Genomic DNA, 143,703 nt, shown 5'->3' with positions numbered 1-143,703 from the left:
CCAAATGTTCATTCCATGGAGTTCTCGTCGCCGTGTTCTGTCGCTTACAGGTTCGGATGGACTTTCATTTCCGTTGCGTTTGAAAGCGGTTTTGATTCACGTCTCTGGTCCCTTTCAGTCAGGATCTTTTTGTGACTGCAATTATGCTGTCTTGCTGTGTGGCCACGTGTATTACACCGTTTTTTGTAGACACAGTGAACAGTCCACTGCGAAACACCAACACATCCAGCAACTTCGCCGCCGTATGGCCTTAGACACAGCCAAACGCGATAGTCCATTTTGGGCACTTTGTCACGTACTTATATTTACCCATGTTTACGTACAATTTCCGCTTGAAACATAAATGTCTCACGGATTGCTACTTCCTTATGCTCACACAGAAGCAGTGAGTGCGCGGTTGAGCACTTGAATTGATCGATGCACTATCTGTAAGTGCTTAACGGTTGATCTGTGTATGCACCAGGTATGACGAATGCTTTTGTGGGGTGAGCTTGCTTGGTTGTGTCAGAGTATGTTACTATCATAGCTCTTAAATTAACCGTACATTACACGTACTTCTCAAATTTTTGAACATATATTTTTTAACATTATATTTCTCTGAACTGAAATGTCTTGCATGCTATGCTAAAGAGATGTACTACGTGTGATATCAAATTATTATCATATTAAAACAATTTGCATATTGTCTTGTTATTATTATTATTATTGCTGAAAGTACAAACTACCGTCCAATCCGGCTCCTCTCCCACACTATAAAGATATTGAAACCTATTGCTGACTCCGAAGTATAGTCTGGTTCACAATAAATAAATTTGCATCTACATCTACATGATTACTCTGCCATTCACGATAAAGTACCTGGCGAAGTGTTCAATGACCCACCTTCAAGCTGTCTCTCTACCGTTCCACTCTCCAACTGCGCTCTGGAGAAACGAGCACTTAAATTTTTCTGTGCTAGCCCTGATTTCTCTTATTTTATCGTGATGATCATTTCTCCTGATGTAGGTGGGTGCCAACAAAATATTTTAGCAATCGGAGGAGAAAACTGGTGATTGAAATTTCATGAGAAGATGCCGTCGCAACGAAAAACGCCTTTGTTTTAGTGATTGCCTCTCCAATCCACGTCAATTCACGTATCATGTCTGTGGCACTATCTGCCCTATTTCGCGATAATATAAAACGAGCTGCCCTTCTTTGAACTTTTTCGATGTCATCCATCAACCCCACCTGATGCGGATCCCACACCGCACAGTAATACTCCAGGACAGGGTGGAAAAGCGTGGTGTATGCAGTCTCTTTAGTAAACCTGATCCACTTTTTAAGTGTTCTGCCAATAAATCGCTTTCTTTGGTTTGCTCTACCCACAACATTATCTGTGTGATCTTTCCAATTTAGGGTATTTGTAACTGTAATCAATAAGTATTTAGTTGAATTTATGGCCTTCAGATTTGTGTGACTTATCGCGTAATCAAAGTTTACCGGATTTATTTTAGTACTCATGTGAATAACGTCACACTTTTCTTTATTCAGGGTCAATTGCGACTTTTAGCACCATACAGATATCTAAATCATTTTGCAGTTCATTTTAGTCATCTGAAGACTTAACAAGATGGTAAACGACACCATCATCTGGAAACAACCAAGAGGGCTACTCAGATTGTCTCCTGTTGTTGGCCCGCATCTCGTGGTCGTGCGGTAGCGTTCTTGCTTCCCACGCCCGGGTTCCCGGGTTCGATTCCCGGCGGGGTCAGGGATTTTCTCTGCCTCGTGATGGCTGGGTGTTGTGTGCTGTCCTTAGGTTAGTTAGGTTTAAGTAGTTCTAAGTTCTAGGGGACTTATGACCACAGCAGTTGAGTCCCATAGTGCTCAGAGCCATTTGAACCATTTTTTGAACCTGTTGTTGCTGTTGCGGTCTTCAGACCTGAGTCTGGTTTGATGCAGCTCTCCATGCTGCTCTATCCTGTGTAAGCTTCTTCATCTCCCAGTACCTACTGCAGCCTACATCCTTCTGAATCTGCTTAGTGTGTTCATCTCTTGGTCTCTCACTACGATCTTTAGCCTCCACGCTGCCTTCCAATACTAAACTGGTGATCCCTTGACGCCTCAGAATATGTCCTCCCAACTGATACCTTCTTCTAGTCAAGTTGTGCCATAGATTCCTCTTCTATCCAATTCTGTTCATTACCTCCTCATTAGTTACGTGATCTATCCATCTAATCTTCAGCGTTCTTCTGTGGCGCCACATTTCGAAAGTGTCTACTCTCTTCTTGTCTAAACTATTTACTGTCAACGTTTCACTTCCATACATGGCCACACTCCATACAAATATATTCAGAAACGACTTCCTGACACTTAAATCTATACTCGATGTTAACAAATTTCTCTTCTTCAGAAACGCTTTCCTTGCCATTGCCAGTCTACAATTTATATCCTCTCTACTTCGACCATCATCAGTTGTTTTGCTCCCCAAATAGCAAAACTGCTTTACTACTTTAAGTGTCTCATTTCCTAATCTAATTCTCTCAGCGTCACCCGATTTAATTCGACTACATTCCATTATCCTAGTTTTGCTTTTGTTGATGCACCTTTCCGATTTCCCTTCTTTGCTTAGAAATGGTTTTCCTTCTTACGTCGTTAATTATAAATGAAGAACAAAGGAGGACCTATAACACTTCCCTGGGAAACGCCGGACATTACTTCTGTTTTACTCGATGACTTTCCGTCTATTACTACGAACTGTGACCTTTCTGATAGGAAACCATGAATCCAGTCGCACAACTGAGACGATATTCCAAAGGCGCACAGTTTGGTTAGAAGACGCTTGTGAGGAACGATGTCTAAAGCCTTGTGCAAGTCTAAAAATATATAATACATTTGACATCCCCTCTCGATAGCACTCATTAGTTCGTCAATGTAAAGAACTACTTAAACCCATCTAACCTAAGAGCATCACACACATCCATGCCCGAGGCAGGATTCGAACCTGCGACCGTTGCGGTCGTGCGGTTCCAGACTGTAGCGACTGGAACCGCTCGGCCACACCGGCCGACCTTCACCATTGTTATCCCGCAGTGAAGGTATCTGTGTCTTGCCACTGGTGTGCTTTATGTATGACCAGAATCTCTTTGGTTTTTCTGCCAGATTCCTAGACAGAGTTTCGTCGTGGAAATTATTAAAAACATCTTGCATTGAAGTACGTGCAATCTTTCGAACCAATGCAGAACTTTGCCAATCTTGGGGATTTTTTGTTCTTTTAAATTTGGCGTGCTTTTTTCGTTACTTCTGCAACAACGATCTGAACCGTTTTGTGAACCATGGGGGATCAGTACCATAACTTATTAATTTATCTGGTGTATATCTCTCGATTGCCGCCGATACTATCTCCTTGAAAGCATTCCACATCTTTTTTGCGCTTATATGACCAGATGGGAAGGAGTGGAGACTGTCTCTTAAAATGGCGTTAAGAGCATTTATGCCTGCCTCCGGCTTTAAACGTATAATTTTTCCAGTATACCGAGGGCAGACTGAAGTCACCATCGACTACAATTGTATGAGTGGGGTACCTAATTGAAATGAGACTCAAGTTTTGTTTGAACTGATCAGCAACTATATCTTCTAAATCGGAGGAGGGGGGGTGGTAAAACGATCCAATTAATAGCTTGGTCCGTTTGTCAAGTATAATCTCAACCCATACTATTTCGCAGGAACTATCTACTTCAATTTCACTGCAAGGTAAACTACTTCTGACAGCAATAAATACTCCACTACCAACAGTATTTAATCTATCCTTTCTGAACACTGTTAGGTCGTTTCTGCACACCTGCTGTTTTAGTAATTCCCGGAGGAAAGGAGGTCACTACATCTTTCCTTCTTACCTTGAGAAGGCACTTGGTCAAGTACCACATCCGATGATTTGGTATGGTCTTTGTGATTGTCAAGTTCCTGAAACGTACGTAAATTGGGTAAACATGCTGTACAAAAACACCAGAGTCTGCGTACCATGCTCAGCAGCACTGACTCAAGCTCGCTGTGACAGTTGAGATTTATCAAGACTCATCAGCTCTGTCTCCACTGCTCTTTGTTACCATAAAGCATAAACATGAGGCCGACCTACAGAAATGTGTACTGTGGGCAATGCTGTACACTGATTACATTATGCTTGCGGCAGACACCAGGGAGCATCTTGAAACTCAAGTGTGAATGTGGTATGTTCGTCTACAAAATATGGCCTTCATTTGAATATTCACAAGACTGAGAACCTCGAAACGATTCCATCTCCAGGACCACAAAGATTAATGGAGCTCCTCTTACCAAGTTGGACACTTTCCATTGTCTAGGTTCTTGACTATAGGCTGACTACTGTGTGAATGAAGATGTGTGAGTAAGAATCAAAGTGACTTGGATGCGATTCGGAGATATCACTGGTGTCCTCTGGGATAAGAAGGTGCCTGTCTACATGAAATTGTAAGTTTTGCCACACAATGGTGCAGCCAGTTCCATCACATGGTACAGAGTGTTGGCCCACAACTAGAAGTGCTGAGAACTCACGCAATGTCATGGAAATGTGGATACTGAGAAGACCTTATCACCAATATATCGACCCAACAACTAACTGGACTGGCTCCAATCAGTGAGAAGGTTCAAGAATGAAGACCTCACTGGTATGGATACATCGTATGGCCAAAACGTAGTGCAGTCTATGATGACAGTGTTGAAGGCCAGAGACTGCATGGGGGACTTTAAAGTACAGTGGCAAGATATCGGAATAACACGTCCAAGATGAAGAAGTGTAAGTCTAGAGGAAGCGTTAGATCATAAAAATTTGCGTGATTGACCCAAAAAGTGGACCATAATCCAACAGGAAAGCACTAGGAAGAAGAAGAAGAAGAAGAAGCTAAAGAAGAAGATTATTATTATTACTATTATCATCGTCACCATTTTTATTAACTATCTGTTACCCATGGTTACACTCACATTTCAGTAGTTCTGGTATGATGTGTAATGGTGAAGAAGTAACCTATTATACGAGGGCGGTTCAGAAAGTAACCTCCGATTGGTCACAGTGCGGGTTGTGTGGGGAGTAGCGACGCCATCTGTGCGTTCACGCACTCAACAGGTCAGTCGGCATCAAGCCGTGCTCAAGTGAACGTCGTACCTGCGCTAGTTTAGTTTTTGTGGCAGTTTGAAATGTGTGCTGCAATAGAAAACCCCGCCAAATGTGAAGTGCGTGCTGTCATAAGGTTTTTTACAGCCAAAGGATATTCTGCAGCAGCTATTCATCGTGAGCTTTGTGCCGTGTACAGACCAAGAGTTATGAGTGAAGGAGTTGTCCATGAATGGGTACGTTTATTTAAAAGTGGACGAGAAAACGTTCATGATGAAGAGAGGAGTGGTAGACCATCATTGGTGACTGACGAACACGTTCAGACAGTTGATGCAAAAGTTCGTGAAAATCGACGTTTCTCAATGTCGGAGTTGTCTACTGGTTTTCCACAGATTTCTAAGACTCTCTTGTACGAGATAGTGACAGCAAGATTGGGTTACCGTAGGTTCTGTGCACGATGGGTGCCCAAAATTCTTACCGACCACCACAAAACTCAAAGAATGGCCTCTGCATTAGACTTTCTGTCACGTTATGAGGATGAAGGAGAACCATTGTTAAACAGAATCGTGACCGGTGACGAAACCTGGATTAAGTACGTGAACCCTGAGACAAAAGAACAATCAAAGATGTGGGCACATTCAAATTCGCCTACCAAACCAAGAAAAGCCTCGCAAGATTTTTCTGCCAGAAAACTGATGGCAACGGTGTTTTGGGATGCCAAAGGGGTGTTGTTGGTTGAATTCATGGAACGTGGTACGACCATTAATCAAGACGTGTACTGTGAAACAATAAAAAAGTTACGACGGGCTATACAGAACAAACGCCGTGGTATGCTGACTTCCGGTATCGTTTTTTTGCACGATAACGCCCGTCCTCACTCTGCTCGCAGAACAACGGCCCTTCTTGAGTCCTTCAAGTGGGACGTTATCAACCATCCACCTTACAGCCCAGACCTGGCGCCAAGCGATTGTCACCTCTTCATGCATTTGAAGAAATGGCTCGGGTCACAGCGGTTTGATGACGACGAAGAGCTCAAAGATGCGGTCACAGGCTGGCTCCAGGCACAAGCGGGTGATTTTTATGCAGAAGGAATTTCAAAGCTTGTGAAGAGATACGATAAGTGCCTCAATCGCTATGGAGACTATGTAGAAAAATAGTGCAAAGATGTAGTTGTAAGATGTATATATTAAAATATTTTTATTTAACTTGGTGTATTTTTTAAAATCAACCGGAGGTTACTTTCTGAACGGCCCTCGTACATGCAGTAACATCAGCTGCCTTCACATGTCGGCGTGCTCAGCTAAGATAACTCGTGATGTGATGTGTAGTCACTCTCACGCCTCTCAAACTGTTTCAAAGCACAATCCATCAGCAGCATCCCTGTCGAGCAGTGCATACATAGAGGCATGGGCAGGAGTGCTCATGTACGCAGTGTGCTACTGGAGTACCTATGTGTTACACAACGTGTACATTATGCAGGAAATAGTGTTTAAGTATGGATGAAACACAGTTAAGATTGTATAAGTATTGCATTCATTACTTCAATTATATCACGTAGCGCACATCAACCTATAAACGCATTTCACAAATACGATAAATATCAAAAGTCAATGAGTAAGTAGGTTTCTCAAAGAGTAAATATTTTTTCTTCTTCGTGTGATACTCTTCAAAGCAACATGTATCATGTACCATACACTTTCTAAAGAAACCTATGTTCTTTCTCAGGGTAGGAAACTTGAATCTCATTACAAATATGTTCCCCACTCATACAGTTATAATTGGTGGAGACTTCAATCTTCCCTCGATTTGATGGCGAAAGTACACGTCAAAGCCGGTGGTAGGCAGAAAACATCTGAGAAGCACTTTGAACAATTAGTTCATGAGCCCACACGAACTGTAAATGTTTGCGAAAACACACTTGACCTCTTAGCCACAAATAATCCTGATCTAATAGAGTGCGTCATGACAGATACAGCGATTAGTGAACACAAGGTCACTGTAGCGAGGCTCAAAACCATATCAACCAAAACCACTAAAAATATACGCAAAATATATCTATTTAAAACAGCAGATAAAAATTCGCTTTATGCCTTCCTAAGAGAGAGTCTCCATTCCTTCCATGCTAATTATGTAAGTCTAGACGAGAGATGGCTCAAATTCAAAGAAATAGTATCGACAGCAATAGATAGATTCATAATAAGAGACGGGATTGATCCACCAAGGTACACAAAACACGTCTGAACACTGTTGCAGAAGCAACGAAAAAAGCATGCCAATTTCAGAAGAACGCAAAATCCCCAAGACTGGCTAAGTATCACGGAAGCTCGAAATTTAGTGCGGATGTCAATGCGAGATGCTTTTAATTGTTTCCACAATGAAAAATCGTCTCAAAATATGGTAGAAAACCCTAAGAGATTCTGGTCGTATGTTAAGTACACCAGTGGCAAAAAACAGTCAATACCGTCACTCCGCGATAGCAATGGAAATGTTTCCGATGATGGTGCCACTAAAGCGGAGTTACTGAATACCGTTTTCCGTAATTCCTTCACGAAAGAAGACGAAGTAAATATTTCAGAATTCGAAACCAGAAGAGCAGCTAGCATGAGTGACATAAAAATAGATATTTTAGGTGTTGCGAAACAACTCAAATCACTTAAGAAAATCAAGTCTTCCGGTCCAGATGGTATACCAATCAAGTTCCTTTCAGAGTATGCAGACACAATAGCGCCTTTCTTAGCAATCATATACATCTGCTCACTTGACGAAAGGTCTGTTCCTAAAGACGGGAAAGTAGCACAGGTCACACCAATATTTAAGAAAGGAAATAGGCGTAACCCATTGAATTACAGTCTCATAACACTGACCTCAATGTGCAGTAGGATTTTGGAGCATATACTGTACTCGAACGTTATGAATCACCTTGAAGAAAATGACTTATTGATACATAACCAACACGGATTCAGAAAATATCGTTCTTGTGCAACACAGCACGCTCTTTGTTCCCATGAAGTAATGGGTGCTGTCGACAAGGGATCTCAGATCGACACCATATTCCTAGATTTTCAGAAGGCTTTTGATACTGTTCCTCAAAGCGAATATTAATCAGATTGCATGCATATGTAGTATCGTCTCAGTTGTGTGACTGGATTCGTGACATAGCCTCAGAGAGGTGACAGTTCGTAGTGATAGGCGGTAAATCATCGAGTAGAACAGAAGTGATATCTGGCGTTCTGCGGGGTAGTGTCACAGGCCCCTGCCGTTCCTGATTTATATAAATGATCTAGGTGATAATCTGAGCAGCCTCCTTAGATTGTTTGAAGATAACGCAGTAATTTACCGTCTAGTAAAATCATCAGACGATCAATTTCAATTACAAAATGATCTAGAGAGAATTTCTGTATGGTGCGGAAAGCGACAATTGGCACTAAACAAAGAAAAGTGCGAGGTCATACACATGGTTACTAAAAGAAATCCGATAAATTTTGAGTATACGATAAATCGCACAAATCTAAAGGCTGTCATTTCGACTAAATACCTAGGAATTACAATTATGAGCAATTAAATCGGAATGACCATAGGTAGTATTGTGAGGAAGGCGAAACAAATACTGCGCTTTGTGGCAGAACACTTAGAAAGTGCGACAAACCCACAAAGTGACAGCCTACATTGTATTTGTTCGTTTTCTGCTGGAATATTGCTGCACGGTATGGGATCCTTACCAAGTAGGATTGACGAAGGACATCGAAAAACTGCAAAGAAGGGCAGCTAGTTCCGCGTTGTCGCGCAACAGAGGTGAGAGTGTCACTGATACGATACGCGAGTTGCGGTAGAAATCACTGAAACAAAGGCGGTTTTCTATGCGGCGAGATCTATTTACGAAATTTCAATCACCAACTTTCTCTTCCGAATGTGTAAATATTTTGTTGACACACACCTACGTAGGGAGAAATGACCATCATAATAATATAAATCAGAGCTCGAACGGTAATATTTAGGTGTTCTTTTTTCCCACGCTCCTTTCTAGAGTTGAATGGTAGAGAGGTAGTATGAAAAAGGTTCGATGAACCTTCTGCCAAGCACTTAAGTGTGAATTGCAAAGTAGCCACGTAGATGTAGATGTAGATGTAGAAGCTATCTCCATACCAAATGACACTGAAATCGCTTTAGTGCGTTGGTCGTGAAAACGTAACAGGCAGAACTACTTTTGTATTTATAATACGAGTTCTAAGGCCTCCGATTTTTTTTCTAATTAATTACTCACCCGAAATCGATGAAACTGGCTTTACTTCTCGACGTATTTGCCCTGCAGACGTACACATTTTTCACAACGCTGACGCCATGATTCCATGGCGGCGGCGAAGGCTTCTTTAGGAGTCTGTTTTGACCACTGGAAAATCGCTGAGACAATAGCAGCACGACTGGTGAATGTGCGGCCACGGAGAGTGTCTTTCATTGTTGGAAAAAGCCAAAAGTCACTAGGAGCCAGGTCAGGTGAGTAGGGAGTATGAGGAATCACTTCAAAGTCGTTATCACGAAGAAACTGTTGCGTAACGTTAGCTCGATGTGTGGGTGCGTTGTCATGGTGAAGCAGCACACACGCAGCCCTTCCCGGACAATTTTGTTGCAGTTCAGGAAGGAATTTGTTCTTCAAAACGTTTTCGTAGGATGAACCAGTTACCGTAGTGCCCTTTGGACTGCAATGGGTAAGAATTACGCCCTCGCTGTCGCAGAACATGGACACCATCATTTTTTCAGCACTGGCAGTTACCCGAAATTTTTTTGGTGGCGGTGAATCTGTGTGCTTCCATTGAGCTGACTGGCGCTTTGTTTCTGGATTGAAAAATGGCATCCACGTCTCATCCATTGTAACTACCGACGAAAAGAAAGTCCCATTCATGCTGTCGTTGCGCATCAACATTGCTTGGCAACATGCCACACGGGCAGCCATGTGGTCGTCCGTCAGCATTCCTGGCACCCACCTGGATGACACTTTTTGCATTTTCAGGTCGTCATGCAGGATTGTGTGCACAGAACCCACAGAAATGCCAACTCTGGAGGCGATCTGTTCAACAGTCATTCGGCGATCCCCCAAAACAATTTTCTCCACTTTCATGATCATGTCGTCAGACCGGCTTGTGCGAGCCCGAGGTTGTTTCGGTTTGTTGTCACACGATGTTCTGCCTTCATTAAACTATCGCACCCACGAATGCACTTTCGACACATCCATAACTCCATCACCACATGTCTCCTTCAACTATCGATGAATTTCAATTGGTTTCACACCACGCAAATTCAGAAAACGAATGATTGCACGCTGTTCAAGTAAGGAAAACGTCGCCATTTTAAGTATTTCAAACAGTTCTCATTCTCGCCGCTGGCGGTAAAATTCCATCTGCCGTACGGTGCTGCCATCTCTGGGACATATTGACCATGAGCGCGGCCTCATTTTAAAACAATTCGCATGTTTCTATCTCTTTCCAGTCTGGAGAAAAAATATCGGAGGCCTTAGAACTTGAATGCACCTCGTAGTAGTAGGATGAAGCTTTCAGGTACGAAATCTTTCTATACCATAATCCGATTTTGATGAAATAAGGCCTATACAGCGCCCCAAGCTAAGCTCAAGTTACTTGTGATGACAGCATGCAAATGCGTCTGGTGGTTTTGGAGAAGCATGTGCAAACAGAGGAGCAGACACACATGGCAGTTTTATAGATTTATTATTACTAAATTCGTAGTATCTGTGGCACGGTAAAAGCGTGGGTGACAGGCAGCTTATATTCGTGCATGTGGGAGGGGGTAGATAATAAAATACAACTACAGGTTACCCAAAAAAATTGGCAATAACATTGGTGTGGGCAGAGCTCGTGTAGTACACATTTCTGAGGCTAAGCGTGTTAGTCCTGTTTTGTTCATGTTACGTTTTACATGATGGCAAGTTTAAGTTAACAAAGTGCATCTGTGAAATTTTGTTTTCGACTCGCTAAAAACGCTGTTGAAACAGTTTTAATCTTGAAAACAGCTTACCAAGGTGACGCCAGGGGGAAAACTCAAGTGTATGAGATAGTTTGCTCGATTTAAAAATGGCGACATGTCGATTGATGACGAAGCTCGTTCTGGACGTCGATAAAGTGCCCGAATCCAGAAAATATTCAAAAATTCGAAACTTGTGCTCACAGACAGTCGACTGAGAATTGGTCAACTGTCAGAGATGAGTAGGTTATCTGGGAGCTGGGTTCAGCGAATTTTAAAGGAAGATTTGGGAATGAAAAAGGTTGCTGCCAAGTTTGTTCCTCGGCTTCTGACTGACAATCAAAACGAACATCGAGTTTTTGGCTAAAAATGCCACGGTTCCGCTGCCCCACGCACCTTACTGGCCTGACCTGGCACTGTGCAACTTTTCTGATTTCCACATTTGGAAAGGATCATCAAAGGGCAACGTTTTGACAACGCTGAAGACGACAAGAAGAAAACCAGGGAGGAGCTGCCAGCCATTTCTTAAGATGGCTACAGGAAATGTTCCAAACGTTGGAAGCACAGGTGGTACAATGTATCAGTTGTAATTGGGAAGTATTTTAAGGGGATAACGTGGTTTTGCAAACAACTTGAAAATACGTAGCATTTAAAAAATAATTCCAGTTTTTGGGTACTCCATCGTAAGATGAATATTTACGCCCCCTTCGCCCCGACCTCAGAACTGCTCCCTGTCACCACGCCAGCTGCAGCTAGCGTGTGTAGAGTGTGTGACGGCCAGTGTGTCGTGCAGCACGACGAGCGTGGACCTGCTGTCGGCGCTGGGCCACCTCCTCCTGGAGAGGCTGGGCCTGCACGAGAGCCCGGACTGGCCCTGGGAAGACCAGCGGCCGCCCTCCCTGGCCGCCACCTGGCGCGCGATCCGGCGCCTCTGGGCCATAGCCTGTGGGGACCCCGACTGGTGGGTCGGCCCCCCTGCCAGCCTGGGCCGCACCTCGTACCTCGGGTCGCCGAGTGCTTCGGTGATCCTCCACAGCCCCGCGCCGTGGACCAGGAGCTCTCGGGGCGACCTGTTCTACTGGCGGTCGCGATCCAGGAGGAGCGCCATCGAGCGAGAGGAGCGTTTCGACTGCGCGCTGGCCTCGACCAGCTGGGTGAGTCAGCACGAGTGGTCGGGGATCTCGGTGTAGTCGCTACAATCTAAATCAAGGGTTCCCAGTGTGGAGGCTATTGTTCCCTGAGGGTAAAATGAAATTTTCTGATTGCTGAAAACAGACGGGTTCAATTGTGTTACGATCACAGAGCTAAATTATTTGAGAAAGACCACTATTTTGTAAAACTGTAATGCTTATTATAAGATTTACCAGTAAATACCTCATTTCTTATTTCAAATACTAGCAATGCCATGTGAGACAATGTGTTGGACGTTTAGCTAGGGAAATGAAGGTATGAACATCTTCCTCAAATACGTAGTTGACCCACTGCACACGTACTTTGGGTAATGCGTGTACAAAACTAAAACTTTGAGTTGCATATCAAATATGTCAAATATCAGCCACCTCAAATTTGGTAGATTCCATGACAGACCGTGAAATTGCTGCATTACTCAATTTTCAGCAGATAAATAAACTATTGACACCACAACAGAAACACATATAGAGCTTACACAGTGTTGTAATTATTGTTATTATTAGTGACAGTGGTCATGCACAAAGGAACGACAGGGTGAAGTCTTCCAGTGTCTGTCAGTTCAGATGTATGGAGTCCAAGAATTAGGTGATATACAAACAGTAGGCTCAAGTATAGTGTACCCATTTTAAATTGGTTGTTTTTAAATGGAAGTTGAGGGCTTGGGCGGAGCAAGTGTAGCAGAGAAATCATGTTTTGTATCAAGTAACTACCCTCAATGTGGATAGTTAACCTTCACTGCCAAGGAGGAGTTGTATGTAGCACTCTTCATCCACTGAGAATTGCTTCATTATTTTATAAAAGAGGTTGTTAGAAATAAGCAGTACCAGTTGTCGCATTGACTCAATAATTCTCGGTTTATTTACAAAAAGTAAATATTCATCTTTCAGCATTTTGGGAATAAAACTGTTATAAGAACATTCTTTCTCATTCTAATATTTATTTAGGCGCTAGCGTTGAAGATGGAGATGGGGGGAGGGGGGGGGGGGCGAAAAATGGCTGATATGTGATTTCACTTAGGGGTAATGGTCTCGGAAAGGCAGGGGACCACCTATCTCATTCCATTCACTTATTTCTACTCCGAAGTTAATAAGTTTTCTGCATACCTCACAATAAACTTCCTGATTTTGGAGTGTTTGCAATTTCGTCAGAAGATATAGCCACAACGAAAAACGCCCTTATTTTAATGATTGCCACACTCTCTGCCATATTTCGCGATAATTCAAAACAAGCTGCTTTTCTTTGGGCATTTTCGATATCTTCCGTCGGTCCTGTCTGGTAAAGTTCCCAAACCGCACAGCAGTACTCGTAGGCAAACTCTTCTAAGAGTTCTGCTGATAAATTTCAGTCTTTGGTTTGCCTTCTCCACAACATTATCTACGTGACCGTTCCCGGTTATGTTGCTCGTAATTACAGTTCGTAGGTATTTGGTTGAATGACAGTCTTTATATTTCAGTGATTTTTCGTGTAATCGAAATTTAATTGATTTCTTTACGCACTCATGTTGATGACCTCACACTTTTCCTTGCTCAGAGACAGTTGCCACTCTCCGCAAATCTACATTTATGCCCATATTCCCCAATGCATGTTACTGTTTCTGACTAACTGTGTTCCACTTTCGAACGGCGCGTGGGAAGAATGAATGTCTGTAATCCTCCGTGTGGGTTCTAATTTTTCTGATTTCATCATCGTGTTCACTTCTCGACACACAATTCTGTGGGAGGAAGTAACATGTTGGCCTACTCTTAACGGAAACCATCCTCCCGAAATTTCAACAATACCCGTCTCTGCGATGCACAACGGCTCTTTTGTACCGTTTGCTGAGTGTCTCCATTACTTCTCCCCTGTGACGAAACACGCCGCCCTTTAATAGATCCTTTCTGCCTCACAGACTCTTCTATTAATCCAACTTGGATGCTCAAGAATCGGTCGAATAAGTGTTCTGTAAGGCGAGAGAAAAGGCAAAGTGGAAAGTGGCTGAAGTAGTTCTTGATATCACAACGGTGAACATGTGCAGAAGAATCAATATTGTAAAAGCTTCTCGTTTATACAGGATGGTTAGATACAGGCTGAAAAAGGTTGTAAGAGTGTTGCAGGGTAGGCTGAGGTGAGAAACAGACGTCAAGAAAAAATTTCGATACGTTCGTCGTTTGCCAGTTATTTAGCACTGACGTTCACCAATCAGGTGTTGGCGCGCGCAAATTTCAAGCAGCGTACTAGAGACTGTGTCGCTGAACATATTGTTTCATTTGTGCAAACCGAAAAAATGTAGCTTTCACTCATCTGCCTTAAATTTATAATTTCCGAAATAGTCGTGTTTTAACTGTTAAGGAGCATTTCAATAAGTTGTAACTCACGAACGCACACCTGTCTGTCCATTACCGCATTTTAGTGCTTGTAAGTGCTTGCGTTTGCGTTCCCCATAATAATATCTATTTACGCTGTTCGTAATTGTAATTCCTAGGTATTTAACTGAATTGACAGCCATACCTTATTTGCTAACTTCAATGCTAAACAACTCAGTAACGGTGTAACGTACAGAATTTTTTTCTTAACTGTTGTTTACAGTACAATGTCTCCTGCAACACCCTCACAAGCTTTTCAACTGACTCTGACCGCGTACGTACACTATAATTAGCCGTATATTTTCTCTGCTAAAGTTGATATTTAACTAAACTGGACGTTAAGACGTATACACACTGCTTACCTGCTATCAGTATAAATAGATTGTCATCTCTTCCATACAGAAAAGTCGGCGACTGCATTGTTGCTTGTATTTCTCTCTACGTTTACGAAATGTTACTGATTTTCACTCTCGTGATGAAACAATTACAAGCTGCATCTTTTATGCGATTCGCCCCACAACTTTAACATTTTGAGGCGTAACTACGGAAATAAAACGAATTACACAAAACTCGCGTGATTTAGCCCACGTTTAGTCCAAGGATTTCGCATGTTTTCCAAAGATAAAAATGAAGTTACTTTGTTGTATCTGAGCGGATACGTTCAAAAAATATTATTTATTGTTTTTGGAAACTCTGTATGAAAGTGTCTGACTAATTAATGCTAGAACGACCTAGCTTCAGTTCTGTTAATCTAGTTGGTAAATGCCTACAAATCGTGCCAATATAGATGAATCTATATCTTTCCACAGATTTTGTTATGATCCTATGTACCTTTCCCCTGGCATATGGGGTTAATACCACGGTTATCGGCCAATACATTGGGGCAGGTCAGAAACAGACAATGTCACAATTCATACCTTTTGTACTTATTCTACACGGCCTATATTCCAGAGAGGGTTCCCTTTTATTTCTTGGGACACATTCTGTTCTGAGTGACACACGCCAACATCAGTCAGGAATATTCATGAAGGAGAGCGCTCCCCCGAACTGTGGAATTCTCGTTTTCGATACAAGGTATAAAAGATGGCAGATAGGCAATATTTATTGTGCCATTTGCTAACTCATTCCTGGAGACATTGGTTGGCTACAGTTGTGACTGCCGCTATTAATTCTTCGCCAGTTGTGGGTCTGAGCAAGCACAGTGGTGTCTATGAGAATGAGGATAAGGAATAGGCACTCATCGTACAGTTTTACTGCTTTATGAGTAAAATCTGACTGAAGCATGGTTGGCTGTTACAAATGTCTCTGAGCACTATGGGACTTAACATCTATGGTCATGAGTCCCCTAGAACGTAGAACCACTTAAACCTAACTAACCTAAGGACGGCACACAACACCCAGCCATCACGAGGCAGAGAAAATCCCTGACCCCGCCGTGAATCGATCCCGGGAACCCGGGTGGCTGTTACAAGCTCACATGTGCTGTTTCCTTATTAAATTAAAGCAGGTGCATTGTTACGGCTGTTCCAGGCGTCCTGTCAGCTTCAGTCTCCTTTGTCAATTAATTTTGTTACATGGTATGTCTGTCACCTTAGCACACAGGTGATACACGTAATTAAAAGTGTAACATAAGCAGATAACATCTCATAAGAGCTGACAATAGATCATGATAACACATCGTGGGAACTCTTTGATGTTATTGAGGGAAACAGGGGAAACAGTGATACGAAATCCTTAGTTTATTATAGAGTGAAACTTCTACGTACTGTCCTGGTTCAGTAATGAAGAAATTAATGAATACTTAGACAGGTCGGGGAACGGAAAGAAACTCTCTTTGGGAACAGATATTCACTAAAAAGACCATGTTGATCCCTCTTAAAAAAAAAATCTTGATCGTTTTGGAAGATTTGGAATTTTAAGATGTGGAGATACTAGCGAGAAATTGGTGTTTCATGTTGCTTAGGCTTGTGTGAAGTGATTTGTGCGTCGCGATACCATTCACATAAAAGGACAGTGATACTGATGAAGTACTGCAGGAACAATTGGGGAGTGTCTGCGCCTATTGTGTAGAACAGACCGAGGAAGAGACCGTGATGGAAATGGACCCTTATGATGCGCGTCCCTGACATCTACTGCTGGTACAGTCAGTAAGTAACGACCTCGTGTGAGCAGAGATCTCGTATGATGGTTCTTAATCTGCCATCACCACTGACGTTTGCTAGGGGATGGTGATTTACGATTGTTCAGCTACCAGAGCAGGAGAAAAGGACGTGCACCCCCACATGTGGTTCATCAGCTATCATTGATCCACCAGCGAAACGTTAGCTTACCTGTTCTCTCTGATCTTCTACACCCATGCATCCATTTTGGGAGTTCTTGCAGTCAAAATTACTGTAATATCCTTACTCCCTCACTGAGATACTCTGTACTGAAGAGTCATGGGAAGGCACTATGACACGAGTCAGTCGTTGCCTGCTGAAGCTTATACATTTCGTTTTCTTCCGTACAGTCCTGGTGGAAATGGGTTCATCTCACCCCACATTCAAATGGCGTGCAACCGGGCTATGAGCGGTTGTGTGAAGGCGACGTTACTTTCATACATAAAGTTATTCTAGTTATCATGTGGGTGGTTTTATGCATCTGTCTTCCCGAGTTCTTGTGTAATCTGTGATATGCTAAGAGCAGTGCATCTGGTACCGATTATCATCCCACATTCCAAGTTTGTCATCTCGCGACATGCAGCCAGGTCCACTACGTGACAGCCTCTAACAGACAGTTCAGATGCAGTGCCTACACCCGTACCATACGTAACATCTAGCCGAAAACTTTGGGAGTCATACACAGCACATATTTAAATAGGATAACCGTTCGCATATCTTTTGGCCATACAGTTTAGTTCACGTACTGTCCAGATAATGTGTGTGTGTGTGTGTGAGCGAGAGAGAGAGGAGACGCAGACCAGTGACGAGTCCCCCCGTCTGGACTCCAGGTGCAGCTGGAGACCAGCCCCAGCAGTGCATCCAGCTGGCAGCCGCCCCCCCGCTCCCCCTTCCGCTACACCCGCAGCACTCACCGCCGGCTGCCGCTGCGGGACGCGGAGCGCCGCCAGCGCCGCCACTGCCGCGACACCACACTGCGGCTCTGCGCTGCGGAGCTCTCGGTGGAGCGGTGGCTGAGCACCAGTGCGCGGCCCACCACAGTGTGGTCGTTTTGCGACCTATATAATTTATGAAGTTTAGCAGTTTTTACATTTTTTCCTGTTCGTCCCCGGACCTCGCGTGTCTCCGACGGCTGATAGCGTCGCCCCGCCAAATCGCTAGTGCAGCCCCGCTTTATAATTCCTCGGTTTATTGTGTATTGTGTTCTCGGGCTGGATGCCTCGCCGTCGCATTGATCGATGAGGTCCCCAAAATTCACTGTTATTCGACTTAAAAGACACTGGGAGACTTTGAACTCGGTGGAAGTCACTGCAACTGGCTTCTCTGGTGGGGACAGCGCATTCCACTCATTCAGTGATGCAGAGTCCCGTGCTTCCTGTACTCGTGGGGTCTTCAGGAGGCAGTGTAGTGCAATACAGTGAACAAAGACTTCGTTTTGGTGACGCCACCTGTCATGCAACAGGGAAGAAACATATTGAAGAAAAATATTTTGAAGAAAAAAAAAAGGGATTTTATATTTTGAGGCAGTCTCTGCCTTCGCGTATATACGGGGACTTAACTTGATGACACGTCAGCAATGTTACAAAAAACTTTAAAAACCAAGCATTATGTATCCCAAAAACTATAAAACATATGAACAATATGATTGCATTGTATGTAATGTCCCGTATATTTAATGGTTTGTTAAAAGTTTTGTCTTGTTAAATAAATCACAATATGAGAAGCTTTAATGTTATTTTTTATGTATTTGTGTGCAAAATACTACCCACAATAGTTTTCTAATTACACAGCACAAAATTTGTTAAGAGCACTGTATGCGACATAACTCAGTTAACTGCTGCACATTTCTGTCCAGGGTCACACTTCAGCAAACTACTCGAGTAATATCCCCACGTTGAAAAACTGCGAAACCTGTGCACAGCGAAATCTGTTTTGGAGGTGATATGAGAGATGGTTTGTTACTAACAGGTGACAATCTGAGCTTTGGCATCATCTGTGCATCTCTTTGTAAACGTGAAAACCGTACATTATGAACAAAAAATTTTCAGCAGAACTTTGCAACTTTACTTCACGGATGTGGTGGATACAATTAAGATGAAACACAATCATTCATTGAGAATTTCCTGCAAATACAGCCACCATGTAGGCGAACTATCTACAGATCAAATCACAGGTTAGAGGTGACAGGTTCTGTAGCTGACATACCTCGCAATGGCCGCCCAAAATTGATAACTACTGATGAAAATCTGCAGCTCATTGCAAAGACTTTCATTCAACCATCCAAGAAATCTGCAAGAAGAGATTCTAAGCAACTACAGTAGTTCAAGTAGAATGTTAAAATAATTACATCGGAAACCTACGCGGTAAACATGATCGTCATCGAAGACGTGAATTCTGTGAGTCGCGGCAGGGTAAGTGACTATAACTTTTGCGAAACAATCATCTGGTCTGATGCAGCAAGTTTTAAGTCAAGTGGAAGACTTAACAACTAAAACTGAGTGTACTGCTCTTCTGAAAGAGTTGTTGAGGAGGTAATTGTTTCTGGAGGTTCGGTTTCATCTGGTATATGCAGCAAAGCGGTGAACAATGTCAACACTAAAGTTTGAGAAAACTGCATATCAAAACGAAACTGCGGTGCCACGTCTGTTTTTATGTTATTTAAACATACAGCGTCAGTAAACATTGTACGTACACCCAGTGGACGAAAACTTTTAATCAGCTACATATAATAACTCAGTCTGACCGTTTCGGACTTTCTTTCCAGAGGGGAGCACCACAACGGATTTGAATTACTTCAGTCACTTACCAGACAGCTTAAATATTATTTTCGGCAGCGGCGGCGTAGTGCGCTGATGCTGGCAATGACCGCTGAACGCTGGGAAGTATGTGACTTTCATATTAACACAAACGTTTTGCCATGAAATATTCGCTTTAAAAGGATAATAATATTAATTTACTGAGCGGACGGGCGTAGCTCGTGATCTCGCGGTAGCGTTTCCGCTTCCCGAGCGCTTGTCACGAGATCGATTCCCGGCGAGGTCAGGGATTTTCACCTTTCCCGAGATGACAGGGTGGTGTTGTGTCGTCGTCATCATTCCTCCCCATTGCGGTCGGAGGAAGCAACGGCAAACCACCTCCTTTAGGAACCTGCCTCGTACGGCGGGGCGGGTCTCCCGCATCATTCCCCTACTCTCTGTCAAGAAGCATGGGACATCATTTCCATTTAGAGCCCACAAGGGTACATACAAGAATCTGTCAATCACAGAGTAGGAAAAGCATTAATTATTTACTTTACAGCCGGTCGTTGCCAACACTGACATACTACGCCGTCGTTGCCGTAAGTAAATTTTTACTGTGAAATAGATTAACTTTCTGCAAGCTCGGATGTGTAGAGAAAACTTCAATCATTTTACGTGTAACCCGTTCCACAAAAGTACGGTGCCTTCACAAAGATTTGTAGTTGGGGTGTTATCGCTACTGTAGCTTTTAACTATCGACCGCCGATTCACTCCAGACGTCAAGAACTTCAAAATTTTCAATAACACTTGATCATAAAAAAATCAATATTGTCGTCATGCAGCCAGATTCAAATTAAAATTATTATTTCAGATATTCATTCACTTAAGAAAACTCGTGATGGTTAAATAAATAAATTCTCACGTCCACCGACGCATTTTGCTACAGCATAAGTATTACGTTAACGTCGATGTTAGTCGTATGACGTCAAGACAAGAACTACCGAATCATCATTACAATTTCCATTTGCATCATTGATCGACCATTATTATGTTTGTTGTACACAGTTAAATTCATTTCATGTTATGTGAATCAGAGCGCCGTGACACACGCTGACAGAATCTTGTCGCAGCGTGATGGCCTTCGCTTGGTGTTATAATATTATTGGTATTTCCGTCCTATGAAAGCTTTGAGTACCCTCTGAAAGACATTTGTTTTGTATAATTTACATAACTGTAAAGATGCGCATCTAGCGCGGACGCTAATACATCGATTGCGCAGTCAAAGAAACATTTTAACAGAAGCTGAACTGTCGTTCCGCTTCGATCTAAATAAAATATGACGGTAACAAACTTTTGTAGATCTTCAGATTTTAATATACTTCTGCTTGTTATGTGAAAACGTAGAGGAGGTCGACTTTAAGTTAAAAAAAAGTCTTGCTAGCGTGCAGACAACATTATTAATTAATAAAATTAAGGTAATTCATGTTCGAAACTGTAAATCAGCAAGTTATTGTTATCGGAAGTGTTGAACAGTGCAAGAATTGTCTTCAACGAAAGGAGAAAAGTAGTGACTGTAATTGGTGAAAAAAAAAAAAAGAAAAAACGTGAACCAAGGAGACAGCACAGGACAGGCTGAAATCTGATCGCACCATACTGTTAGAAAAGTACTTATGTAAGTTATATTGTTTATAAATAAGCCCCAATTTGCTACTGAGAATTGTTTGAATATATTTAGTGTTTACCAGACTTCTTATTCTGTTCTTTTCCTTTATACTTTTTTATCCTCCATGCCATATTATTTTTATAAATGTCAAACAGCCTTTACTACAGCAGAGAATACTGCGGCATCCTGGTCGTAGACAGAAGGCCGCTCCTTGTCTTCTATACAAGTCATAGCTGCCCCATTTATTAATGATTTCATTTGCAAATGCAATTTTTTTTTACTATTCATTGTTAAAGGTCCCTTAGGTAATTATAAAATTCATACTGATTACGTAAAGAAATCCGGGTTGTTATTTTCCAAATAATAGAAGTCTTTGCATAATCAGAAACTAGCCTCCTGCTGACAACGATCAGGAGCCGACCAGAAGACGGACGTCTTCGACCGCTTTCGTGTGTCCTGTGGCAAAGCTGTGCCAAACTGGGAACACGGCATTCTAGTATGAAATACAGATTTAAATTGATAGAATTGAAATATATTTAACGTAATAATAATAATAATAATAATATTTTTTTATCATACTAGATCTGGCGCCCGATCAGGGACTTGATAAAAAATTTTTAATCTGTTCTGTTATTGTTTCATGACATCATCCGGTGGACATCGGGAAGCCGTAAAGGAAGTGTTGAACGAAACCGAGGAAGTATTAAAAAAAAATTCGAAAAATAACAGCAGTGCGCAAAACGACTGATGTAAGTACGGTTTTCATTACGCATAAAATCTCGCGTCTTGTATAAAAAAAAAACTGATTTCCGGAATTTCTTTCCTTACTGCTTCATTTTATCCTATCGCTATTGTTTCCTTGCAGAGTTGCTTATTTACGTAGTTAGAATTCATTTCTGATCATCTCTTTATGCAAAGTTTATTTGTTAGCATTACTAGCATCTTCATTGTTGCTACGGTTAAGAACACAAGATGGATGCCATAATAGCAGGATTCAGTGACTAGTAGGTGTTTGTCACTTATTTTCAAAGTTAGGTGCCATCTTGTCTTCTACCCGGTATAGCTCTGCAATTGTCAACTACCGCGGTGTGACGTTTGACTATCAGCGCGCGCATCTGAGAGTTGACGATCGGCGTGCTGCGAAAGATTTCTTTGAGCAGTTACGTCACAAACTTGAAAATAAACATGTCAGATGACAGAGGCAAGCCGACAAACAGTGTGGATGACGTTGATGACACTGTTGTCAAGTCATACCCACTACGTTCGCGAACGGGAACAGGCAGACCCGATTCGCGAATGGAGAGAACGGCAGACGATGATGGTGTGCGTGACGTATCGTCACAGCAATCATCGTCACGGCAAGCGGGAGAAAATTCGATGGTTGAAATGATGAGAATTTTTTTTCAAGAAAGAGAACAGGAGAAACTGGAAAGGGAAGCTTATAAATTACAAAAACAACGAGACAGACAAGAAAGGGAACAAAAAGAAAGGGAAAAGGAACGGAAGACAGAGCGAAAATGGTTTGACCTGAATACCATGATTGGTACAATGAAAAATAGGTTAGATAATATTGATGCCAACTTAGAGGCAAGAATAAGGACAGTCACGGTGGAATATATCTCGGAATTAAGTACTAAAGTTACTGAAAGGATAGAAGGTATTCTGCAGAAGGCAGATGCATGTGAGAGCACAGTAGGTAACGTGCACAAAGACATCAAAGTACAAATCGAAAGTTGCCAGGCAGTTACAACGGAAGTTTCAAAAAAATCCGCTGAGGTCGGAGCTAAAGTAAACAAGCTTGCAGACAATGTCGTCACTCTGCAAGGCCAGGTCAATGACCTGACACAGGCGCTATCCGAAATAAACATTGAAAAGAGGGTGAATGATGCTGCAGCCAACGTACGTTCCACGATAGGAAAAGAATTTGTAGAATGGGTCGAGACTAAGGAACAGTACATAGAAAACAAGGTTCAACACGACTTAAAAGAAGCTGTTAAGTCAGCCACAGTTGAAGTTTTAGCTGCTCCAGGTACATCAGGAGATACGATTCTCACCGAATTAGGAGAGATTCGTAGAGTTTTTCACCGAGATCTTCCCGAGTGGAAACGACACCTCACTGAGGAAATCGAGCAGTTGAAACGACAAGTCAATGATTTTCCTAATGACAATAGAAGTGAGCATTCACACTTGCTTTCTTCAGAACATGAATACAATAATAATCCCGTGTCTCGTGTAGAATTCTCTCCACTTGTACATGGACACAGTAGTAAGAATCCTTTAGTACGCAACCAGAATTATCAAGTAACTCTTGTCGAGCTCATGAAAGAAGAAAGCGTTCTCAAGCACCGCGTATTCCAGCCTTTTCTGCCAGAGAAACGCAACATCCACCCAATGGTTTTTCTGAAGTCATTTAATGGTGTTTTTCCTGAGAGCTGGGATGACAAGCAACGTATGCGCTTTATAGTAGGTTACATTCAAGGAGAGGGTTCTGTCTGGGGAACAGAAGTAATTGACAGATGTAATAATTACGCTGACTTCGAAAAGCAATTTCTGAACAAATTCTGGAGTTCAGGCATACAACAACGCCTTAGAAAGGAGGTATATAATGCTGAACCGTTTAATACGAAAAGTGCTGGTCTCCGTAGGTACTTCGAGAAATACCTGCGAAAAATACAATATTGGGACACGCCCATTTCCACGAAGGACGTAATTATGATCCTTAAGTCAAAGCTACCGGTATCAATCAGGGAGAAGTTAGTAAATGTCAGTGACGTCGACACGGAGGCTTTTCTGTCGGTACTTGACAACCCTGACATGATTCAAGAAGACGTGCGTGCTAGTGCGCGGAGTAATTGTAATCTTGGCCCGCACACTACACAGCCGCACGGTGTAGGCGCAGACTCAGGTATGTCATACCAACCCAACAACAGTAAAGGACACGACGTTCCGTGCGATAATAACAACTACTATCGCCGTAACGGGAAGCAGAAACATAAATTCCAGGATCAAAACAGGTACCACCCCATATACCAGACAACACAACAGCAACACGGTAATGCACCAGTTAATTACAATGATCGCTATCACTACAATAACGATCGCCAAAATAATAATAATTTCAATGGAAAAGGACGTTGGATTAACACCAACAGTCAACAGCAGTATGGTAACCAGCCTAGATTCCAGCACTGTTCTCAAGGGAGAAATCCTCCAGATCCTTCCAAGCAATACAATCAACAGTATGCTCCAAACTTTAGGAATAGTCCTCCACCTTCTACCAACTATCAAAGTCAAAATCATGAACCTCAAAATTCTCGCATCTACTATGCCCGAGCAAACCCGCCAACACACACCATCTCGACTGAAATTCCGGCAAATAGCTCGCAACTTAGGTGGAATACGGAAGCAAACTTCGTACCGAGCGTACCGCCCGGTACTTCAAAAGTAATTGTGAGCGAAATTCAATCTAATGAACATGCGGAAAACTAAAAGCAGCTTCTTTTTCTTGCCTCCTTGGGGAAGCTGCGGAACATGTTGGGGGCGATTTCATTAGAGGGCAAATCAACCTTATACGATATGACAATGACTGTGACTTACGAGATGACTTGCTGAAGGAGAATGACGTTTTGAATGGTGAGGATTTATGGGAAAACCAGGTTCAGGCATCCACTATGATTCATATTCATGATGTACCACTTGTCGCTATAATAGATACTGGTGCCAATATCAATGTTTTGTCTTTATGTGTATATAAGAAAGTGTGTTCTGTAGCAAAAGTTCTGTCATTACCGTCTCCGGAGCTGTAGGCTCTCTAGGTCAAAAGGTGACGCTACAAATTCATGTACCAGTGAGATTTGCATCAGACACCGTACCATGTACTTTTCTAGTTGTTAAAAATCTGTCAGTACCTTGCCTCCTAGGAATGGAGTTTCTACGTAAGAATCGTGTCACCATAGATTTGTATGAAGGTACATGTACTCTCAGATGCAGTGATAAGAGTATAGTGATTCGACTTATGAGGACCAAAGTTAAGTTGTCCAGCCAAGAACATAAAGTAAAGCTCCGCAAGCTCACATCTCGGCAACAATATTTCAATTATTTAGACGAGTCAGTAGATGCAGACGAAGACTTTGACTTATTACCGACACATGAAGAATTACTGACGAAGGCTAATGAATCTGAAGGATTAGGTGACCGACAAAGAAAGGAACTATACGACCTGTTGACACAATTTACCAATGTGTTTTCTAAGAAACCGGGAATCATAGCCAACTATGTATTCGACATGAAGGTTAAGCCCCACAGCACCTACTGTAAAACCACCTATGCAGTTCCGCATTCCCGCAAGGCAGCAGTACGACAGGAAATCGCAAAATGTTAAACTGGAAAATAATTGAGCCCTCTGACTCTCCATATTCGAGCCCATTATTGTCTATATTTAAACAGGACGGAAGTGTTAGGCTTGTTCTAGACGCTAGGAACATCAACAAAATTATTGTTCCTGTGTGTACCCGACCGGAAGCATTGGAGGAGCAACTGCAAAGGTTTTATGGTATCAAATTTCTAACCTCCATCGACCTTCGAAGTAGCTATTGGCAGGTGAAGTTGTCGCCTTCTTCAAGGAAGTACACGGCCTTTATCTTTGCGGGTCGGTCATATCAATTTCGTGTCGTACCCTTTGACTTGAATATTAGTTCAGGTGTCTTTATTGCCGCACTTGACCATGTCTTAGGTCACGAGTTACTGGACAAAATAACTGTCTATGTCGATGATATCTTAGTAGCCTCGACTTCATGGGAGGAACATCTTGACTTGATTTGGAAAATCTTCGTGAGGTTTGCTAACTTTGGCGTTACTGCCAATTTACAGAAATCAAAGTTTGTAAAAAAGGAAGTAAAATTCCTTGGTCATATTATCTCTTCTGAGGGAATCTCTCCCGATCCTAACAAAGTGTCTGCAATAAGGAACTTCCCTGTGACCTGCACCAAAAGACAATTAAAAGGGTTTCTAGGATTAACGTCTTTCTTTCGTCGCTTTATACCAAATCAATCCATGAACAGTCCAGTGTTGCACAATCTATTAAAGAAAAACGTTCATTGGGTATGGACCTCTGAATGTCAGCAAGCCTTTGACAAAATCAAACAAGCTCTTCTGAATAGCAATATCCTCAGTCATCCGGATATGAACTCCGAATTCTGCATTTCTTGTGACGCCTCATTTCAAGGCTTGGGCGCTTGTTTGTTCCAGCTAAAGAAAACTAGAGATAAAGAAGAGATTAGGATAGTTAGTTTCGCCAGTCGTGTGCTGACGGAGTGCGAGAGATCGTACTCTGTTACAGAGTTAGAAGGATTGGCAGTTGTATGGGCGTTCCGCCGTTTTAATTATTACATTTATGGCCATCCGATCAAAGTGTATTCCGACCATCAAGCTCTTAGCTTTCTCCTTTCGTGTAAGCTCTATCATCCGAGGCTTACTCGCTGGTGCCTATTTCTACAGGAGTACAATTTCGAAGTTGTTTACGTGAAAGGCAAGAACAACATCGTTGCAGATGCACTGTCACGCACGCCGGAAGGTATGCGGGAGCCTACGGAACTTGTAGAACAGATTTCCAATCACAAGATACTCCTTATGAAAGATCCCTTGAATCGTAGTTATTTTCTACGTCTTTGCCGACAGATGGGTACTCTGCAAGAAAGTGACCGAAAATGGAAGAGAGTCAAACAGCTTCTACAAGACAACCCCAATCATCGCTTGTCGAAATTTTATAAATCACACAATGGTGTTTTATTTCATCGTACATCTATGTTGACGGAGCAATGGTGTGTTTGTATTCCTGAGGAGTACGTTGAATATCTCATATGGTACACTCACCTATCCTGGGGACATTATGGCCCCGAGAAGTGTAAAAGAAAGATTTCTGCCTATTGCTACGTACCCAATCTGCATAAGAGAATTCATAAACTGCTAAGCACTTGTTTAATCTGTCAGAAGGCAAAGCCCTTCAATCTTTCGAATGTCATACCTTTGAATCCCATCTACACTGAGCGTCCTAACCAAATAGTCAGTCTCGACTATGCAGGTCCACTTCCTAGAGGAAGAGGAGGTGCTAAGTACCTTGCTGTTTTGCTAGACCTCTTCACTAAGCACGTGCGTTTATACGCGATGAAGTCTTTCAGTGCAAAATCTTTAATAAGACGAATAGAAAAGGATTATTTTCCTCGTTTTGGTAAGCCGGAAACCATGTTGTCTGATAATGGTTCAAACTTCGTTGGAAAAGAGTGGAGACAGTTTCTTGCCAATAATGGTATTAGACAGATTCTAATCTCAAGATTTAGACCGCAAAGTAACCCGACAGAACGAGTCTTCAAAGAATTTAATCGTTTTATTCGCACCTATGTACCGAACCAGCAAACACGGTGGGTCGATTTCGTTACTCCATTTGAAGAGATTGTAAATAATCTTCCGCACACTTCGACCGGTTTCACACCTTCAGAACTAATCTCCAGGCAAAGGGAAAGCAATGAATGGACTGATCCCATCCCCAAGATAGAAGGTCCAGAAGTCAACCTAGATTATAAGTTAAGACAAGCCCTGATCTCTCTCACAACTCATGCCAATTTAAGAAAAAAGGCATTTGACAAGCATGTCAATAAAGTTCTGTCGTATCGCCTGAACGAGCGTGTTCTTCTGAAAACACACTTCAAACCATCTCTCACATTACGTAAAAATCGTAAGTGGCAACACCTATACGAAGGACCGTTTGTTATAGTCAGGAAGCCACATATTGGTTGTTACGTGTTGGCAGATCCAGGTAGTGGACGAATAAAAGGACTTTACCACCATGTAGACCTAAAGAAGTACCATGAAAAACATTTTTAAAAAATATCATTTATTATGTTAAGCTTGAAAGATATGAAGTGGTTGAAGAAGGTACTCTACGGATTTGGAAAATAAGATTTGCTTTAGTTTTAAGGTAGTTTTAAGTTTCTTGAGCACGAGAAGACTGCAGTCGTTGAATTGAGTAAGGGATGTGCCAAAGTGCTACCTGCTGCTTTAGTTTTAAGTTATGGCAAATCTCCTTTTTACCAAGTAGTAAAGGTTTTCTTTAAATCCCTCATTCAGACCAGAATGTCCGTATATGTGAAGTATTAACCTAAGTTAAGCTTTCAAAGGGTTGATATTTTAAGTCGCTAGAATCATGTACGATGCAAAACTGATACATTGTAATCTGTAGATTACACTGAGTATAAGCAGCAACATATAGTTAATGTACAAAGAAATTAATAATGGTAACCGCAACTGGAGAGCAACTTTAATTTATTTATTACTATGAGTCAACCAGTTAAGAAATTTGCATTTATAATAAGAATTAGGTCCTGTATTGGAGAAACTTAGAGAGACTATTACTGTCACGAGTATTATACAGAAACCTTCAATATTAAGACACCTAGTTGAGGACTGAGATAGTCTGCTTATATTCTTCTGCTATGTCCGCATGCCGTGATTTTGAGATATATTTGAAGATGCTTTGGAAGCGGATTTGTGCGACATTTTAATACTGAAGTCAAGTTATGCCACGTGGATGACACTAAAAACGGTGGAGCCGAAGAATGAATTTGCTAAACTGATTATTTCACCTATTATTTATCTTCGTATCTTTCATTTCCTTGCACTATGCTATTGTAGTTTTCTTCTTTAGCATTCTTACCTTTCTACCCTACTCGGTAGGGGAAGAAATTTGGAAATTGGTTCAAAAGACTTGACGTGTGTATATTGTGTGTATTGACGATCGTGGCTCGTTGGTTAATGCGTATCTGCAGTTACTTATCGAAACGTGATGTAAATCTGATTTGCTGTGAGCAAAAGCATCCTAGGAAATATGAATAATTTTCCCGATTTCTGTTAGATGAAGTTTTGAACGTGAACTGTTCGGCACGCCAAAGTGTATATATTTTACTGATTATTGATGTAACCGAGGAAAAAGAAACAAAAAAAGGCTGTTATAGAACAATAAGAAAAGGAAAAGAATCAGATTTAAAATACATGTAAAATCTAACGTGCATCGGAAGCACCATTCAGAATAGCAAACACGTTTTTCGATAGGTCTTGGACAGTAATTCAAAGAAACTATGTTTGTTTTGTAAATGATCCTTTTGTGATAAGTAATTTTAGCATTACCTGTGCTACTCTGTGGTATAGAGACACATATATGGACACGTATGGATTGCTGCGTGTGACTCAGTGACAAAATGATGGACACGTGTGTAAAATCGTAATTTGACACATGTATGGACACGAAAAACTAGTTATCTCTTGTGTGAATCAAAACTGTAATAAACTTATGGACATGTTGCTATGTTTCCCCTTTCCTTAGGTTTTACTTTCTTATGTAGCATTTTCCTGCTTTCTTTGAGTGTGTGCTTTAGTTTTCTTAGGTCTGTCTACATTCGTTCCTTTTAATGTGTGTCAGGGCGCTGATGACCTCGATGTTAGCGCCCATAAGCCCCAACACACCACCACCACCACCACCACGAGTGAAGTAGCATTACAAGTATTCTCACGTTGCAACGACGATACAGTGACTATCAGTCAAAGGATAGACAAGCTATTGTACTTACTGCAATAGGAGACAGTAGTCATTTTCATCGATGACTGTTCTTCGTCGCTGGTGCAGTCAATTTACCGTCCAGGTTGACCATGTCGCCTTGACGAGCTGCTCCAGTACCCACGATTCAACAAAATGCACAAGCTAAAAGAAAGGTTGGCAGCCACAGAACTATCTGCCTCGTGCAGGACGCGGACTGCCAACGCTGTTAAACCGCCAGTTCGTTACCACGTGACTGTGAAGCACTGTGGCAACATTCAATGACTGCTCGCCGGCCCGCACTCAACAATAAGCATTCCTCTCCGTAACGGGCGCGAGCGTGCTCCAGATTTGAGATGAAAATGGACATAAAAATAATAAAACGTTGACAAACTACGCACGATTTTACTATATTTACATTAAAAGGACACTAATGATGACTTTTCCTTAACTATGAAAATTGCTACGGCAATATTGCTAAATACATTGCTTAAGAAAGACCTGTGCAAGACGAAACGTGTTTTGCTGATATTTGCTAACGAAAGAATATAAAACCTAGACACAAAATATGAATAATATACAGTGTATATGTACATAGTCAATGTAGTAATTTTTATTGTCTTAAATTCTTACTCTATATTCCCTTAGATTAAGATGCTAGTTAATGAGCAAGTCCTAATACAGATTTTTTTTCTATATTTTCATGTGCTGAAACATGAATTGGAATGAGATTAAGACAGCCACCAAACTGACTCATTCGTCTTTGAACCAGTCATCAACTTTCCTGATTCCCGACATGACCCGATGGATCGTCGAGTCAAGAAATATCACTTCCCTCTTCACATAGTGATATTCCCAGTGTTTTTTCACCAGAATGTGAAAAAGTGATCCCCAGTTGTAGTGCAGTGAAAAGTGAAAGGCGATGAAAGAATTCCCCTGTGAAAATCACCCGAGTTCATGGGAAATGCTCCCAACTACAAAGTGAAGAGTGATGTCGCTACGAGAAAGACTGATAAAAGTTTTATGTTCTGTTCACAATTGGCGGAAATGCACCAATACTGTAATAGAATTTTTTTTCTTATTGTCAATATTTATGTATATTTGTATCTGTATGTGTATTTAATTTGTACTTGTATCTATGTTAGTATTTCAATGTTTCAATTGACTGTATGAGAGTAATTCTTGAGAACCTATGTTAAATCCTTGAACACTTATGATGGCATCATGCCACAACCAAGTTTGTTAATGATCAAGCAACTGTGAGTAGCTTTGACGACTTAGTATGAAACGTATATAATTCTATGTGCCTTATGTTATGTTTGTTTTGCTCCCTGCAAGGAGAGATCCTTAAATACTTCATTCACTAAGTACGTGAATCCAATAATATTACGACCGCGCGTGAGTCGTAACGATCTTTCAGACTCATTACTCCTCACCCGGGAAGCGATGTAATATTATTGGTATTTCTGTCCTATGAAAGCTTTGAGTACCCTTTGAAAGACATTTGTTTTGTATAATTTACATAACTGTAAAGATGCGCATCTAGCGCGGACGCTAATACATCGATTGCGCAGTCAAAGAAACATTTTAACAGAAGCTGAACTGTCGTTCCGCTTCGATCTAAATAAAAGATGATGGTAACAAACTTTTGTAGATCTTGAGATTTTAATATACTTCTGCTTGTTATGTGAAAACGTAGAGGAGGTCGACTATAAGTTAAAAAAAGTGAGCGGTATTGCTAGCGTGCAGACAACATTATTAATTAATAAAATTAAGGTAATTCATGTTCGAAACTGTAACCATATTATTTTTATAAATGTCAAACAGCCTTTACTACAGCAGAGAATACTGCGGCATCCTGGTCGTAGACAGAAGGCCGCTCCTTGTCTTCTATACAAGTCATAGCTGCCCCATTTATTAATGATTTCATTTGCAAATGCAATTTTTTTTTTACTATTCATTGTTAAAGGTCCCTTAGGTAATTATAAAATTCATACTGATTACGTAAAGAAATCCGAGTTGTTCTTTTCCAAATAATAGAAGTCTTTGCATAATCAAAAACTAGCCTCCTTCTGACAACGGTCAGGAGCCGACCAGAAGACGGACGTCTTCGACCGCTTTCGTGTCTCCTGTGGCAAAGCTGTGCCAGACTGGAAACACGACATTCTAGTATGAAATACAGATTTAAATTGATAGAATTGAAATATATTTAACGTAATAATAATAATAATAATAATAATTTTTTTTATCATACTAGAGTGTGCAACAGCGGTCAGCCTTCAGCTTCGTTGCAGCGCCGAAGATGAGGACGCGTCTGTTACGGTGTTCTCCTTCGACATGAAACAGACACCAAAGAATCATTTAAAAACACAACAGAAATGCTACAATCACACAAATAACTCTTACAATAAACATACGAATATCTGACATCATATACGTATAACACTTGTAATATGTTATTGCCTGCAAATCGAGCGTTAGGTGACATGCTGTAACTATCTTGTATTTGGTTACACAACAAAACATAATCAGAACAGAAATGCCAACAACAGCATCACCATCAACAGCAGCATCACAGACAGCAGTAACAACAGAAATCCCAGCAACAGCAGGAGCAGCAGCACAAACAATAATTGGAACAGAAGTGCCAACAACAGCATCACCACCAACAGCAGCATCACAGACAACAGAAAAAGCAGAAATCCCAGCAATAGCAGGAGCAGCAGCTGACATGGAAACAACCATCCATAGGGCAGCAAGTAGATAGAAAATGTCACCTCCTTCCCATCTGAAGGACTTTTTAATGGCAGATATGATGAAAAAGAAGCCACCAAGATAAGTAACATATAATTTCTAACGGTACTCCACCAGAATATTCAGTGTGTAAAAAACAAAGTGCAGCAGCTGGAAGTCTAGTTACAAATCTTAGACAGCACTGTTATCTGTATTACAGAGCACTGGTGTAAAGAAAGTGAAATCTTATATATCAATTTACCATCATATGCCCAAGTGTGCTCTTATTGCAGAAACACAATAAAAGGTGGAGGATTATGTATTTATGTTAAGAACAGAATTGAATTTAAAGTCAGAAATGATATTATCATGCTAAGTGTAGACAAAGACTTTGAAATGTCAGCAATAGAGATAGTTGCTCTAAATATGCCCAAGAAACTAACTATATTATGTGTATATCGTTCTCCCAGTGGTAATTGAGAGATATTCCTTTCAAAACTTATACAAAGCCTAGAACTAGCATTGACTCTGAAACATAATATCCTTTTGTGTGAACAGATGACATCAGTAACACATTTATGAATATCCTACATAGTATTGGTCTATCATCACTAGTCAACTGTGCAACAAGAATAACCACACATTCATCATCTACCATTGACCATGTAGCTACAGATGTAGGTAGAGAAAACTGTGATGTACTTGTCAAAAATTTGGGACTGTTTGACCATCTATGTCAGATTATAAAAGTAAAAGCTTGTGTAAAAAAAGAATCAAAACTGCATGTATATAAAAGAGTCTACTCTCCGTCAGCTTTGCAAGAGTTTTCTTTAAAGTTAGCACATGAATGTTGGTAAGGAGTATACATAGAAACTAAACTGAATAGTAAGTTCTCCAATGTTATGTCTGAGTTTAAATTAAAATTTGAAGAAACATTCCCCAAAGCATTAATTCCCATTGGGAAACCCACCAACACTAAATGGATTACTAAAGGAATTAGGAAAAGTGCTCAAACTTGTAAATACCTAAACTCCATTAAAAAGGACAATAGTGATCCAGATTTTTTGCACTGATACAAAAACTACAAAAGGGTCTACAGGAAGGTACTGAACACTACAAAAAAATCAACCAATGATAGGTTCATAAATTTAGCCAATAATAAAAGTAAAGCTACATGGGTTGTAGTGAAACAAGAAACAGGAACTGTGAAGCAGAGAGATACAAACACACAAATCAGGAACAAGGAAAACTTAGAAAGTAACCAAAAAGAATTAGCAAATTATGTGAATACCTACTTTAGCAGCATTGCAATGAACTTACAGAAAAATCTTCCAAAAGGTGCTAATCAACCAATACAGAAGCATACAGCAAACGTAATGGTATTGATTCCAACTACTGAGGAGGAAGTATGCAATGTTGTAAGGCAATTAAAGAACAAAAACTCTGCAGGTTTAGATGAAATCCCAATGTGTGTGCTGAAAAAATGCATAAAAGGTATCAAAGCTCCACTAACAGAAATCATAAATGAATCCTTCAAAACTGGCTGCTTCCGTGACTATCTGAAGCATGCCAAAATTTTACCAGTTCACGAGAAAGGTGATGTAGAAAACGTTGAGAACTACATACTAATACCGCTATTGTCATGCTTTTACAAAGTGATAGAAACAATAATGAAAAACAGGCTTTTGAGCTATCTAAGGAAATTCAACCTCCTCTGCAATGACCAGCATAGTTTCAGGCCTGGTAGAGGTACAGAATCTGCAATAGCACAATTTACAAAAACAGTTTTGGAAGCTCTAAATGATAACAGCTATGTAACTCGCCTTTTCCTAGACCTGTCTAAGACATTTGATACAGTTGATCACCAGAAGCTGTCACATAAATTAGAGGCACTAGGAGTAAGGGGAGTGGTTCTCAAACGGTTTCGTTCATATCTACAAAATCGAGTACAGTCAGTAGAGATCACACATGTGTCCAGTGGATCAAAGTACATTGAGAAACATATATCTGATCCACACTATATCAATATTGGAGTCCCTCAAGGAAGTGTACTAGGCCCTGTATTATTTCTGGTGTATATAAATGATTTCTCACAGCATATCAGCCATGGAGAGAAGATATTGTTTGCGGATGACAGAAACATAGTAATCACCAGTTAGACACCAGCACAAATGTTGGAAAATTCTACTGAAGCGCTGAGGGATGTTCACAAACGGTCTCAGGAAAACAAAGTAACTCTCAACGTAAAGAAAACAAATACAATATGCTTTAGAATGGACAGAAAAAACAGTCCCTTAAATTTAAAACTAGATAACATCTCCATAGGTGATGTACATACAACAAAATTCTTAGGGTTGCACATTGACAGCCAAATGAAGTGGATTGAACATGCTCTGAAACTCTCAAAAAAGATATCCACAACATGTTATGCACTTAGAGTCCTTGTATCCACATGCAGTAGTGAATGTTTGAGAAGTGTATACTTTAGCTATATTCATTCAGTAATCAGTTATGGTATTACTTTCTGGGGAAACAGTGCTCAGAATTTACAAACAGAATTTAAAATGCAAAAAAGAGCAGTAAGAATTATAACAAAAAGCAGTAAGCAGGCCCACTGCAGAGAACTTTTCAAAATGTTAGAAATTCTAACTTTTCCTTGTGAATTTATAGTCTAAATCATAGTGCACATCAAGAAAAATATAGAAAATTATAGCAAAAATAGCAGTTTTCATAACTATAGTACAAGAACAAGTCAATGTCTTCAACTAGACAGGAAGAATAAACATAAGACTCAAAATATCTTCTTCTATGAAGGTGTAAAACTGTATAATAAACTGCCACAGAAAATAAAATAAGCAGATAACATGTACTGCTTTAGGAAAAATATTAAATTGTTTCTGCAGGAATACTGCTTTTACACTATAAGAGAATTCCTTAGTACAAAATGATTGTAAATAGCTTTTGTTTCACAATATTTTGATAACCACAAAAAATGATTGTAGATAACTTATATGTCACAAAGTTTACATGCAACAACAAATTATATAAATATATTAATGTACGCAACTAACAACATCCATACATTTCAAAATGTCCACGGATGGCTAAATAAATAAATAAAATAAATAAACAAATCCTATCAATAGTTACTCTCTGTCTGTTGTGATATGACTTGCATACTGTCATAGCACTGATTTATTGCTCCCTGTTGCAATTCTTTAGAGATTACTTTTGTGTTGCCCCAGGGGCAGTGTTAACTGTATGAAATACCATCATCTGTAATAAAACCTGGGTAGGAAGCATACGAGAGACATTCTGCATATCTCTCCTGTGCCTCTTTCAGTTCTTCTATTGTATCATCTATCTAATCTACCCTAACTTTATGGCTTAATGCATCAGCATTTTGGTGTAAACAGCCTGATTTGTGGCATACTTCAAATTAAGATAGTTTTAATATCCAATGAGTTAAATGCCTATTGGGGTCCTTTAGACTCAGTAGCTACAAGAGGTTGGCATGGTTAGTGACAAAAGTGAATTTTTGCCCATACAAATAGCATTTAAATTAGCTCACTCTAAAAATAATTGCTAGCAGTTCCTTCTCACTGATACTGTAGTTATTTTCTATTGGGTTCATCTGCCTTGAAGCTTAACCCACATGTCTTCCCTCATTCCTGACTAAGAACAGTCTCAACATCATAATTTGAGGTGCCAATAGAAAGGATTAAAGGTTTCTCAGAACGCAGATAGATCAGCAGGGATGAAACTGTCAAAAAATCCGTGATTTTCCTCGTAGCTGCCTCCCATTCCACTGTCCATTCAAACACAGTGCCTTTCTTCAACAACTTTATTAATGACTTAGCTACCATAGCACAGTCCTTCATAAAATAACAGTAACAATATTATGAAAGGAAATAGTTGCTACTCACCGTATAGAGGCGATGCTGAGTTGCAGATAGGCACAACAAAAAGACTATCACAAAATGAGCTTTTGGCCAACAAGGCCTTTGTTGAAAGAAGATCACACCACACGCACGCACACACACACAAACACACACACACAAACGCAACTCACATACCCGTGACTGTCGTGTGTGTGAATAGTGTTTACACGTGTGTGTGTCTGTGTGGGTGGTTGGGGCAGGGGGGGGGGGGGCATTTTGTCCCAGCCTTTTTTTGCTTTGCCTGTCTGTGACTTCACATCTCTGCTATATTCGCTAGGCATAGAAAAGATTGCAACTCTTTAACACTTGTGTGAGCTGGGGAATTCTCAGTTGCTTCTGTCAACCTTTAGTGTGGCTTAACCCAACTTAAACCAATAATATGCCCTCGGTACTGAACTGAGACTGTGCAAAAGAACATTTCTCTATCTTCAAAGTTAAATGTGCTCTTTGTAGCCTTGAAAATACATTTTTTAGTCTTCCCACTTGTTCTTCAATAGTTTTGGAAAAAATTATATCATCTGAGTACACAAAATATATTAGAGGTTTCAAATCTCTCAGCAGGATGTCAGTGAATCTTTGAAAAGTGGGAGGCTTGTTCCTTAGACCAAATGGTATGTGTAAAAACCTGTACAAACTGGAAGGAAGCACAAAAGCTGTCTTTGGTTGATCTTGTGGTGAAATCAGAATTTGGGGGTTGCCAGAATACATGTCAAGGTTTGTAAAATACCTACTATTCTCTAGTTCAATCAATGATTCTTCAACACAGGGAAGAGGATGAGTATCAGGTGTCATCACCTTATTTACCATATGACACTTTTTTTTATCTCAGTGATTGACTTTCTGAGTACCATGACAATTGGTGATGACCAGTGTCTTGCAGGATGTGAGCTATCCCTGCAGCCAATTGTTGTTGAAAAGTATCTTGAGCAACAAATTGTAGATGAATAGTTAGTCTGTACAGTTTCTGAACAATAGGTGTAGCATCTCCCATGGGGTTTTGTGCTGTATAATGCCAGTGAGTGCAAATACTTAGTTGTTTAAATAACCATACACATTTCTTTAAAACTTAGTACAAACGGTTTCACTCTGACTTCTCACATAACTGCCATTTCAGTAGATCAAAATTGCACAAGTTGTGCTAAGTGGCAACTGCTTGGTTCTCTTACCCTGCTGGTGATTAGGCATCCCACGATGTTGACATTGCATGGTGAGATTTACAGTTTTACAATGGAGTAGAAACAAACTCTTCTCCTCATGATGATACAAGGCTAATCTCACAGATTCATGCAAGGAAGCAGGAGAGGCAACTTTCACTTCACTACCAATCTGTGAGTTTATTTCACAAATGAATCCATCACTAGCTCTGGTTTCAGCCTCTTCAAGTTATACCTCATTAACACGGCATTTGTTCACAACACATACATGTGGCAGTATACAGCCAGTATCTGATCGGCAAAAGTCTCAAAGTCTTCACTCATTTTTTGTCATAATGTAAACAAATAGTCTCTGTAATAACTAGCTATTGTTTGTCAGAGTAGGGCTCTGCTAACCCCCTTGCCAGAATATCTAATGTTACCGCATCGCATAAGATATCAGCTGATTTCAAATAGTTGTATGTAATACCTGGTGTCCCTCCAACAGTGATGCTTTGGAAGTGTGTCCCCTGTCAGTAGTACCCTGTGTGGGATTGCTGTTCACTAGGACAGTGAGAAATAAAAAGAGAAATTAAAAATTCTAAATTTCACTAAACCTTCCAAAAAACACTAGCACTCAGTCTGACTGCCCACCATGTAGAGGACTAAAAGAACATATAGGTTGCTGTGACAGATTTTGAAGCATCTGCAAATAGATAATTTGGTAATGGAGGAAATGTGGTTGTACAGGGAAACCAAGACATGAAAACAATGAGCAGGTTCAAGTGGATGCAGAGAGGTGGAAAGATTTGCACAGGAGAGACTACTGCAGAGAGCTGCCTGAAACTAATCTTTGAACCACAATGAGGTCTCTCAAGCAAGTGTATTTTTAAAACTTGGAAAAAAATGAGAAATAATAAGCAAATTAGGAAATTATAAGTAAATTGATAATTTAATCTAAAAAACAATATAACTGACCCCTTAAAAGATTTAGATTCAGCTACAGGTACCCAACGTGCTTTGAGTCAACATAGCTATAACACAACAAAAAAATCTGTTTTGTGTTCTCCATTCCACCTGTTGTGATATGCAGTGTGATTTTCATTGAGAATATAGCATTTCAAGACCTCATTCATGGATTAACCCTGAGGTATGTCCTGATCCCACATTGCACCTTCGGCCTCAACGGTCACCCAATCTCGTAGCTTTTTTTGTGAGGGTGGGATTGTTAAGCACTCTTGTCTGTGTGTTTCCCATTACATCAACTTCTAACAGCCATGTACTGCAAGTCTTTAAAGGAATGGAAGGTTCCAAATGACTGGAAAAGAGCACAAGTAGTTCCACTTTTCAAGAAGGTTTGTGGAGCAGATGCACAAAACTATAGGTCTATATCTCTGACATCGATCTGTTGTAGAATTTTGTAACATGTTTTTTTCTAGCATATCATGTCATTTCTGGAAACCCAGGAATCAACATGGATTCCAGAAACAGCAATCATGTGAGACCCAACTCGCTTTATTTGTTCATGAGACCCAGAAAATATTAGATACTGTTTCCAAGGTAGATGCCATTTTCCTTGACTTCCAGAAGGCATTAGATACAGTTCCGCACTGTCACCTGATAAACAAAGCAAGAGCCTACAGAATATCAGACCAGCTGTGTGGGTGGATTGAAGAGCTTTTAGCAAACAGAACACAGCATGTTTTTTTTCAATGGAGAGACGTATACAGACGTTCAAGTAACCTTTGGCATGCGACAGGAGAGTGTTATGGACCATTGCTTTTCACAATATATATAAATGACCTAGTAGATAGTGTCGGAAGTTCCATGCGGCTTTTCACTGATGATGCTTTAGTATACAGAGAAGTTGCAACCTTAGAAAATTGCAGTGAAGTACAGGAAGATCTGCAGCAGATATGCACTTGGTGCAGGGAGAGCCAACTGACCCTTAACATAGACAAATGTAATGTATTGCGAATACATAGAAAGATGGATCCTTTATTGTATGATTATATGATAGCAGAACAAACAGTGGTAGGAGTTACTTCTGGGAGTGTGCATACGGAACAATTTGAAGTGGAATGATCATATAAAATTAACTGTTGGTAAGGCTGGTGCCAGGTTCAGATTCATTGGGAGAGTCCTTAGAAAATGTAGTCCATCAACAAAGGAGGTGGCTTACAAAACACTCGTTCTACCTATAATTGGGTATTGCTCATCAGTATGGGATCCGTATCAGGTCGGGTTGACAGAGGAGATAGAGAAGATCCAAAGGAGAGCGGCGCATTTCATCACAGGGTTATATGGTAAGTGTTACGGAGATGTTTAGCAAACTCAAGTGGCAGACTCTGCAAGAGAGGCGCTCTACATCGCGGTGTAGCTTGCTGTCCAGGTTTCGAGAGCATGCATTTCTGGATGAGGAATCGAATATATTGCTTCCCCCTACTTATACCTCCGAAGGAGACCATAAATGTAAAATTAGAGAGATTCGAGCATGCACGGAGAATTTCCGGCAGCTGTTCTTCCAGCGAACTGTACGCAACAGGAGCAGGAATAGGAGGTAATGCAGTGGCATGTAAAGTACCCTCCGCCTCACACCATTGGGTGGCTTGCGGAGTATAAATATAGATGTAGATGTAAATGTTGACTGATGAACCATGATGCCACAGAGCAGCAGTGATTGCAGGACCTCCAGGCATGCTCACAAGCAAATGGGGAAAGTTTGGCTGGTGTCTCGGTGTTTGTCATGCATGCAGTGGAGGATCCACTCAACATTTGTAAAGGGTAACTGTAAACCTCCATCCCCAGTTTTCACAGTTTCTAACTCACAGTTTAACAAAAACTGCCATTTTTAGTACACAGAATGGACATATGATTATTGAGCCTGAACAGTTCAAATTCTTAGGCATTCAGATAGATTTGCCATGGAAAGCCCATATTCAGGATCTTGTTCAAAAACTAAATGCTGTTTCATTTACCATTAGAACAGTTGCTGAAATAAGTGATAGCTCAAGACAGAAAGCAGTCTACTTCACTTATTTTCATTCACTTATGGTATTATTTTTTGGGGTAACTCTTCTAATCAAAAAATGTTATTTTTGGCTTGGAAAGGATGGTTCGAGTAGTATGTGGTCTAATTTGTAAACCTCTTGTCAACCCTTGTTCACTACTCTGGGAATTCTGACGATTCTGACATTGGCCTCTCAGTACTTATTTTCTTTAATGCTTTTTGTTGTTAACAATATCAGCTTATTCCCCCAGCAGTTTTCACTCAGTTAATACAAGGCAGAAATCCAAACTGATTTTTGAATGCACCCCTTTGACCCTTGTGCAGAAAGGTGTGCACCATTTTGGTGCATCCATTTTCAGTAAGTTACCACAAGAATCGTCAAAACTACAGTGTTTCCCCCTGGATCACTCTATTCTGTCAAGGAACTTCTGGGAGAATTAAAGAAATTGAGCTAATTCTTGTGTTACATTATTGATTATGTTTATTTATTAAACTTACAGCTTGTTGTCTGTGTAGGGTTCATATCGTTTCATTATATCTGATTTTACTCTTCTGTTCTAATTTCATGTACTGACTCATTCCATGACCATGGAGACTTGCTCCTCAATTTGATCCTACAGTACATGACATACAAAATAAGTGAACAAAAATTTAGTTGTAAAAAGTACCCCTAGGTTGTATGTTAATTCATGTAAAAGATATACCCTCATAAATCAGATGGGTGTTTTGAAAATAAACACTTTTTAGTCCTATGCGTAACTTGAAATACACCCCAAGTCTCTATTTTCATCCATGTCGCAGGTTGTCTTATGAAACTGTATTAAACACTCTTTTTTCCACACATGGAGGGGTCTTGTGCATTTGATGTCAATTTTTTGTTGCTCAGATGTGTTAATTCTGTGCATTCACATTGTTAATGCGTCAGGAATGGCCAGGAGGGAAAAACAGTAGGTACCCATTGAGGTGAAGAGTAAAACATTGTTTAACCTGGGTGAAGTTTTAATGCCATAAAGTAAGGCAGGCCTGGAGAAGCCGCCGAGACTGAATGTGCAGCTGCCCAAGAGAGCAGGTGAGGAGGGCGTCTGATTGGTTTAGAAGCTGCCAGCAGGAGAGAGGGAACGGTGTGTCTGCTCCAGGCAGCTGGCCGCAGTTCCGCCACCACTTGACCACCTACAAGCCTCCCTAATGGTCGATCAGGTCTTAACTCAGTAGCATTACCTCGTCAGCAACACATGAGTTTAGCTGCTCATGGTTCAACACGTGAGTTTCAGGGTGGTTCTATCCGGTTCTGGGCAACGGGACAGACGCTGCAGCTTACCCCCAGGCAGAAGGCACTGACGAACATAAAGTGAAAAAATAAAAATCAAATTTTTATATTAATGAACCCATTCAGTTAAGGCCCTCTACTGTACAACATATTCACAAAGGTAGAACCATGACTCATTAGATTAATAACAGTCACTGAGGTCTTTCTTGTGTGACATTAAATATGACAGAAAGTTACATGTTTTCTTTAGTCTTCAGGTAGTAGCTCTTGTTAGTTGATGTGGTTCAGGCTTTTGACTGTTCCAGAGATTATATTTGCAACAACCTACTATGATGTGGAACATTTCAGATGGTTCACAAATAAGATACATTTTCTCTGTCAACACTCAGCTTCAGTTTTGCCATTTGCATAAGAAGATTTTTGCTTTAATCACACTTTACAACAATATTTGGTAAATGTGGCCAAGCCACATATACAAGCATACCCACCAATGGTGCACAATATGATAAAAACTTAAGTGCAGATCACCCACCACTGTTACTCTCAGAAAACTGGTGCATAACTGCAGCAAGGTTTTTCTTTTATTCAGTGACATTATCTCCCAAACACATGATCAGAAATTGTATGCCATTAACTTTTCTCTCTTTCCCCATTGAATTTAAGTTATGAAAACTAATTTACCACAGCATGCATGATGACTCCTACTCGACACAATGATTCCGTGATTTAGCAACAACTGCAAATGATCTGTGTATGCAGGTATGTAAAGACACTTTTTTCAAGGTACTTCAGTCTTACCTTGGCTGTTAAAGCCACAATAAATTCAGAGATGAGTGTAGGATTAGGGATGGAGTGGATGACAAGCATGTGATTATTGTATGGCAGTGGATCCCGCCCCCAGGTAATTATCCACTAGGAGATAAAATGTAATTGTCTGATGAGGTAAAAACAAAAAAGGTTTGATTATGATTAAGTCACAACTCTAAATTATTCTCTAACAATAATGTCTAATATCACTGTTTTGGTAGACTCTAATATTTAATGGATCATCATCAGTGTCACTGCTGCATGTTTTTTAATGTTATATACCCACCTTCTGCCTTGTCCTGGTCTCAGTCTTTTTGTATTTCTTGGAATCCATGAAAGAACTTCCCTTGATCATCTACAAAAAAGCAACCTGGCTACATGTACCACCTACCTCCTTTAGTGCAATCAGAGTTTCACTTTCCACTGCAGAATGTTCTCTTTGGTACTCTCCACCAGTTACCAAGCAGCCTCTTCCCCCCCTCAGACCCCTGCCTCACTTATTTAAAGCCCACCTCTCACTATCACACATCAAAACTGGTAACATGCTCAGTCTGTGATGTTTGGGTTACAAGCACTCCTGTGGATATACAAACTTGTTGTCATTGGCTAATAATGCTACATGGCCATTTTACTTCATTGGTTATCTTGGTTTGCATGTGTGTCATTACCATATACGTCTGATGTAATCTTACCAAACAAAAGCGCTGTCAGGTCGATAGACACACAAACAAACACAAACATACACACAAAATTCTAGCTTTCGCAACCAACGGTTGCTTCATCAGGAAAGAGGGAAGGAGAGGGAAAGACGAAAGGATGTGGGTTTTAAGGGAGAGGGTAAGGAGTCATTCCAATCCCGGGAGCGGAAAGACTTACCTTAGGGGGGAAAAAGGATGGGTATACACTCGCACACACACACACATATCCATCCACACATATACAGACACAAGCAGACATATTCAAAGCCCACAACCTTTTGTCTTTTCCTCTTCTTCCCTCTTTCCTGACGAGGCAACCGTTGGTTGCGAAAGCTAGAATTTTGTGTGTATGTTTGTGTTTGTTTGTGTGTCTATCAACCTGCCAGCGCTTTTGTTTGGTAAGTCTCATCATCTTTCTTTTTAGATATATTTTTCCCACGTGGAATGTTTCCCTCTATTATATTCATATCATTAATTTGAACCCAACAATCACGTTTGTTATTATTATTGTTGATGTAATCTTAACTTTATAAATAACAGTCAAGAATGTTGAATAATCTTTGTTTATTATTGTTCAGTACAAAAATAAATAAATAGTATGGTGCTCGGAAATACCCTACTGCCTCAATGATGCCACTTTCACCCTAGGCAAAAACAATACAGCACCATTTTGAAAACCTGTACACCAGTAGCTACTAAACCATCTGCTAGCTACACTCAGCAATATCATTTTCAAGACTGTCACCACAACTGGTTTGCACAAGTCCCAAGCAGACATCATTATCTGCAAGCTGGATACATACTGGCAGGACTAGATTGACAAGAATGGGTCACATAGACAGTTATAGCCTTATAGTAAGAACAATACCAGCATTAGCCTGAAGTAGTTTAGGGAAATCATGGAAAACCTAAATCAGTATGGCCAGGTGGAAATTGAACACTTTACCCTCTCAAATCCAAGTACAGTGAGTTTAAGACAGTGCTTCCCATGCAATTTGTCCTTAGTGTACAGTACTGTTTTAGATAGAAATTATTTAATAACATAAAAGGCTAGTGCAACACTGTTCATTCATTCCTCGCTGCACACACAACGCACAGTGTTTCAACACTAAGCCAATTATCAGCTGATATCAGGAGCTTAGTGGCAATGCTGGGTTTCCATTTTGTGTACCACTACTTCCCAGTGCTAACCTAAGAAACTGAATCTGCATCCCTCTATAATGAGTGAGATGTCAGGCTCACAAAGGTGTTAAGGTGTTGGTGTTATACACTGGATAGCTTTGGGACTCAATATTTCCAGGAAAAGAAACATGAAGTAAAACACAGTGTGAAAGTGTTACATGAAACAATATGTTTTATTATTATTATTATTATTATTATTATTATTGTGTATTACAATTTTTACAAAACACTTACTTTGTGTTATCTAAGTGATCATTCATCATGTAGAAAGTATTGCTTAAAAGGTATTTTTTAACTGCCATTTTGTTTGTATTCGTCATGTCTTTAAACTCCCTGGAAATTTACTGTACAGTGTTATTTCTTGGTATAAACTGCTGTTTTTAGTTTTATGTTTATTATTTCCTGGTAAATGTAAGCTCAGTCTACCTATTGTTTCGTGTTCATGGGCACAGCTGTTTGGGCAATAATTATCAACCATCAATGGCTTTTTTCCAACTGATTGGTAAATGTACCTACATGGTGTAATTAAAATCCCCCATTTTTGTCATTATTCTTATGGCTCTTTTCAGCAGCTTAAAACTGTGTTCACACTACATGCATTTGTGCCCCAGAAAAGAATTCCATAGCTAACAACTGAGTGTACATATGAATAGTATGTAACTAAAAGAAAATGGTTGTTACACATTGGTAACTGGACTATAAGGGCATAAAATGCAAATGATATTCTGTTTGCAAATATCCTTGCGTGTTCTCACCATTCGATCTGAGAATCAGTATTCACTCATCGAAATTTTGAGTTTGTCACACAATTTATAGGTGTGCTATCTACATTTAATTTAACAGTGTCATTTTCCCTCTTCAAACTGAAATCCATGGCATTTGTTTTCTTCATTTTGAATGTCACATAATTGCATAGTGACAAATTGTAAACTTCCTTGAGGGTTTCATTTGCTTTTTCTGCAAGAAATTATCTTGTTTTTTTTCAGTGGCTACAATACTGCTGTCATCAGCAAAAAGAATTTTTTCTCCATGACTAACACTATTGAGAAAGTCATTACTGTATATCAGGAACAGTAATGGCCCTAATGTGCTACCCCAAGAAACTCCTATATTAATGTATCTTGGTTCCGATGACTATTTTACTAAAACTTTGAAGTAACTTGATGTATGTGTTTTCTATGCATTTTGTACCCTATCTGTCAGGTACGATCAGAACTACTCATTAGCTACACATCTTATTCCTAACACTTCTAGTGTATTTAGTAGAATCTTATGTTCAGCAATATTGGAGGCCTGGAAAGATTTAAAAACATGCCTCTGACACAGTCATCTTTTCCAAGAGCATCAGGTACCACTTTTGTGAATTCTATTTATGCTGACTCTCCACTTGTGCCACTTTGAATACCGAATCATGATTCAAGTCAAAGGTCATATTTATTCAAGTAATTCATTGATTTGGCTTTCATAATGGAGGCTATTATTTCTGAAAATATCACTGTAGGGAGTTCTGCATGTTTGATGTGATAGCCACAGTACTGATACCCTTGTAGGCTTCACTGACTGATACAAGTCCTATCTGCATGTGACATCATTGTCTGGAAGCTGGGTCCCAGGGTGAATGCTTGTTAACTTGTGAAACAAAATAGAATGCGCTTGCCTGCCAGGTACTATGCAATCATTTGCTAACACTCTTAAATTCACTTTTTGGTTAAAAAAAATGAGTCTTTGGTATCTTGTAGCCTCATTCATCTGCTTCATGATGAACTACCTATTGTTTTGTTAATGTCTGAAAATTCAACATTAAGGAACATACTGCAAGAAATTTGACTACTTTGCACTTAAAAATAGATGTAACTATGAGTTTATGTTATGTCAGTATAGTGTTGCATACAAAATGCGGAGGAGATCTACATGTGTCTACATCTTGAGAAAATGTGTCGTCTGTAACTAACTTGCATCCTATTGCCTGTGCAAACATTACCATGAGAATGAAATATTCATAACATTCCAATTGGCATGCAAACAATTTGAGATATTGAAAAGAGATTTTGGGAGATGACAGCATCCAAAGAGGTGAGTGTTTTGTCATATTGCTAATATGCGAAATGTTGTGATCTGCCATCATGTATCCATAACAGAGATTTTCTGTGATGGAATAATGTAATTGGTGAAACATGAATTGCTGTATTTTGCAGCAACGTAATTATGAATAATGCATTATTTTCATAAAGTATTGAGCTGTCTTGCTCTCAGTTGCTAGTTTAAAGAGTCACTGTTTCAAGAATCCGTTGTAATTGTAATTTTTATTATTGAGCTGAATCTTTGTAAACTCTGCTGTTGTTTTGGCAAAATAAGCAGATTTTAACATGGTACCAAGAGAAGTGTAGCTGTTTCTGAAAACTTGCCACTGATGATACTTCTCGGAAGACAAAAGAGGAATAAAACATCTGGGGAGAAAATCATCATTTCTGTAGCAGTTTCAGCAGAACTGTGTAACCAACATTGTCTTTAATAACACTGTGCAACAATGAAAATGTAAATTGAATGACAATAACCAATTCCTATCAGTTCTAATGTGCTGATCTGAATATCACAAAGATAATTCCAAATTAGCTCCAGTATTCATTTTAAACTGTTTTATTATGGTGAGATAATTTGTTGTTGTTGTGGTCTTCAGTCCTGAGACTGGTTTGATGCAGCTCTCCATGCTACTCTATCCTGTGCAAGCTTCTTCATCTCCCAGTACTTACTGCAACTTACATCCTTCTGAATCTGCTTAGTGTATTCATCTCTTGGTCTCCCTCTACGATTTTTACCCTCCATGCTGCCCTCCAATGCTAAATTTGTGATCCCTTGATGCCTCAGAACATGTCCTACCAACCGGTCCCTTCTTCTTGTCAAGTTGTGCCACAAACTCCACTTCTGCCCAATTCTACTCAATACCTCCTTATTAGTTATGTGATCTACCCATCTAATCTTCAGCATTCTTCTGTAGCACCACATTTCGAAAGCTTCTATTCTCTTCTTGTCCAAACTATTTATTGTCCGTGGCTCACTTCCTTACATGGATACACTCCATAGAAATACTTTCAGAAACGACTTGCTGACACTTAAAACTATACTCGATGTTAACAAATTTCTCTTCTTCAGAAACGCTTTCCTTGCCATTGCCAGTCTACATTTTATATCCTCTCTACTTCGACCATCATCAGCTATTTTGCTCCCCAAATAGCAAAACTCCTTTACTACTTTAAGTGTCTCATTTCCTAATTGAATTTCCTCAGCATCACCTGACTTAATTGAACTACATTCCATTATCCTCATTTTGCTTTTGTTGATGTTCATCTTCCATCCTCCTTTCAAGACACTGTCAGTTCCAAGTCCTTTGCTGGGTCTGACAGAATTACAATGTCATCGGTGAACCTCAAAGTTTTTAACTCTTCTCCATGCATTTTAATACCTACTCCAAATTTTTCTTTTGTTTCCTTCACTGCTTGCTCAATATACAGATTGAATAACATCGGGGATAGGTTACAACCCTGTCTCAGTCTCTTCCCAACCAATGCTTCCCTCTCTGGTTTCTGTACAAATTGTAAATAGCCTTTCACTCCTTGTATTTTACCCCTGCCACCTTTAGAATTTGAAAGAGATTATTCCAGTCAACATTGTCGAAAGCTTTCTCTAAGTCAACAAATGCTATAAACGTAGGTTTGCCTTTCCTTAATCTAGCTTCTAAGATAAGTCATAAGGTCAGTATTGCCTCACATGTTCCAATATTTCTATGGGATCCAAACTGATCTTCCCCGAGGTCGGCTTCTACTAGTTTTTCCATTCATCTGTAAAGAATTTGCGTTAGTATTTTGCAGCTGTGGCTTATTAAACTGATTGTTTGGTGATTTTCACATCTGTCAACACCTGCTTTCTTTGGGATTGGAATTATTATGCAGGGCTATTACAAATGATTGAAGCAATTTCATAAATTCACTGTAGCTCCATTCATTGACATATGGTCACGACACACTACAGGTACGTAGAAAAACTCATAAAGTTTTGTTCGGCTGAAGCCGCACTTCAGGTTTCTTCCGCCAGAGCGCTCGAGAGCGCAGTGAGACAAAATGGCGACAGGATCTGGGAAAGCGTATGTCGTGCTTGAAATGCATTCACATCAGTCAGTCATAACAGTGCAACGACACTTCAGGACGAAGTTTAACAAAGATCCACCAACTGTTAACTCCATTCAGCGATGGTATGCGCAGTTTAAAGCTTCTGGATGCCTCTGTAAGGGGAAATCAATGGGTCGGCCTTCAATGAGCGAAGAAACGGTTGAACGCGTGCGGGCGAGTTTCACGTGTAGCCCGAAGAAGTCGACGAATAAAGCAAGCAGGGAGCTAAATGTAGCACAGCCGACGGTTTGGAAAATCTTACGGAAAAGGCTAAGGCAGAAGCCTTACCATTTACAATTGCTACAAGCCCTGACACCCGATGACAAAGTCAAACGCTTTGAATTTTCAGTGCGGTTGCAACAGCTCAAGGAAGAGGATGCGTTTAGTGCGAAAGTTGTTTTCAGTGATGAAGCAACATTTTTTCTTAATGGTGAAGTGAACAGACACAATGTGCAAATCTGGGCAATAGAGAATCCTCACGCATTCATGCAGAAAATTTGCAAATCACCAAAAGTTAACGTGTTTTGTGCAATCTCACGGTTTAAAGTTTACGGCCCATTTTTCTTCAGCGAAAAAAACGTTACTGGACCCGTGTATCTAGACATGCTGGAAAATTGGCTCATGCCACAACTGGAGACCAACAGCGCTGACTTCATCTTTCAACAGGATGGTGCTCCACTGCACTTCCATCATGATGTTCGGCATTTCTTAAACAGGAGATTGGAAAACCGATGGATCAGTCGTGGTGGAGATCATGATCAGCAATTCATGTCATGGCCTCCACGCTCTCCCGACTTAACCCCATGCGATTTCTTTCTGTGGGGTTATGTGAAAGAATCAGTGTTTAAACCTCCTCTACCAAGAAACGTGCCAGAACTGCAAGCTCGCATCAACGATGCTTTCGAACTCATTGATGGGGACATGCTGCGCCGAGTGTGGGAGGAACTTGATTATTGGCTTGATGTCAGCCGAATCACTAAAGGGGCACATATCGAACATTTGTGAATGCCTAAAAAAACTTTTTGAGTTTTTGTATGTGTGTGCAAAGCATTGTGAAAATATCTCAAATAATAAAGTTATTGTAGAGCTGTGAAATCGCTTCAATCATTTGTAATAACCCTGTATTCTTCTTGAAGTCTGAGGGTATTTCACCTGTCTCATACATCTTGCTCATCAGATGGTAGAGTTTTGCCAGGACTGGCTCTCTCAAGGACTTCAGTGGTTCCAATGGAATGTTGTCTACTCCCGGGGCCTTGTTTCAACTCAGTTCTTTCAGTGCTCTGTCAAACTCTTCACGCAGTACCGTATCTCCCATTTCATCTTCATTTACATCCTCTTCCATTTCCATAATATTGTCCTCAAGTACATCGCCCTTGTATAGACTCTCTATATACTCCTTCCACCTTCTGCTTTCCCTTCCTTGCTTAGAACTGGGTTTCCATCTGAGCTCATGATATTCATACAAGCGGTTCTCTTTTCTCCAAAGGTCACTTTAATTTTCCTGTAGGCCGTATCTATCTTACCCCTAGTGAGATAAGCCTCTACATCCTTACATTTGTCCTCTAGCCATCCCGGCTTGCCCATTTTGCACTTCCTGTCGATCTCATTTTTGAGATAATTATACACAGATTTTTATGTTAAGTTTGAAATCAAATATTATAATGGTTTGTCAAAGTCAAAATAACTAGTAACAATGGATTATATTATTGTCAGTGGTCTTACTTGTGTGCAATATTTTCGAAATAAACATTTTGATACCAACTTTAGTGATCTTTTTGTCTCCCTCCTCTTCAACTTCAGTGACTTTATTGATGCATGTAATAATTTTTACATATTTGTTTCAACATTAACTACCATTGCTCAAGTTGACTGCTATTGAAGTGAACAAAAATGCCACGAGTTCGTGTTAACAGTGCTGACACATTTTGCTATGTGTGTGGAGAAGTAACATTTGCTTCACAAAAACAGCAAATAAATATATAGATTCAAGAAGCATAGAGGTGATCTGGATAAACCCTGGGTCAGCAACCTCAAGAACTGGATGCATGGGAAAGGACGTTCAACGCCCTTTGCAGTGCCCATGAGCTGGCGTGAGCCAACTAACCATATTAGTGATTGCTACTTTTGTATGATTCCTCCTATCAAGAAGGAAATATCAAAGAAGAAGAAGCAGACAGTTATCTATCCTAACATTCCATCTGCCATATGTCCAGTTCTACATGGGGAAGGATTGCCAATACCTGAACCACCAACAGAGTACGAAATTACTTCTGATGGAGATTCTGAATGTCCTGAACCATGAACATTCTTCCAAATATATCATCAACTGATGATCCACAAAAATTGTCTCAAAATGAGTTAAGATATCTCATTAGAGATTTGTAGCTCTCTAAAGTTAAGGCTGAGATTTTATCATCAAGATTGCAGCAGCGCAGTTTTCTGGAAAGCAATGTAATTGTTTCATTCTACTCCAGAAGAGAGCAACAATTCACTCCTTATTTTAATATGCAAGATAGTCTTGTGGCATGTGTAGACATAAATGGTCTAATGAAGGCTCTCAGAATTAATTACAACCCCTATGAGTGGGGACTCTGCATTGATTCATCAAAGTTGCGTTTAAAAGCAATGCTTTGACATATTGGTAATGAGCTTCCTTCTATTCCAGTTAGGCATAGTGTGTATATGAAAGAGTCATAACAAAACATGAAAATTTTACTAGAAGCCGTCGAGTATAATGACTCTCAAAGGTGGATTTGTGGTGACTTGGTTGGTTGGTTGGTTTAAAGATTAAAGGGACCAAACTGCAAAGGTCATCGGTCCCTTGTTTCACAAACACACAGAGCACAGTGAAACCATCTATTAGTCATTCGAAGCACTAAAATAAAAATTCCTGGGGACAAAAAGCCCCATGGTCAATGGTAAGACAACACGGAAAATGGAGCACAGCAACAAAACAACATAGAGAACAAAGGCAGAAGGAATTAAAACTGCACAGCAGAGGACTGTGGCTGGCTGATCACGAAAATAATAGGATGAGCCAGCAGTTTCATTGCTACTAGGTATGCAATTAAGGTTTATACTAAGTATTGCTGCTTTCTCTGTAAATGGGATACCCGAGCTCATGCATCTCATTACAGTAAACATAAATGGCCCACCAGAAAATCTCTTCATCCAGATATAAAGAACATTCAGTGTGAACCTCTAGTAGACCCTAAAAAGTTTCTACTTCCATCCTTGCACATCAAGTTGGGTCTCATGAAAAATTTTGTTAAGGGAATGAACGAAGATGGTGAAGCATTTAAGTATTTAAGGCAAAAATTCCCCTAATTTAGTGATGCCAAAGTAAAGGAGGGCATCTTTGTAGGCCTACTGATTCGATAGTTTTTTGCAGACCGTACTTTTGATGGAATCACACAAGATGATGAGAAGCATGCATGGGAATGTTTTAAGACAGTCTGTTTACAGTTCTTAGGGAATAAATGAACAATAAATTACAAGGAGATTGTAGATAACATGTTGTCATCTTATGAAAACTTGGTTGCAACATGTCATTGGAAATGCATTTCTTACAAAGTCATCTTGACTTCTTCCCCAAAGATTGTGATGTGGTAAGTGATGAATGTGGGGAGTGGTTTCATCAAGATATTGCCACATTTGAGAAGAGCTATGCCAGAAAATGGAGCTCTACTATTTTAGCAGATTATTGCTGGACTGTCGTAAGTGATGTTCCTGAGTATGCGTGTAAACATCAAGCCAAGCGGAAACGGTCATCTTCTGCATTTATCTTAGAACAATATATGTAATTGTATGTACTGTACATATGGACATTTAACATTTGTAATCCTTTATATATGTTTGTGACAAGTAATTTATATATTTTCTTTTATAACTTACATAGTTCTGGTACAAAGTAGACTTATAAAGTATTTTCATTCATGTGATATTATATTCATTTTTTCGTAATAATCTACTTTTGTACTTCCAAAATGGCACTGAAATTTATCAATACATGACACATAACATAATTCAAGCAATTATTCACTTAAAATTTGTTATGTTGAATCTTGGAACATGAATGCATATCTAGTTAGTGAGTTATTTATACAAAAATGAAGATTGCTTTTTTTAAAAACTACAGGTAAGTATTTATGAAGATGATTTGTATCATTTTATACTGAAATTAACATAACTAACACAAAATTATGCAATTTACACACTTTCACTTCAAATCTGTTGTTCAGTGTAATCAGTGTCTGGCACTGAAAACTACCAAAGGATTTTCTTTCTACAATGATCTGAGAAATATGAAGAAAATTTCACACCAAATAGTATACCATCTTTTTGTTCTATTCCTTTACAGAGTAAAGGACTGGACATTTAACATCAGATATTGTTCTGTTCATCAAAGATGTTGATAATCTATTTTCAGTTTGATGGCTAGGCTACATGAGAGGATCCTGCAAGTTGTCAGAATGATCAGCTCTTCAGAGCTATGATATAGTTCTATTGTATCAACTAGAACTACTATTTTGCCTCCAGAAATGAGAGTAGTTCTGTTTGACAAAACAAAGTTGATTCTGTTTACGAGTCAGTTGCAGCTTCACCTCAAGAAGAAAATGGGTTGTTTCTCAAACATATAAAAAGATATTTGAGGTGAAAAAGACAATGAACTTAAGCTATATGGGCATTTGAAGAAAAAGATGATTCACTATGTGCAGTACATTGCTTTAATACTTCTCAAATCATATGGCAAGTTCAGACCCATCCACTCATTATTAAAAATATGCTGGGATAAAAGATTCCACTGAAATTGCAATGGAGGTGGTGATTCTATTCTCCCCAGGCTTGTTTGTAGTTCTTTTTGTTTCAGAAAATTATCATCAGTGATGAGTTTTGAGTAACAACTACACTAATCTTTTGCCAGAATTCAGCAGTTTACAAAAATTTATGTTACTAACATTCTAATGCAGTTGCAATCACAACAGAATACTGAAACAGTGTATTGTTAAACTAGCAGGGTGAGAGCAAGACAGCTCAACAGTTTATGACAAAACTCATTCTTGGTAGGTGTAATATCTTCACTTACATTTTTGCAAACCTACAGCAATTCCAATTTCATCAATTCCCCATAAAATTACATTACTCCTTTGAGAAAATCTATAGTTACCTGTATTTCACAGTAGATAAGGATAAGGATGATGATGATGGTGATATTGGTTTGTGGGGTGCTCAACATCATGGTCCTCAGTGCCCATACAAATACCCAGTCTTTCCATTGCCAGTCCCACCATTTCTCGAATGACGATGAGATGATGAGGACAACTCAGAAACCCAGTCCACTGGTGGAGCAAATCCCCTACCCGACCAGGAATCAAACCCAGAACCCCATGATCCAGAGGCAGAAAATCTAGCCAGTAGACCATGAGCTGCAGTCACAGTAGATAAGGAAGTTTTGCACATTGACCACATGGAAAAATACTCTTACTTTTGCATACTACCATTTGCAAAAATCTTGTTTCAATAGCTCAAACCTTTTCATACTTGATTTGTGCACGTGATCAAAAGTGAGAGCACTTTATGCAATCCACTTTCTCAAGATTGTAGGTAGACAGATCTCCTCCAAAAACTGAGTGTGTCAGCATTTTATACACAGCAATGTATAACTTAGAATGCCAGCAAACATAAACTCATAGGTCCCCTGTTTTACATTGCAAACTATTCGAATTTTGTGTGACAAATTACTTAATTTTCATAATATCATGAAAACCGTGACAACTGACAAAATTCATCATGAAACTGATCTGAGAGAATCCAATTTATTTGTGAAATAGTTTCTTTAAAATTGTTTAAGAAAGACCACAGAGCAGCAAGCTTGTGAATGCTGCTGTTCGTGCTGTCTGCTGCGTTTTCCACCTGCTGCAACAAATGTTACACTGTGTGAGACCTGTAGAGACCGAGCTAGCCCTCTCTACTCCCTGATAGCCAATAGTCAGGTGTGGCACCCAGAAAACTTACAGCCAACCTTACTCCATCTGATACAGGTTTAAATATGGAGACTCTCTGATGTCTCATTCCTTCTAGTTTATCTCAAGTTGCAAACAATTCAGTGCACAAGACAGAATCATGCTGTAATTGTGGCAGGTAGTGATGGCGTCAGGCCAGAGTGTATCACAGCCAGCCATTAACAATACAAATATTCACCTTTAAAATTTATTCACTATGACATACATTGTGTGAAATTATTATTATTTAACAATGCTTATAATTTTGTAGGGTGTACTCATCCATTGTCTTTAAATCTGCTGCTGCCTTCAGGCTCATGTTGTCGACTGCAAATGGTTGTTACGCCATGAATAATAAATACAAACATTAAGTTTCAGAACTTTTATTCTGTCACTTCATAATTGTACTGGCATACTTACAATACTGAAGTATATCTACTTTAAGTCATTACATGCTTCTTGCATGGAAATTAATAAGTCACTGCTCTCCTGTGCCAACATGGCTGCCCCTTTATATATAAATCCAAACAACCTTCAGTATTGTTATAAACGGTTTTTTAATAAAATTACAATTAAAACTGTTGTCTTAACATCAATGACAAATTTCAACAGTTCCCCTGCCACTTATAGAATAAATACATTTATCAAATTTTATACATTTAACAATTTAGAAGTGTGAAAATATTCAGATATGAAATATTAACAATACTTTTACTATTTTTATAAAATGCAAAAGATACATGGATCAGAAAATGTTCCTGCCAATATATATGTTTCCAAGTCTCCCACTGAGTGTGGCAAAATAGGTCTTTTATTTATTATTGACAAAATACCTAAAGAACTACCTATGTTTACATGCCACTTATAACATTTTCACTGATTACATTTTAATTTTCTAATCAATTCTGATTCTCTCAGTTGGTTTCTCATTTAAATATGGCAGACTTTAATTTAGTTATTGTTTTAACACAAATCCATCTCAGTTTCATAGAAATGACTTTGACCAATGTACTCAATCCTTTGTTCCAGATTTCACTTAATTATGTTGATCCTAAATATTCCTACAAATTACAGGACTTATATACTTTAAATGGGTTTCAATGGACTTTTATGTCTCAGTTGAGACCAGTTATGAGAACATTAGTTTCCACTCTGATGTCGGTACTTCAAAAATGTATATTTGGTAGGATTCAGCACCTTCACGAGGACATGTAATTCATTGAGAATGGATTTTTTTGTTTGACACAAAGGGGCAAAATGGAGTCTTAACATGTTGAGTGAGGTGAACACAGGAAATGAGGCATTAATTTGATGGTTTTTCAATACTGAAATAATTAACTTTTTGATAATGTTCTGTGACAGTAGGAGTGGTTATGATGAATAATGATGCAACATATATATTCGTTTATCCTGATTTCTTAGATGACTTGAGGCAAACAAATTGTGGTATGCTATTCAGCAGTATCTGTTCTCCAATCCTCTAAAGTGTAAAGCAGTGTTCATGACATGTCCAGCCTAAGAAATGAATGAGCTATAATTTTTTTGGAAGGGCTTTGAGAATGAACCACCTTTATTGGTTTTGGTTTATCATGGAACAGCCAAACAGTTGGTTGCTCCATGTCCGCATGCATGTGGATTTTGTTTTTCCTTTGCCATATTCTGGAGCATTTCCTCTTACCATCTGAAACTAGCCCATTTTTTAGCTGTTATCAAATTATGCAGAATGCGTCAGATCAGATCACACGTAAATCTTCTTCTTATTTCCCTTTGGCTTTTTCTGCTCTTGTGGAGGTGATGTTCTTGGTGAGTCTTCTCTATTTTCCTTGGTTCTGTATTCGCTTTCCCTTAGCTGTTTCTCCCTAAAGTCCTCTGTACACAGTCCATCCATCTTCTTCTTGGGCTTCCTCTCCTTTGTCACCTTCTACTACTATTTCCACCAACCTCTTGCCAACATAGTTGTCATCCCTTCTCGTGGTGTATCCATACGATTACAGTCTTCTGTCTTGAACCTTTTGTGTTATCTTGAGCAGCTGCCTCTTATTCTCTCATCTGTGATACTATTGGCTCTAGAGATGCCACAAGTTCATCTTAACATTCTCATTTCAACCACATCTATTGCTGTGCAATGTGCCTTAGTTGGTGCCCATTTCTCTGCTTCATGAGCATTGCATAACTGACTACTGATCTACACAGCATACTTTAGTCTTCTGATTTATTGTTCTACAGCACAATGAACATGACAGCCTTTTCCAGTTCATCCAACCCATCTGCACTCTATGGGATTTTTACCATATCTGAATTGCCCTTAGTAGACACTGTTGATCCTCAGTAGTTAAAGCTAAAAATTTATGTATAACTGAAAGTACTAAAGCCCTTGATGTGGGGTAAGAATGCCGCTACCCAATGATAAGAGATGTGTTGATCCCATTCCATTGTGATGCACATAGCATCAATGTTTCTACAAACAACAGCCAATTTAGTTGAATCTTCATGAAAGTCATTGCTGATGGAAGTATGATGACACCAAACTCTGTAAAGCTATTGTAAATGTTCTTTGCAGAAGGTTATTTACCAAAAGTTGTACTAACAACTGATGTCAGGGACTGCTACTCATCTAGTTTCTTCTGAAAATTGGAAAAAATGTCTTCCAATGAAAAGCTTCACATAAAATCTTTAGTTTTTCACTTGGGTTCTTCAACTGCTAGCTATAAAGAAACTACACAGCCAATTTCTGAGCTGTGCATTGTTTTCATAATTTAATTCATAAATTTTTAAACAACAGTAATGTCACATTTCTATTGTGCCATCTAGCAGTCATTTCCAGATAATCAAGAATTTGCAACAATAAATTCCAAGCTTGAACACCTTTCTGATAATGGGTAGTACCTATCACCTCTTTCAATAAAGGGCAGCAGTGACAGGGCACTGATGACTTTGCTGTGAAATATCCTCAGCCAAAAATCATCATCATCATCATCATCATTATCCATCATAGTGCGGCCACTACAAGATTCTGAAATCAATGGAAAGACATCCTGATCTGTGTCTGCTTCACCATCAAGGCTGTCTCTATGGTGCTGGTAGGCAGGTGAACTGGTCAGTCACACAACGTGATTTTCTATTGTTTGTTTATCCTACCTGAAAAGAATAAACAAAATACCTTTCCAATTCATGTGAGTGTGGCTGCATAGACTCTCATAAGGTATGGAACTGCAATAAACACTCACAATTGACAGATGATGATAGCAATTACTTCTATAATCTGACAGTCCCTATAATCAACGAAATGTTCTCTCGCTTCCAGCCACTTCAAGTGGTTAAAATGCCATGAGCTTTTGAGAAAGAACTCCTTGGCCGTTGTCAGGTGCAATGACTGCTGATGGGCTACTGGTACACCCTTATGTACTCTAGCTGTTGGTTGTGACTTCATGGGTCCTCATGGCACTGTCATATATGGGTACACATAGACTCGCTTTCAGTGCACCTGCTTGAACCTCGTGACTGCTGGGTCCCATACTGTACTGAGTTGAAGGCTGCCATCTTTATTAAGGGTGTTACCTCTGATTTTTATTTTGGTGGCTTCCGTTATTACACTGTACCAAAAGCTATCAGTGTGAAACATGACAGAAGTTTCATCAAATTCTAGAATCAGCCCAGCTAAAGGAGATTTTTTGGGATAGCATAGGCGATAAAACCTCTTATTCTCCATCATACATTGTTCTATACTGTGCATCACTTATCTGACATAAGACTGGTCACATTTACAAGGTATCTCATACACAACAGCTGTTCTGAGACATTCTGTTTCTTCAACTGGTCTCAGTAATTGTCAGATTTTTGTTAGTGGCATGAAGACAGATTTGATTTTGGTCTTTTCAGCATGCAGCTGATCCTCCTCAACTCTGAGTCACAGAATGGACAAACAGTGCACACTGTAAGAACTACACACTAAGGAAGGAGAATCAGAGGTTTTATCACCTTCTTTACTCTGAAAAAAATCTGCTTTATCTGAGCATGTTGAGTCACCTTATCAGATTTGACCAAACCTCTATCATGGCCCACACTGAAGGCTTATGGGTCAGTGTAATTTGTGCCATAACAACACACCAAAGATCCACAGCAATTTAAATGCTGCACTGATGCAACATGTGCATGTTGTGTTGTGTGGCCGTAAGATGGCACTGATAGAGCTCACCTCTAGGAGTGCGCTTAGAGAAACAGGCTTTTCGGATGTGCACTGATCTGTGTGGTGGATTTTCATCCTGGCCCATGTGAGGATGATGGGTGAGAGAAGACAACCTCATGACAGTGAACCCTAGGAGGCTAAATGCTTGGGCCCTTGGATGACTTTATTGTCTGGATGCCATAAATGATCGTTTTTTCTCATAAATGACCAAATAACAGTTGGTTAGTCAAGGGTTTTTGTATGTAATGACTGGAGTGGATTATCATTTTAATCATTCTGATTTGTAATAGTAGCTAGAACATGACTTAAAAAGTTAGTTATATTTTAATAGATGTGCTGCAACTGTGGTTGGTGGAACATTATTTGAGTAATAAGTCTAGTGATTGCATCATGGTACATGGGCATCCACAGGAATCTTTCTAAGAGGGGGACAAGATTCAAAACTTGCAAGTTTTTATGTAACTGGGTCAGTTGCTTTGAAATATGCCATGCCCTAAGAACTAAATTTGACAAGATAAGTTTGATAGTTATCCACTTAGTATTTTCAAGTACATATGGTGTCTAAATGGCAAGCATATTTCAATGTTCCATGCAAAGTACACGTTTTTATAAAGTTAATATGAATATGGATGCCACCTTTTTCACTCTACTATATGAAATAATGTCCTCATATGATGAAAATCCAGGGTATCCAACAGCTTATGAAGTAAATCTAGAACAAAATTTACATAATGTTATGTTGAAACTGAAAAATAAAAATCTGGGATTGGAAAAAATGTCAAAGGATTGTGAAAATACTGCTGAATATCAACAAACATACTTCATTACCACTCCTCAAAGTAGATCAATGGCGAATAAACTTTAGGAAAGTATTAGTCAGCTTAGATACCAACTAGGACACTTTATTTGCTAGTATAACTTCACCTCTTTTTGCATTAATGTTTTCATGTTTTCTATGTTTTATTGTTGAATCATGACTGGTATAGCTGTACATCAACAAAATGCTATTTGAAAGCCACATTTTGTTGAGGTGGTTTGGTAAAATGTAGCCCATGACCAATATAGGAGTAGATGAAACTGAGCAAGCATCTAAAACCATCCTCAAATTATCCCTTAGAATCAGATTGCACCAATGTAATCCTTGTCTTTCCAGTTCACTACATTATTGTGCAGCTCTGTGACTGAATTTGGTGCTCTGTTGAGAAGGTTCCAGTCCTGTAGGGCACTTTTTTTGACATAGAAATTTCATGCTTTTATCCCTCTGTTATATCACAGAAATACCCTCTTTCAAACTGATGTGTTTGGAATTATGAACAGATTTACACATTTAGCATATAACATTGCCATATTCTCCCATGTGTACTATAGTGGCTCCGTCATATAAAACTGAATGCAGAATCAGCAGCCATCATATTTTCTTTTTTGATAAACATATGGTAAATTACAATTGTGATTCTGTTGTGTATCAAGGAGAGGGAGTGCATTTATGGGAATTGTGAACAGGAGGGGGTGTATTTCTGGAGATTGTGAATGGGAAAATGGCACATTTATGTTTTGGGAATTAGTGATGGAATTCATGTGTCAAGATGTTAGAGCAACTCCTTTCTGCAGTTCCATGCAGTTCCATAAATACTGGGTGAACTGAATGAACAAGCAACAGAGAAAGACTGAGACTTTATTTCAGCATGACTGCGTAAAGGACCATATCTATCTTAACTGAAGACAAGTGCCAAAATTGCAGTAACACCAACGAATTGGTCTAATTTCTAGTGAACTGAAAAAAAAAAGACATGGTCAGCTATGTTTAATCTGCAGTTTACTGGACTGCTGGAAATTTGTGAGAATTCTGCCATGAATAAAAAGTCTGTAACCCTGAGTCCAGGATGGAGAATGTGCCCCTTTCCCTCCCTCCCTTATGGATGCCCATGTTGCAGTACAATTTTATTTTATTTTAAATAGATGCTGAGTCCAAATTACATTCTTTGTGATTTATCAAACTGATTCAGAGTTTTTCTATTTTGTTTATTATTGATCAGTTGATGACCATTAAGGCTAAATGTGTTCAAACGTGCATGTTAAATTAATTAGTGTTAAAGGACTTGACACAAACCGTGAGCACACAACCCTGAAATGATTGGAGTTCCTTTTTTGATGCTTGTAGCAATATTATGAAAAGGAAAGTTGCTACTCACCATATAGTGGAATGAGTGGAATGCTGAGTCACAGATAGGCACAACTTATAGAGTGTCACAAATAAAGCTTTAGGGCAGTAGGTCACACACACACACACACACACACACACACACACACACACACACACACACATACACAAGTTAACACAACTCACACACACGAGAGTAGTCTCCGGCAAATGAAACCAAACTGCAAGCTGTACCAGTGCATGACGGGAGTGGAAACTGGGTGGGGATAATGAGGAGGCTAGGGTAGGGATGGGAAGGGATAGTAGATTAGGAGTGACAGAGAGTGAAGTGCTGCAGGTTAGATGGTGACCAGGGAAAAAGGTGGGGAGGTGTGGAGCGGTAGTGGAAAAGGAGAGAAGTAAAAAGACTGGGTGCAATGGTGGAATGAGATCTATGTATTGCTGGAATGGGAACAGGGAGAGAGCTGGATGGGTGAGGACAGTGACTAACGAAGGTTGAGGCCAGGAGGGGTTATGAGAATGTAGGATGTATTGCAGGGAAAGTTTCCATCTGCACAATTCGGAAAATCTGGTGTTGGTGGGAAGGATCCATATGGCACAGGCTGTAAATCAGTCACAGAAATGATGGATATCATGTTTGGCAGTGTGCTCAGTAACAGGGTCACCCAATTGTTTGTTTCTTGGCTACAGTTTTTCGGTGACCATTCATGCAGACAGACAGCTTGTTGGTTGTCATGTCCACATAGACTGCAGCGCAGTGGTTGCAGCTTAGCTTGTAGATCACATGACTGATTTTACAGATAGCACTGCCTTTGATGAGATAGGTGATGTTTGTGACCGGACTGGAGCAGGCAGTGGTGGGAGAGTGTATGGGACAGGTCTAGCATCTAGGCCTATTTCAGGGGTATGAGCCTTCAGGTAAGGGGTTGGAAGCAGAGGTTGTGTAGGGATAGATGAATATATTGTCTAGGTTCAGTAGATGGCAGAATATCACTGTGGGAGTGGTGGGAAGGATAGTGGGCAGGACATTTCTCATTTCAGAACACCGTGAGAGGTAGTCAAAACCCTGGCAGAGAATGTAATTCAGTTGCTCCAGCCCTGGGTGGTACTGAGTTATGAGGGGAACATTCCTCTGTGGCCAGACAATGGGATTTTGGGAGGTGGTGGGAGGCTGGAGAGATAAGGCATGGGAGATTTGTTTTTGAACAAGTTTTGGAGTATAATTACAGCCTGTGAAGGATTCAGTGAGACCCTTGGTATATTTCGAGTGGGACCACTTGTCTCTACAGATGCAACAACCTTGTGTGGCTAGGCTGCATGGGAGGGACTTCTTGGTATGGAACAGGTGGCAACTGTTGTAGTGGAGGTATTGCTGGTGGTTAGTAGGTCTGATATGGGCGGAGGTACTGATATAACAGGTGGACCACCCTGTTGCTGAGCACCCTACAAAACATGACATCCTACATTTCATTGACTGCTTCACAGCCTGTGCCATATGGATCCTTCCCGCCAACACCAGCTTTCCTGAATTGTGCAGGTGGGAACATACCTTGTGATACGTGCTACATTCCTGTAATCCTCCTGGCCTCAATATTCATTAGTCACTGTCCTCACCCATCCAGTTCTTTCTCTGTTCCCATTCCAGCAGTACTCAGCCCTTATACCACCATCACACCCAGTCTTTTTACTTCTCTCTTTTCCCTCTACTGCCCCCCCCCCAACCCAATGTCTGCCCACTGTCTAACCTGCAGCACTTCACTGTCTGCCACCTCCACCATACTAACCCTCCCCCTCCCTGCCCCAGCCCCCTCATTACTTCCATGCAGTTGACACTCCCATCACGCACTGGTGCTGTTGCTCGCAGTGTGGTTTCAGTTGCCTGCGACTGCAGTTGTGTATGTGTGAGTTGCGTTTGCATAATTGAGTGTGTGTGTGTGTGTGTGAGTGTGTGTGTATGTGTGTGTGAGACCTACTGGCCTAAAGCTTCATTTGTGACACTCTTTTAGTTGTGCCTATCTGTGACTCAGCATCTCTGCTATGTGGTGAGTAGCAACTTACTTTTTCATAATATTGTTACTTTCCATCCCAGATTTTCCATTGTTTGATTTTTTAATGCTTGAGATTTTGTGTCGAATAAAGGGTTTAACAGGAATAGCCATTTGAGTCTCAACCCAGTCCCACATGATTTTCCTGTCGAATTACATTTTGGCAGCAGAGTGTGCTGAGCTGTGCGAGTAATTATGGACAAAATTTTAGCATATTTCTTAATTGCAATGTTGAGGGTGCTATAAATTTTGCTTGGTATGTACAACTCTGTTGTGGTTTCTGTTTCAGTACTGTGTGAGGTGTCTATTCTGTAGAATAATTTGTTGAACTTCTAACACTCAGCCCAACAAAAGATGCTCATGGAAACAAGAAATGCAGTTTAGGTAGTTGTTAGGTGTGGAACATTCCACTACACACTTGCCATATGTGTAGATGTGGTGTAAAAGACATCAGTTTAGAACACTGACAATGTGCAGTCGGGAGTGGGGATCCCCACTGGCTGTGGAGGGCTGCTTACGCTTTGCATCACGGTTTGTTAGTGCCTTCGAAGTCATGGAGCCAAAGTACGGCCAATAATTTCAACACCATAACAATTAAAAATTATATATAAGAAGTGTCAATCTGTAATGTCATGCCAGTACACGAATACATGTTGCGATTTATTTTGAGCTGCATGTTCTACATCTACATCTACATCCATACTCCGCAAACCACCTGACGGTGTGGTACCTTCAGTACCTCTATCGGTTCTCCCTTCTATTCCAGAGATAAGGCATGGGAGATTTGTTTTTGAACAAGTTTTGGAGTATAATTACAGCCTGTGAAGGATTCAGTGAGACCCTTGGTATATTTCGAGTGGGACCACTTGTCTCTTCAGATGCAACAACCTTGTGTGGCTAGGCTCCATGGGAGGGACTTCTTGGTATGGAACAGGTGGCAACTGTTGTAGTGGAGGTATTGCTGGTGGTTAGTAGGTCTGATACGGGCGGAGGTAACAAGGTAATCCTTGTTTGTGGAAACAAGGATTTTCAGTATGCCTCTATGTTGGCTCTAATCTCTCTGATTTTATCCTCCTGGTCTCTTCTTCAAAAGAGGAAGTAAATGATAAAATTTCAAATATGAAAGTGACATTATTAAACCTACCAAACGAGATACAAACTGAAGTAGAAAAACAGTGGATCTTATTACAGGAGGAGTTTAAAGTACAGTTTAAAAATCTAAACCATAAGATGAAACAAACAGAGAAGTTTTCAACTCATGAATTCAAAAGTACATGTACTCAAATACCAGATACACGAAGCTGAGTAGAGGTGTTGGAATAAAGTAGAGAATTTGGTAAAGTAATTAATTACCAGAACACTTGGACTAATTTGGGCCCACATCTACAGGAACTAACTGAAAATAAAGTACAAGAGAAGGTTGAGTCTAGCAACAGAAGAAATACATTGAGTGGCACATAACTCACCCAGAACATTTAGATAACCCATTAGAGGAATCACTATTGTGAGAGAATTTGTACACACTATGTAAGAAAGGAAATTTGATATAGAGGATGGACAACCTCAAGTGATTTGCTGACCTTCATTGAAGGTCTACATACTGTGAATAAAGAAGACAGTGAGAATGTCCAGGAAGAAACCTTTCTCAGATGACAACACTGTGGGTAAGCATTTTCCCAAACAATCTGCAAAGGAAAGAGAAACTGCCATGTTCATAACCATCATAATGAAAGTAATTCAAAAGACAGGAAAAAGAAGTGTTTGTACCAAACTCAGTCAACAACTGCATGGGTAATACAATGCTTATAAATGGATCTGTGTCAAGTAACAAGGTAATCAAAGGAATTGTCCTGCAATGATAATGGAAAATGTGGACCGTCGTGGGACAGGAGCCAGGATCCATGGCATGACAATACAGACATATGTCCATGTGTAGAAAAGTTCATTGCTTTTACACATAAGATACGTATGTGAGAGTGGTTGTTTGATGAGGAGGAGGAAACAGAAGGAATTCTGCCAAAATCCATATTAGATGGGAAAATTTTCAGAAGGGAAGTGTATATTTATATAGGCTCTACAAGTGAGATTTCACTGTTCTCAGAAGATTTATTACAAACAATGAGAAACAAAGACCTGTGCCCCATACTATTGGATGCTGGTTCATATATTGTGAGTATCATGGGAAGCAACCATAAGTTACTCAGACAAGAAATATGTGTACCTACCACTACAGGAACTTTTCAATTTTTGCAAAATTTTCTAATTGAAGGGTTGTGCCAGAGACAGTCAGAAGTCACATTCCAAACAATTTAGAGTTTTGTCAGTGGTTATGTTTTTAACCAACATATGTCTCTGTCTACATATCTTATGGTGGCATCTGTTGGCCAAAGAGGTAATTATAAATCAGTGTTATTGTCTGCTATAACATATCACTCGTATAAATTCTAGAAATATAATCACAAGCCACTACAAAATGGCATGAGTTAAGGAGATAGTTTTGCTTCCATCTAAAGAAAATGAAGATTGAAACATTACTTATGCTTCAACTGATGTTTCTGATAGTGCAAGTTCATGTAATTGTGAAACTCCTGGATCAGATTCAGAATGTGAACAGTTATAGTATATTCTTACTTACTTATTTGAAAATAACCTTAAACGACCTGTAACTTTTCTTCAAAAATATGTATAACCTTTATCCAGATGCAGTAAAATAATACTGAGCAGAAATATCAGACTTAAATTGTATTGCATATGTGAATATATAGACTGAAGCAAAAATATTTAGTAATTAAAGTTAATATTTTTTAAATAGAGACTTGAATAGCCATATTACTTTTTTGTGGCTTGTGTTTCTCATTCTGTGAAATATGGCACGTTGATTTTCTTGTGTAGGTTACTCCAAAAACCAGAGAAAGTGAAGTGACTCCTTCTAAATTTCCTAAAAACAGGGAGAGAAATGGAAATGTCAAAACTTGGTCTCAAACCAAAAGCAAAAACAGAAGAAATGAAGGAAGAGTTTTTGTATCAGATACAACCCATAAAAAATGGAGGCGGAATCCATGTGAAAATCATGCTTTGTTCAAAGAAATGTTTCGAAAAAACTGAAGATAAGGCCTGCACTTTTGATGCATTTTGGGATTTGGCTGATTTTAATGGTCAAAATGCATACCTTGTGGGGAAAATGGAATCGACTGAAGTAAAGAGAAGGTAAGAAAGCTGAGCTCAGAGTTTTTTAATATAATATTATACTTATTTATCATAATGAGACGATTTAAACAAAGCAGTTTTCATATGACTAGTTAATGCTTTCAATTTATTTCAGGTATCCAGAAAAGAGAAAGCATGACATTTTTAACAGGGGAGCTGCTTTAACAGTGAGTCGCCGGCCGGAGTGGCCGAGCGGTTCTAGGTGCTACAGTCGGGAACTGCGCGTCCGCTACGGTCGCAGGTTGGAATCCTGCCTCGAGCATGGATGTGTGTGATGTCCTTAGGTTAGTTAGGTTTAAGTTGTTCGAAGTTCTAGGGGATTGATGACCTCAGAAATTAAGTGCCATAGTGCTCAGAGCCATTTGAACAGTGAGCTCCCGGAAGTCATGTAATTTATATCCAAGGTTTTCGAATGTTGCTGGTCAGCAACTTTGTGGGACGTCAAAGTCCCGATTGACCGTGGTTCAGCATCTGCACAATTCGTTTTGCATTGCTGTACTGTTCTTCCTGCTACCTACAGTCAAACAATGTGTCTACACGCGGTGGTCATAGGCTACAACAGGGCATCATGAAGTCCAATATCGGCTTTTTGACATACCTAATAATTGTAAATACAGAAACCTGGTTCATATTTCATTCTAAACTATTGGTGCACCACTGCCTGGCTTCGTGAGAGAAATTCACCAACATGCTGAAGCCTTGAAACCGATCTGAGGATAATGATTGCTTGGTTAATTCGGGTACAAATACTGCATGTCACATTACAGGACTAATACGGTGTTCGCAACAGGTCAGAAATATGCTGGCTTTTAAACCTATGGTGTTAAGCAACTCAATTATTTTGAATGAAGGTCTTTTTTAAGCTATTAATATCGACAGAAACAGCGTAATACGATCATTTGTTTTTAGTGGTGCTGAATTAGAATCAGGCTTTACCCTTGCATTTGGGGAATGATGAAAAATATTCATTATGCGTAAGCTGGCAGTAACTATTCCAGGATCTATGCTTTAGTGAGGAGGGTATGCGGTAGGGGGCGGCGGGGAGAGGGAGATTTCATTTAATTTACTGGCGAATGACGAATCAGTTGTTAGATTTATCGACTAGCGACTACTATTCACTATCCATTACATGATCTGCCTTTCTTCAAACTGATATCGAACTGATACGTCTGTGTTTTGGTGGAGCAGCATGAGACGCCTGTCTGCGAAGATTTTTTTCCCAGGAAGAATAAGTGATTGGCGGGTTGGGGGAGGGGGAGAGAGGGAGGGGGAAGGTTCGCTCCTCTACTATTACTGACTACACCCTTGTAAACTGAATCTCACTCCATGCGAAACATGCCAGTTACTAATTCACAAACAAAGCCCTAATACCGCAATAATACTGGTAACTTGCAAAGAAATTAATATATTGCTGGGTGCAAAGTGCATTTGTTACAATGGGACATACAGTGGACATAATGTAAGTCTTACACCAGTGTGATTATAATTAAAAAACTGCATATATGCTGTCGTTAGAAGCACAACTCACTTCAAATGACAGGAGCTCAAGTGTGTTTAGAAGCGACAGCGTGCCTCCTTTAGAAGTACACGCGTCACTCACGGTTGACTACTATGTATACACATAAAGAGACCTCACGTAACGTTTAAGAGGAGGTTTACCTTGTTTTGGTTAAAAAAATCGATTTTTTTAAAATTGCATTTTTGGATCCATAAAAGTGTTTAGAATCCACCCCTGAAACGGTTTTTCCAAGTACGGAGCGGAAATGTTTGTTTTTCGCGGTTGAACAAAAAATGCACCTGCCTGAAATCAGCCTTTATCACGCACCAGATTTTTTGGGGGATTTCGTCTTTGTAGCCGCGAAAAATTGTTCAATGTGCTTGCCCATGATTAAAAATGATAAAGTGATCAAGGAGTTTACGGCGTACTACGGCTTGGCAATCCGACGGCATTCCATTTCGATGGAACAGATGAAGAAGGCAATTTGGGCAACGTATTTCCACAAGGGTACGCCGGATGACCACCCACAACACCAAAATTGTCCGGCTGGGGAAACTAGTTGGTGCAAGTGGCGCATTGCAGAGGCTCCGGACATCTGGACGAATATCAACACGACCAGCCGCTTTCCAAAGAAGTTCAAAAAGTGATTCATCCGTTCTACGAGGCCCTTTCAGAGGACGAGTTATTGTGCTGGTGCTTGGGAGGAAACACACAAAATTCAAATGAAAGTTTGAACGTGAGTTTGGAAGTTAGCCCCCAAGAATTTGCGTTCTGTTTCGAAGACTGTGGAGATTGCGACTTCCCTGGCAGTGAGCAGCTTCAACGAAGGGTATTCAGCAATTCTGAAGACCATGACAGCGACGGACGTCACCCTAGGACTCTATTCGACGCAGTTCGCCAAGCATTCCGACGACCACCGGATTCAAGCGGCCGAAAATGGCTTGTCACCGGCCGTACGAGCGGCTCTGGAGCAGCGCAGGATGGTCCATATCGAGCAGAACGACCTCTGTGAGGAAGAGGAAGGACTAGTTTATGGACCTGGAATAGCAGATTGAACGTAAGTTGCATAATATTGAATTTATATGTAGTCAAAACTTCAAATGCATTTTTCTAGAAATGAATTTTTGTTATCGCGCGGTATTGTAACTTCAAATCTACTAAACCGATTGGCATGATTCTTTGTTTCCGACCAAGCTAACTAAATTGTCTAGGCTGTACCTCTTTTATTCCGATCCATCAACTATAAATATTTTTACTTGGCCTACGAAGTCGCAAAATCGATGAAAAAAACCCTATTTTCTTCAAGTGGCCACCATTTTGTTTCTTATGGTCCAAATAACTTCAGCGAGGTACAGCTCCTAAAGAATCTTATACTTCACTAACGTCAACTCAGTTTTGATCTCATACGAGCCGGCTGACATATCAAGCGTGGAGGTCTACATCGAAATTTTGTTTCGTACCGACCGCACTTCCGCCTTTGCTCTTCGACATTTCCTAACGAAAAAATTGCAGTTTGTAGAGAAAATGTAAATAAACTTTTTGAGCTAATTTGACTTTGATATCTGTAATACATCCCGAAAAAAAATCTCAGAGAATATGGTTTTTTCGGGCGAAAGATAGTAAACCTCCCCTTAAGAAACAATTTTCTAAAAGGATTCTAAAAGCACTCCTCCATTACCTGACCTGCCAACGACGACAAGGGTTATTTAAGACATAGACGATGTACGGAGGTAAAGATCATTTATTTGAATAAGAATGAATTTTTATACAGTAGGTTTTTAAATCAGATTAAAAAGTACAAATTATTATTCTGGGGCAGTACTGATTCCTAATCCAACACACATAGTCTTGAAAATTTGTGATTTCGAAATTATATTAGCTACAAAAACATTTGTAAGACTTAAAACGAAAAACGTGAGGCACATGCAATAGATAACAGAGACGAAGAGATTCGTTCTTGCAGCAATTGGAAACTAGTGTAACAGTAAGGATGTCAACGATTCATGCATCAGTTATGTATTGGACATGCTTAACGTTTCTAGTTTTAAATTCTATAAGTATAATAATACCTATTAAAAGCCCACAACCCCAGATTTTCAGGAGCATCTGAATGTGGTTAAGAATCTATATGGGGATAGGAGAAATTACTTTATACATTTTAGTCTGCGTTAAATTGTGGTATATAAAACTATCTTAATTTAATTAATTATTTTTTGGTTTTTGGTCTTGTCCAATCTATTTGAACCATTTTGATGTGATTACGACGTTAGATTTTGATAACTTTCAGATTTACTTCGGTTTATCTTCGTCTGACAAACAAATATACTGCTTGCTCCTACACATGTCTCGCGAAAAGACGGGGAAGGTAAAATTAGAAGATTCGAGGTCACACAGAGTCTTTCCTTGCTGTGAGCCATTCGCTGCTGGAGCAAGAAATGTGTGCGATGGCATCGTTACACGAAGTACCCTGCACCACACACCAGACACAAAGGGAGTGTACGTTACACACTCACGCAGTTCCGATCTCTGCTGGAAGTTTGAAGCCCCCAGCTAATCGCGAAGTAGCTGTAGTAAACAAAGTACCGTTCGTCACACAGCGGTCAAGAAAGCGAGTTTGTACTGCATTGTCATCCAGTTCTGAGGTATGTTTAAAATTTCAGATTTGTAATTCATAGGGAAATTAGTTTAAAATCAGCTGCAAAATTTGTACCAAACGGGCAGAGAAGGTAGTGAAGTAGTATTTAAAAAACACGGCAAAAAATTATGTTTCCTCGCTCCTTTCAAGACAGGAGTTGGAAAAGTAGGGATAAGTTTCGTTAAGAAGTACCCTCCGCCAAGTGCTGCACTGCAGCTTGCCTGGTAGTATTTTCACGACAGAGAACGGCTGCTCATGAGTTCAGCAATTAGACGTCACCCACTTAATGTTAAGTCGCATCTCACTATCTGTCCCATTCTAGGTAGACACCATTGGTGCTATCCCGTTTCAGAGTAAGTGGAAAGTAATTGTTTGACGTAGTCATTTCTCACAAACATTTTTCATACACGTGATTTTCTTTTATAAATGCCGTCACGAGTCCTCCTCCTCCACAGTTCCCTGGGACGCCTGCTGTTCGCTGGAGCCGTGGTCGACGGGCCCCCCTGTGGCGCCGCCCCTCCACGTGGCACCAGACAGGCAGAAGCAGCCTCAGCGCAGACGTGGTGGACGTACCAGCCTGCCGTGGCCGCCAGGTCAGCCCCTCGCGGGTTCTGGGACGAGTTTCACACGCATGTTACCCACTAACGCCTTAGAAACACGACAGAAATTAGAGAGCAGTATTACCTTCAGGAAAGAACTAAGACGATTACGACTGCATGAAAAAAAGAATTTCTGTCCAGTGTTTTATGTAAAGAAAAGATAATTCCACTGTACTGGATGTTATCTAGTTTACTTCTTTGACACACACTCGATGTATCTTCCAAGCCTAATTGTATGCATATTCTGTTCTTTACCAGCAATACCATCGGTAGGAAAGATGCTTTGTGTACAGCCGATTATGCACATTCTGAGAATCTTAACTAACCGAATGAATATAACACAGAGAAAGAGAGCCGAGATTCAAAGGATAATTCGACGATTCCTCACTGCAGTGTTCAGTCAGCGCTCAGCGTCGCCATTTTGCTCAACGATCTCCAGTCAGAGGTGCGGCACAGACATTTTTTCGCATTACGGAAAGGCTTCGTCTCGCAACCGCGATAGCAGATGCCCCAAGCAGAGCCGCAAGTCCCGTTTCTTCCTTGTACATGAAATACTCACCGCCGGATTGACGATAACGTTCTAGGCGCACCGAAAGTCGCATTTCGCACTCACCATCTGCATGTGGGACAGAAGGGGAAACGATCCTCATATACTTTGTACTCTCGACAAAATACGGCACAGTAGCTTGCCTGACATAACTGTGGGTACAGATGTAGAAACCATTACTTAATGCCAGTAGAACAGTTGCTATGTAGCTAACGATAACACCACCGTGTATGCAATCGCTACAATTTCCAGTATTAAATTCTGGCGTTATAACATTAAGAGCGTAATTTTAAGAGCAGTACGTAGCTGGTAGAAAAATCAACCGCATTCATTCAACATTCTAATGCAACAGAATTCATCGAACAGAGAAATCCATCTCAAACTGCAAAAGACTAAAAAAATCATTTCTCTTCCCTCTAATAGCGTTTATTTAATGGGTTAAGAACACGGTTGTTCTACTTTCAGTGCTTTATGACAGCTGGCGAAGCCACGCATCCGTTGTCAAAGCACTCCTGTGTGGATTCCGATCGCAGGCAACAATGCCAGGTAGAAACCATGGTTACTTCGCTCAGCCTGTGAAAAGACAATCGGATCGCAGCAGACCGCGCTCTTGCACTTCAAGTGCAGTGATTCTGTATTTTCTCGCTGAGCTAGCAGAGTTTGTTCGTCGAGGTGAGTAGTGTGTTAAAGCTTCCTACTATTGCACTTCCAAACATACTAGACTGAAGAGACTAAGAAACTGGTACACCGCCTAATATCATGTACGGCCTCAACGATAATGCAGAAGTGCCGCAACACGACGTGGCATGGACTTGACTAATATATGAAGTAGTGCTGTAGGGAACTGACACCATGAATCCTGCAGGGCTGTCCATAAATCCGTAAGAGTTCGAGGGGGTGGAGATCTCTCGTAAACAGCACGTGTCAAGGCATATGCTCAATAATGTTCATGTCTGGGGAGTTTAGTGGCCATTGGAAGTGTTTACTACTGGAATTGCCCAAATCCGCTGGAATGCACAATGGACTTGAATGGATGCAGATGATCAGACAGGATGCTTACGTACGTACAGGCCTCAAACCCAACGTATTCATCCCATTTTCCATTTCATCTACACCTACACCTACATCTACATCTACATGGATAGTCTGTAAATCACATTTAAGTGCCTGGCAGAGGGTTCATCGAACCACCTTCACAGTTCTCTATTATTCCAATCTCGTATAGTGCACGGAAAGAATGAACACCTATGTCTTTCCGTACGAGCTCAGATTTCCCTTATTTTATCGTGGTGATCGTTCCTCCCTATGTAGGTTGGCGTCAACAAAATATTTTCGCATTCAGAGGAGAAAGTTTATGATTGGAATTTCATGAGAAGATTCCGTCGCAACGCCTTTCTTTTAATGATGTCCAGAACAAATCCTGTATCATTTCTGTGGCACCCTCTTCCATATTTCGCGATAATACAAAACGTGCTGCCTTTCTTTGAACTTTTTCGATGTACTCCGTCAGTCCTATCTGGTAAGAATCCCACACAGCGCAGCAGTATTCTAAAAGAGGACGGACAAGTGTAGTGTAAGCAGTCTCCTTAGTAGGTCTGTTACATTTTCTAAGTGTCCTGCCAATAAAACGCCGTATTTGGTTAGCCTCCCCCACAACATTTTCTATGTGTTCCTTCCAATTTAAGTTGTTCGTAATTGTAATACCTAGGTATGTTGTTGAATTTACGGCTTTTAGGTTACACTGATTTATTGTGTAACCGAAGTTTAACGAGTTCCCTTTAGCACTCATGTTGATGACCTCACACTTTTCGTTATTTAAGCTCAACTGCCACTATTCGCACCATTCAGATATCTTTTCTAAATCGTTTTGCTGTTTATTTTGATCTTCTAATGACTTTATTAGTCGATAAATGACAGCGTCATCTGCAAACAACCGAAGACGGCTGCTCAGATTGTCTCCCAAATCGCCGGTCGGAGTGGCCGAGCGGTTCTAGGCGCTACAGTCTGGAACCGCGCGACCGCTACGCCTAGGTTAGTTAGGTTTAAGTAGTTTTAAGTTGTAGGGGACTGATGACCTCAGCAGTTAAGTCCCATAGTGCTCAGAGCCATTTGAACCATTTTTTTCTCCCAAATCGTTTATATAGATAAGGAACAGCAAGGGGCCTATAACACTACCTTATGGAACGCCAGAAATCACATCTGTTTTACTCGATGACTTTCCGTCAATTACTACGAACTGTGACCTCTCTGACAGGAAATCACAAATCCAGTCACATAACTGAGTCGATAATCCATTAGCACGCAATTTCACTACGAACCGCTTGTGTGGTACCGAGTCAAAAGCCTTCCGGAAATCCAGAAATACGAAATCAATGTCAATAGCAGTCAACACTTCATGTGAATAAAGAGCTAGTTGTGTTTGACAGGAAGAATGTTTTCTAAACTCATGGTGACTGTGTGTCAATAGAGCGTTTTCTTCGAGGTAATTCATAATGTTCGAACACAATATATGTTCCAAAATCCTGGTGCATATCGACGTTAACGATATTATCCTGTAATTTAGTGGATTACGCCTACTACCTTTCTTGAATATTGGTGTGACCTGTGCAACTTTCAAGTCTTTGGGTACAGATCTTTCGTTGAGCGAACGGTTGTATATCATTGTTAAGTATGGAACTAATGCATCAGCATACTCCGAAAGGAACGTAATTGGTATATAGTCTGGATGAGAAGACTTGCTTCTATTAAGTGATTTAAGTTCCGCCGGGATCAGCCGCACAGTCCATGACTGCAGCGCTTGAGACCGCTCGGCTAATCCCGCGCGGCCCTTCACTACTCCGAGGATATTTACTTCTACGTTACTCATGTTGGCAGCTGTTCCCGATTCGAATTCTGGAATATTTACTTCGTCATCTTTTGTGAAGGCATTTCCGAAGGCTGTGTTTAGTAACTCTGCTTTAGCAGCACTGTCTTTGATCGTATCTCCATTCCTATCGCGCAAAGAAGGCATTGATTGTTTCTTGCCGCTAACATACTTCACATACGACCAGGATCTCTTTGGGTTTTCTGCCAGGTTTCGAGACAAAGTTTCGTTGTGGGAACTGTTATAAGCATTTCACATTGAAGTCCGTGCTAAATTTCGAGCTTCTGTAAAAAACCGCCAACCTTGGGGATTTTGCGTCTGTTTAAATTTGGCATATTTGTTTCGTTGTTTCTACAACACTGTTCTAACCCGTTTTGTGTACCAAGTAGGATCAGCTCCGTCATTTGTTAATTTATTTGGTATAAATCTCTCAATTGCCCCAATACGATTTTTTTGAATTTAAGATAACTAGGGAGTTTAGTAAAATGTCCACGTTTGATTTCCACTCTTAAATGTTTTCCTAGCCCTAGGAACTGAAGGTGGGTAATTCCCATCGCTCTGTTGCAGGCGTGTAACACAATGGCCCTACGTAATGCTGTGGTCTTCCAAATGCGATAGGTACCATGTTTTGTACACGGAATAAATACCAGTTTCCGGTGAGAAGAATAGGGAGTGTGCTTTGTGTGGCTCACAGCTGACGCAGCGCATAAATGTGCTCACATTTTAGCGAAGCTGTAACCCATACAGGTTTGTGTCAGCTACATAGCAGAATGTTCCCCTTAAAGACAAGTAGCGACGTAATTGTAAATGTTACAGTGGTCCGCTGAGTCTAAATTTTTTTTTTCGGACTGCGCCATAGTTTTATTTCGAAACAGTTTTAAATATAAGCAAACTTACTGTATGCGACAGCTCCTCGCTAGAACCGAAACTTTCCTGTTCTAAATTTTTGAGGCACAAAACAAAATGTATACCAGTTTCCGCCCAGACAGATAATGTTTTTAATTTAGTGGTCTCCGTACATAACCCATTAGTCGGACACCTCCTGTTTTATGCAGTGCATATGAAGTGCGCCTCTGGAGGCAAATAATAGGTTTTATTCTGGATGGTGTTCTACAGCCATTATAAATTGCAAGAATGATATCATGTAAGACATTACGCTGTTGTCAGTTTTCTGTGTGACCAGTTTCCGTCGAGGACCATTAAACAGCTCAGCTTTCTGTTAACAGCAAGAAATATACATCAATTTGAAGTAACTTTAGTTATAAATCTTATACCCTTGACATTGTATTTTTATTGTATATTTTTATATGTAACTCTTAGAGTTCGTAAAATTCTGTGTGTGGTACTGGTTTTTAAGTGAAACTGGTCGCACATCAAACAAGTAAGTAAACAGCAATTTAACGTGCCAAATGACATTCCTACAAAATAATATTATGTAATATTGAACTAATTTAACCCGATAGCTGCAGATAAAGTAATTATTATATAAATGCCTCATAGGATAGTACGATAATTTTATGACACGTTAATCACTTGTTAATTTATGTAGCTAAAAGTTTGTCTATATGTTTGTTTCATGTTCTGTAAGGTGCCTCTGTACTCGTGTATGGTTATACCGTTCCCCAGTAGTAAGTTTTTCTGACTCTTTGGGAGCACGTTTCTCGACGACATCTGCAGCAAGTTTTGGTCCTACGATCTCTTCGGAGATAACGGGGCAAAATACAGTTGGCGTCTTCATCGGACCCATAGTCAGAGCAGGGGTAAGGGCCCATATTGATTCGACACAGCTGTTGGCAAAACTTCCTGTGGTTAAATCTGAGGTAGGATGTTGTCACTTGGGAGTAGCCGGCCTTGGTGGCCGAGTGGTTCTAGGCGCTTCAATCTGGAACCGCGCGACCGCTACGGTCGCCGGTTCGATTCCTGCCTCGGGCATAGAAGTGTGTAATGTCCTTAGATTAGTTAGGTTTAAGTAGTTCTAAGTTCTAGGGGACTGAGGACCTCAGAAGTTACGTCCCATAGTGCTCAGAGCCATTTGAACCAGCCATTTTTGAAGTTTTCGTTGCAATTGCTTTTGTCGTAGCAACGACGTTTTGGCAGATCGAGGACCATTGCAACATAACCTCAGGTCTTGGCTTCGCATGAAAGATTAGTTTGTTATTGCAAATTTGGGTCTTGATCCTACATAGGAATCATAAGGTGGTAGATAGTTCGTCGTATGCCATCAACCTGCGTACACTGCCTGTTCTTCCCAGCGACTATTTATCCATTGCCTTTAATTCCACAGTGATTCATACTAAAATTTCTCTGTATGTTGGCTAGTGTGGGGAAAAACTTTTTACCACCAGAATTTGGCAGGCAAGAGAAGGAAAGTCGGTAGTATAAAGTTCCTGATCGCTAAAGTCTCAGATTAAAGTCCTAAACTTTCCTCTTTGTCTCTCGAAATGGAGGCTCGTGGCACTGTTTTTGATAATCATACAACAGAAACATATCACGGCGTAATGAGCTTATGCCTCCGGTTTTCACAACCAACAATAGCATCTGCTCCTTCTTTCTTATTGCTGAAAAAGCCGTAACAGATAACAAATTTCATAGATAAGATGCCGGATTTCTTCACCTCATTTTCTAAGAGGGTTATTTGCCTCAGTAAAGGAATGTATGTACGGACTGGTGCAGCACATAAAATCATCTACTCAGTCAAACGCCTTGGAGAGATCGCAGTAAATATCAGCTGGCGATATTTTATTATTTGAGGCTTTTTATTTTTAATGAACGAATGTATAAACAGCATTTTCAGTTCACCAATCCACCTAGAATTCCTGATTATCAGTACCGACGACTGTCGACTGTAATTGTATTTTGTGATTGGGAACCCGCTAACTCACTATCTCCTCGCCAGTTTCGATGGCTGAAAAAGAACCGAGCCTCTACAGTCTAAAAGAGGCCACTCTACCGTGTGAAGTGGAGAATTAAGATTACAAAAGCACAGATATATCTGGATGGAAGAACAAAGATACAGAACAGTGCACGTTAATCTAATAAGAGTACAAAGACACAATGAAAGATTTTTTTAAAAGAAAAAGGAAGTGTGTGTGTGTGTGAGAGGGATTGTGTGTGTGTGTGTGTGTGTGTGTGTGTGTGTGTGTGTGTGTGTGTGAGGGAGAGAGAGAGAGAGAGAGAGAGAGAGAGAGAGAGAGAGAGAGAGGGAGAGAGCGAGAGAAAAGATACATTCCACGTCTTGGGCAAGTATTTGACTTTCGCTGTGAGACGCTGCACTGTTATTCAAAGACCGCATTCCTTATCATTTTTAAGATGGACGTGTTGTCCCAGAAATAAATTTGCTCCAATCCCACAATTTCTGTCAAGGTTTTCGTGAAATTTTCTCACATCAGGCATAGGAACAAAAGAATCTGTAAGTAAGGGTCTTGTCTCTGAGCTACATTTCTGCAAGATCTCATCTATGGTGTGTCCTTGTTTTGTCTGACCAGCTCTGATTTTTAATACTACGGATATGATTAGTCATTTGTGATTTCCGTTGCCCTCAAGTAACAAGCTCATTTTCCCACGCGAAAAACTCCCACTTGGCGAAAAATGTTCCCTGTAAGATTAGTTCACTGCCAGTAACTCTTCTCGTCACCCATGCTCTCGCAAAACTCCGTGTCCAGTACTGGAGTTGTTCTGCGGCTGCTGAGCAATAATCTCCCCTGTTTACTGCTGTGTTCATTCTGCCTGCAAGTTCTGAGAAAGAGAATGACAGTCCTTCGTTAAGGAATTGAAGTGTCTGTGTTTGTAGGTGCTATTATTCGCTGACGCACAGGTAAAAGAAATTCATAATACGTAGTTTATTTGTTACTGTTGTCTGGGGACGCGCAAAAATGTGTTCAATGCACAGGCTAAACATTCAAGAACAAACGAAACAGTTTAGAATTTAGAGATATTTTTGAAATAACTGTAAAACTTCATGTTAATAACCATGTGCAAAAATATAAATCAGTTCCCCAAAATCGGCTGTGTCCCAAGTTTAGCATTTAATGGAAGTGAAAGTGTGAAACTAAGTTAAAATTATCGTTCAAAACACGCGCTTCACAACATTCTGTTATTAAGAATAACGCTAACAATAATGCAACATTTCTAGGATTTTGATAACACATTGATCTCGGATTTCCCCGAACAAATTCTCATTCTAACCAGTCTGTTTTTTGTTCTTCTTTGCAGCTTGTCACAACAGCAGCATCTTAAGTCGACATGTAAGTAAATTTATTACTATCCCAGTTGAAGATTACTTTAAGTGTAACCTACAGTTAGCGGCATCATTGACTCATACAGGGATTGTACAGAAATTGGGGAACACAGCGACAAATGTATGCTCGAACACAAATGCAGACGATAGCCGAGCACGCAGGTTGCGCCGTTGTATTCGACCACGAGCGGTGCCTGTGGAATGTCTTCAACGGGTCGCAGGAGTCAATCGTGTTCTGTGTAGGTGAGAGAGCGTTATGTCGGCGCTAAGAGAATTCGAGCGTAGGCAGAATGTCGGTGGTCGTGTGATGGGTGCTTCCATAACCAACGCAGATGGAGTGTTTCAAGAGGTACCCTACAGAAGATATATACGCATACTGGGAAAGCAGAGAAACTTCATCCACTAAGCCACAGCGCGGACGATGGTGTGTGTCGAGTGATTGTGCCACAAAGTCGTGAAGAGAATTGTGACGTAAAATTAGAGGACGAGAGCTGCAAAAGTCGCTGCAGAACTGAACATTCCACTCACGATCCCTGCCAGCCCCAAAACAACACGGAGGCTGCTCCATAGGCGGGAGCTGCAGGGCACGTTGGAACTGCAAAACCACTGATCAGTGATGCAAATGCGGTTAACAGGAAGACGTAACGACGAAGCCACAAAACCTGAACTATGACGCAATGGCTGTGTTTTCGTCCCAATAGTGAAGCATGGGTCTGGTGATTATTCGGGCAGCCACATCGTGTTATTCCGTGGACCCCAAGATTACTCTGCATTCTCGCATTACTGCCAAGGATTTTCTGGCTGTTCAGGTCCATCCCAATGCGCAATATTTGTTCTCTAATGGCGTTTTTCTAATCCAAGGCGACAGTGTCCATGTTTGCACAGCTGGCATTGTCAGGACTGGTTCTGTGAGCACGAGGATGAAATGTCGCACGTCCCCTGGCCACCACAATCACAAGATCTCAATATTACTGAGCTTTTTGGAGAGAGGGTGATCAACATATTAATTGGGCTTTTTTAGAGATAGGTGATCAATGTGCAGCGCAGCCAGTAACTCGTTCGAAAATCAGGTCTGAGTGCTGGTCATTTGCGGGAACATCGCTTTATGCATACTGTGAGAGGGAGAAACTTCCAGAACATTGAGCAAATGCCGGAATTTGACAGAGGCAGAATTGTGACCAGTCTCAAAAGAAGGGATGAATTGTGGGTAAAATGGAGTGCGACAACCTTCGTACTGTGTGCCACCTCCACGATGGCGTTGGGCAGAATTGTGGTGGAATTTGGTGCCAATGTGACGTAATTAATCCACCTTACAACTCACGTGACCTTCGGAGCTCTGGTTTTACGCGTCGCAATGGGAGACATTTAGGGAGTTTCGTATAACTGATACCCTTTTATGCGCAGTGTAGTTGCAAGATTGCACCCACATCTGCCTTCCGATATCAGTTCGTGTCGATGTCAAGCCGAGATGGACGTGTTGTTGCTATCCTCTTTACCCCCAAAGCACCTTCCCATTAAAAACCTAATAGCTTTTGTGTTGTTCTTTGATGTTTGTTTTCGTCCTGGAACAGATGACTACTGAGCAACTTACCCAAGTGATAAAAAGGTATTACTAAAACAGTGAAAGTCCCACGGCCACCGTTAGTGAATTGCGTGTCACACTCGGACGTAGTGCTGCTCCAATCGAATCATCTATTCGGAAGTTGACCCGTAAGTTTGAGACCAAAGGTTCCGTTTCACACGATAAGAAAACAGGACGACCGTGTGCTGTTCAACGACAGGAAAACATTGCTGTCGTGCGTGAAAATGTCACCGTACGGCTCAGGAAATGTGTTTACCGACGAGTTCAGCAATTGAATTTGTCACCATGTTCACTGTATGAAACCCTTTCAAAAGATCTGGAAACGCAGGCGTACAAGATTCAACTTAAGCAAGACTTGAAGCCTGCATATCCTGGAAAGAGACATCGATTTGCTTAATGGGACTTGGCTCGACAAGCGGAGAACGAGAACTTCACAGAAATAATTTTCTCAGATGACGCACACTTCCACTTCCGTAGATACGTCGATAAGCAGAACTGCAGAATTTGAAGTAACGAAAATCCGCGAGTGACTGTGGAAGACGAGACGCATCCACAACGCACGACTGTGTGGTGTGGGTTCTGGGCAGGAGGAGTTATCGGCCTGTACTTCTTTGAAAATGATGAGGGAGTTGCCGTCACTGTGAACGGCCACCGTTACCGAAACATGCTTTCTGATGGGTTTCTCCCTCTTATTGATGAAAACGACGATGTTTGGTTTCAGGAAGATGGTGCGACATGTCACACATCCCGTGAATCTATTGTCCTGCTTTATGATAAGTTTCCTCAAAAAATTATCTCTGTCTGGCAACCAGAAATAGCCTGCCAGATGTGCGATCTTATGCCTTGTGACCTTTTTGTGCGGATTTGTGAAATCAAAAGTGTACGCGAACAAACCGCAAACAACATAGCAACTGAAGGATGAAATCAAAAGGGTTGTTAACGGCATCCCACGAGATGTTTGCGAACGCGTCATCGAGAAATTCAACGAACGCGTTGCTCGTTGCCGCGCGGAATGCTTGGTCATATGGAGGATATAATTTTTCATATAAATAGGGAAGTTACTTAATGCGTTTGTAAAAAAAAAAAAAATACATTTTCAATAAATTTTGTGTGTTCTATAGCAATTTCATATTCGTCTCTACTTATCGGGCACCGTCTACATGCTACGTGTTGCCTTAAGCTTTGTATTAACTCAATTGTACATGTAGCAAAGGAAAATAGATGATTACTAGATTTTGTGGTATTTGCTTATTAATAACATTTGCAACCGCCAAAGCATATACTGTTTCACCAGTGTAGAAACTTAATGTGGATATTTTCGTTTTCAGGGCACTGAATATAAGTTGGCGCCATCTTGGGGAGTGCTTCAGAGGGTAAGTAGTGAGCCTGAAATTGTATCCGTAGTAACTGAGCTCCTGGCATTGCCAAGTTATTTATTTATTCCAGTCTTCTGTTAGACCATCTTTTCCTCTCTGTCCCCCATCTATCCATCTCCTCCTGCCTCACTCTTATGTCCACCTCTTTCTCTCCCCTCTCTCTGTCAATTTGTTCCTCCCCCTCTGTCCATCTGCACCTCCCCCTTCTGTCAGTCTCCTTCATCCCACTCAAATTCCATCTCCATCTCACCTCTCTCTTTGTCCATCTCCTCCTCTCCCCTCTCCCCGTCAGAATTTTCTTCCTCCTCTTTCTGTCAGTCACCTCCTCCCACTTTTAACAGTTCATCTCCTCTGCTTTCTTTTCTCTGTCTATCTCCTAGTCTTCCCTTTCTCTGTCAGTTTCCTCTTCCCTCTCTGTCGGTTCATCTCCTCCTCCTCCTCCTTCCTCCCCTCCCCTCTCGCCATCAGTATCTTCCACCCTCTCTTTCTGTCTGTCACCTCCTCCCGCCTTTAACAGTTCATCCCCTTTTTTTCCTTTCTCTGTCCATCTCCTCCTCTTCCCTTTCTCTGTCAGTTTCCCTTTCCCTCTCTGTCGGTTCATCTCCTCCTCCTCCTCCTCCTTCCTCTGCATATCTCTTCCTCCCCCTGTTTCTGTTCATTTCCTCCTCTTTCCTTTCTCTGTTCATTTCCTCCTTCCCTCTCTCTGTCTATTCCTCCTTCCCCCTAACTCTTCACATCTCCTTCCTTCTCGTTGTCTGCCCATCTGCTGCTCCCCCTTCTCTCCCCACGTTATCACGCTCGCCCCGACAGAAGGCTGGTTGTTGTTACCACCACAGTATTTCTTCCCAAATCGTAAGTTATATGTGTACCAAATTTGGTTAAAATCGTTCCATAAGTTTAGGATGAGCTTTTTACTCATGGCTTTGTCCCGTGCGCGCATGTCAAATACATATCACATATATTTAACATATTTCACACGTATTTGTACACTTATTTCACATGTATCTCTAGCGAATTGCCCTGTGCGATTTTGTTTTCGTGCAGCTCTAGATTTGTGGTGTCATATTACCTGAACTATGCACTGTACAATAATACAAATTTGCGAATACAATGAGTGGTATATTTGGATACTGTCTGCGAAACATTTTGCGAATAGACTTAGTAGTAAAACGTAAAAATTTAAAACGTCATGCATGATGTTGGAGTTTTTTATGCATCTCAGTGTTGATGACATCATATCTCCTGAAGTGTGTGTCATACAATGTTACTATTTTTCAAGTACATTCAGTGGTAAATTTGAATACCGTCTGGAAAACATGTGAAGAAAGCAGTTAGTACTAAAGAAGTAATGAATTAAAAAAAAAGCTTCATGTGTCAGTTTTACTGTATGAACAGCGAAAATGTATTAAGCTATAAGCGTTTTTCGTTTCATCATTTTGTGAGGATCGTCATCAAGACAAAGTATTATAAATGTTTGAAATCGAGAGTGGAGTTGGATCGTCAGCAAGAAAAAGTATTATAAATGTTTGAAATCGAGTGTGGAGTTTGTTGCAAGTATTTAAGTGCTCTCATTCTCAAATGCTAGACGAGTTAAGTATGGGTATTTGCACATCGTAGGTCACATTGCTTCCTCAACAGTGTGCTGAACAACATTAGATCTGTTTTTACATCATTTGCAGACTGATAACTACAACTGTTTCAACTTCTATGTTTTTAGGTAGGGTAGTACCTCGACATACATGTGGCACAAGCAAGCCATTATTGTTCACTTTCCCTATGGGCAGCTGTGCAAGTGTTGAGCTGTGGACATGTGGGTGCTGCTAGTCTATACTGAGAGTAGTAGTCCACTTAGAGCTTTAGCTACGGTCGTGCAGCAAACATTAGATCAGAAACTTTGTGACATGTTTGTGGTAATACTGTTCAACCCAGAGAAAAAATAAACAACACACTGATGTGTAGCGAGCGAGGTGGCACAGTGGTTAGACACTGGACTCGCATTCGGAAGGACGACGGTTCAATCCCGCGTCCGGCCATCCTGATTTAGGTTTTTTGTGATTTCCCTAAATCACTTCAGGCAAATGCCGGGATGGTTCCTCTGAAAGGGCACGGCCGACTTCCTTCCCCATCCTTCCCTAATCTGATGAGACCGATGACCACGCTGTCTGGTCTCCTTCCCCAAACCAACCAACCAACACTGATGTGTGTTGATACTAAGGTACCACATACAAAAATCTCTGCACTTATACCCATTACATTCTATATGTACATACAACTATTTTTGTATGATGTATGGATCCCACATTCTGTCACAGTAGCAGCAGCTCAACTCTGGGGTATTATAATGTGCTCACCCTACAAACACAAATACATCTCCTGATATAATAGTGCGAAATAACTGAAGAGTTAAGTCTAAAAAGAGACAGGAAACAACAAATTCTTCTCAAAGCTATCATACAAGAATGCTGTCTTTCTGCATTTCGTGGCTGGAAGGACCAAAATTAATTTTATTGGCTCGATTGCATCAGGGCTCATGACTATGGATGGTTGTATTATATTTCAAGTGAGAGCTTGTTTGTGTGGTCCTGTTTAACTATAACAAAGCATGGGCTTGCTTTATCAAAATCTGTGCATGACATAAGAAGACAACTGAAAATGGGAAATAAAATTACCTGACTCAATAAATAAATGGCGCTGTTATGTATGTAAATTTTGATTAAGTCAATCAATGGATACTCTCATTTTTAAGAGCAAGGAACTTGGGGTTGTATTTTGAAACCAGTTTATGTTCACACAGCTTAAATTGTAATGTAGGTATATTCATGAAACCTTTTTTATGGCCATGTTCTGACATAAGCAACAAAGCATATTCCACAAGATTCTTCACATGACGTGCCCTGGCTAGCAGCTGGTTTGTAAAGTGAGCCATGCAAAATTGTGGTATTTTAAATATCTTCAGGAATATTTTGTATATGCTGATTCCCCTCCTTATTTCCTTCCCTACGTTACTAATTTGGTGATGTATGGGCCTTGTAGCGTGTTGGTCATGAGAGACCAATACATTATATCGGATTACTGCATTATACACATGCCGCTGTAAGACATTCACATCACGTATAGAAGCATTATCTTGAGTTATTTATCATTTATTAATTTAAGAAAAATTCATACCCAAAGAAGACTCCAAAATTTCGTTTTTAAGATTCTCAAAAGGCCATGTCAATACTATTGTGCATCATTGCTTTTATTGAAAAGGGTGCTGTGTGGGACCAGGTGTTCTATAGGTTCGATGCTGAAATTGGCTGCCTACGGAGCACATGAATTGATGCACTTATTTTTAATTTTGGAAGCCTGAAATTCAAATGTTGCTACCTTGTAATATATCTCTTCTCATCACACTTATGACTGTCGTTAGCACACTGGACTCACATTCAGGGGGACGAGGGTTCATATAGCCGTCCAGACAACCACATTTAAGTTTCCTGTGGTTCACTTAAATCGATATAGGCAAATTCTGGCATGGTTCCTTTGGAAACGGCTCGCCCGATTCCTTCCCCACCCTGTAGTAATGTGAGCTTGTGCTTCTTGCCAGCTTCTTATCTGTGCATCAGTCTTTTCTCACAACCCCGTCATGTTTTATAACCTACCGCCGCGCTCTTCTACATCAGATGAATATTTGCATCCAACTCTGAATCATTGAGTCATTCATTAATTCATTCCCCGCACTCCTCGTTATATTTAGGATGGCCATAATTCAGATAACAATTTTCTGTTCTTATTGAGCATGTTGTGGCCGTTTGAAGTGTGTTGATCTCCTCGACCACCATCCACCGTATGTAACTTGGTAATAACTGAAGTCATGTGATACATAATCCCAAACTAAACAAGAATGTTTTAGTGGCATGTCCACAGCATGGCTTTACGCCGCAACAGTGACAAGACGGTGATGATGATGATGATGATGATGCTATTGGTTTCCTGGAGCTCAACAGCGTGATTATCAGCATACATACAGAAGACACTACATGCTTAGTGGAAATAAAATAGTTCCTGATAAGCAGTCTCCTTGGGACAAATGCACATGTAGGGGAGAGTGCGGGAGATACACGCACTTATGTAAAAATCAATGCGAACCATTTGTTACGTCATTAAAACCTGCGAAAATGAGTACATACCATACAATGGACATTTCTCCACATATTCCAATAGTCCGTAAATAGTTATAAACATTACCTTAATTTTGAACATTAAAATAAAAAAAAGTGCAAATGCGTGATATTCCCCACCCCTGAGGGTAATGACACGCAAAGTACTGGGCAATAACACTTAAAACAGACAAATCATAAAAATGTACAATACTTACTATTTTTATTTGCTTATTCGTTACTACAAACAGTAAACTATATTTAAGAACAAAATAATGTATTTCTACAAACATCTCTTATAATTTTAGTTTTTTTACATTTTTATTTATGTGAAAAGAGTTCATTTTCTCATACAGGAAAGATCGCCCTTGTAACCTTTTGGAGTGTTCCAACCACTACATTCTTCATGACTCCATCTGCTGCAAGAAATACATCGGTGCCATAGTCCTCCATCTTTCCCAAACTCTCCAAAAACCAAACAGACATCTTCTGAAATCGCCAATGGATCAATATCATCCATTTCATCGTCATCACAAATGTTCTGCAAGTCCAGATTTAGGTCATCCTCGCTGCTACTTTCACTTTCTTGGTGGTGTTTCTTCTTATATAACGTCTGTTTATTCTTCGAGACTTTTTTAAGTTGCAGAATAGGGAAGAGTGGGGGAAATACACGCACCTAAGGTAAAATCGATGTGAACCATTCGTTACGTCATTAAAACCTACGAAAATAAGTACATACCATACAATGGACATTTCTCCACATATTCCAATCGTCTGTAAATAGTTATAAACAGTACCTTAATTTTGAACATTAAAATAAAAAAAAAGTGCAAATGTGTGGTATTCTCCACCCCTGAGGGTAATGACACGCAAAATACTGGGTAATAGCACGCAAAACAAACAAACCATAAAAATGTACAATACTTGCTATTTTCATTTGCTTATTAGCTACTACAAATAGTAAACAGTATATTTAAGAACGAAATAATGTAATTCTACAAACATCTTTTATAATTTTGGTTTTTTTATATTGTTACTGATGTGAAAAGAGTTCATTTCCTCATACAGGAAAAATCGCACTTGTAACCTTTTGGAGTGTTCCAGCCACTACATTCTTCATGACTCCATCTGCTACAAGAAATACATCGATATCACAGTTCTCCATCTTTCCCAAACCCTCCACAAACTAAACAGACATCTTCTGAAATCGCCAATGGATCAATATCATCCATTTCATCGTCATCACAAATGTTCTGCAAGTCCAGATTTAGGTCATCCTCGCTGCTACTTTCACTTTCTTGGTGGTGTTTCTTTTTATATAATGTCTGTTTCTTCTTCGAGACTTTTTTAAGTTGCAGATTTCTCCACTTATCTGCTTTATCCTTAAGATTTCTTTTCTTGTTTCCTTCAGCTTCCTTTTTCATGGCTTCTTTTTGTTTCTTTATTGATAACTCTGTTAGCAATTTATTTTTCTCTGGAGTTGCTGTAAGGATCAATGACTTTCCTTCAGGCTTTCCCTTGGCTTGTTTCGTCTTAGGAAGAAGTTGTTTTTGTTTTGGGACAGGGGATATGTCAAATACACTAATGTGCTTGACACATGCACTTTTAGTTGATGTTGTTGTGACCTCTTCTAGGCCCAGTGGAAGTGGAACATGTTCTGCTGGAGATTCTTTTCGGGATATGTGGCTCGTTTGTAGATGCAACCACTTCATTTCCATTTGTTGCATTCGGAACCTCTTCATCTTCAAGGACAACATCTCTTAATATCTCACATTGTTGTAAGTCGTCATGCTGATTTGGATTGAAAGAGCAGATCCCACCTGCCTTAAACCCTGACTGCCCTTAGTACATGGTAGTGACCTTAATATATGCCTCATTAAAAAGTTCTGCTAACTCATATGGTGTAATTTTTTGATACACCTGTGACTTCATATATATGTCACATTCACGATTGAATGCTGATTTCAAAGAAGAAAAGAATGTAACATCTAGTGGTTGAAGCTTGCGACAAGTGTGTAGAGGTATGCTTACCATGACAATAGAATGTTTTTTACAAAATTCAAAAATTTCAAGTGAAATGTGGCTGCTGTGATTATCTAAAATCAGCAGCACAGGGTAATCAATAGTTGATTTTACATTGTTCTGAAAATGTTGGATCCATTTGAAAAATAATGACTCACTGGACCAGCCATTGACGGAACAACCATATATTGGTCCAACTGGTGGTACCAGGAGCACTAAAACAACATATCACAGTCACATTTTCCCCCCTTTCCCAAGATGTGGCCCCACCTATTTGTTTAACACCTTTAGGAGCCAAAATTCTCTCGGGCTTTTGTACAGTATTTATGCCCATTTCATCGACGTTGAACACTCCCCCCCTCTTTAAATTTATATTTTTCAATGATATGTTCTAAGTTTTTAAAATATGCATTAACCTCCTCTTCATTAATTGCCTGTATTCTGTTAACGCTAGTTGCCTCAGGTTTTCCCATGCTAATAGTTGGGTTTCTTTTTAAAAATAGAGCTAGCCAATCCTTTCCAGCTAACCTAGGTGACTTATCAAAATTGTTTGCAATGTTGTTAGCCTCTGCATACTCAAATGCAATCTTTCGCAGCTGGATGCATGTAATGCCATAGAGTAGCTTGGCCATTGTAACAACATGATCCCTAATCTCATTTCCCTGTTCTGTCGAGAATGTTGGGCTTCTTCCAAGTTTTGGACCCTTGGTATTTTTTACGTTCAATCTCGTTCGCAGAGTAGCTTCATGAATCCCGAAAGCTCTTGATACTTCTCGTAATTTTCTTCCAGATTTGATGGCATCAAGAGCCTTGCAAAGTTCCTCTTGCGTCTATTTTGCTTTCTGGGTTTTTCTTTTATAATATCTACCTATCTGAAATAAAAAAAAACTCTTTACTATTGAACATATTTATAATATCTACCTGTCTGAAATTAAAAAAAAAAAGACACCTCGTTAGTATCGAAAATATAACATGAAAGAGGGGAATACCACGCACTTCAACAGCTGCGTGGCATTACCCAACTGTAAGTTCGATGACTAGCCTAAGGATAACTCAGCACCTAATTCAAATAGTGGGACAAATCTACAGTTAAATTAAAGGTTTCATCTAGGGTTAGTAGTTGATACACACGAATTACATTAAAGCAACTTATAGTAGGACTTACCTTGCAAAATACAGCTGACCAAAATTACATGAGACACGCCGAAAGTAAACAATACTTCACTGCTCCAACAATGCCACTGGAAAGTGGCTGGCGTAAGCCGCGTAGTAGTTGTTACACCTGCCGGCAGGGTGTAGCACCAACTGGGAACAGCTTGCGCCATTCTAACTGCCTAAATGAGCCTGTGTGGGATTACCCACATGCGTGTGATTCCCCCACCTTTTCCCTACACACTTACGAGAGACTTGAAAGACTCGCAACACAAACATTAGGAGTTTACCAATATATTACAACGGATAATAAAACTTGTACATGGGACTGTGTGTGTCTACATGCTCGTTCGTGTATTTCAGTCGGCATTAAATGAAACTATAAGACACATTGTTCCAGGACGAATGGTCAGTATTCAGGAACTTGACTGGAACAAGTATTCGAAGCAATAAAGTCTAGTGAACATGGGCTAGAAAATGCGTATCTTATGAGCTATCAACAATTCTTCATGATCGACACTGTCAAATCAGTCTGTTCTTCTGCGAGCTCTTAGCTTTCCAGATTTTGAGAGGTAGTGTTATGGAACAACACAATGAAAAACTGTCCAGTAAACAGGGACCTTGTCCTGAAACCGTTAAGAGCATCTTCGCTACTGTGAAACACATCTCTTTTACTGAACAAGTGACAATAGCTCTTAAGGAATGCACTTTAGAGCCCATGTACACTAGATATTTCTTCCTTTTTTTGTTCCATACTACCTCCTTCCAAACTTTGGAAAGCGTAGCGGTTGCAGTAGAAGAGATTTGTTTCATAATGTCGAAAACAAAGAAGTGCCCATATCTCTTAAGGTATGAATTTAACAGCACATGTTTATCAGACATTTTGGTTCGGATGATCGTTCCTGTCATATCCCTGAACACTGGTCATTTCTCCCAGGAAAACCTGAATAATATCCACACAAGATACTATCTAAAACGATAGTTAATTGAAGAGGATGCTAAGATTTATTCCCTGGTAGATGTGGCTAGTAGACCACCAATAAAATCAGGCCAGGCCAGTATGAGAACTAGTAAATCTTGGGGAATATGGGCGATAAACACGCTGAAACGAAAAGGTCTGTGACTCACTCTCAAAATATAGAATGAAGGAGATATTGATACAAAGTGAAAAGTGGAAAGTGGTTAAGATAATGGTAGTAGGCTTGATCCCTGACTAAAAGAGAGTTAACAAGCCACTTCTGAGGGACATTAAACCAACCTTACCCAATAATTTAAGCAGGAGGCTTGACAATACACAAAACCTTAGAACCTTAACCATGCTCGTATCACTGTTATTCAAAAAAGTGGAAGAATAGTTATCAAGAAAATATCACAATTCTACAAAAAAATTTCTTTTCTATTTCTGAAAAAATACATTGTGATTATAGTTGTACCTCGAGTGCTGAATTCAAAACTGTTTTTAGTGTTTTTTTATGTCACGGAATGTTTATAAGTAATAGCAATTTTATTTCTCTTTTCTGTTTCTGATATAGTCCAGCAAATATGACATAAAATTCGATAAACAGGTTCACTTTTTTATGATGTTATAAGTTCATCATATTAATGGAGGGTGAGATATATCATATAAAATAGCAATCTTTGTGTACACGGCTCGTATCATTTATCTGACGTGAGAAATTGCAGAAAATTGTCATAAAAACGAGCCACTGTATTGTAATGCATATCACTTTTTTCTCTCGTATTGTGAATCTTTCTTCTGTCGAATGATATTCCAGCAATAATCTGCTAACATAGAAGGTACCCACTTCCCTTCATAACGCCTTTCTATGAAAGATATGTCTTGATGGAATCTTTCGCCATGTTCATCCGATATGTCACTACAACTTCTGTGAAATAGTCCAGATCAGAGTCCATCCTATGTACCTCTAAAGACATATTGCACCCCAGATCTCGATCTTCTTTGATCATGTCATTCACCATTGCTCTGTAGTTAGTATCTCTTCTTCTTCCCAGGCAGTTTTCTGACACGTTCTTGAAACAGTCCCATGCTCTCTTTTCTTTGTCAGTTAAATGTGCTTCAGAATTTGCATCTTTCCGCAGCTACTTGATTTGTGGAACCACAAATACAGCTTCCTTTATTTTTGGTGCTGAAAGATGGGGGAATCTGGTAGCTAGATATGCAAACTCACTGCCAGACGGATCCATGGCCTTTACGAATTGTTTCATTAGGCCAAGCTTGATGTAGAGTTGTAGAAGTAGTATATCTTCAGGAGCTACCAGACTTGCATGTTGTACATTCTTTTCACCCACTTTCCATCTCTGTCTGAGCTGTTTCTTCTCATGTAGTGAGAATTTCTGTCTCGACTATCCCACTCGCAAAGAAAACAGGCATACTTCGTGCAGCCTTGTAGCATTCCCAGTACCATAGAAATTAATTTGAAGTATGCACATATTTTCTATTTGCATTTATTATACTGTAATGAATTTAGCTTCCTCTGTACGAATTCGTAATTCAGTTTGGTAAAGCTGGCATAAGCTACTGGAAAAGAGGATATTTTATTTCCGTTATGGAGCAAAACACCCTTGAGACTCGTTTTTGACACCTCTATGAAAATCTCCACTCCTGTGAAATATAGGTGTAGTTCGGCACTTTCATTAGGCCAGCAACGTCATGGCAAAACGTCAGTGCTCCGTCAGTCGCAAAAGAGGAAATAAAGGCATGTTCTTTGTATCTGAACACACTGATTTTAGTACTTTCGTAGAGTAGATTATATTTTTGTAATCTTGAACCAAGCAGCTGCGCCTTTTGTTCACTTAATCCCAGATCATGTACTAAATCATTTAAATCTGCTTGCGTTCACAAATGTGTCGATGACTCAATTGTGCAGTGATATAAAGGATCATCATCTGTGATTTTTTCAGTACTATTTTATTTCACTGTCGCTCCGAATTTGGCACTGAGCTCTTGAAGGTACTGGAAGGCTGTCAGAATGCTGCACTGCCGTTCTCGCTGAAGGCAGATTTGGGTAAACAATGAGCCTCTTCCATTTTTTGTTTACAAAACCCTGCATTTATGTTAGACGGAAACAACAGTCAGTAACGTGGTCCTTGGGCTCTCTCCACACCACGGGCACAGTGAACAACGCCACATTCTCTTTACCTGTTAGCAGTAACATGTAGCACAACAGAAATTTGGTGCCCATTCTCTGTCTTGGTCTCTTACCTCTACTCCAAAGTAAGGTTTATATGCTATCTTTATGACTGTTGAAATTTTCTTCCTACTTCTGACAAGGGTGAGCTTCCCACAGATATGGAAGAAGTTGTGTAGCTTATATCGACATCCACAACGACGTAGCATTTCTGAACATTTAAAAATACCTCTTCAGTAATACACATGTACTACATTAATACTAGAAAACTAGAGAACCGCTTATATGTAAAAACAAGAAGTCAATTTGCCTTTAGCACCAGACTAAATGAGTTTAAGTGCAGGACTTACGAGTTCAACTGTGCTCGGAAATATGACAGAGAGGGTTACTTGTCAGACAAAACACTCAATCGTTAGAATTGACACAAATTACTGCTAACACCACTCTTGTAAACTCGATGCACCTGCCTCTGGGAAGTGTGAAGGTTTACTGCTCAGGCAGCGACCGGCTGTCGCTGTTAGAGTTGATGAGCTGTTGCAGGTGGTCATGAATTGTGGACAAACATCTATATATGTATATATATTTCATAAAAAGTATCGCTGAGAACGATATTTGTTAACATATTTGAATTTCCCGTGGTAAACTGGTTCAGAAGCAGACACTTTAATATCAGAAATAGAACCCTTGTCAAACAGTGATTCTGCCCTCTTGCCAAAATTTAAAATACCTGTAATGAAGCAAGTAGTGGCGCACCGACACTGTAGGCTTCACCAGTCTCACTTTGTTACTCTGCATGCCCAGACACACATTCTGCCACTATCACGTAACTCACCTCAAAAATTGTTCAAATGGCTCTGAGCACTATGCGACTTAACTTCTGAGGTCATCAGTCGCCTAGAACTTAGAACTAATTAAACCTAACTAACCTAAGGACATCACACACATCCATGCCCGAGGGAGGATTCGAACCTGCGACCGTAGCGGTCGCTCGGTTCCAGATTGTAGCACCTAGAACCGCACGGTCACTCCGGCCGGCTAATTCACCTCCACAGAAACGACGTAACATCGCTCGAGATGACAAAATGAGGTGGGAAGCTCACTGCGTGTGTCCCTTGCTGCGGTGTCAGCTAGCTCGTTTCTCACGATTGGCCTATAGGCTGGTAAGCAGCACGATGATACTTCCTCCCCTTGACGTTGCAGTACGAACTTCGTGTTGTGGCTGCTGGGTACGTTTTCTGAATCGTCTTTAGAGTACCTGAGGGAGTCAGAGGGGATGGGGAAGTAACAGTGCCGAACGTACCTCGTCTGCTGCAGTGCCTTTATAATCACACAGAGCTCTTCGTCCAACACTGAATTCGTCTGAAAGTCTAGTCATAAAAACAACGTGCGGAGAATATACTAGCAGCTGATAATATGGCGCTCTGCAGACTCACAAGTGTAAATTATTGCCAAATTTTTGTTCTTAGTTCAAGACTCATAAAAAGTCTGTTTAAAAACAGAATCTGGTGTGCAAGGTTTCATGTATTTTGTGAAGTTTAAAACCAGCCTCTACTTCGCTACTAACTAGGAGGGATGCTGCCAGGAGACATCAATGGAACTTTCATTGGATACAAAACTTGGAAGGCTAACTTCTGGAGAATAAAATGGCAAGAAAACCTAAAAGTCTGTAAAATGGCAAGGGATTCTAGAAATTACAGACCATACGTAAGATACTTTTGAGTTGGTCGCGTGTGGTCCTGAACACGTTCATGAGTTTGCGGCCGGACTCGCGCACTGACAGCTTGATTATAGCTTAGAACTGGGAAACCACAGGAAGCTGAACAGGCTTTCCGTGAATTCGACGACATGCGTCATTTCAATATAGACAAAAACGTAAATAGTCAGACCACATAGCATTCCGTCAGTCACCTACTGTCGACGTTCGATGATTTCTACTCCACTGAAGAAGCACTGCTTTATATACCTTTGTGGGCAATTGCCTCTTGTTAGGTGACTGACTGCAAATGTTCATTCCATGGAGTTCTCGTCGCAATGTTCTATCGCTTACAGGTTGGGATGGATCTTCATTTCCGTCGCGTTTGAAAGCGATTTTGATTCACGTCTCTGATCCCTCTCAGTCAGGATCTCTATCTGGTTGCAGTTCTGCTGTCTTGCTGCGTGGCCGCGTGTATTACAGCATTTTTTGTAGACACGGTGAAAAGGTCCACCGCGAAACACAAACAAATCCAGCAACTTCGCCGCCATATGGCGGTAGACACAGCAAAACGCGACAGTCAATTTTGGCCATTTTGTCACGTCCTTATATTTACCCATGTTTACGAACAACGTCCGCTTGAAACATACATATCTCACCGAGTGCTACTTCCTAATGCTCCCATAGAAGCAGTGCATGTGCGGTTTAGCACTTGAATTGATCATTGCACTATCTGTAAAGGCTTAACGGTTCATCTGTGTGTGCACCTGGCATGACCAATGTTTTTGTGGGGTAAGCTTGCTTGGTTGTGTCAGATGAGTGAGAGTATGTTACTATCATAGCTCTTAAATTAATCGTATGTCACATGTACTTCTCAAATTTTTGAACATATATTTTTGAAACATTATATTTATCTGAACTGATGTCTAGCACGCTATGCTAAAAAGTTGTACAACATGTGATGTAAACAAATTATTATATTATTATTGTATTCAAACATTTTGTATATCATCTTTTTATTATTACTATTATTATTATTTTAGCTGAAAGTACCAACTACCGTCCAATCAGGCTTCTCTCCCACACTATGAAGATATTAGAACCTATTGTTGACAACAGGATCCGAAATACAGTCTAGCTCACAACAAATAAATCTGCATCTACATCTACGTGATTACTCTGCCATTCACAATAAAGTGCTGGCGAAGGGTTCTATGAACCACCTTCAAGCTCTCTCTCTACTGTTCCACTCTCCAACGGCCCGCGGGAAAAACCAGCACTTAATTTTTCTGTGCGAGCCCTCATTTTTCTTATTTTATCGTGATGATCATTTCTCCCTATGTAGGTGGGTGTCCACAGAATGTTTTCGCAATCGGAAGATAAAACTGGCGATTGAAATTTCATGAGAGAATGCCATCGCAACGAAAACGCCTTTGTTTTAATTAAGTTCACGTATCATGTTTGTGGCACTGTCTGCTCTATTTCGTGGTAATACAAAACGGGCTGCCCTTCTTTGCACTTTTTCGATGTCATCCGTCAACCCCACCTGATGCGGATCGCACACCGTACAGCAATATTCCAGTACAGGGTGGAAAAGCGTGATGTAAGCAGTCTCTTTGGTAGACCTGTGCCACCTTTTAAGTGTTCTGCCAATGAATTGCAGTCTCTTGCTCTACCCACAACATTATCTATGTGATCTTTCCAATTTACTTTATTTGTAACTGTAATCCTTAAGTATTTAGTTGAATTTACAGCCTTCCGATTTGTGTGACTTATCGCGTAATAGAATTTTACCGGATTCCTTTTAGTACTCATTAAACTTTTCGTTATTCACTGTCAATTGCCACTTTCCGCACCATACAGATATCTAAATCATTTTGCAATTCATTTTAGTCATCTGAAGACTTTACAAGACGGTAAACGACAGCATGAACTGGAAACAACCAAGAGGGCTACTCCTGTTGTTGCTATTGTGGTCTTCAGTCCAGAGACTGGTTTGATGCTGTACCCCGTGCTACCGTATCCTGTACAAGCTTCTTCATCTCGAAGTACCTACTGCAACCTACATCCTTCTGAATCTGCTTAGTGTGTTCCTCTCTTGGTCTCCCTCTACGATTTTTACGCTCCACGCTGCCCTCCAATACTAAACTGGTGATCCCTTGACGCCTCAGAACACGTCCTTCCAACCGATCCCTACTTCTAGTCTAGTGGTGCCACAAATTCCTCTTCTCCCCAGTTCTATTCAATACCTCCTCATTAGTTGTATGATCTATCCATCTAATCTTCAACTCTCTTCTGTGGCACCACATTTCGAAAGCCTCTATTCTCTTCCTGTATAAACTACAAATGTAGATTTGCCGTTCCTTAATGTATCTCCGAAGATAAGTCGTATGGTCAGTATTGCATCACGTGTTCCAACAGCTGTACGGAACACGAACTGATCTTCCCCAAGGTCGGCTTCTACCAGTTTTTCCATTCGTCTGTAAAGAATTCGTGTTAGTATTTTGTAGCCGTGACTTATTAACTGACAGTTCGGTAATTTTTAACATCTGCTTTCTTTGGGATTGGAATTCTTATATTCTTCTTGAAGTCTGCGGGTATTTGCAGTTCCATACGTTGCCACACCCCATACAAATACTTTCAGAAAAGACTTCCTGACAGTATATTTATACTTGATGTTGACAAATTTCTCCTCTTCATAAACGCTTTCCTTGCCATTGCCAGTCTACGTCTTATATCCTCTCTACTTAGACCATCATCAGTTATTTTGCTCCCCAAATAGCAAAACTCATCTACTACTTAAGTGTCTCATTTCCTAATCTAACTCCCTCAAGCAGCACCTGATTTAATTCGACTACTTTCCACTGTCCTCGTTTTGCTTTTGCTGATGTTCATCTTATATCCTCCTTTCAAGAATTTGTCCATTTCACTCAACTGCTCTACCAGGTCCCTATCTGTCTCTGACAGAATTAGAATGTCATTGACAAACCTCAATGTTTTTATTTCTTCTCCATGGATTTTAATTCCTACTCCAAATGTTTTTGTTGTGTCCTTTACTGCTTGCTTAGTATACAGATTTTGTAACATCAGGGATAGGCTACAACCCTGTCTCACTCCCTTCACAACCACTGCTTCCCTTTCATGCCCCACGACTCTTACAACTGTCATCTGGTTCTGTACAAATTGTAAATAGCCTACGGTTCCCTGGGTTTGACCCTTGCCACCTTCAGATTTTGAAAGATAATATTCCAGTCAACATTGTCAAAAGCTTTCTCTAAGTCCACAAATGCTACAAATGTAGATTTGCCGTTCCTTAATGTATCTCCGAAGATAAGTCGTAGGGTCAGTATTGCATCACGTGTTCCAACAGCTGTACGGAACACGAACTGATCTTCCCCAAGGTCGGCTTCTACCAGTTTTTCCATTCGTCTGTAAAGAATTCGTGTTAGTGTTTTGTAGCCGTGACTTATTAACTGACAGTTCGGTAATTTTCACACATCTGCTTTCTTTGGGATTGGAATTCTTATATTCTTCTTGAAGTCTGCGGGTATTTCGCCTATCTCATACATCTTACTCTCCAGATAGTAGAGTTTTGTCAGGGCTGTCTCTCCCAACGCTATCAGTCGTTCTAATGGTATGTTGTCTACTCCCTGGGCCTTGCATCTACTCAGGTCTTTCAGTGCTCTGTCAAACTCGTTACGCAGTATCATATCTCCCATTTCATCTTCATCTACGTCCTCTTTCATTTCTATAATATTGCCCTACAGTACATCGCCCTTGTATAGACCGTCTATGTACTTCTTGCACCTTTGTGATTTCCCTTCTTTGCTTAGAACTGGTTTTCCATCTTATGTCGTTGATGTAGATCAAGACCAATGGAGGACCTATAACACTTCCCTGGGGAACGTCGAATATTACTTCTGTTTTACTCGTTGACTTTCCGTCTATTACTACGAACTGTGACCTCTCTCATAGGAAATCATGAACCCAGTCGCGCAATTGAGGCGATATTCCAAATGCACGCAGTTTGGTTAGAAAGCGCTTGTGAGGAACGATGTCGAAAGCCTTCTGCAAGCCTATAACTGTGGAATCCATTTGACATATATCCTCTCCATAGCCCTGGTAACTTGGTGAGTATAAAGAGCTACTTGTGTTTCTCAAGAACAATATTTTCTGAATCCGTGCTGACTACGTGTCAGTAAATCGTTTTCTTTTAGATAATTCATAATGTTCGAACACAATATATGTTCCGAAACCCTACTGCAAATCGACGTTAGTGATATTGGGCTGTAATTTAGCGGATTACTCCTATTTTCCTATTTGATTATTGGTGTGACTTGAGCAATTTTCCAGTCTTTGGGTAAGGATCTCTCTGTGAGCGATCGGTTGTATATAATTGCTAAATATGGAGCTATTGTATCAGCATACTCTGAAAGAAACCTGACTGGTATACAATCTGGACCGGAGGCCTTGCCTTTATTATGTGATTTCAGCTGCTTTGCTGCACCGAGGATATCTACTTCTATGTTTCTCATCTTGGCAGTTGTTCTTGGTTGGAATTCAGGAATATTTACTGCGTCTTCTTTCGTGAAGGAGTTTTGGTAAACCTTGTTTAATAACTCTGCTAAAGTGGCACTGTCACTTCACCGTTGTTATCACGCAGTGAAGGTATTTGTGTTTTGCCACTGGTGTGCTTTATGTATGACCAGAATCTCTTTGGGTTCTCTGCCGGATTCCGAGAGAGTATTTCGTTGTGGAAATTATTAAAAACATCTTGCATCGAAGTACTCGCTATCTTTCGAACCTCTGCGAAACTTTGCCCATCTTGGGGATTTTGTTTTCTTTTATATTTGGCATGCTTTTTTTCGTTACTTCTGCAACAACGATCTAAAACGTTTTGTGAACCATAACTTATTAATTTATCTGGTATATAACTCTCAATTGCCGTCGATACTGTCTCTCTGAAATCATTCCAAATCTTTTCTACGCTTACATGATCAGATGGGAAGGAGTGGAGACTGTCTCTTGAAAAGGCGTTAAGAGTATTTGTATCAACTTTCTTAAATAGATGTACTTTGCGTTTCTTTTTTATGATTGAGGGTGTTGCGGTATTCAACCTAGCAACAACTGCCTTGTGGTCGCTAATTCCTGTATTCGTCACGATACTCCCTATCTGCCTAGGATTATTTGTTGCTAAGAGGTCAAGTATGCTGTCGCAACCATTTACGCTTCGAGTGGGCTCATGAACTAATCGTTCAGAATAATTTTCTAAGAAAGCACTCATTATAATTTCGGATGATGTGTTATGCCTGCCATCGGCTTTAAACGTATAATTTTTCCAGTATATCGAGGGTAGACTGAAGTCACCATCGACTACAACTGTATGACTGGAGTACCTAATTGAAATGAGACTCAAGTTTGGTGGGTCGGGGAAACGATCCAATTAATAGCTTAGTCCGATTGTCAAGTATAATATCTACCCATACTATTTCGCAGGAACTATCTACTTCAATTTCACTACAAGGTAAACTACTTCTGACAGCAATAAATACTCCACTACCAACTGTATTTAATGTATCCTTTCTGAACATTATTAAGTCGTTTAAAAAATTTCTGCTGAACTTTAGCCAGATTTCCACACCTATAACTATTTGAGCTTCAGTGCTTTCTATTAGGGCTTCAAGCTCTGGTTCTTTCCGAACACAGCTACGACATTTTACAACTGCCATACCGATTGTTTCTACAACTACCTTACTGAGTTTTACCTGTCCCATTTTAGACAGACTCCCATTGTGTGGTTTCCTGAGACCCTCTGATCTAAAAAAAACGCCCAGTCACTTCCACACAGCCCCCGCTGTCAGTGTAGCCGCTCTTTGTGTGTAGTGTACTCGTGACCTGTTAAGCAGAACCCGAAAACCCACCACCTGATCGCGCAAGTCAAGGAATCTGCAGCCTACACGGTCACAAAACCGCCTTGCCACTGATTCAGGCCCTCCACTTGGCTCTGCACCAAATGAACACAGTCAGTTCTATCGACAATGCTGCAGATGGTGAGCTCCAACTTAATCTCGCAAGTCTTTACCATTTCCGATAGCCGCCTGAAACCAGACCGAATCTCCGATCCAAAGCAACACATGTCATTGGTACCGACATGAGCCATCACCTGCAGTTGGCTGCACGCTGTACTCTTCATGGCGTCCTGGAGCATCCCTTCCACATCTGGAATGACTCCCCCCAGTATGCACACAGAGTGCACATTGTCTTCCTTCCCCTCCTTGGCAGCCATGTTCCTAAGGGGCCCTATTATGTGCTTAGTGTTGGAGCTCCCAACTACCATCAAACAAACCCTCTGGCATTGCACAGACCTTGCGGGCCGAGAAGCTTCCTTTGTAACAGGGTGGACGACTGCATCCAGCTTAGAGATTTCGTCAGCCACAGATAATTCCTGAAACCTGTTCGTCAAATAAACCAGGGAGGCCCTACAATTGGCCCCTCAGAAAATCTTTCACTACCTGCTGGACTTTGAAATGATATCCCACTCGACCATGGGTGAGGGGTCAACATCAGTACAGGCAGTACCTGGGGCAGCCAAAGCAGTGGACCGATCATGGGACATGTGGGATGTGCTTGAAGTCCCTTACTTCTGCTCATGCAACCCCCCCCCCCCCCTCCCACACACACACACACACACAGTGATGCACCTTGGCAGCTGCCTCAAGTTGTGTGAAGGGAGCCAACACTGCCTGGAGCTGTGAGCGAAGGGTCACCAACACTGCTCACATCTGGCCACAGCAATCACAGTTCCTATCTATTACTGAATTCGCTCCTGTTTGAAGCACATAAAAATATGTAACAAACGAATGGTGTACTTGGCTTAGTAGCAGCAGGAACTCGAGGTACTCTGTCACTGATGGTCTAACTGGCAATGCAGTTTGTGAAAGGTTTGGGGCATGATACACGTATTTGTTTCTGCACACCTGCTGTTGTAGTAATTCCGAGAGGAAAGGAGGTCACTCCATCTTGCCTTCTTACCTTGAGAAGGCACTTGGTCAAGTATCACATCCAATGATTTGGTATGGTCTTTGTGATTGCCAAGTTCTTGAAACGTACGTAAATTGGGTAAACATGCTGTACAAAAACACCAGAGTCTGCGTACCATGCTCAGCAGCGCTGACTCAAGCTCCCTGTGACAGTTGAGATTCATCAAGACTCATCATCTCTATCTCCACAGCTCTTTGTTACCATAATGGATAACGATAAGGCTTAGCTACAGAAATGTGTACTGTGGGCAATGCTGTACACTGATGACATTATGCTCGCAGCAGACACCAGAGAGCATCTTGAAACTCAAGTGCGAACGTGGTACATTCGTCTACACTGTATGGCCTTCATTTAAATATTGACAAGACTGGGTACCTCGAAATGATTCCATCTCCAGGAACTGTACAGATTAATGGAGCACCTCTTAGCAAGTTGGGCACATTCCATTATCTACGTTCCAGGGGTGGCTCCTGTATAGGATTGCACGTTAATGCTACCCCCAAGGAATAATTTTGTTCAACTGTGTTTGCCTTCTGAGCGTCCTATACTAGTAGAGAAGTAGCGCGCCATTTATCTCTTTTGAAATGCCCGGGATCCAAACGCCGAAAGCAGTGGAGTTGGACGGAATGTGCCGACAGCAACAGCGGGTTGCACTGTGACTGCAAACGCGGACTTGGGTGTCTCAGAGGGGGTGCGGGGTGTGGGAGCAAGGCTTGGCAACACTGTACACGTATGCGGGCCTCGTGTGTATAAACACCTCACCCGGGCCACCCTGCCAGCCGCAGAAAGAGGGCCCGAACTCTTCCGAAGGGAAACGGAACTATCAGGTCTTCGAACAAAGCTGGATACTCACGCCACCTTACCATTTCAGGTGTAGCTGTGAGCGCACTATTTCCTGTGCGTTGTGTTAGTTATTTTAGCGTGTGCTGCAGTGAATTTTGAGGCTCAAGTGACAAGTGAATACGTGAAATAATGAATCAGGTAATTTCATTGCTCTCTGAACCCTTCAGTTCACAGAAGTTTGAAGAAAAATTAGAAATCAAGAGGCTAGGGAGGCCGACTCCTGCTTTAACAATTTTGCAGACTGTTAAAACGAGAAGTCGCCAATTCAACAGGAAATTTAACTCTGAATTGTACAACAAGCAGGAATGGCTGTGTGGTTGTGACATGAAAAATGTCTTATTTTATTTTCCTTGTTTATTATTTGGAGGAGATCTTTCATGGTCTAAACACAGAGTCTATGACTCAAAACGTCCATGACAAAATTAGAAAACACGAACTTTCTTCAGTCCATGTAAATAACGTTTTGAATATGGTAAGTCTAGGTAATGTAAATATAGCTACCCAATTAGACATTGGGTACAGAAGGTCCGTGGTATTAGACAACCAAAAAGTTACCGATAACAGGTACACATTCAATTTAATTATTAACTGTATTCATTTCTGTCGTGCGTTAGAACTTGCCCTTAGAGGACATGATGAGACTGAATCATCTTCCAGTCCTGGTGTTTTTCGTTCCTTGATTAATTTTAGTGCAGAATTACACTCTGTATTAAAATCTCATTTAGAGAAAGCTACAGTTTTCAAAGGAACCTCAAAGACCATCCAGAATGAACTCCTCCAGTCCATGCTTCAAGTCTGCCAAGAGGAAATCAGGCAGGAAATTAAGGGGTTTTTGGCCGTAATAGCTGACAGAAGCACTGATGTAGCCTGTGTTTTCAAGATGGGTATAGTATATAGGTACATCATTAATGGAAAACCATTGGAAAGATTTTGGGACTTCATAGCACCAGAAAAGCATGATGCCCAGTCTTTGACAACGTCGATCATCGAACAGATAAATAATCATTTGAGGAATTGTCCACAAAAGCCAATAGCGCAAACATATGACGGTGCAGCAGTCACGAGTGGTTCGTCACGTGGGATGCAGGTTCTTGTTAAGGAAAAGTTTCCCAGTGCTTCATACATTCATTGTTGTGCCCGCAAGTTGAATCTCATTATGATTAATAAAAATGTGCGAATATTCTTCACTAAACTTCAGGGACTTTGCAGCTTCTTTTCAGCATCTCCTCAAAGAACATCAGTTCTCGACGAAATAGTACGAAAACGACTGCCACGATCAGTGCCTTCTCGCTGGAATTTTCAGTCAAGGAGCTCCAATACCGTTTTCGAATATAGGGAAGATATTATCACGTGCATGAATAATATGAGCGAGAGGGAAAAACTGTTTAATGAGAACACGATCCTGCTAGCCTGTGGCTTACTAACAGTTTTGAGGAAAGAAAAGTTCATTTTTTGGATTTCATTTTTTCATAAAACCATGATCCATGTGGATATTTTGTATAACCAGCTACAAAAAAGGGGATATTGACCCGACTTACGCACAAAATCAGCTGACAGCTTTTGAGCATGAAATTGCGAACATTAGGGAAGGAGTAAGAAAATTCAACAGATTTACAGGAGTACCATAAAAGAGGAAGAACTGAAGATGGAGCAACGATGTGTAATCTACTGCGGGAGGAAAAGAAATATGTCATGTCATAAGTTGCGAGGCAAAAGAAAGATTCAAATTCACTGGACACCTAGTTGCAGCCTCTCTCTTTCTACCAGAGAAATTCGCTACTTGCTCTTCCAGTTTTCCAGAAACTTCTTTCAGAGCTGCTATCGAATGCTACTCTTTTTTGGAAGCAAAGAAACTTCGAACAGAACTATCTGTTATTTATGGAAGAGGGGAGTTCAAAAGCATGTGCGGAGCTTTGAACTTTCTGGCTTATACTGGCTGATCAAAAAGTTAGTATAAATTTGAAAACTTTATAAACCACAGAATAATGTAGATAGGTAAAAATTGACACATATGCTTGAAATGACATGGTGTTTTACTAGAACCAAAAGAAAAAATATATTGCTAGACGCGTGAAAGGTCTCTTACGCGCATCGTTTGGTGATGATAGTGTGCTCAGCCGCCACATTCGTCATGCTTGGCCTCCCAGGTCCCCAGACCTCAGACCGTGTGATTATTTGCTTTGGACTTACCTGAAGTCGCAAGTGTATCGTGATCGACCGACGTCTCTAGGGGTGCTGAAAGACAACATACGACGCCAATGCCTCACCATAACTCCGGACATGCTTTACAGTGCTGGTCACAACATTATTCCTGGACTACAGCTATTTTTGAGGAATGATGGCGGACATATTGAGCATTTCCTTTGTTTTCTCTTACTTTGTTATGCTAATTATTGCTATTCTGATCAGATGAAGCGCCATCTGTCGGACATTTTTGAACTTTTGTATTTTTTTCTTTCTAATAAAACCCCATGTCATTCCAAGCATGTGTGTCAATTAGTACCCCTCTATCTACATTATTCCATGATTTATTCAGTTTTCAAATTTGTACTGACCTTTTGATCACCCGGTACAACAGAAATAGTCTTTGTGATACACTGAGAGAATTTGTGAAGCTCCTGAAAGTGATAATTACAATTACAATGACCACATCAGAAGCAGAGCGTAGTTTTTCTTCGCTGAAACGCATCAAAACCTTCTTGCGGAATACTATGGACCAAGAAAGACAATCAGCACTCGCGATTCTCTCTTTTGAACGAGACCTCGTTTTAGGAATTGCAGACTCCTGTCAAAGAGTGACTGAAATATTTGCGAATATGAAGGAAAGAAGAATAGAGTTCCTGTACAAGTGATCACCACCACATCCAAATTCAGAGATAAAATCGAACGGCGTTAATATCAGTCCAGTTGAAAAAGGTTAGTAAGGCATGCCTACCACTTTTTGAGTACATAGAGCTGCAGTTGTTTTTAATTCCTTTTATTCTGCAAAAGTAATACTTTTTTCCGTGTACATGTTTTGGTTTTATTATGGGTAGATGCAGGAGTGACGAGCGAGCTGTCTGTTTATATCAGGCATTACAAAAACACGGACAGTGTACTGATTTTCGCTCTTTTGTTGATGTTTTCCTTCGTGTGCGAAGTGCACCACCGTCTTCTTTGATCACGAGCCGCCACTGCTAGGTTCTCGACTACAGACTGACTGCTGTGTAAATGAAGATGTGAGAGCAAGAATCAAAGGAACTTGGATGCGATTCAGAGACATCACTGTTGTCCTCTGGGATAAGAAGATGCCTGTCCACATGAAATTAAAAGTTTTGCTGCACAATGGTGCGGCCAGTTCTTTATTACTATTACTTTATTACTAGATCTGTGTCGTTTACCAGTCATGACTGGACAGACTGCGTCAAGATTAATTACATATATACATTAATTACATGTATACATTCACAAAATTAAGACATTTATACTTAATAGAAACAATATTTTTTGTCCATTCACTTTGGTCACTATTAAAGAATTCATCAACGGAGTGCAATGGGCGTTCTTTCAGGTCCTGTGCTACTCTGCTTCCGAATGTTCCTAGCGGCAGGGATTGCACTTCTTGAGGCAGTGAGTTGAACATCTTTAGGGCAACCACTGGAAAGCTATCTTGCGTTCCCGCCAGTCGACACCTCGGTATTTCGATGCTCTTCTTGTTACGGGTATTGTGATTGTGTATATCTTGCCTCATGCTGAAGACTCCTCGGTTTTCTTTCACGCTGATGAGACATAAAAACACATACTGGCTGAAGACTGTCATAATTCCTAATTGCTTGAATATAGACCTGCAGTGCTCCTGTCTTTTGCTTGATGTGATTATTCTGAGAGCTTTTTTCTGTAGAATTAGCACGTCCTTACAACCTGCAGAATGTCCCTATAACAGTAGGCCATAATTGATGTGGCTATGGAATAGGGCGTAATATACTGTTATGAGACATTGGTCGCTCAATACACCTTTTAACCTCCTCAGAAGGTATATTACACGGGAGAGCTTGGAGCACACGTACACTGTGTGTTCGTTCATTGTTAGTTTCCTGTCTATCATGAAGCCCAACAGTTTGACAGCCTCCATATTATCATGGCATCCGATGTTGTTAAGGGTGCATATCAGATGTTGTGTTTTTTCTTCATTCATTTTCATTTTATTTTTGATGAAACATTCTTTAACGTTTTGGAAGAGTACATCTGTTTCTTGGAGTGGTTATGCAGCAGTTCTTCCTTTGGCAGAAAGGGTGGTGTCATCAGCAAACTGTAACATATTGTTGTTATAACCCATATCATTGACATATCAGATAAGACTGAAGAGTTGCCAGAACAACACCTCCGACACCGTAACACTTCAATTTATTGTGCAGTATCTTGTGGGAAATGCAGTCAAATGCCTTGCTAAGATCACAGTGTGTCAGTGCCACACTTTCTCTGTCTTCGAATCCTTGCCTTATTTTTCTGGTTAAGTCCAGTGCTGCCGTAAACGTTGACTTCCCCTTGCGAAAACCATGCTGTCTGTCCTGGAAGAGCTTATTTACTTCAAAATAATTCTGTAACTGGAGTTTCACAACAGACTCCATAACTTTAGCTAGAATAGGAATGATAGAAATTGGTCTGTAGCTGTACACCTCACACGGGTCACTTTGTTTGTAGATTGGTACGGTCCATGCTAGTTTAAGAAATTTTGGGAAGACACCAGAGGATAAGCATTTGTTAATTGCTATAGATAATGGTTCAGCAAGCTCTAGAATAATTTTCTTCAGTATTGTGCAAGAAATACCGTAGACTTCTTCGCTCTCTGGGTTCTTGTATGACTTAACTATTTTTACGATATCCTTAGAGTGCACTTCCTTCCAGTTTTCAAAAGTGCTACTGGTTATGTTTCTCATGTGACTTGTGGGGACTAAGCCTGAGTCAGGTATTTCATTAATAGTATCTTTCACTATCCTAACAAAGTACTGATTGAAGGCGTCAGGGCTACCGGAATTTAAGGGTGAGGTGGGCTTTTTTCTGCACTCGTTTACCAGATTCCAAGCTGCTTTGCATGGATTGTGAGCCTCTTTAATGAACCTGTCATTGTATCTCTTTTTTGCCTCCTCCACTTGCTTTCTGTAAAATCGTTTGGCTCTTACATAATTACAATGAGGCTGGTCTCTAGATGGGAGATCTCCATCTGCGTTCATACAGTCCTTGAAAATTAGCACAATGCATTTTAATTTGTTTAGCTCAGAGGCATACCACATCTTCCCTGTAGTAGGTTTGTCCTTTCCTTTAGCTTTGCCTGTAGGATACTTCTTGCGGACTTCTGGAAATAAATCATCAAATTTAGCTTTTAATGATTGGAACAGACATTCGAATGAGGCACTGGCCCCCATTCCTGCAATTTTTTGCTGCCAGTTTACATTTGACAGGGCCATTTTAAGATCATTTAGTGTTCTTCTTTTATGATCCTTTTACTAAATGTGTAACTGGAGTGCCACGAGCTTGGTTGCAGTTGACTCAAGCATTTCATACTTATTTCCATTACTAATGCACTATGGTCAGCAATCATTGGCTCAACTACACTGATATTATAGTCCCAGATATTGAGGTTAGGGATAACTGTGTCTAGGCAGGCATCACCTCTTGTAGGCAGTCGGTTTGCAACAAGCAGCCCATAGCTATTTATCAAAGTCATGAAGACTCTCTCTTTAGTGCTTCCATCACCTATATGTATGTTGAAATCTCCACGCAGTGCAATTTTAGATTTAAGACGTGTTAGGTAGGGCAAACAGGTTTCCATTTGTGCGATAAAGTTTTCAAAATTACCATCTGGTGAGTGGTACACAGAGACAATAATAAGGTCAATATCAGTTAACACTAGAGAAGCTAATTCTAGATTTAGGTCTGTGGAAAAGTTTTTTAAGTCTATTTCCTTCACACTAAGAGTCTTGCTTGCATATACAGATACACCACCATGAATTGTAGTAGTTCGATACCATGAATTTACCATGTCCAAATATTCAATGGCTCTGTAATAGTCACCTTCTGCTTCATCTAACCAGTGTTCACAGATACATAAAACATCTGGTTTGACTTCTTCTACAAAGAATGATAGATGGTCCACCATGGTTCTTAAACACTGTATATTAACAACTGCTATAACTATGGGCATATAACTATCATCTCTACTTTTACCTCTGTGAGATATTATGGCGCCTCGGGTTTTTATTTCAGGCACTATTTTACTGGGGCACTGGTCGGTCTCCGGAATAAAAAATGCCTGACAACAATATTCTTTGGCGATAGTGTTGTGTCCATCACGTGGTACCGAGTGATGGCCCACAACTAGAAGTGGTGAGCATTCACGCAATGTCATGGAAATGTGGATACTGAGAACATTACTCTACATTTATTTGATCGATCTTATCAACAATATATCGACCCAACAACTAGCTGGAGTGGCTCCAATCAGTGAGAAGGTTCAAGAATGAAGACCTCACTGGTATGGACACATCTTATGGCCACAACCTAGTGCAGTCTATGATGACAGTGTCGAAGGTCAGAGACTGGATGAGGGACTTCAAAATACAGTGGCAAGATACTGTAAGAGCACGTCTAAGATCAAGAAGCGTTAGGCCATAAAAATTAGCGTAATTGAGCCAAAAAGTGGACCCTGTTCCAACAGGAAAGCACTAGGAAGAAGAAGAAGATAAAGAAGAAGATTATTATTTTTACTATTACCATTATCATCGTCACCATCTTTATTATTATTATTATTATTAACTATTTGTTACCCATGGCTGCAGTCACATATCAGTAGTTCTTGTATGATGTGTGATGCTGAAGAAGTAACCTATTATGCATACAGTACCATCAGCTGCCTTCACATGTCTGCCTGTCCAGCTAAGCATAGCTCGTGATGTGTGGTCCACCCTCACTCCTCTCAATCTGTTTCAACGCACAATCCATCGGCATCGTCCCTGTCGAGCAGTGCATACACAGAGGCATGGGCAGGAGTGCTCATGTATGCAGTGTGCTACTGGAGTACCTATGTGTTATACAACGTGTACATTATGCAATAAACAGTATTAAAGTATGGATTAAACACATAAAGATTGTATGAGTATTGTATTCATTACTTTCAATCACATCAAGTAGCACACATCAACCAATAAAAGCGTCTCGCAAATACTATAAATATCAAAAGTGAAAGAGTAAATAGCTTTCTCAAACATTAAATATTTTTTCCTACTACGTTTGATACTCTTCCAAGCAACATGTATCATGTACTATAGGCTTTCTAAAGAAACCTGTGTTCTTTCTCAGGGTAGAATGTCACGGAAATCGATTTAGTGCGTTAGTCGTGAAAACGTAAGAGGCAGAGCTAGTTTTGAATTTATAATAGTAGTTGGATGAAGGATTCAGGCACGATATCTTTCTATTAGATGATCCGATTTTGGTGAAATAAAGCCTATACGGTACCCCAAGCTAAGCTGAAGTTACCTGTGATGACCTCATGGAAATTCGTGTGGTAGTTTTGGAGAAGCATGTGCAAACAGACAAGCAGACACACAGGACAGCTTTATGGATTTATTGTTATTAAAATCGTAGTCTCTGTGGCACGGAGCTTGTGTAGGAAGCATTTTGAAGCCTAGGCGTGTTAGTGCTCTTTTGTTCCTATTTCGTTTTTCATGATGGCAAGTTTAAGTGAACAAAGTGCAGCCGTGAAATTTTGTTTTCTACTCGGTAAAAATCTTGCTGAAACTCTTTTAATCTTGAAAATAGCTTACCAAGATGACGCCAGGCGGAAAACTCAAGTGTATGAGATGGTTTGCTCGATTTAAAAATGGCGACATGTCGATTGATGACGAAGCTCGTCCTGGACGTCCATCAAGTGTCCGTATCCAGGAAATATTGAAAAAATTCTAGACTTGTGCTTACAGACCGTCGACAGAGAATTCGTCAACTGTCTGAGATGAATAGGTTACCTTGGAACTCGGTTCAGGTAATTTTAGTGGAAGATTTGAGAATGAAAAAGGTTGCTGCCAAGTTTTTCCTCGGCTTCTAACTAACAATCGAAAGGAACGTCGAGTTTTTGCTTAAAAATGCCATGGTTCCGCTGCCCCACGCACCTTACAGACCTGACCTGGCACTGTGCAACTTTTCTTATTTCCACGTGTGGAAAAGGTCATCAAAGGGCAACGTTTTGACAAGGCTGAAGACGACAAGAAGAAAACCAGGGAGGAGCTGTCAGCCATTTCGAAAGATGACTACAGAAAAAATTCAAAATGGTGGAAGCACGGGTGGTACAATGTATCAGTTGTAATGGGAAGTACTTTTAAGGGGATAAGGTGGTTTTGCAAACAATTTGAAAATATATCGCTTTTATAAAATAGTTCCAGTTGTTTTGGGTACTTCATCGTATGATGAATATTTACACCCCCTTCGCCCCGATCCCAGAACTGCTCCCTGGCACCACGCCAGCTGCAGCCAGCGCGTGTAGAGTGTGTGACGGCCAGTGTGTCGCGCAGCACGACGAGCGTGGACCTGCTGTCGGCGCTGGGCCACCTCCTCCTGGAGAGGCTGGGCCTGCACGAGAGCCCGGACTGGCCCTGGGAAGACCAGCGGCCGCCCTCCCTGGCCGCCATCTGGCGCGCGATCCGGCGCCTCTGGGCCATAGCCTGTGGGGATCGCGACTGGTGGGTCGGCCCCCCTGCCAGCCTGGGCCGCACCTCGTACCTCGGGTCGCCGAGCGCTTCGGTGATCCTCCACAGCCCCGCGCCGTGGACCAGGAGCTCTCGGGGCGACCTGTTCTACTGGCGGTCGCGTTCCAGGAGGAGCGCCATCGAGCGAGAGGAACGTTTCGACTGCGCGCTGGCCTCGACGAGCTGGGTGAGTCAGCACGAGTGGTCGGGGATCTCGGTGTAGTCGCTACAATCTAAATCAGGGGTTCCCAGCGTGGAGGCTATTGTTCCCTGAGGGTAAAATGAAATTTTCTGATTGCTGAAAACAGACGGGTTCAATTGTGTTACGATCACGGAGCTAAATTATTTGAGAAAGACCACTATTTTGTAAAACTGTAATGCTTATTATAAGATTTACCAGTAAATACCTCATTTCTTATTTCAAATACTAGCAATGCCATGTGAGACAATGTGTTGGACGTTTAGCTAGGGAAACGAAGGTATGAACATCTTCCTCAAATACGTAGTTGACCCACTGCACACGTACTTTGTATCATGCATGTACAACAGTAAAACTTTGACATTTATATCAAATATGTCAAATATTCTCATGAAAACGCCACCTCAAATTTGATAGTTTCCGCAACAGGGCAGAGCAAGTGTAGCAGAAAACCGTGTTTTGTATCAAGTAGCTACCCTATATGGATAGTTAACCTTCATTGCTAAGGAGGAGTTGTATGAAGCGCTCTTCATGCACTGAAAATTGCTTCATCACTTTATAGTAGAGGTTGTTAGAAATAAGTAGTACCAATTGCCTCTTTGACTCATTACTTCTCGGTTTATTCACAGAAAATTAATATCCATCTTGTGTTGTAAGAACATTCTTTCTCATTCTAAAGTTTATTTAGGTGCTAGCGTTAAAGATGGGGGAAGGAGAAATGGCTGATATGTGATTTCACGTAGAGGTAATTGTCTCGAAAAGGCTGGGGACCACCTATCTCTTCCATTCACTTGTTACTACTCTGAAGTTAATAAGTTTGCTGCATACCTCACAATAAACTTGCTCATTTTACAAACTGAAAAAACACGTCTACATCTGCAACCTACGAACCTAACCTGCAAATTACATTTAAGTACTTTTTCGATGTCTTCCGTCAATCCTGTCTGGAAAAGATCCCACACCGCACAGCAGTACTCGTAGGCAAACTCTTAGTTGTGCTGATAAATTTCAGTCTTCGGTTTGCCTTCCCCACAACATTATCTACGTGATCGTTCGCGATTATGTAGCTCCTAATTACAGTTCCTAGGTATTTAGTTGAACTGACAGTCTTTATATTTCAGTGATTTTTCGTGTAATCGAAATTTAACGGATTTCTTTTCGTAGTCATGTGGACGACCTCACACTTCTCCTTATTCAGAGACAGTTGCCACTTTACGCAAATCTAAATTTATGACTATATTCCGCAAGTCACGTTACTGTTTCTGACCAACAGTTTTCCTTGCACCACTATCTTTTTGCCCATCCCCCCCTCCATTTCCTGTTCCATTTTCGAACGACTCGTGGGAAGAAGAAATGTCTGTAATCCGACCTGGGTTCTAATTTTTATGATTTTATCTTTGTGATCACTTCGTGGGACATAATTCTGTGGGAGGAAGTAACATACTGTCCTACTCTTAACGGAAACCATCCTCCCGAAATTTCTACAATACCCACCCGTCTCTGTGACGGACAACGGCTCTTTTGTAGCGTTTGCTAAGCGTCTCCATTACTTCTCCCCTTTGACAAAACACGCCGCCCTTTGGTAGATCCTTTCTGTCTCACAGACTCTTCTATTAATCCTACTTGTATGCTCGAGAATCGGTCGAATGAATGTTCTGTAAGGCGAGAGAAAAGGCAAAGTGGAAAGTGACTGAAGTAGTTCTTGATATCACAACGGTGAACATGTGCAGAAGAATCAATATTGTAAAAGCTTCTCGTTTATACAGGATGGTTAGATACTGGCTGAAAAAGGTTGTAAGAGTGTTGCAGGGTAGGCTGAGGTGAGAAACAGACGTCAAGAAAAAATTTCGATACGTTCGTCGTTTGGCAGTTATTTAGCACTGACGTTCACCAATCAGGTGTTGGCGCGCGCAAATTTCAAGCAGCCTACTAGAGACTGTGTCGCTGAACATATTGTTTCATTTGTGCAAACCGAAAAAATGTAGCTTTTGCTCATCTACCTCAAATTTATCATTTCCGAAATAGCCGTGTTTCAACTGATAAGGAGCGTTTCAATAAGTTGTAACTCACGAACGCACACCTGCCTGAGCATGCGATTGCAAGTGCTTGCGCTTGCGTTACCCATAATATGAGCTGTTTAAGCTGTTCGTAATTGTAATTCCTAGGTATTTAATTGAACTGACAGCCATCCCTAATTGGCTAACTTCAATGACAAACAACTCAGTAACGGTGTAACGTAAGAATTTGTTTCTTAACAGTTGTTTTCAGTACACAACACCCTCAAAAGCTTTCCGACCGTCTCTGACCACGTACGTTCATTATAATTAGCCATATATACTCTCTACTAAAGTTGATACTTAACTAAACTGCACGTTAAGATGTATACAGACTGCGTACCTGCTATCAGTATAGAGAGATTGTCGTCTGTTTCCATACAGAGAAGTCTGCGAAAGCACTGTTGCTTTTATTTCTCTCTACGTAAACGAAATGTTACTCATTTTCTCACTCGTGATTAAGTAATGACAAGCTGCATATCGAAACTTCGACACATCTTTCCTGCAGTTCACACCACAAATTTGACATTTTTAAGCGCAACTACGAAAATAAAGCAAATTACGCAAAACTTGTATGATTTACAACGTTAGCCCAAGTTTCGTCCGAGGATTTCATATGTTTTCCAAAGATGAAAATGAAGTTACTTTGTTGTATCTGAGCGGATATGTTCAAAAAGTATTATTTATTGTTTTTGGAAACTCTATATGAAACTGTTTGACGAATTAATGCAAGAACGGCGTAGCTTCAGTTCTGTTAATCTAGTTGGTAAATGCCTACAAATCGTGCCAATATAGATGAATCTATATCGTTCCACAGATTTTGTTATGATCCTATGTACCTTTCCCCTGGCATATGGGGTTAATACCACGCTTATCGGCCAATACTTTGGGGCAGGTCAGAAACAGACAATGTCACAATTCATACCTTTTGTACTTATTCTACACGGTCTATATTCCAGAGAGGGTTCCGTTGTATTTCTTGGTACACATTCTCTTCCGAGTGACACACACCAACATCTGTCAGGAATATTCATGAAGGAGAGCGCTCCCCCAACCTGTGGAATTCTCGTTTTCGATACAAGGTATAAAAGCTGGCAGATAGGCAATATTTATTGTGCCATTTGCTAACTCATACCTGGAGACATTGGTTGGCTACAGTTGTGACTGCCGCTATTAATTCTTCGCCAGTTGTGGGTCTGAGCAAGCACAGTGGTGTCTGTGAGGATGAGGATAAGGAATAGGCACTCATCGTACAGTTTTACTGCTTTATGAGTAAAATCAGACTGTAGCGTGGTGTAGGTCACATGTGCTGTTTCATTATTAAAATAAAGCAGGTGCATTGTTATGGCTGTTCCAGGCGTCCTGTCGGCTTCAGTCTCCTTTGTCAATTAATTTTGTTACATGGTATGTCTGTCACCTTAACACACAGGTGATACACGTAATTAAAAGTGTAACATAAGCAGATAACATCTCATAAGAGCTGACAATAGATCATGATAACACATCGTGGGAACTATTTGATGTTATTGAGGGAAACAGGGGAAACAGTGATACGAAATCCTTAGTTTGTTATAGAGTGAAACTTCTACGTACTGTCCTGGTTCAGTAATGAAGGAATTAGTGAATACTTAGACAGTCCGGGGAACGGAAAGAAACTCTCTGTGGGAACAGATACTCACTAAAAAGACCATGTTGATCCCTCTTAAAAAAAAAAATCTTGATCGTTTTGGAAGATTTGGAATTTTAAGATGTGGAGATACTAGCGAGAAATTGGTGTTTCGTGTTGCTTAGGCTTGTGTGAAGTGATTTGTGCGTCGCGATACCATTCACATAAAAGGACAGTGATACTGATGAAGTACTGCAGGAACAATTGGGGAGTGTCTGCGCCTATTGTGTAGAACAGACCGAGGAAGAGACCGTGATGGAAATGGACCCTTATGATGCGCGTCCCTGACATCTACTGCTGGTACAGTCAGTAAATAACGACCTCGTGTGAGCGGAGATCTCGTATGATAGTTCTTAATCTGCCATCACCACTGACGTTTGCTAGGGGACGGTGGTTTACGATTGTTCAGCTACCAGAGCAGGAGAAAAGGACGTGCACCCCCAAATGTGGTTCATCAGCTATCATCGACCCACCAGCGAAACGTTAGCTTACCTGTTCTCTCTGATCTTCTACACCCGTGCATCCATTTTGGGAGATCTTGCAGTCAAAATTACTGTAATATCCTTACTCCCTCACTGAGATACTCTGTACTGAAGAGTCATGGGAAGGCACTATGACACGAGTCAGTCATTGCCTGTTGAAGCTTACACATTTCGTTTTCTTCCGTACAGTCCTGGTGGAAATGGGTTCATCTCACCCCACATTCAAATGGCGTGCAATCGGGCTATGAGCGGTTGTGTGAAGGCGACGTTACTTTCATACGTAAAGTTCTTCTAGTTATCATGTGGGTGGTTTTATGCATCTGTCTTCCCGAGTTCTTGTGTAATCTGTGATATGCTAGGAGCAGTGCATCTGGTACCGATTATCATCCAACATTCCAAGTTTGTCATCTCGCGACATGCAGCCAGGTCCACTACGTGACAGCCTCTAACAGACATTTCAGATGCAGTGCCTACACCCGTACCATACGTAACATCTAGCCGAAAACTTTGGGAGTCATACACAGCACATATTTAAATAGGATAACCGTTTGCATATCTTTTGGCCATACAGTTTAGTTCACGTACTGTCCAAATAATGTGTGTGTGTGTGAGCGAGAGAGAGAGGAGACGCAGACCAGTGACGAGTCTCCCCGTCTGGACTCCAGGTGCAGCTGGAGACCAGCCCCAGCAGTGCATCCAGCTGGCAGCCGCCCCCCCGCTCCCCCTTCCGCTACACCCGCAGCACTCACCGCCGGCTGCCGCTGCGGGACGCGGAGCGCCGCCAGCGCCGCCACTGCCGCGACACCACACTGCGGCTCTGCGCTGCGGAGCTCTCGGTGGAGCGGTGGCTGAGCACCAGTGCGCGGCCCACCACAGTGTGGTCGTTTTGCGACCTATATCATTTATGAAGTTTAGCAGTTTTTACATTTTTTCCTGTTCGTCCCCGGACCTCGCGTGTCTCCGACGGCTGATAGCGTCGCCCCGCCAAATCTCTAGTGCAGCCCCGCTTTATAATTCCTCGGTTTATTGTGTTCTCGGGCTGGATGCCTCGCCGTCGCATTGATCGATGAGGTCCCCAAAATTCACCGTTATTCAACTGAAGACCACAGTGTAAAAGACACTGGGAGACTTTGAACTCGGTGGAAGTCACTGCGACTGGCTTGTCTGGTGGGGACAGCGCATTCCACTCATTCAGTGATGCAGAGTCCCGTGCTTCCTGTACTCGTGGGGTCTTCCGGAGGCAGTGTAGTGCAATACAGTGAACAAAGACTTCGTTTTGGTGACGCCACCTGTCATGCAACAGGGAAGAAACATATTGAAGAAAAATATTTTGAAGAAAAAAAAAAAGGATTTTATATTTTGAGGCAGTCTCTGCCTTCGCATATAAACGGGGACTTGACTTGATGACACGTCAGCAATGTTACAAAAAACTTTAAAAACCAAGCATTATGTATCCCAAAAACTATAAAACATATGAACAATATGATTGCATTGTATGTAATGTCCCGTATATTTAATGGTTTGTTAAAAGTTTTGTCTTGTTAAATAAATCACAATATGAGAAGCTTTAATGTTATTTTTTATGTATTTGTGTGCAAAATACTACCCACAATAGTTTTCTAATTACACAGCACAAAATTTGTTAAGAGCACTGTATGCGACATAACTCAGTTAACTGCTGCACATTTCTGTCCGGCGTCACACTTCAGCAAACTAGTCAAGTAATATCCCCACGTTGAAAAACTGCGAAACCTGTGCACAGCGAAATCTGTTTCGGAGGTGATATCAGAGATGATTTGTTACTAACAGGTGACAATCTAAGCTTTGGCGTCATCTGTGCATCTCTTTGTAAGCGTGAAAACCGTACATTATGAACAAAAAATTTTCAGCAAAACTTTGCAAGTTCACTTTACGGATGTGGTGGATACAATTAAGATGAGACACAATCATTCATTGAGAATTTCCTGCAAATACAGCCACCATGTAGGCGAACTATCTACAGATCAAATCACAGGTTAGAGGTGACAGGTTCTGTAGCTGACATACCTCGCAATGGCAGCCCAAAATTGATAACTACTGATGAACATCTGCAGCTCATTGCAAAGACTTTCATTCAACCACCCAAGAAATCTGCAAGAAGAGATTCTAAGCAACTACAGAAGTTCAAGTAGAATGTTAAAAATATCACACCTGAAGCCTACGCCGTAAACGACATCATCTTCATCGAAGACGTGATTTCTGTGAGTCGCCGTAGGTAAAGTGACTCTAACTTTAACAAAACAATCATGTGGTCTGATGCAGCAAGTCATAAGTCAAGTGGAACATTTAACAACTCAAACTGAGTGTACTTGTATTCTTAAAGTGTTGTTGAAGAGGTAATTGTTTCTGGAGGTTCGGTTTCATCTGGTATATGCAGCAAAGCAGTGAACAGCCGTTACTTTATCGATGCGATCGTGACTATAGAAGCACGTCATGAAATGTTCAGAGAAGTTATTAACGTGATCGACTAGACAATACGCCTGTGCCTGAAGCTGTAAGTAACAACCTCACCTGGCAGCAAGGCGGAGCTCCACCACGCTGTGAATGACACCTCTGTGCATATTTAAATGACAGTTTTCAGGTGCCATGAAGTCGATTGAGCTCCAAAATCAATGGACCTCATACAAACTCATTTTTAATGTGAGAGACACTGAAAGACAACGTTTTCGCTACAAAACCATTAAAGCTACAGCATTTATGCTATTTCAATTAACAAGAATTCGAAAACATTTCTGATAATAACGGGAATTCATATGACAAGATACGTAAGTCAGTGATTAAACGATGTGTCACATACCTAAATAACAATGGAGGACACTGGGAACATTGTGAGCAGGACAAATTACTTTGCATAAACTTATAAAGATACAAAACACTGTAGTGCATTTTCGGATAATGGACTTGTGTCGCACTCTGTACATAATTACGAGATCAAGAAAGAGACATAGTCCTGAAATGGATGGATTCCCCATTTAATCAGTCAGCTTTGGTAAAAAAAAAAAAATGGCTCTGAGCACTATGGGACTCAACTGCTGAGGTCATTAGTCCCCTAGAACTTAGAACTAGTTAAACCTAACTAACCTAAGGACATCACAAACATCCATGTCCGAGGCAGGATTCGAACCTGCGACCGTAGCGGTCTTGCGGTTCCAGACTGCAGCGCCTTTAACCGCACGGCCACTTCGGCCGGCTCAGTCAGCTTTGGTCATGTGAGTGATGAACTATATCCAACACAATGTCAACACTAAAGTTTGAGAAAACTGCATATCAAAACAAAACTGCGGTGCCACGTCTCTTATTATGTTATTTAAACATACAGCATCAATAAACATTGTACGTGCACCCAGTGGACGAAAACTTATAATCAGCTACATATAATAACTCAGCCTCACCGTTTCGGACTTTCTTTCCAGAGGGGAGCACCACAACGGATTTGAATTACTTCAGTCAGCTACCAGACAGCTTAAATTTTATTTACGGCAGCGGCGGCGCAGTGCGCTGAAGCTGGCAATGACCGCTGAACGCTGGGAAGTATGTGACTTTCATATTAACACAAACGTTTTGCTATGAAATATTCGCTTTAAAAGGATAATAATATTAATTTACTGAGCGGACGGGCGTAGCTCGTGATCTCGCGGTAGCGTTTCCGCTTCCCGAGCGCTTGTCACGAGATCGATTCCCGGCGAGGTCAGGGATTTTCACCTGCCCCGAGATGACAGGGTGGTGTTGTGTCGTCGTCATTATTCTTCCCCATTGCGGTCGGAGGAAGGCAACGGCAAACCACCTCCTTTAGGAACCTGTCTTGTACGGCGGGGCGGGTCTCCTGAATCATTCCCCTACTCTCTGTCAAGAAGCATGGGACTTCATTTCCATTTAGAGCGCACAAGGGCACGTACAAGAATCTGTCAATCACAGATTAGGAAAAGCATTAATTACTTACTTCACAGCCGGTCGTTGCCAACACTGACATACTACGCCGTCGTTGCCGTAAGCAAATTTTTACTGTGAAATAGATTAACTTTCTGCAAGCTCGGATGTGTAGAGAAAACTTCAATCATTTTACGTGTAACCCGTTCCACAAAAGTATGGTGCCTTCACAAAGATTTGTAGTTGGGGTGTTATCGCTACTGTAGCTTTTAACTATCGACCGCCGATTCACTCCAGACGTCAAGAACTTCAAAATTTTCAATAATACTTGATCACAAAAAAATCAATATTGTCGTCATGCAGTCAGATTCAAATTAAAATTATTATTTCAGATATTCATTCACTTTAGAAAACTCGTGATGGTTAAATAAATAAATTCTCACGTCCACCGACGCATTTTACTACAGCATAAGTATTACGTTAACGTCGATGTTAGTTGTATGACGTCAAGACAAGAACTAACCAATCATCATTACAATTTCCATTTGCATCATTGATCGACCATTATTATGTTTGTTGTACACAGTTAAAATCATTTCATGTTATGTGAATCAGAGCGCCGTGACACGCGCCGACAGAATCTTTTCGCAGTGTGATGGCCTTCGCTTGGTGTGCGACAGCGGTCAGCCTTCAGCTTCGTGGCAGCGCCGAAGATGTGGACGACGTCTGTTACGGCGTTCTCCTTCGACATGAGACAGATACCAAAGAATCATTTAAAAACACAACAGAAATGCTACAATCACACAAATAACACTGACAATAAACATACGAATATCTGACATCATATACGTATTACACATATAATATGTTATTGCCTGCAAATCGAGCGGTAGGTGACATCTTGTAACTGTTTTGTATTTGGTTACGCAACAAAACATACGCCTCTAACCATGTTTACACCACCGATTGAGCACTAGAGTACCATTTCGTCCACCATCATCTTGAATCCACTCTCAAATTGAAGCCACGTTAATAGTTGTACCTGATTTTATTTTTCCGTCTACACAGTGGATACCCCAACAGCTGGAGGATACTCAACAGGCTTATGGGCTCTCCAAGACGGGTTTCAGTGAGCAGAGGGGCGAACTTGCTCAGTTCTTCCCGTTCTCCACTAACAAGGGGAAAGCCTTAAACATGGCCAACCGATTGGGATCGCACTTGGCAGATCGCTTGTGTACAATTTGAAATGAAAGACTCTAACAAAATTTGGTTCATTACCTCATCGCTTTAGAGAAAACCACCTCTAACGTTCGTAAGACTCAAAATTGAAAGGCTCGAGAGACAGTCGAAAATTGTACATTCTTCGACGTCATACTGGGGTCGGAAAAAGAATACATTCATAGAAATGTTCCCGTTGCGGTCCCAAAACGTGAAGGCTCTTCAACAAAAGCGCCGCCGGCATAGCGGCCAAAGCTGGCGAGCTGGAGGCCTGTGTTCGATGCATTTAGCAGTTTATTTTTATGTGTATTTTTTTCGTATGCACTTTAATAGGAACAGGAAGGATAATAAGGTAATGAATATGGAAGAATAACACGACAGGCAAATAAATTTCTCAAACGGCTTGGACGAGTGAAGAATCAAATCTTTAAGTGTTGTATGAAAACAGTTCCGTGTAACGCTGCTGTGAATTCGTCACGAGGGACCGGAGACAGCCGACAGCGCGATGCTGGTTTGCAACGAGGCGCGGTGCAGAACTTCATTTGGAGGTTTCAGAATTGCGATGAGTTTCTGGAAACACAACGGAAATTGCGTAACCGTTCGGATGCACCAACGATACTTAACATGATTCATTATCAGCTTTCAGCACCCATTATTCAGGCGATGTCATTGTATGTGTGGTATGTATTAAAATCCATTTCCGAAAAGGAAAGATTTTTAAATGTAAATTAAATTTATTTTCCGTCAAATCGACGGAATGAACGATGTAGTTGGGCGAAGATTGCATTCATTATCTGTTCTTTGTGTTGCAAATATATTTGCTTCGAATGTTTACATAACATATATCGTAGATGTCGTTGTTTGAAGGGAACTGAGGGCTTATAACGAGTATGTGAAAGAGCTGTGGTTAGGCAAACACGATTAAAATTTTAATTCTTTACTAATCCAAGTCGTTTGGGAAATTTACCTGCCTACCTTGCTGTTGTTCCTAACAGTTTCGGTGGAGAGAAGAACACAAATGAAAACTCCGTTTGGAAATCGAACACAGGTTCTCTCCCGTCCAGCCAGATGCCCTGGTCGCTACACCAGCGGCGCTTTCGTCGAACAGATTTTACCTTATGGGCACTATGGCACTGTCCAAAGATTGCGTTTCCACATCACAGTAGCAATGCTCATCAATACTTCAGACACCACGCACTGTCTCAGGCGCCTTGCCTTAAATTTGCTTCGGAAAACTTAGTTGTGCCATATCATGTTGATTCTAAGGTCGCGTGAAGCATTGTTGTGACTTCTGCGTTGCTCTGTAACTAATGATTAATGACCGGGAATTGATTTGACAATAAAACGGTAGAAGGCATGAAAAGCTCCTTTGGATAGGCTATGCTGATACCTAAAAGGGGCATAATCTAATGGAGAGCAATTTTTGGTAGAAGAAATCTTTGAAATTACTAAGCGGTGTAAGATTACAAAGTTTTGTAACAATTTGCTTTATAAAATTTTGTCACAATGAGTTGGTATCGCAAAAAAAAGTGCAACGGCAGGGAGATATTCCAGTTTCCTCTAAAAACTGTACAATTTCACAGTTCATTACCTCAGTGCTAAGTGACAGGGTCGGACACATGTAATGATTTGTATGAACACAACGCTGAAACTCAAGATATACTGCTCATTTAATATTAGAGACATAAGGGAGGTGCGAATAATGTGGATTATTTTGAGGTGTGTGGCTGGCAGATACTTTTGCCAGCAGCAATTCAGCAATTCACTCATCCCCTCAGGGGTTCAGCATTCATTTGCTGGTATGAGGTTGGCAACCCAAGTGTTCCTGGTAGCGCTGATAGCCCTCTATCACCGTAAGCTCTGGTTAGGCTTCCACAACCACCGTGCAGCTCGAGGGTGGATCGATGTGCGTCTCAGAGAACAGGGATCTTGGCCTGACTGCTCGGGTCACGAGGATGGAATAAACCTCTATAAAAATAAACCAATCTCAAGGTGTGCTGCGTACTGATGAGATGCGTGGCTGTTGAGGTTGAACAATCGTTAGCAGGCAACCTGTGGGGAACCTCCCACACCTCAGTTGTATAACGCTTGCTCAGGCATGTGTGGCTCTGTCTGAGTGGACCCATACTTCCCCAGCTGCTCGTGGAACCAGCACGGATCCTTCGAAACCTTTTCTTCCTCCATGCAGTGGAAATTGTGGGTCACTGGTAGGTACTAACACCCAATCAAACAAGAGGGCTCGTGTAGCCAGTCCGTCAGACTTGGGCATCACACAGACATGGTCAGTATTGAGTAACATAATGCATGCCGGTGGTTGGAATGTGTCTATTGTAATTAAACGAAAGGGGCGGACCTTTGAGAAAGAGTCACATTTCTACATACAAGAAGGGTTAGAGGGAATTGCTGGAAGTTGAAAATCTGTCAAGTACTTGTGAAACGGAACCCTGTTGGTAGATACATCCAATTTCAAACACGTGAAGAACATCCAAAAAGCTCAGTGCCTCGCGGAGTATGCAACAGAAAATGAACTGAACACCACCTTGAAATATAGCAAAGGTGTTGTGACTTGGAGGAATCTGATTGATATACCCCGAGAAGAAATGAAAGCTGTGTGGCCTGTAATGAAGTGGGTGGATGGCGATTTCACGAAATTGGACTAATTTATACTGACTGTCAGCAGCACAAAGCTTCCAAGCATGTTAAGGCTGGTTTCCTCCGCCTCAACATGCAGCCCTAATTTTCCTAATCCAGTGCGCTGTTTTACGTGCCAGCACTTTGGGCACACCAACTCAGGTTGTAAGCGAGCAGCCACTTGTAGTAAATGTGGTAAGGCCTCCCATGAAAGCGTCGGTTGCTCATCTTCACCAAAGTGCGTCAACTGCTCTGGTGGTACCCTGTCTTGAGTGGGGACTGCAGTATCTTTCTTGTAGAAAGGCAGATACAGGAAATAAAAACAACTAAACGTATCTCATATGGCGAGACGAAAAACATCTATAAGGCCGTGCAGCGCTATCTCCTCTGCATCTGCTGGTACCCAAATGGAGACTACTAGTGGCAACACCAGCACCTGTGTTTTCCAATGCCCTTGTGCCACTGCAGATCCTTAAAAGCTCACACTTCGTCCCAAAACATCAGAAAAGTTTGATGTCACTGACGTTGCGGAGCTCCCTGCTCCTCCAGAGGTTCAGTCTGGTCCACCGTGCAGTGGCACCACTGCCACTGCCGTGGTTTTGGCTCCAAAGCCTACCCAGGCCAAAAATTAAAGGCCAAGTGTCCACCATGGACAGAATTGGGAAGTAAACAGCCAGAAGATGTCGATGTCATACTATCTGACATCTCTCTTGACTCTTTGGTAAAACTAATGAACCCTGATGTTGGACTGGGGCAATCATCTCGCCCCAAGACTGAGCCCACAGACATTACGGGCTACCCTCCCTGGCAGAAAGATGAGGTGGAAGTGCAGCCCCCTTGATAGATGGCTCCTGTATTACAGTGGAACATTAATGGGTTCAGGACCCGTGTAGAGGAACTGGAACTGCCAGTGCAGCAATACCCCCTGTGCCTGTGTTTTCAAGAAGCACATTTTAAAGCCATTGATGTCCATGTTCATCCCTCCTTTGCTCTCTCCCTGGCTACTGACCTGCAAGCAGTGGCTAATGAAAATAATTTGCACTCTGAGGCTCTCGTAGATCTTGTGGAACAACTCCCATGACCATTTCTCTTACTGGGAGACTTCAGTGCCCATCTTGCAGAGCTGGACCTCTACTTGCCCTCAGCATTGGGTTTTGGAGAGCCTCATGACATGTCACAAGCTGTGCATCCTCAACACAGGTACTCACACTCTTTTCTGCACTGCTGCTGGGTCATTCTCTGCCATCGATCTCTTTTTCTGCTCTCCAGCCCTCAAAAACTCTGTTCAGTGGGAGGTCACTGACGACCACGTCCCATTCCATGTTCATATACTGGATGGAGCACTACCTGAAGAGAAGCCACCAACATGGATGGTCAGCAGGGCTAACTGGACACTGTTCGACTGACTTATCCATCCCAAAGTCCTCAGGACATCTTGAGAGGCAACCACAACCTCGGTAGGCAGACGAGTGTCGTTCAGTCATCCGGGACAGGCGTGCGGCTCTTCGACAATTTAAATGCGACCCTGCAGCAGACAATCGCATAGCCTTTCTAGCTGCAAGAGCCTAGGCTCAACATGTAATTAAGGAGAGCAAGAAACGATCGTGGTGAGTTTTCCTGGACTGTATCGACCTTTCCACATGTTCTGTCAAAGCTTGGGAAACTATCAGGAGGATTTCTAGCAAACGCAGTTCTTTACCAATAGCAGCAGTGCTGAAACAGGGAGTCTCCAAACAGCATTCAGAGTCACCGCTCAGATGCTGGCACAGAATTTTGCACAAACTACTACCAATGCCAGCAAGGATCTAACATTTAGTCGCTACCACGCAACTGTAGAGAGGCGAAAATTGTGGCTTCAGATCAAACAATTCCAAGTCTTTTAACTACCCATTCTCCAAGTGAGAGCTGGAATCGGCCCTGTCTGAGACTCGTGATACTGCACCCAGTCACGACCAAATCAGGTACTGCATGCTTGGACATTTGCCACCAGTGTCAAAGGAAATCCTCCTTGAATGTTTTAATCTTATACAGCAGACAGGGAACTTCCCTAATCAGGCACCTTTGATACCTTTCCGCAAACCAGAAATGGACCGCACGTTTCCCAGTAGTTAACAGGGTATTGCCTTAAAGAGCTTTCTAGGAAAGACCCTGGTGCGAATGGTTAACTGTCATCAGGTCTGGTTGTTAGAGACCAGACAAGTCCTTAGCCATCCTCAGTATGGATTCTATATGACAGTGCTTGGAGACACAGTATTCTGGTGCAATTGCACCGATGGGGCTTTCATGGCCACTTCCCCATCTTCATATGGTCTTTCCTGTCTCAGCGATTTTTTAGGACCCGAGTTGGTGACTCACTGTCAGATCGTTTTGAGCAGGAGAATGGTGCCCCATTAGGGCATGGTTTTAAGTGTTACCCTCTTTGCTATAGCCATAAACAGTATCACATTTATGGTAACGGGTCCTGTATAGTGCTCCTTATTTGTTGACAAATTTGCAGTTTTCTGTTGCTCCTCCAGTGTTGCTACAACGAACCATTAGTTGCAACTCACACTGCAGAGGTTAGAGGAGTGGGCTGCAAAGAGGGGTTTTCAGTTTTCTAAGAATTAGTGTGTGTGTTTATCTTAATCGTTTTGTTCATATTTTTATTGTCTTTCATATGAGAGAAACTGAGCCACGGTAAAATTTGCTGTTTTGAAGAGCGCGCCGCATCGCGTAGTGTAAAGCAGTCGCCCTCTGTTTCTGGCGGTGGCACCGCTGTGCTAATCGCAGCTTTGGTGTCTCCCTCTGGTGTGAAACGGGAAAGGTTGCCTGTTCACGTGCATTTAAGGGGCGCTATGAGCTCTGTAGTTGGTCAGTCTGAGTCGGTTAGTCGTCAGCTAGGGGCGAGTCTGGTCAGTTGGTCAACCGGATCAGTGTGGGGCAGTCAGTGTCTGTTGTCCGCAGTTCTAGTATGAGTTAGGCCCCCAGTCTGCTCGAGTTTGTCAGGCAATGGTCAATTGGCGGTTGAACCGATCGGTTGGTCGGTCGCGCACTCAGACACAAGATGCCTCGTCCGCCTTGAGCGTCGGCGCATGTGAGGCCGCCACGTCAGTTCAGTGGGCCGCGCCGTATACCGAGGGGTAGTGGCTTCGCAGCTGACACGAGAGCAACAGGAGTCAAACCACGACATCGGTCTGGCCGGCGCGAGCTGCGATGCCGTGAGACGGGAGATCGGCCCGCCTTCCTGCGTCCGTTGAAGCGGCTGGTAGCGGACGATTCGGGAGAGCGTTTTGGGGGTGCTGCACCAGGACTTCGCCAGGCATCGCAGTTTATTAGAAGTTAAGTGATTTGTGCTATGTTGTTTCATTTATTTGTTAAATTCTACTAGTTTTCGTGGTCAGTCTCTCGTCTCCAGCTTGCTCGTCTGTTTCCCGTCTGCATTTGTTAGGTAGTTAGTGTCTGTCTGTCTGTCAGTCTGCTGTACGTTAATAGCTGCCTCCATCACGTTTGTCGGATTCTGTGTTAACGAAATTATTGCTTAAAGACCGAATGCTTGAAATATGTTTTTGTCTTGCCTATCATCTTGCGAGGTGGTATATGTGTAATGTAGAGCATGTTGTACATTTTATGCAAGTCTGCATTTTATGACCTTTATGTAAATAGTCATTTTAGGTTATAAGGTTGCCACCCTTTTACCGTAACAGTCCTAAAAATTTTTTTTAAAAATTGCACTTTTGGTGGCAAATAATTTGAGTGTTGTACCATTTCCATCCCTCTTACGGGGAGCATAGCTTACGTGTTTGTGTGAGTTGTTAAAAAAATTTTTTTTTAGTTTAAAGTATTCTGGTGTGTTGCAGATTTGCACCAGTGTACTCTTTCAGAGGATGTTGTGAGCGGTTATGACTACGGCCGTGTTGAAAGGGAGCAGGCAAGCTTCTCAGCCCGAAGGCTTATACTGTTAATATTGTTCTTTCTGTCTCTAAATAAAATTGTAACTTGATATTTCGAAGGTGCTTTTCTGCTTATAATTTTAAATCTGTTTTTGAAAAAGGTTTTAGGAATAAAATTCTCATTTGTTAAAAGTAATTTCATTTTACATCAGTTACTTCCTTACAACTATTTCCACGCTCGCCTAGTGTGATTAAATGCGTTAATGTTCTTGATGAACCGCTAGTAAATAAAGTAAATTCTTTAAGAAAGGGGGGGGGGAGGAGGGATCTGTGGGTTGCCCTGTCATTTTCCCAGATCATGTCCTTAAGGTCTACTGCCTCAAGAATTTACTGTCTTTGAAGCAGAATTATATGCAGTCTTGCTGGCACTGGAACAGATGAGACATTTATCCAGTGCTAAATTTCTTGCCTGTTCCAAGTTCCTGAGTGTCCTTCACTCTCTCCAACGTTTGTACCCTGCAGATAAAGTAATACAGGGTGCCCTCCTCCAACTACAATGACTGGAGAAGGAGGCATCATTCTACTGGGCAGCATGACATGTGGGTTTTGCAGGGAACAAAAGGATGGATCTAGCAGCCAAGGAGGCGAGTTGTAATCCTCAGTTATTTCAGTGCGTCATCCCTCTGCGTGCTAGTGCCTCACTGTTGAGGTACAAAGTCTTTCAAACGTCATGCGGTGATGGGAAAATGAGTGGCTGGAAGTGACCAACAATAAGCTCTGCATAGTAAAGCCCACAAGTCAGCCATGGCATAGCCCCTTCCAGCCACACTGATGGGATGAGGTCCTTCTTACTCACCTTCACATAGGCTACAGCCCGATGATGCAGGGCTTCTTATTCTACCGAGAGGAACCTCCAATGTGAGGTGCTTGTGACATGCAAATCACTGTGTGCCACATTTTATTGGACTGTGTTCTATTTTCGGACCAGTGGACCACAGCGAATTTGCTGACGAATCTACCCTCTATTTTATGTAACTTCCAAAGAAATGTGGTTCAAGTTTTAAAGTCTTGTGAATTGTCCAACATTTTTGCCAAGATTTTAGGAAGATGGTTTTAATGTGTCAACAGGGTAACTGTCTCACCCACGTTTTTTGTAAGTGGTCAGCAACTCACATTCCCTTGTGTTTTTCTTTTAGTTCTTCCGTGTTTTGTTTTCTATGTGTTTTAATTTAATGTATAGCTACAGTCCCTCTTTCAAAATTGTTTTAGAGTGTGTGAGATAGTGACTGTATGGTCATTTAGAGTGCATAAGTGTGCAACAGTTTTAAAGTTTATCTCCACCTTCATTATTTAATGAATGTAAGGGCGCTAATGACCTTGCCATTGAGCACCCGTAATATCCAGACACACAACTCAATTGCCTAAGTTCACACTCCCACAGTCTCTTGCTACAAATACCACTGAGCAGTCTAATTGATTAATATATTAATTCTCCTTTTAACAAAATGATCTTCACCTCTTCTGAGTTGAAGAAAAGAAAGGTGTCCATTGCTGTGATACAGAATAGTGTCTAGGACAATTGTAATGATGTCACCATTATACGAGGGTGGTTTCAAAAGCTCTGGAAATGACCACGAGAGGTCAGCGCTAGTGCAACAAGTTTTTCACATGATATTCATTGGAATGTTGCCTGTAAACACATGCCATGTCAGTGCTCTTGGAAGAGAGATGTAGCGCTGATGTGGCTCTGTTGTTCCCATGTAGTGTTTTGCGAAGATGGGAAAAAATTGAGATTCGAGCAGTGATTAAGTACTTCATAAAGAAAAGTATGAAAGAAAAGGACATTCATGATGATTTCCAGAATACACTGGGGGACTCTGCTCCTTCATATTCAACTGTTGCTAAGTAGACAAATGAATTTAAATGTGGTTGGGAGAGCTTAGATGGTGATCCACAGAGTGGTCGGCAAAATGTCACTACTCCAGAAATGTGTGTGTGTGTGGTTTGAGGTTTTCGGGCACTAAACAGCGTGGTCATCAGCGCCCAAACGCATAGAAACAGGAACACATGCGGTAAAGGGACGAAGACGGACAGCGAACAAGGAGAACGGCTAAAAGACACAGGCCTGACGCAGTTACAAATCCTCACATACAGAGGCAAAACAAGAGGAGAAGAAACACACTAAAAAAGGAAAGGAAACGCAAGGAAAAGAGAACAGAAATCGAAGTGAAACAAGTAGGTAATCGTGACTGGAGGACCTCTTACCTAAAGCCTGGGTGAGCCAGTCACACAGCAGCACATTAAAATCCTCTCTCTAAAATCCGAGGCAACAAATTGGACATGACACAAAACCGTAAGACCTTAACCACAGTCGTTGCGTCGTCTTGCAAAATAGAGGGCAAATCCGGTGGCAAGGAAACCACCGCCCTTTGGTCAGAGAATAAAGAACAGTCAAGTAAAATGTGGCGGACAGTAATCTGGACGCCACAAGCACTACAGATTGAGGGGTCCTCCCGCCGGAGTAAAAAACCGTGCGTTAAGGGACTGTGCCCAATGCGGAGGCGGGTGAGGAGAACCTCATCCCGCCTGCATGACTGGTAGGACGTACGCCATGGCCGCGTGGTGGCCTTGACCAGACGCAGCTTATTTTCACCGACTGCCAGCCACTCCTCTTCCAATTGACGCAAAACACGAAAACGCAAAAGGGAGGTAACAGCGTGGAGGGGGACGGCACATTCAACAACGTGAGGGAGGGAACATGCATCTTTGGCAGCCACATCCGCCAGTTCGTTTTCCCTAATACCCACGTGCCCCGGTACCCAGCAGAAAGAAACCTCCTTCCCCTGCCGTTGCAGGTGGAGTAGGGCATCATTAATGTTCTGTACGACCGTATCCGCTGGGTACAAGTGTTGCACGGTCTGAAGGGCACTCAGGGAGTCAGAACAGATGAGAAACTTAAGACTGGGAACACATCTCATCTGCTCCAATGCCCGCAAGATCGCAAACAATTCGGCATCAAGGATGGTAAACGCCGCAGGAAGCCGTAACTTGACGAGTCGATCAGGGAAAACAACAGCACAACCAACAGAGTCCCCCTGTTTAGAGCCATCCGTAAATACTGGTACATGGTCGGGATGCTGGTTTAAAATATCGTAAAATAAGGAGGTAAAAACAAACGCAGGAGTGCAGCTCCTCCGGTACTCTGACAAGTCTAAAAGGACGCTGGGCCTCTGGAGCAACCAGGGAGGCAGGCGGGTAAAACCCTGGAGTTGGGGTGCCACATGCTCCACACCAAGGGACTCGAGCAAATGCTTGGCACGAATCCCAAATGGTCTCGTTGCCCTTGGACGAATGGAAAAAAGACGTTCCATAGGCAGTCGGGCAACAGTGGGGTACGCAGGGGAGGTAGGACAGGCAAGGAATTGACACACCCGTCGCACCATGAGGAGTTTCCGCCGGATGGCGAGCGGCGGTTCCCTTGCCTCAGCACGCAGGCTGGGGATGGGATTGGTATGGCATGCACCAGCGGCCAGCCTGATACCCTCATGGTGTACTGCGTCAAGAATCTTCAGATACGAAGGCCTCGCTGACCCATACACGGTGCATCCATAGTCAAGACGCGACCGGACGAAGGCCCTATAAAACTGTAGCAGACGCACCCGATCTGCTCCCCAGGACCGATGGCTCGCACACTTCAAAATATTCAGTGCCTTCAGGGCACGCGCCTTGAGGTCTTTAAGGTGCGGCAACCACGACAACTTGGAATCAAAAGTGAGGCCCAGGAACCTCACAGTGTCTCTAAAAGGAAGAATGGTGTCCCTCAGACGCAATTCAGCAGAGGTAAAAGCACGTCGAGAACGATTAAAATGAACACACACACAACATTTGTCTGCAGAAAATGTAAAACCCGTCTTGGCAGTCCATGCCTCTAATCGCTTTATCGTAAGCTGCAGCTGCCTTCTAGCAGTGTCAAGACTGGAGGAAGAACAGAAAACAGCAAAATCGTCCACACACAAGGAGCACTGGGCAGGACTCCGGATAGTGGACATGATACTGTTAATGGCGATGGCAAAGAGGGTGACACTTAAAACGCTTCCCTGAGGAACACCATTCTCCTGCACGTACAAATCAGATAGCACATTACCAACCTGATATCGAAAGAGGCGGCGAGAAAGAAAGGACTGAATGAAGATGGGGAGATGACCACGAAAGCCCCACTGATGGAGTTGATTGTGGATAAGGCGGCGCCAAGTAGTGTCATACGCCTTATTAATGTCAAAGAATACACCTAGACAATGCTGGTTACGTAGAGAGGCCTGCTGGATGGCCGCCTCAAGCAGGGTCAAGTTGTCTATAGTTGAACGACATCTCCGAAAGCCACACTGAGAGTGGCTAAGGAGCTGCCTGGTCTCGAGCAGCCAAACCAGGCGACGGTTGACCATGCGTTCCAATGTCTTCCCAACACAGCTCGTCAAAGCAATACTCTGAGAACTACTGGGATGCATTCGGTCCTTCCCCGGTTTGAGGAGGGGAATCAAAATCGCCTCCCTCCACGAGTCAGGGAACGTGCCGGATGACCATATCATATTAAAACAGTTCAGGAGAACTTCCTTGGATGGCAGCAACAAGTGCTGCAGCATGCTGTATAAGATTTGATCATTACCTGGCGCAGTATCATGAGCCACAGACAGCGCCGAATCCAGTTCCCACATTGTGAAGGGGCAGTTGTAGGATTCAGAATTTGGAGACCGAGAGTCCAAATGGTCCCTCTCGATGGCAGTGCGGTAGCGGCAGAAATCTGGATCACAGTTAATAGTGGCAGTAGATTCCGCAAAATACATGGCCAGTGTCTGGGCAATGTCTCTCGGCGCCGTGAGTAGACTACCCTGATGCAGCAATGCCGTGACAGGTAGTTGGCTGCATTTCCCGGAAATCCTCCTGATGGCTTCCCATACTGTCGTAGAACTAGCGGAGCGGGAGATGGAGTTCAAGACCGATTGCCATGACCATCGTTTGCTGTCTTTAATCACTCGCCGCGCCTTGGCCCTTGCCACCCGAAAGGCCGCAAGATTGTCAGCTGAGGGACGGCACTTGAAGCGGTGCAGAGCTGCACGGTGGGCTCGGATGGCTGAGCGGCACTCAGTGGTCCACCAAGGGGCAGGACGCCTCTTGGGATGACTTGAGGACTGTGGGATCGACAATTCAGCAGCATGGGAGATCACAGCTGTAACATGGTCGACTCATTTGTGGTCGCTGGCACGGTGTTCCAAAACAGCTAAATGGTTGAAAAGTGTCCAGTCAGCTCTGCAGAGGTGCCACCTGGGCGGCACTCGTAATGCCACAGTCTCATCCAGGAGGCGAATCCAAAGGGGGAAGTGGTCACTAGAATGGAGGTCAGCGGCAACCTCCCACAGAGCAGAATCCGCGAGTGCTGGAGAGCAAAAGGAAAGGTCAATAGCTGACGTCGACCCAGAAGCAGTACAGAAATGAGTGGGAGCACCAGAGTTGAGGATGCACAGTTCTTTGGACGCCATGAGGCTTTCCAGAATGTGACCCCTGGGGCAAGTAGTCGTAGAGCCCCATAAGACATTATGAGCATTGAAGTCCCCCAGAAGGAGAAATTGGCGGGGCAGTTGGCTAATAAGGTCTGTGAGAGCCTCAGAGTCTATTGCATCCTCAGGCGGTAAGTAAACGGAACAGATTGTGAGCCTCCGCCCCACAAGAAGGTCAACTGCAACTGCTTGCAAGTGCGTAACGAGAGGGAGCTCAGATGAGTGGTGCATGTCACGGACAAAAACCGCAACACCACCCTGTGCCCTTTCCCCATCAGATCATCTTTTCGATACACGGTATAGCCCCATAAAGAAGGAGCATCAGTGGCCCGAAAATGTATCTCTTGGAGAGATAAGCACAAGGGGCGCTCTTGTACAAGGAGTTGTAATTCGGCCACATGCTTCCTGAACCCATTCAGGTTCCACTGTAATATGGGAGCCAGTAATCAGGGTGGCTGAATTTTCACCCTGCCTCTGTACTTTGGAGGAGAGCCCGTACTGGCTGGAGATTTATTCCTGGGGCGAGAATATCGCCGCCGGTCGACATCAATGTCCATCGGCTCCGATGGTGACCCAAGGGAGATGTCAGACAGTACAATGGCATCATCATCGGACTGACCCTGACTAGTCTCCTCAGGTGGCAAAACCTTCACCTTCTGCGTCTTCGTCTTGGGGGGCTTAGAATGCAGAACCTTGTCAACAGTTGGAGCTTTACACGCCTGGGCAGAAGGTGATATATGGGGAGGGGCAGGAAGTACCCCAAATGTCAGCAACCACGGCCTTGTCCGACGTTGTGGGGAGACCTGCAGGTTGCAAAACAACCGCAGCAGCACAAGTGCACTGGCAAATGCAGGTATTAGTGCTGAAACTAGCAACCTCCGTGTGTGTAGCAACAGTGGCCAACTGTACCAGTTTCTGCAGAGCGGAAGCGAAAGATGATGTAAACACAGGAGGCTGCATGGCCTTAAAGAGCTTCTTGGCCTCCCCATAGGGGATGCGCTTAGATGTTTTGATCTTCTGTATCTTCCGTTCCTCGAGATAGATGAGGCAGACCCGGCTCCAGACAGGGTGACTCCCAGAGCAATTCACGCACTTCACAGGCGATGAACAATCGACTCCTTCATGGGCAGGCTAACCACATTTACCACAAGTGGCTATCTCATTGCACCCCAACGTAGTATGCCCAAAGTGCTGACATTTAAAACAGCACATTGGGTTGGGGAAATATGGCTGTACTGGCAAACGTAAGAAACCCGCTTTAACATGCTGTGGGAGTCTCGGCCAATTGAACATGAGAACCAACGAGTTGGATTTGACTAGGTCCCCATCGACTCGTTTCATAATATGCTGCACGTCGACAATACCTTCGTCAGCACACTCAGATTTCAACTCGTCCTTGGGGATATCCACCAAGTCCCTACATGTCACAACACCCTTACTATAGTTCAAAGTGGAGCGGAGCTCGGTCTCGATAGCGTACTCTCCGAGACAGGTTGCTTTCCGAAGAGAAGTGACTTGATGGGAACTAGAAGTTTCAACTAACAGAGTCCCATTGTGCAGTCACTTCACAGATTTCAGTGTTCCTGCAATTCCCTCAATACCCTTGTGGATTTAAAAAGGAGAAACTCTCTCAAAGCTACTTTCCTTCCGTTTGACAATCAAAAACACATTCTGGTTATCAGCATGTGCTCTGTTACGACAGTCTGATAAATCTCTAGTAACACCAGGTGCTGGAGGACGCACAGCACGAAGTCGCTTTTTCGATGGGGTGTGTTTTCCTACCAGTGGCCCACCCAATCCACTGGTAGGGGGAAACGTAGAGGTCGAAGGGTCCATTGTGGTCCCACGAGCAGCTAGGGAACTAAAGGTCCGGTCAGACAGAGCCCCGCGTGCCTGAGTAAGCCTTATACAACTGGGGTACGGCAGGTGCCCCAGAGGTTGCCCGCTTGCAACTGTTCCACCCCAACAGCCATGCATCTTATAGGCACGCAGCACACCGTAAGATTGAGGGGTTTTTATAGAGGTTTACCTTCCTTGGATTCCAGGTGGTCAAGCCAAGAGCACCATTCCCCGCAGCACACAACATTCCACCGCCGCGCCATGCGGTGGTAGCTGAAGCATGTCCGGGGGGTTACGGTGACAGGAGACTGGCGGCGCTGACCAGTGCCCAGCTCAGGACCCTAGGGTCGCCAAGCCTGTACTCAGCCAATGAATGCTGAGCCCCTGGGGGGTACTCCAGAAATCATTCTGAAAGTCCACAATATGGTCATGGGGGATTGTCGATTGAAAGTGCATGAAATTGTTCACGCTTTCCAGGTGTCATCTGAAAGGATATATCGCATTTTAACTGAAGAATTAGAAATGAAAAAGTTGTCTGTAAGATGGGTGCCATGGCTCTTGATGCTGGATCAAAAATGAATGATAATGGACATATCAGTTCAATGTTTGGCTCATTTTAGGAGAAACGATCAAGATTTTGTGTGCCAGTTTGTGACAACAGATGAAACTTGGGTGCACTACTATAACCCAGAGACAAAACAACAGTCAAAGCTGTGGAAACATGCTGATTCTCCGTCACCAATGAAAGCAAAGACAATTCCTTCTGCAGGAAAAGTCATGGCATCAGTGATATGGAATGCGAAGGGTATTCTGTTTGTAGATTATCTCCCCAGTGGGCAAAAAATTACTGGAGAATACTTTGATAACCTCCTGAACAAATTGCAACAAAAGATATGCAGTAAAAGGCCAGGTTTAGCAAGGAAGAAAGTCTTCTTCCATTGAGACAATGCGCACCCACACACAAGCACCGTTGACATGGCAAAGTTACACGAAATAATGAATGAATTGTAGCCACACCTGCCTTATTCACTTGATATGGCTCCATCAGACTTCCATCACCTCCTAAAACTGAAAATTTTTCTTGGTTGATGAAGATTCACTTCAAATGAAGAACTGATAGCTGGAGTTGCCAACCGTTTTGCAAGCCTGGAGAAAACTCATTTTCGAGATGAAATCAAGGTACTGGAACATACTTGGACCAAGTGCATTAATCTACAAGCAGACTATGTTGAAAAATAAGAAAAATTTTAGTGATGTAAGTACTTTTTTTTCTATTTTGTTCTGAGAACTTTTCAAACCATCCTCGTACTTTAAAAATGCAGGCTGCTGTGCATCCAGGTACCATTTTCTGGATGAATAATTTAAAAATAAAAGTAACTGCTTCTCTTTGCAGAAGATATATTGTAAAATACTTTTACACAAATAAACATAGCTGTCCAACACATATGCAACACCTGCACCCAGAATCACAGACGGAAAGAGTCAGATAGTTGAAGAATGAAAAATTTGATATTGGCTTAAAGAAACATGAGAATATAGACATATGTTAATTTTTCCTTTTGCACATGTCTCTGTTTGGTGCAGGCTTGTTTATATTCCATCTTTGCCCTGAACAGTGTTCCGATACTTACTACATGAGTATACAAGACAAAGTAAGATCTGATCGCTTCTGTATATTGGCATTGTCCATGATTACTGCGATGATCCTGCGATGGAAAAGCCATAAAGTTCTGCCACTGTTATACATACCACATCATCCATCACATATTTCCATGTCCAAAAGGCCATCCCCTGTCACACTGAGAGCTCACCATATTACAGGTAAATCCATAAATTACTTACTTTAATTCCTCCTCCGTAGTAAAGTTAAGTGTCAAGTGCCACTACAAAGGGCACTTACTTGTAGAACGTTTTCGTCATTTTTTGTAGATATGTGCAAGTCTGATCACTGCTCCACACCAGTGGGTATTCTTCATTTAACACATGCTAAACCTATGACGCGCCAACAGTTTTTCTGAAAGTTCCTTTTCATTTCAAATATGTGAAATATCATTTTCGTATACAGTTTTCCTTACATGTCTTCGTACACAAGCATAAAATTTTATGTGACTTACATAAAGAGATTAAAACATGGCATAAATTTGCTCCATCTAACTACACACAAATGTCATTTTTATATTAGGTGACATGTGAGGTCTAATATATTTCACTTATATACAAGTTTACACACAAATTTGTTCCATCATTTTCCATATTTGCATAGCAATATGTAAATAGAAATGAATAACATATGAGAAGTTGTTTTTGCCCTCAAAATTCATAAGGCAACATTTTTGTGACGAGCTGTTTCATATTTATTCTCATCACTGATGAATCATTTATGTCTACAACTGTTATGATGAGCTAGTACTCACTTTAACTTTTAAACTCATGACATAATCTTTGTTTATACAAATAATTTGCAAAATATGTTACATGTCAAGACTGAAAAAACAATATACATATATGCAAATAAGATGATATGCATGAACTACTACCAATACCATCATCTCATTCAACTCGAGCATTTGTAATTCAAGATTGCTAAAAAAAAAGGAATAGAGAACTTCATTCTTGTTTCCATCGCAAGCAATCCAGGAGATGGTCTACAAATCTACAGGGAGTTATGGTAAGGAATGGAAATAAGCATCTCCTGCTGAAATCCATTGTTTACACATCACACTATACTTGAGCAATTTCTCTGCGAATGCTTCTTTGTGTTTTACAAAAAAACAATTTACTCAGTTCTTGGGGTACTATAGATAAAATTTTAACGTTATTGTGTCATACAAGTTTATTAATATCATTTACTTAAAAGTACCATAATAATTATACTTCATTGTAATTAATGTATACTTTTCACCATGGATGTTGTGTCAAAAGAAATATTAGTGGAAGGATATACAGGTAAACCATGATCAAGGTTAATTGTGTCTTGAACACTTCTACTTGGCATTCATATTTGTTACTTGCATTCTTCAATGTACAGTCCAACCTCCTTTATTATCCTTGACATGACCTCAACTTCATTTCACAACATATAACTTCTTAATATTCACACACACCATTCAAACATATTTATATGTAAATAATAACTCATACAGTGGTGTGGTCTGATTCTTTTGGTATTAGCTAACTAAATTCTCTTTCTTCTCATTACTGGGACACATCCTTTCATTGTTCCAATGAAAAACACTTAATATCAACTTATAAATTACAAATGAAGTTGCTCCAAGGCCAACCAATATATCACACTTAAAACTTCATTCGGTATGCAGATGGTTTTAGTTCATTATTTTGCTAGCAAATATTAACAGCCTGTCTGTTGTTTTGAGTTACCTTTTCCATCTCTTCCATATTCGTACAATGAGTGCACATGAAACTAGTAGGAATCTTTCTAGGTGAGGCACAATGTCATTATCCCTTAGCACGGCTTATTCAGAATGTGAGCATATCCCAAGAATTATTCATTCTTTCATGGTATATACAGATTTCCTATACTATAGAGCTTAATTAATTTTGGTATAGCCATAACATAGATTTTTGTGTACATATTATAAATAGTAACCTTGTGTGTAGAGTTCTTCTCATTGTTATACATTTTCTGTCCTTCCACGTAAATATTTCCTTATCTTAGTTCTCTTTTCTTATATTAATTTTATTCTTATAGTGTAGACCTAGGTATTTATTTTAGTAATCAATTTATATTCATAAGCTTTTGGGTATATTCTACTTGGTATACAAATACTAATGTTAGCTGGGCATCTGGCGTGTTGAGCAGTGTGTTGAATTCATTTTGTCTTTGCACGTGTGCTGAGGTCACTGTCTTGTTATGCATATTTCTGCAGTGCTTGTTCATTGCCTCTCATCATAATGCTACATCATTTATTTCTCCCCACCACATTTATCAATTTGTGGTTGGAAGGTGTATGTGTTTTAGTTGTGACTTAGCTTCATGGCAATCAAATTCAGCTTGTTACTGATTTTCACATCATCATTTTGTCACCAAACAAAATTGTAAATAACTAACAACTTATCTCATTTCTGTTTATACACATATACACACACCAAAAAAAGTTTTGCAGCACCTCAGTTCTGAGAGTTCTGGAACCTGTACAGAAAATTGGAATATATATCAACATAAGCACCATGTCTACCCTTCTTATTTCTCATGAAAACCACACATTGCGTGATGTACCACCTTAGAGCGAGACCTTCAGAGGTGGTGGTCCAGACTGATGTACACACTGGTACCTGTAATACCCAGCAGCATGTCTTCTTGCATTGATGTATGCTTGTATTTGTCATGGCATACTATCCACTAGTTCATCAAGGCACTGTTGGTCCAGATTGTCCCACTCCACAATGGCGATTTGGTGCAGATCCCTCAGAGTGGTTGGTAGAAGTCATCAATAAATAACCCTTTTCAATCTATGTTTGATAGGGTTCATATCTGGAGAACATGCCGGCCACTCTGGTTGAGTAATGTCATTATCCTGAAGGTAGTCATTCACAAGATGTGCATGATGGTGCTGCGAACTGTCATCCATGAAGTCAAATGCTGCTGATACGGTTGCACTATCAGTCGGAGGATTTCATTCACGTATCATACAACCATTTCTATGCCTTCCATGACCACCAGCAGCATACGTTGGCCCCACATAATGCCACCCCAAAACAGCAGGGAACCTCCATCTTGCTGCACTCACTAGAAATTGTGTTGCCTCCAAACATGTCTCTGATGATTGTGTGTTTGAAGGTATATGTGACACTCATTGGTGAAGAGAACATGATGCCAATCCTGAGGGGTCCATTCATCATGTTGTTGGGCCCATCTGTACCATGCTGCATGGTTGCAAAGAATGATGTCAGGAGTGAAGTTGCGCATCATGCAACCCTCTGTATCTCCTCCATGTCCAAACATCACTTGGTTCACTCTGAGATGCCTGAACACTTCACTTGTTAAGAGCCCTACCTGGCACAAAGTAACAATGTGGATATGATCGAACCACTGTATTGACCGTCTAGGTATGGATGAACTACAGACGACATGAGCCATGTACCTCCTTCCTGGTGGAATGACTGGAATGGATCGGCTGTCAGTCTCCCTCCGTTTAATAGGCGCTGCTCGTGCATGGTTGTTTGCATCTTTGGGCTGGTTTAATGACATCTCTGAACAGTCAAAGGGACTGTGTCTGTGATACAATACCCACAGTCAATGTCTATTTTCAGGAGTTCTGGGTATGGGGCTGATGCAAAACTTTTTTTTGATGTGTGTAAATAACAACAGATAAACTTATCTTAAAACTAAGTGAACATCTTTCATAATTTATGGTGAAATATGTTTACTATACCTAAGCATAACCACTTCATGAGTAGGTTTAACCTGTTGTCAAACCCATTCACTGTACAAATTTCTTCAGATCCTTGTGTGGATAAAGGTCCTTGTCCTTTCCATTTATAGGGTAAACTAGTCTATATGAGGACTCGATGAGGGACTTTTGTAATTACAAATGGGCCAGTGTATAATAGTTGCTATTTGTGGTTAAGTTTTCCATGTTGGGTAGACTTGAGAGCAGTTGCAGCCATGCATCTTGTCCTCTATGGAATTATACAATGCACCCCCCCCCCCCCTCCCAAATGACATACCGCCCTTAGTTACTTGAGGCAGTGGTTTGCACTCATCCAGTTCTCACTTCTCAAGCATTAATTCAGCTGTGACTCTTCAAGATTTCCTGGTGAATATATCGTAAATAGTCTTAACGGGTTTGCTGCCAGATGATGTGCAAATTCCACAACATTTCAACCACCTGAAGAAATCAGACAGTTGCAAATCACTGAAGACTATTTACATTAAACCCTGTTGAAGTATGTGGCAAGTTGTTAATGATTTGCTGAAATAGCAAGATGAACTTGACCCATTTTGTATGTTTTTGTGGTGTGTAGCAGTGTGTAAATCTACCAAATTCATAAACACCCTTCCTGTGGGGCTTGCTTCAGGATGGAATTGTGATACCAATGTGTGTTTTATTTTGTTTGTGGTCATGAATTCCTTCCATCTGTTATCTCTGAAGTATGATGGATATCAGTTAACAGTATCTGTGGCCTCTGTACATTTGATAGATAGTCATCTGCAATTCTTCTAATAACAGAACTGGTGATAATTGAATGCACTGCACACAACTTAACACACTTCGGAAAAACTTCATAAGAGAAATACATACTTAAAACTCCCTTTTGAATTTTGATGAAGACTGGCAGCATCCATCAACACTGATTCTAAAAGTTTTATGGAAGTAGTGGATGTAGTTCAATTAAGTTTGATTCATTGGAGTGTTCAGTCTTCTGACAAGTAATACATTTTCGAATTACTTGGAGAATTTGGTGCTGCATGTTGGGGTAGTAGCAGCTCTTCTTTATCATATCAGTCTGTTTAGAAACACCATAACAACCCCACAATCATCAATGTACTGAATGAACTAACCTACAACCTTTTCAGGTAAACATTCGCACCACCATTCATGCTTTGGAGTATGTCAGTGAAGCAGTACTTGTTTATAAATAGCATAAAAAATTTTTAAGTTATTATCATCATCTCCTTCACATAGTTTTCAGAATTCTGTTCAGTGAGTTCTAAAGATTTGTTTACCCCTTGGGTAGCCATGACAAAGTGTCAGCCGTTGTGTTTTGTTTGCATTTGACATTCACTATCTCTAAACTGAATTCCTGCAAATAAAGACACAATCTGACCATTTTTCTTTGCAGAAATTGGCATGACAAGAGAAAATAAAGTACTTGGTGGCTGCAGTAGACTTTGGTGTGTTTTTCCCACAAATAAAATTCAAATTTCTTAAAAACCCACACTAGAGAGAGTCTTTGAGCTCCATTACTGAATATTGTAGCTCATATTCAGTAATAGTTCTGCTTGAAAAACTAATTATCTTGGGTTTTTGATTCCATCTGTCTCAGTGATTTGGAATGGCCATGCCCTAAGACTGTGTGAAGAAACATTAGTAGTTAAACAAAAGTCTTGTGACATGCCTGGGTGATGCAAAATGTAGGGTGTACATAAAGTCCAGGAACACTCTCAAATATTTGGTTTTCTAACTTACTAGTTCTGATGAAATCCACTGATAGCCTTTGTTCGTTAATTATAGAGGAACACTTTCCCGCCTTATGTGACTGTGTACCTTGTAGTGTCAGAAGGTACCCATACTAATAACACAATTAACTACAAGCTTAAAGCACGGGGCCCCGAGCTATTGCAGCCTTCTTTCTCTCCAGGGCTGCATTTCCTTCCCCTTCCCCTTCTCCTCCTTTTCTCTCCTTGCTCCTTTCCCATCGCCCTCTCCTCTCACTCTCTTGGTGTCCTTGCTTATGTTGGCCCCCGCTATCCTCCTGGTTCTGTTGCTTTTACAATTCGGCTTTGTTGCATAATCATCTCCTCCTTTTGGCATTCCCTGGTCCCCCTCTGGGGTTTGACGTCCATTACAAAATTTCTCCTCCATAGTGTGAGCCATTTGGGGAAGAGCACCTTACCTAGTGTCTCCAACATGTGTGCTCCTAGTATATTCCACCTTTTCTTTCACGTCGTTGTCTGATGCTAGGGTGCATAGCCAGCACGGTAGCCAGCCCATATGGTGAGGTCGCTATGTACCCTTTTGGTTGAGCCCCCTGAACACAGAGGGATCACACTTCTGATACCTGAGCTGTGACCTCCTCATGCATGCCTTGGAGTGGTTGCTCGTCATCCTGCAGCATCGGAACTCCCGGCAATGGCCACCCTGCCAGACGGCCCTTGCTGTGGCTGGGTGGCGCCCGTGAGGAGAGCCCCTGATCGGAGTGGGTGGTATCAGGGCGGACACTATGCAAATGAACTGCATATGGGTCCAGAACTCTGGCCGTTCTTTTGCGGCCGTCTCTCTGCATGGAACTGATTCTTCAAGTGCTGCTTCTCTTGCCCCTTTGGCCTTCCCTTCCATGGCTACCCCCTGGGAAGAGGGTCAGGCCCGTCGGCTAGGGGCGAAACCTTTCCCCCGTTATCTAGTTTGCACCAGGACTGATGGAGATACTTTCACCAATACCAACCTTTATTCTTTGTGGAACACATCGAAGACAAGTTTGGCGAAGTGGACTCCCTGAGCAAGATGCGGTCGGGTTCATTGCTGATCAAAACTGCTTCAGCTGCCCAATCTGTGGCCCTTTGTGTCTGTACCCATCTTGGCACAATTCCTGTGTCCATTACCCCCCACCAGTCTCTAAATATGGTACAAGGTGTGATTTTTCACAGGGACCTCATCCTTCAAACTGATGAGGAACTTCGGGACAATCTCGGACGGCCAGGTGTTCACTTTGTTCAGCATGTTCAGAAGGGCCCTAAAGACAATCGCATTGATACTGGTGCCTTTATCCTGGCCTTTGAAAGAAAGTTAAGATTATGGTTTATCGATGTGATGTGAAGCCGTACGTCCCACCTCCTATGAGGTGTTTTAAGTGCTTGCGTTTTGGACACATGTCTTCCCGCTGTTCACAGGCCCCTCTCTGTGGTGACTGTGGACGTCCACGCCATGAGGGGAGTCCCTGTGTTCCCCCTCCTGTGTGTGTAAATTTTCATGGTAGTCATTCTCCACGTTCACCAGATTGCCCAGTATATAAGAAGGAAAAGAAGATACAGGAGTATAAGTCCCTCGATCGTTTAACCTACACAGAGGCCCGTAAGAAGTGTACACGTCTTCACCCTGTGTCCATGACATCTAGTTACGCCTAGGTTACGTCTTCACCCCTTCCTCCCCCTTCCTTATCCCCATCCCGGACCCCTCTCCACCCCCCTCCCCTGCGGCTCCCACACCTTCTCCTCTGGGTGCTGCTCCCGCTCCCCAGCCGGAGAAGTGTCCCACTCCTTCGGCATCTGCCAGTCAAGGGCGCCTCTCCCGGGATGCCCCTTCCCGGCACCTTCCAGGCCAAAGGTCTGCTGCCACGCAACAGCCGCGAGAGCCACGGTCTGTCAGCCTCCAGTTCGCCCGGTCTCTTTCTGTTCCCGATCTTGCTGCAGCTGGCTCCTTTATGCCACACAGCCCTCCTCGATCTCAGCGTGAAAAGAAGAAGAAACATAAGTCCTGGGACAAAGAGCCTCTGGTGTCACCAAAGGTCCCATCCCTGACTTCACAACTGGATTCTGACCTGTCGTTCATGGATGTCGCCCCCTCCTTGTTGGTGACGAGTGGGGACCTGGTGGTACGACTGGCTTTAGCGTGTTCAGCCCCCCATTTAAATCATAGTTCTGTGGTTCTCCAATGGAATTATAGTGGATACTATCATCACCTTCCAGAATTGAAATCCCTTCTTTTGTCTTACTCTGCCGCTTGTGTGGTTCTCCAGGAATCTCATTTTACTGATGCTCACTCACTGACCCTCCATGGGGTCCGTGTTTTCTGTCGAAATCGAGTTGGACCCCTGCGGGCTTCTGGTGGCGTTTGTACATTGGTCCGTACAGACATTGCTAGCATGTGGATTCCTCTTCAAACTACATTGGAAGCGGTTGCTGTTAGGGCCCACCTAGACTCTGTGGTCACGGTTTGCAATCTTTATCTCCCTCCTGACAGGACTCTTACACCTGCTGCCTTAACTGCCCTTCTTCAGCAACTTCCTCCTCCCTTTCTCCTCCTTGGGGATTTTAATGCTTATCATCCCTTGTGGGGCAGTGCCTTTCCATCTAGTCGAGGTATTCTCATAGGCCAGTTTATTGCAGACCACGACTTGTGCCTTCTTAATGATGGCTCCCCTACTCATTTCAGTGCCGGTCATGGTACCTTTTCTGCCATTGATCTTTCTCTTTCTTCTCCCTCTCTCCTCCCTTCATTACATTGGTC

At 41.4% G+C, this 143,703-nt stretch overlaps 1 protein-coding gene across 1 annotated transcript; it reads left to right on the top strand.

The window, feature by feature from the left end:
* Window positions 1–22,352: 22,352 nt before the first annotated feature.
* On the top strand, window positions 22,353–86,210 carry LOC126416819 (uncharacterized). The gene is made up of 5 exons (XM_050084703.1): window positions 22,353–23,119; window positions 25,152–25,357; window positions 66,028–66,286; window positions 66,402–66,453; window positions 86,103–86,210. The coding sequence occupies exons 1-5, from the start codon at window positions 22,353–22,355 to the stop codon at window positions 86,208–86,210; spliced, it is 1,392 nt and encodes a 463-aa protein (XP_049940660.1).
* The last annotated feature ends 57,493 nt before the right edge of the window (window positions 86,211–143,703 follow it).

The sequence above is a fragment of the Schistocerca serialis genome, chromosome 8 (genome assembly GCF_023864345.2).
Source record: "Schistocerca serialis cubense isolate TAMUIC-IGC-003099 chromosome 8, iqSchSeri2.2, whole genome shotgun sequence".
NCBI classification, from domain to species: Eukaryota; Metazoa; Arthropoda; class Insecta; order Orthoptera; family Acrididae; genus Schistocerca; species Schistocerca serialis.
Note: the sequence above shows the minus strand (reverse complement) of the source record. Positions and strands in the feature narration are given on the sequence as shown.

Bases quoted from the DNA above. Each gene is read 5' to 3' on its own strand.
- LOC126416819 (XM_050084703.1), top strand. From the start codon at position 22,353: ATGTCAGATGACAGAGGCAAGCCGACAAACAGTGTGGATGACGTTGAT. The intron at 25,358-66,027 runs GTGACCGACAAA...TCCTAAAAACAG, and splicing joins TAATGAATCTGAAGGATTAG to GGAGAGAAATGGAAATGTCA. The intron at 66,454-86,102 runs GTGAGTCGCCGG...TTATGTGAAAAG, and splicing joins ACAGGGGAGCTGCTTTAACA to AGTTCATTTTCTCATACAGG.